The sequence below is a fragment of the Argiope bruennichi genome, chromosome 7 (assembly GCF_947563725.1).
Source record: "Argiope bruennichi chromosome 7, qqArgBrue1.1, whole genome shotgun sequence".
Taxonomy (NCBI): domain Eukaryota; kingdom Metazoa; phylum Arthropoda; class Arachnida; order Araneae; family Araneidae; genus Argiope; species Argiope bruennichi.
Window position 1 is genome coordinate 28,007,779 of NC_079157.1, and position 123,503 is coordinate 28,131,281.

Genomic DNA, 123,503 nt, shown 5'->3' on the forward strand with positions numbered 1-123,503 from the left:
AATATGAAATTGTAACAGTCATGAAAAAATCGTAGCAGTGATGTAAGATATAGCACAGTACTAGAAAGTGGGGCTAATATTATATATTATTATAAAAAAAACAATATTTTTTTAAAAGCTGAACAGGTCAGTTTTTTAATATAAATGAAATGCTTTTTGAAGTTATTAAACATCTATATTTACAGAAATGCATGAGTCATATATGTAACAATAAATAACGGAACAATCCGTTAATCATCTGCCATCCAAACATAATATGTTGACAGCATTGAAATTATTATATTTCACTGTTGTAATGAATTTATATCTTATGGTTTTTATATCATAGATAAGAAGATCTTATGATTTTTATATCATAAATAAGAGACGAAGAAATCGCGTTGAAGTATCAAATCCGAGAATATCCCAGTTTATTTATGATGCTAATCATTTTACATTAATGATAGCACATTGCCCAGAATATTCTTAAAAACCTGTAATGCTGCTTCCCAGTAGGGTAAGTTCTATCACCGGAAAAACTGATTTAGAATCATCTGTACTGGATGCTGCTCGAGTGCCGAGCCAGTTATCCCAGAGTTTGGCGACCATTTGCCAACTAATTTGGCGAATTCCGCGATAAAAGAGATAATGCTGGAAACTTCAAGAATTTTAATCAAGAATTGCTAGATGCTATACATTGCATAATTCTACTCATAATTTAGCAATAATATTATGAATCGCTAATATTGATTATCTGCCATGATAGTCATAAAGTAGGAAAGAGATTTACAGAGATTCATGTATGTCAAACTGATGATTTCCAACCTTGGTAGAGACCATTTAGAGGCATGGAGATTTTAGAGACAAAAATGAAGGTTCTAGAAAATGCTAGAATTATTCCTTATCTCTCTCAGGAAGAGAGATCTGAAAATTCTTCTGGAAAATTCTATGTGACGTATATAAATCTGAGGAACACTATGTGAATTCTGTTAATAATGCGAACTAGTGAGCTGTGAATATTTAATTAACCATTTGTTGTCTGCTGGTATTGTTAATTTCTGCATGTGCTATTCTTTGTGTATATCTTGGTTGCGTTTTTGTAAATTGTGCTTCGTGTTTTTAGGAATATTTATCAAATAAAGTGCCTTTTTCCATTATCCATCGTACTAGTCTTAATTCAACTTGCAACTATCTGACGATTTTCAAAGAAAATATCATTCAAGTGAATTTATATTGTCAAACTACCATTATTCACTAAGAGGATGATCATATTCTTTGAACAAGAATATGATCATCCTCTTAGTACTATAGTACTGATCATCCTCTTAGTACTATAGTACTGATACTATTTAAGTCTTAGCATGATCCCTCTTCCGTACTGTGAAAGACCAAAAGCAGGATCATTCAGAAGTCAATTTTTTTAATTGAGTCTAACCTATGATTTTAATATCTTTTAATGTAAATTATTTACTATTGGGTTACTTCATTCAATTACTATTTCAAAAAATTTATTTCTCTCTATATAACTGAAAATTTAATTATCTGATATAAATGGGCACTGAATCATTTGCCAATCTTAGCCTGTAATAGAAATTTAGCAGAGGAAAATGGCATCATTTAATGGAATCGTAAGCAGAGTGAAAAATATAAACTGCTAAAGGATGCAGCTGGAGACTGTGGAAAAAATCGTTTGGCATCTCATGGTGAAATAGCGCCTATATTAGAAATGACGGGTATATTTTTTTCAGAGGGAATAGACTTGGAAAAAAATTAAAAAGAGAAATCAAATCTCTTTTTCAAATCGTTCGAAAGGAGCATTCCCAACTTAGCACATGTTATTTTAATTTGTTTTCGTTATTTTTATCTTGAATCTATTATTCAAACAATTATTAATAATTAAATATCGTCAAATGATATTATAACTAAAAGGTTTTAACGGATTAACAAAATTAATTGTAACAAAATTACTATAATTAGATGAAAAAAGATTAAAATAAACAAAAAATAATAGTAAATTAATAAAAAAAAAATAAGAGTTCTGAAAAAAAAATTCTGACACTCTTTTTCTTTCTGAGCTGACAGCCTATAGAATAAAAAAAAATGTTTAAATGTAATGTGTTAACTGTAATTGTAATGTTAAAAAAAGGTAACGTGCATTTTGATTTTGTTTATTTATTTAGCTTCAAGATAAACAATTTTAACTCGATTTGAACGAGATTACAAGTCTTGTAAACAATCCCAAAAAATTACCAGATTATTTTCACCTGGATGCCGCTAAACAAAGCCCCTTTGTAATGAATCTGGCAGCAGCAGTCTTTGCCTGAATTTTTAACACCTGCCTTAAAGTTTCATTCAGGAATGAAAATGCAATAAAAAACAAATAAACAGAGCTCTTTTTGTTATCAAAATCTACAAGGAGTGCAAATCTGCTGTGAGGATTAGCTGAACCATAGTGAAGGAGATTCTCTTTTTCTGTGATCTGACCGAAATTTGAATTGAAAAAAATAACAGACAGTATTCAGAATCATGAATTTTCTGATTTATTTCCAAATTCGGTTACCGATAAATTAATTGTATTCATGAGTCTTCATTTGTTGTACAGAATAAAAACGTTTCATAAACAATCGAAATTTATCAAAGTTTTATACCATTTTATTTTCTGTTGATTTTAAAATGCTGCTTTCCAATTTTCTTTGTAAGCAATTTCTAATAATAAGCTATTGGGATGTTCTTTTTCGGAATATCAAGTAAAATTCGTCAAATTAGGGATTTTTTGATTAAACTGCATTGGAATAGAATCAGGTATGCATTTTGAATTCTTTCTCTTTGACCAAATCCAAAATTTGTTTCAGATTGTCAAAAAAAAAAAAAAAAAAAAAGAATTTGAACTTGAGAGTACGAAAGATGAATCTTCATGTCCGGGGCCTTCATAAGCCCAAAAAACACTTTCTTACTTCCTCTAATACAAAGTATAAAGAAAATTTTGCAATCGTCAAAAATTTGAACTGGATAATTTTAACTAACTTCCATGTTCAGACTTCCCTCAGCCGAAAAATATATATTTGGCAATATACCTGTATGTGAACACGATAGCACAAAAACACTTAGACAGATGAAATTTGGTATGAGTTCTTGATATCAAATTTGCAATTTTTTTAAATCAAATTTTGAACAAAACGCATTCACAGGAAGTTCGTCAATCTGATTGTCAGAATACAAACGAGCACTAAACACAATGATAATAATATATAACCCATTGGATGAATAGAATTTGGAAGACAGATTAAGTATTTAAATTGTAAATTCGTTTTTAAAATTTTGAACCGAATCTATCAAAATGTGACCGCTGTCGATTCGTTCATTCGCATAAATGTAAACGCAGTAATTCAAAACAGCAATGAATCAGATTAATGAAATTCGGTTTGTAATTTTGCTACTAAAATTTTAATTATGTATTAAAGTTTGTTGAAGCTGTCGAAAGAAAGGCATAATCAGTTTTTTTTTCACTATACTGCGAGGCACAAAACACTTATGAGCAGGACTATAAAAATAAAAATATGAGCATTCAGGTCTTCTTAAGGTGACACATTTTATGCTAGGTAGAAAGCATATAACACATTTGTTTGGGTTTAGTTTAGTTTAGTTATATTAACGTCCCGTATAAAGCAACACTAGGGCTATTTTGGGCCGGACCTCGTAATTTTGAACCGCTGTCAGATGACGAACATTTGTTTGGGAGTATTCGAGATATTTTCGGAAACACGATTCTCAGTTTCAGGGTTTGTTCTTTCACATTATTTTTTTTAAAAAAATTCAGTAATATTACATAAGTGAAATAACGTTTTTTATATATAACATTATGCCATTTGCGGTCTCATATAAGTTTTTGATAAGAAAAATGAAGAGGAGCCTCAGAACTCTGCTAATAAGTAACTAATTATTACTGCTTTTACCTAAATAATGCCTATTACATTAAACATTCAACAATAATACCTATTACATTAAATATTCAAACAATATCAGCAAATATTTAATTTCTGATCATTTTTTCTTCCCTTTCTAAAATGTGCCCACTTTATTTGACTGAAGAATTCTGTCGTCTGAATTGCTGTTGTTACTTATGACACTTGTCATAAACAAACCCGCTGACGAACCAGTAGCTTCTGAGGGTAAAGGGCCTTAAGCCTCCGAGGGTAGAAGTCTGACTTCTAGTTCTTATGAAGATGACACTCACATACTCGCTTGCACAACCCCTTTTTACATGTGGGTTCTTCCACTCACCTCACAGATGGAACACAGGGTAAAAGATCAACCATGCCTGAGCCGGGACGCCAGATTACGGGGAAGGCGCGCTACCCCTAAGCCAGGACGCCGGTAGAATTTCAGTTTGTTCTTAATTTATGTCATTTCGAATAATCCAGCGCTATCTATGGCAGATTAATCGAAATTCACCGGGTTATAACTCTTCGTTTCTGAATGACCATCGTCAATGGATGAAGCTCAGGAAACATGATGACTTCATATAAATTCATATTTATATTTGAAAAATTTCTTATAGCCATACTGATTCTTATAGCCATAAAATTGCTTTCATAGAGTAAAATGCACAATAATTTTTTAAGGAACACTCGGATTGCTTTTTAGTGACTCATTTTCGATTGACTTCAAATGCCATCTCCAAAATCCGCCGTCAGTGGAAATGCTAAAACATGGAATCAAGGTTGTTTTTTTTTCTTTAATTTTTTTTCCATAAGAGAAAAAAAGAATATTCAAGGTTGTCTCTATATGTTTTTAATGAAAATGCCGATTTAAAATCAACATGTTGAGTCTGAAACCTTTTTAGAATTTTTTCCTCCGACATTTTTTAAACTAAATACTTTTAATTAAATCGTTTGCAGCGAAAATATATCTAAAAAAAATTGAAAATCCTTTTATGTTAAATAGTTTATTCAAAAAATTTATGAAGTCTTTCAATTATTTTACGAAATAGTATCTATAATCATCAAAAAATTCGAACTCGAGATTTTGACGAATTTGCACATTTACGAATTTCACACATCCTGAATTTGAAAAACATATTTTTGGAATTTTGTCTATTTGTCTAGGAACACGATAGTTCAAAATGTTTGTATGAAATCTGGTATTTGTAATTTAACCATATTTATAGAATTCTATTAAAATTAAAATCTGGCTACCCGAACATAAGCAAAAAAAGAGAGCTAAATGGATAAAATTTGGCACATATATTTAACATCTAAAGTGCACATAAGTTTCAAATTTGGAACGAATTTCATCAAAGAGTTGACTATACTTTCTAAGGATGTGTATTTTCGCAATAATGTAAAAGCGGTAATTCAAAAAAGGATTGATTAAATATTTGAAATTTGCTATGTGATTTTGTGACTACAATTGTAATTCTGTGTCAAATTTTTGTTTTATATATGGTAGAAAAAAGTTCGTATTCGATTTTCCTAGTCCGCAATTAAAAAAAATCTAAAAAGATAGTATTCTAATGTACTATTTCGTAATTTTTGTTCGCCAATAGTATTCGGTTATTAATACACAAATATATTTTATAGAGAAACCGCGAGAAAACTTCGGGGAGACAATTTCTTCTGATATCGTGTAAGAAATATACGAAAAATAACTCTGAACTCATTGAAAAAATCTGATTTTGAACTGCTGATGAATCTTCATTCGCAGTTCAAAGTCGATATTTCCAGTAGACCATTTCCCATGTCTAAACACAAACTTAGTTTTGGTTCTATCGTTTATTGTTCTGAAATTCATTTCATGTGTCTGTCCGTTTATGAATACGATAACTCAAAAATTCAATACTTTAATTGCATGCTCTAAAAATGAACGATATTTAGAATATGTAAATATATTCCAATGTAAACCTAATTTTGTCGTCGGCTTATTGTATTTTAATCATAGACGAAATCTGTATTTAATTAGGAATTCTTATTGATGAAGCAGGGAAACGGATTTTAGCAATTTCCAAGAACATTTTAATATTTCATATTTAATTACCTCAAGTTTTGTTAATCGTTTGCTTTCTCAGAAAAATTTAAAATAGTGCTTTTAATTTTTTTTAAATATATATCACAAAACTTTTTTTTTCATTTGTATTGCAAAAAACGGTAATATTTTCTTTAAAAATGAAGAATTCTCTAAAATCTGCTCATTTAAAAAAAAATAAAATAAAAAAAATGATGTTCTAATTAGCAATTGATTTTTTTTTAATTATTTAGTATTTTTGAGCGAATTTTTCTTTCTTTTTTTTTCCCCTTTTAAATCTTTTGAGTAGGCGTATTTGAATTCCAATCATTCTGTATTATTTATTATTGCCGACTTAGAATATTTTTATTGACCTGACAGACTGCAAAAAATTCCTGTAGGTTTTTAAAATGTTTATAAACTTTTTTGTATTGTCTAACTGCACCTATTTTTTTATTACCTTTCCGATTAAAAAAGAATTTTCCAAAATATGCTAAATTTAAAAAGATGAAAAAAATTGCCGTCTTAATTAGCGATAAATATTTTTAAAAAATTATTTAATCCTTACAACGGTTTTTTTCTCTGTTTTCCATCTATTGTATTGTCATTTGAATTGTATTCATTCTGTATATTTAACATCGACTTCTTCTTTCTTTTCTTTTTTTTTTCTTTTTGTTTGGATAGAGAGATTGTAAAATAGTATTTTTTAGGTTCTTAAAATCCTTTATAATCTATTTTTGTAAGGCGAAATAGTAACTAGCTCAAAGTAGATGCAAGATTTTACGTAAAAATGTTCTGGGAAAAAAAGAATAAAATAAGAAATGTCTAAATAGTAATAAATTTTCAAAAATAAGTCAATCAATCATTTTATTCTAACAGCAATAAATTTTTCAAAAATAGGTCAATTCTTTCTAGTTTGTTCTCTGCCATCTTCTTTTTCTTCTTGACATTCTTGAGAACGGGTATACTTGAATTGTTACCACTTTCAGGACAATAAAATATATTACAAATCCTTTTTCAAATTGTGAAATAATAATCTTTGTACATAATAAAGAAGAATTAAAAGAAATGTTTCATTAAAAAAAAGAATAAAAGGAAACCTGACATTCTAATTTACAATAAATTTTTCGTAAATTATTTACTACTATTTCCCCCCCCCCTTTCTTCTTCTCTACAGTTTTTTTGAATAGAAGCATTTGAATTCTAATCATTCTGTATTTTTATTTATTGCCGACTTCCGTATTTCTTTTTGCTTTCTTGGAAAAACTGTAAATTAGTACATCTTAGATTTTTTTTAAAAAATATCTTACTCTTTTTTTTATATCATAAAATAATAATTTTTAATCATAATATTGAAGAATTTTTCTTAAATACTAAAACATCTAAAAAAAAGAGCAAAATAAAATTTTTGCCAATTAACCACAAATTTTTCAAGAATAGTTTAATTCTTAGAACGACTTCCAACAGCAAATATTTATTGTGTTGTAAAAATAATTTTCTATTAATCAAAATAATAGATGATAAAATTAAAGTTGTAGTAAATCTTCAGTATCTTTTTCATTTACTTCACTTATCTTACATAATAAATAATTTGGTGTTCTATGTAATTAAAAAACAAGCAATGCTTAACAAAACAGAAATATATTCACTCCTCCTTCATTACATACTAATTTATTACGCAAGACGAAAATTTTATTGTTTGTTGTCTGGGCAATAGCTCGTCACCACCGGTTTAATCATTTTTCCCTCCAAAAGGGAAAAGCTGTTGCACCACGGGGAGAAATCACGAATGCGTAGGGAGAGAGCGAGTATAACTTTACCGCCTCTTGGGTCAGAGCAATTGCTTGTGTCTTAGCTTCTCGGACGGAACTTTCAATTCCACTTGTTTGTTTTTCTACCTCTGCTGTCAAGTAAGTTGAAAATTCTTTTGGAATTTCCTCCAGTTTTATTGCATATTTTCCTCCTCTTCGTGTTCACTGATGCTTAAAACTAGTTTTGTCATGCGTTCTTTATTTTTTATTAGTTGCATGCGATCAAGTTATTTTGAAAGTTGATGATGAATATCTTTATCAATTCTTGTTAAAATTATGTGTGCACTGTGTTAATTAAAATAAATTTAATGAAGATAGTAAATTATTGCACAGATTATGGTGAAAAAAGTTCGTAAATTCGTTCCTAAATGTAATTGTAATTTTTTGATATGCGTATGAAATATACAGTTTAGTAGTTTTAACATTTTATAACTTTTACTGCTGTTTCTTGACATTGTAAATATCAACTATTTTCTGTTAAGTGATGTTTTATTGCCATTTTAAAATATAAATACTAATACTTGTTCAGAAACAAGCGAACTATTTTCATTTTTCCCAAATTTTCAGTTTTGAAAAAAAAAAAAAAAAATTTGTGTTCGTACATAGGAAAAAAATAAAATATTTCCTTTAAAAAAACATTAAATACATTTGCTTAAGAAAATCCTTGTTCTAGTCTCTTAAAAAAAAATAAGCTCGGCTTAAAGCATTAGCTGTGTGTCTGAACTGCGCAGACGGAGCATTAAATTCCAGTTTGCTTTTTCTGCCTCCGCTGTCAAGTCTGTCTAACTTTTTTTTTATTTCTATTTTCCGCCTGGTTTATTGCAAATTTTCTTTTTCGTCGTCTGTAAGAAGCTGAAAAATTGATTTTGTCTTATTTCTTTCTGTACCGTTTCATTAATTTCTTGCGAGTGAATGCTTCTAAAACTTTTTACTGCTTCTTACATTGATTCGAAATTTTTCTAAACCTTTAAAGGAGGTCGAGTTGAATGGTTTTAAATAGATTGATCTTGTTACTCTATACCATCTTAAAATCGTTTGCGTTTTTCTTTTAAGTGCGCTTTAAAAATGCTTTAATTCTAAGATAGGTGTTCTTTTAAAGATTTTCCTATGAAGTGATTTTAAGTTAAAGGTCGTTTTTACAAAAAGGAAAAAGTACATTAATTGGTAAAAGTACATTAAGTGATAAAATTGCGATTCTATTTTTAGCGAATTACAAATGAAGTCGCGAATTTTTTGGTTCGACTCTTATATGTTTTAAATCGTAATTTGCACTTGTGTCTCGATGTCAATGTGGTGTGTAAATTTGCAAATGTTTTCAGTGTTATCATCGTTTTCTTATAGCAATTCAAAACTACCTTTCATATCAGCAAATAAGATTTTAAGGGAATATTTCCACTCAAATCAATTCAAAATTTATCCTTTATGAAATTTCGCTATGTATTAATTAATGCTATGTAATTTCAATTACGAAAAGTCAGGCATAATTGCAAATAAAAATTCTACTAAGTATCATAAATGATTGCCATTTTTTTTTCCTTTGTAAAAGAAATTATGAAATAGATGACGTGGTTAAAAGAAGTACATTTTTTTTATTTATTATAATGAGAAGTGGCCAACATATTTAATTAGATTTCACTAAAGAATTTGTAAAGATATATTTGTAATTGATGTGAAAAATATTTTCTCTGTCTCAATTTTATGCAAAGTTTTATTTTATTTATCCCTATAGTTGAAAGTAAAATGTAATGAATAAAAACACTTGAGTTTTTTTATTTTTTTAATGAAGGAAAATTTCTTTTGATAAAACTATTATTTAAAACTAAATTGTTTTTACTTAAAACAACCTTTTTATTTTTTTTATTTTAAGATAAATATTAGGAATCAATATATAAAATAACAGGAATATTAAGAAACATAATTAAAATTCAAAACATTGACAGAATTTATAAAAGCATTACAGAATTCTTTACCTCATTGAATTTTAAAAAAATTGTGAAATAGCAGAAAAGGAAGATAAATATATAAAATAGTTTTCAATTTATTATTTTTTCTTCTAATTTCTATATATCTGTGAAAACGTCTCGGATTACATTTTCTTGTATACAAAGAGTATTTTAAAATTATTAATATTATGAATAAAATTTTTTACAGCGTCGGAATTGTGTTCCATTAAAAAATAATGTCATTAAAACCTCGTCCTATTCAAATTCTCTCTCGTTTCAATTGATGAAACAATTATCTCGTTTCCATGGAAAAACCGTCTTATCTTTTACGAAGGTGTGGCTTTTTTAAAGACATCGATAATCATTTTCATTTGATTTGTAAAGTAAATTTCATTTGATTTATCATTTGAATTTCATCAATTCATCATTTAATTTGAAAGTAAAGTCAATATAGTTCATTGTGAATAGGTTCATAATAGGTTCTTACAGCGTAATGTTATTATTCTAAATGATAAATCAGTAATCCTGTAAAAAATATTTATCAAGAGATAATCATTTAAAAATATATATATTTAATCCATATTTAGCCTAAAGTTAATTTCATATCCACATAGGAAGTTTGTTGCATATCAAGTATATTAAATAGTCAGTACATAATATAGATTCCTTATAGCTATATCAATAGAAAATTATGAAATATTATATTATTATTATTGAAGTGATAATTTAACAGATAAAAATACCAACATCTCCCTCTCACACACACTTACATCTTCGCACAATCAACTAAATAATGTTCGTCCAAAATTTAAATATCAAATAAGATGTGTAATAAATGATCTGCAATTTTCCTCATTTTTTTGCATGCGATAAGTAGTCGTTTATGAAAATTTTCATTTTAATAATGTTGCAAACAATTGCTTTCCTACTTTTTTAGAAGAGTAACCTCTAATAAAAAAAATGAATATTTGATAAAAGGACTACAAGGAATTCATATTTTTTTTCTTGTTGATTATATGATGAAATCTGTATTGGTTTAAAGCTACTTCGCTCAAAACAGGAAAGAAAGAAAGTAACGGGGGAAATGGCCCCTTTGAAACTTTCCGGTATATTATCTAATAAATGTACTTATTCATTATTAACCGCATGCGGTGAACAAACAGTAGCTATAAAAGAGCTTATTAGTATGTGATTTTTGGTCTTTAATCGCTGGGAATCGAGTTAATATATAAATGCCAGAACATCAAATATATATTTTGGATGTCTTTTTTCGGATAGGTTTGAATTGAAATCAAAATTTGACACATAATTGGTCACAAAAATCACATCTGAAATTTCATATAGTTAAGTTATTACTTTTATGAGTTATCGCGTTTGCATGCTTTTGATAATGCAAACCGACAGATGGTCAACCTCTTGGTGGATTTGGTTCTAAATTTGACTGGTATTTATACTTTGGATGTTAAATTTATGTATCAAATTTTATACATCTAGCTCTCTTAGTTTTGTAATTATTACGCTAACCTATATTTGAACACAGACTTCCTCTGAATGGATTTCGTTCAAAATTTGATAGAAATCTACACATTTGATGCAAAGACCTCATGCCAAATTTCATTTCTCTAGCTAAATGAATTTTTGAATGATCTTGTTCACAGGCGGATATGCATATATTCTAAAATTCTTTTTTTGGTCTTAGGAAGATATAAAACATGACGAGATCCCCCAAAATCTGAGTTCGAATCTTTCCACTATTACAATACTTTCTTTTTACGTACTTCGCATTCGAGAAAATAAAAAAGCATATTATACGTGTTCCATCTTAATATTCTTTCTTTTTCAATAAATCTTCTTTCTTTTGTCTTATATGGCAACCCCCAATCAGAAAAGATTGCCTGCTGAATTCGTTATCAGATGTTCTCTCTTTCATGCGACCTACAGACGGACTGACTTAGCTACCCTCACCATTGTTCCTCGTTCATCTGCCTTTCAACTTTTCATTTTTCATTCCTTTTCTTTTTTTATTCTTTTCCTCCCTCGAAATTTAACCGAGAAACCCGACCACACCTGCAAAAGCGCTTCAGCTGTCTCGCATACATATGCCTACAACCTCCTCAGAGTCGCGTTTGTAATTTGCAGACGATTTCTAATTCGAATCGATAGGCTGCGTGAAAGTTGTGAGTAATGCATGTAGGCATCCCCTCGCCGAGGTTCGGATAGCTTTCAGACGTGGAGAAAAAGACGTGGGCGTCTCCTCTCAGAAATCTGCAGGCGTTTGAATTACGAACGACTCTCTGTCCATAAATAGGCACGTTTGACGTGATTGGGCGGTTGGGCCGCTTTTTCCCGTTAGGGAAAATGATCTGTTCTTTCTTTTCAAATAAGAAGCGCGTAATGTTGTTTTCTTTATTTCGGAATTTAATATGCTTACTGGAAAGAAAATACGTTTGATCATAAAAATATATGAATTTGATAGATATATATTAATAAATTTATCATGCGTATTTTTTATGAGCTGTCGCTAAAAGAATGACTATAATATTTAGATTTGTTTATTGCAAATTATTGCAGTATAGAACAAATAAAAAATAAATTTTTCTAGCAATTGAAACCAAAATTATTTATCACTATCGTGATTTTTCATTTAAAACTTGCAATTTAAAAAAAAAAATTTCGAAAAAAATTGAATTGTTCATTTTTATGATCAATTAACACAAAATGAAATCCTTAATTTCATTTTGACTAGATTTTATTATAAGTTACAGTAATCAAACTCAAATTCTTCTTTGACTATAATTTCCCAATTTTATAATTTTATATCCTAGTTAATAACACCTAGATGAGGTTTTAAGGCAGAATGTTTGTTCCGTAAACTTAAAATTTAATTCAATTTGAGTGCATTTTTTTAAATACAGGACAAATATCTTAAAATCAGTATTACCTCGGCTAATTGTGGACATCTGATCACTTAATATAATGGGAAAAACTCGGGAATTTAAAATTTAATCTTAATTTTTTAAATATTTATTAAATTCTAATTTTTATAGAAATTAATTTATTAATAAGTAAAATTCGAAACTATCTGAGACATTTAGTAGACATTTGGGGGGGGGGGAAACTACAAGAAACAATTACAATTCGAAACAGATGGTCAACATTTGAGAATGACCTGGCTGATCTGAAATATCTGATTAGATTAGGAAGAGAGACTTTAGAAAGTAATAACTTTTATAGTACTATTTTTAATATGATTAAGTTGGTATTTATTTTTGTTCTAGCTATAACGATATTAGATGAGCGCAGAATTATTCTACTAAAAAACGATATCAGATGCTACATCTACAACGATATTAGATGAATTCAGACTAATTAACCAGTTACATTAGCATGGCAATTATAGCCAGCATTGTGAATAAAATAAGCTAACTAATTTATTAGTATATTGTTTCCGTGTAATGTTAGTTTGTCGTATTGTCTCCTTGGAAACTTAAAGATCTCTTACAAATTGTTTTCTAGATACAAATATCATTCGAATTTCTATACAAACGATCTGCTTCTAAAAGGTAATACAGCGTTATTGAAAAAATGCAGCAATTTTTCTTATGGTCTTGTGCGTAGTTAAGTATAATTTAATGCATTTAAAACATAGGAATTCCATATGAATTTAATGTTAAGCCGAAAAATACCATTAAATACAAAATATTATTTTTAATAACGTGGACTCGCATGATTTCTTCAAAATCTGTTCATGAGTTTATGTTGAAGTCATTTTGTTCAATTATACCCTAACTTTTTTTATTAGTGAATGGAGCTTTTCGTTTCAGAAAAGTCGTTAAATAAATCGTTTGGTTAAAAAGGCCATTTGGTATGCAGGAACATTTTAAATTCCGCATGAATTGTATGTGGAAGTCAAGGTAATTTGAAAACAAAATCTATCAAAGCGTATTCTATTATTATATAGTACTTACTAATGTAGTCTTTCATTATTTCCTGCTAAATCCATTCATGAGCTTGCACTTAATTCATTCCGTTTATCTGTATACTTGGTATTTCATTGCAGTTTGGTGGAGCTTTGCATTGACCAAAAGGCATTAAAAAATCGTTTAGTAGAAAAATCATTGGAGAACTTTTCAATTTGTCTCTGCCTAGCACATTTTCCGAAATTCTATGTTTTCTTCATTCAAATTCTTTTAAAACATTCTTGAAACATATAATTAATATAAATTGAATCATATTGTTTGAAAATATTTGCTTAAATTTTGTATTTATCGGCACTGCCAACTGAAAAAAAAATCAGTTCTCTTTTCTTTATTTTATTTCTTTATTTAGATTATTTTTTATTACAATCATTTAAACAACAGCTACAAAGCAACTCAATGTTTTTTTAAATCGAAAGAGATAGTAAATATTTTAAACTTAATATTAGAAATGAATTATTTAATGTTATAATGGATTTTAATTCATAAATTCTGTTTAACTTGTAATTTGTAATTCTGTGTAATGAATTTGTTAAAGTAAATTTTTTAAACTTTTGTTATATTATTTATTTCAATGCAAAACTACTTACATGATTTTCTCTTAACATTTTCAAAGAAATCCTATTTAATTAAACTAATTTTTACGTGATATGTGTCAGATGTAAAATTTCAGAATTTAATTTTAGATCTGTTATAATTTTGCTGAGGGAAAAAAAATGCATAGTCTGAAACGAAACTTAAGAGAACGTCTTATTAGATATTAGTGGCGACATTTGTAATCTGAATGCGATGTTTTATGAACTAACTCCATTTTTACCCTTTTTTTTTCTTTTCATTTTATAAAGAGAATTCATCTCCATAAAATTAAATATGTATATGCAGCTTTCTTCAATTCCTCTTGCTGCATGCTTGAAATCTCTGTAATTATACTCAGATTTCAAAACATTCAATTGATAGTTTTAAAAAAATGGATAAAATGCTGCCGACTCAAAAGCTGCCGGCTTAGACACACACACCACTTAAGGCTGTCAGATAAAATCAACTTTATGAACGTCCTCTCCTTCCTTCTTTTATGCTGAATGCACTTAAAAAAAGTTGCCACAGAGAAAAAAATAAAATATTTTCAAGATAGCTCAGCAACTCCTCACATTATCGCTTGCTTTCACACTGTTTGAAAAATTAGATATGGTTTATGTTAAAAGCTCGGTTATAAAGTAAAAATAGGCACAAATTGTTATACTCAGATTTTTTTTTTGGGCGCACAAATATTAAGTCTGCGTTTGCTGAGCTTTATGGAGACGAGTGCAGTATTATTTGAAGCAGGAATGACGAAGCAGCAGAAATGAACATAGTTTTTTTTATTATTATTATCACTAAGCAAGCTAATGATGAAAGGTTTTTCTCAATTTACTTTTACTTAAATAAGAGGAAATTCTATGGCAACAGTGGATTACAATTTAAATTGCCGGATTTATCATATATATGAATTAAATATCCTAGATTGTATTTTTTATGTGTTATTGAGCAAATCATATTTTATAAAATATTAAGAAGATTTAAATTTTAATGATTAGCATCTAAAGAAGCTGGGAAATTAAAATGACTGGTATAGGTTAATTAGATTGAAGGAAAATTGTAAAAATAAAAGCAATATTTATTATTTCTTTATTTTCTATTCCTACCTTTATTTAATTTTTGAATTTTTTAAAAATAGTTACTTACTTTTTAAGTTTTTGATTTTATTTGGATTCAGATGGTGACCCGACCAGAAGCAAAGTACAAAAAGAATCTGATTATTTTAATGGGTACTTTAATACGATTCTATTTTTTGATAAATCTAGCAATACAATTGTTTGCTTATTTTATTAAATTCTTCACAAATTAATTATTTGTTTAATTTTTATGAAAAATATAATTAAAAAATATAACCGTTTTTATAAACCTCAAACCAAAACTAAGATTTATATTTTATGCCAACAGATTGATTTCTGTATACTTCATATTAAAGATGTATGAATATGTACTACAGCTCATAGCACTCGCATTTTTCGTTATATTAATGGAAATACTAACTAAATTAATTAAATAGAAACTGATAAATTGGTTTCGAATAAAATGAGCAACTCTTAATTTATAGACAATTGAAAGACTTCTGTAATGTATTATTTATGAAAAAAATTAAGAAATATTTCTATATTTATTTTCATCCGTCTTTTAAAGTTTAAAAAAATGAAGAATTTCCAAAAAAACCTCATTTGTATGCAAAAGATTGGAAAAAATTATTCTTTTGTAACAAACAGCAAATATTTTTGTAAATTTCATTAAAAATTTCTGTCGTTAAAATAATAAAAATTTAATAATTTTCATACAAAGGAGCTGTCATTTTTGTAAGTGTTGTTTCGTTGTTACTGTGTTAAAAAAGAATTATTTGTTTTTTAGTCAATTTATAAGTAAATTAATTTGTTTTCCTTTTATATTAAATGATTTATAAGGTATTGAAAGATACAAGAAAAACTGTATTTATCATAATGTACAAAATGGCATAATTATATGGGCATATTTTGTTTAATATTTTATAGTTACAATATTTCTTAATATATATCTGTCATTTCACTTACAAAAAAGACCATTCAATACAATAATTATAACATCAGACTATAAACACACGCGCAGAAACACAACACGCGCTGAAACACATGTTGGAAAAGTCCTCTGATATTAATACAACCTACGGTATTCTGTTTGGCTAAGCGAGGTTTGTTTTTGCCTCTTCCATCTGCGCGTGAAGAGCATTTTGTTGTTTTTGGCACTTCTGTTACTACCACTCAGCTGAACTTTTAACTTTAGTACTCAACACACAATTTTTTTTGTACGATTGTGTTTTTTAGTACAGACATGTGCTAAACTTAATAAATATGCGTGAGAAAAAAGAAGAAAAAAAAAACACCAGCAACAACAAAAAAGTTGATGCAGTTCTTGACCCTATTTTTTCACTACTTTGCTTTCTTTTTCACTACCAAACCCTTGGCATGAGGCTTGGAACTTTGCCTACACGCCCTCTCCTCCCCTCAAACACTTAGCATACCTTCTTCTAACAACATGTACTTTAATTTGCGCTGTTCCAGACTTGATCTTCACTTATATTTACTTAAGTAAATAAAAAAATTATCAAAACAGAAATAGGTAAGAAGTGGAAATTAAATACATGAATTCACTTTCGTGTGTTTACTTTTCGCATCGTATCCGCAAGCTTTCGCAGCTGTTCTGGTTAGTTGAGAGTCTGGTTTAGTCGCATAATATATCTTCGCATATTTTTGAATATCACATCTGTACGGTTCTAAGCTGAAGTTAAACATTATATTTTCTAATAAAATTTTTAATTTATTCGTTTAGCGAGTTGCATTAATAATCGTTTTCTCTAACTTCTTCAATTTATTCTAGTTTGTGTAAACTATAGTAAAGTGTTAAAATTCTGACATTTTTTTTTCATTTTAATCTTTTATAACAAACATAATATTAACATTTCTATGTTTAAAACCATTTTTAAATGACTTTATTTGTAAATTCAGTATAAATATTTTTCATTGATTATCAGGGCATTTTAAACGTATTTGAAATATTTTCTTAAATTATTAAAAACATGTTTATGCTGTTATTCAAAATTTGAAAGAATAAATTTAAGAAATGTTATCCATATGCATCATATTTTTAATTTAATTTTAAAATGTGTCTCTTTTCTTTTATTAGCATATATCTATTGAATATCCCATAAATGAATCATTTATTAATATTTTGTTTCAATATGCACAATCAATTGCATTATTATTGTAATGACTTTTTTTGCAAATTTTTAAAGAAAAATTATCTCTTAATTTAAAAAGAACTATAATTTTTATTTTGTTGAATTTGCAAAATATTCTTCAGAACTAAAATAGTTGTTTAAAAATTTGGGAAAAAAACTTTTTCATTATATTTTGAGGTACATGGAACAATTCTAAATTTTTTTTATTACTTACAAAGAAAATTAGAAATCGTGAATGAAATTTACTGAAATTTATTTTATAGCATGAGAAAGATAACTGTAATAAAATTGTATGAAAATTTCCTAGAAATACCTCAGGAATTTAGAAATTTTCTATTGAAGATTTATTATACCCTTAACTGTTTTGGCAGTACATTCACTCTGACGCTTCAATATTAATTAATATAAATAATTAAGAAAAATAATATAATTGAAATTTTTTGAATAATTTATCGCCCAAGTAATTAATATTCACTGAATATATCTTATTCCTTTAAATTAATGTACGTTACTCATTAAAATTAATGTATGTATGCCCCCTAAGGCGCTTCCGGATCAATTCAAACATATCCGAGAAATAATTGGAATACGCGGCGAAATAAGTGAGAAAAAAAAATGCTAACATCTTTTGAGAATTCGTGCCGGTGCTAGTACAGGTGTGCTGATCGAGTTCATCGATTTTGTTAACTTAACTGTCTACATGGCAACGGTTGCAATTTTTAAACAAAACTTTCATTAGTAACAAAATAATCTAAGCGACTCTTAAATACTTAATCAGCCGTAGCAGTTTTTTTTTTCCATAAATCTACTCATATTTTTGAAGCATAAATGTTTTAAATATTTTTACTGTGACAAGTTCCTCTTTTTGCTTTCTCGCATATGAAACAAAAGTTGATTTTGATATTTTTATTTTTTCTACTTGTTAGACATCGCTAAGTTTGGATTTTTTTTTAAAGAATTATATTTATCTATATCTGAATACTCAAAAACCCTACCGACTTGTTGAATGAAATTTAATTAGTGACTTTTACACTAAAGTTGCAGATTTAGATGAAATCCTCCATAGAGTCTGTCTGGTTGTCTATATCTAGATACATCTATATGAGCACGATCAGGCAAAAAAGCAGCGAGATTGATGTATAAAATTTGGCATATGATTTCATCGTCATTATTTTACATATCAAATTTCAGTTCAAATCTGTCAATGAATTGAACCAATGATGATGGATTTTCAGCTATGCATCTGCTTAAGATCGCTAGGCTGAGACAGGATACCGTGCATATTGATTTAAAAAATCTAATTAGACTGATTGTCAAATAAATAAATTTGTAAAAAATATAAATTCTATAAATTATAAAATATTAGAATTAAATTAACACCTCGTTGTTATAAACGCATTTATATAAATCTTGAACAAAAGTATCTGACTAAATTATAACATACTTATAATTTAGTCAGATACTTTTATAATAATACATAATTTATAATTATATAAATTCTGTATTTAAAAGTTCATACAATTTATATAAATTGATGAATAATATTTAAGAGAACTTGAAACATTTGTACCTTAAAAAAAAGTGTGTTTTTTTTATTTTTATTTTTGTCTAATGAAATAGTGATAGTTTTACTGATTACAGAAATGTATAATTTGTATTAGTTTGGAAAAGCTGAAGTTTATAGATTATTATATAAAAATGAATCTAACAGGAACTCCTATGATAGTAAAATAATTTTTTGCTTTTTTTCTCGAAGCACGTTTTTTTCTCTCAAATTTCGGTACGCAGTAAATGCATTCTATTCATTACAATCATATGAAATTTTATACAAAAATATTTACAAATATTATGCATGTATTAAATAAATTTTTATTTATTTATTTTTCACATTGGTATTAATATTTAGAGGTTATTTATCACACAAAATACATCAAATATTTTTTTTAAATTTTCAAATTATATAACATTAATGTTTTTGGAATTTTTATTTTTATCATAGTTTACTGTATTAAACTTCTGCCCATATATTATGCTAGTTTTTGAGTGATTTTGTTAGAATTATTTTTTCTGAATGTACTGATTTGTGGTTATGAATTTAAAAACTATCGCATCACAATACATACTCTATTTGCATCAAAAAACAAATATTTTAGGGAACAAATATGTTTCTGCAGTTAAACAATTAAAATAAATCATTCTTTCGATATGTTATAAATTTTCTATCAGATATTAAACCTATTTGTTAAAATATGTTTAATATTTACAAACAAAATTTACAAAAACATTAAGTTCTATTTACAAACAAAATTGCGGCAATTTTCATTGTTGCGAGCATCCCAGATCTCTTAACGGACATCTAACTTAAACGCATATTCTGACTAAAAGCAATTGAATCATAGGGGATTTAAAAATAAAGAAGAAACGCCCTTTACAATACCAGTCGCATTGTTACTGAGTCACAAGCTAATTGGAGACGCTCAAGAATACAATTGTTATATCTGCAATTGCGTCATTTCCCTTCTAGCTTTCTCTCGGATATTACCAAACCCTTAATAAGGCTTCTCCCTGTCCATAAGTGATCCATCAGATCCATCCTCAACTGAGAGACAACATCTGTTTCTCTCTCTCTTCAACTTTCTATCAACAGAGAGACAGTCTATCTTCAGAAATATCTTCGGAGAGACATGTTCTTGACAAGTACTCGAAAACTTGGAAGGAAATCCTCGATAGGGGTTGTCAGTTGGAGAGCGTTCGTAGTTATTTCGAGAAGCGGTTTCGTCTGCTGGGGAGGATGGGGACGTTTCTCTTTTATTTACATTCTTAAAGGTCTTTTTCAGGATCTTCCGATATTCAAGGATTCTTGTACTGGCTGCGGAATTGCCCTTATGACTAAAAATAGCATAGTGCAGTCCTTGCAGTATTTTAAATGTATTTATTCCCTTTCGGTTTGGGTTAAAATTTGGATTCTTGAGTGAAAGATTTTTGATACCCGAGTCGAGAGGAAGAATTCATTTTTCATTTCTGCCTACTTCGATACAGAAATGTTTTATAAGTTTGCGTGACCTGAAATATAGTTTCAAATTTTATATTAATTCATTTTCTAAGGGAAATGAGAAAAATGGTAACATATGAAAATTATAGTAAAATGCGATTTATATAAAAAGTGTAATGCTCCAAAAATTTTTATATTATCTCTAAAGTTTTTGTGTAATTTGATTTAAAGTTTTTAAATATCTTTTTTTTTAAACTTTGCCAATACAAAATCTTTGTTGATAGTATCTATTCGATTTACTTCAAGTTTTTAAACAGGAAATGCCCTGCTGTATGAAACTGTGATTTTCAAGGCTGAACTTATACTAAAAAAAATCTTAAACTAGCCTTGTTTCTAAAACTTAATTCAATCGGATGCATTTTCAATTTAATATCTCGATTTTCATTAAAACTTTCTCTGTTTGATAATAATTCTTATAGTGAAAAACATGAATAAAAATAATTTTAAAAAACGTTATATAAGTAAAAATATTTTAGCAGTTGCGTGGCCGAAAAGGTGGAACTTTTGAAATTTTAACTTCGATTTATTTTATCCCAGGAGGCATAATTTATACAAGAAACAAAGAATCATAAAAGATACGTCAGTCTACATCGTGACACAAGAACAAAAGAGGCAAAAAGTTTTTCCCTTCAGTGATTTTTATAAGGATTTCTTTACCATGTGCCGATTTAGAAAAGGAAATTTTGGGTACCTTTAAAAAACTGTTGTAGGCATTTGAGGTTTTTATCCCTTTGCTTAAATGCTCAATTCATCAATTTTCTAGTTAAAAATAATTAAATAAAAAGTGGGGATTGGATCAGGAAATAAGAAAACGTTTTAGAATGGTGTCAGTATGGGCTAAATTAAGATAAAAATTAAGATTTTAATTAGGATTTAAATCAGATTTTTAAATATCATTACATACATATATATAAGTGTTCGGACAAGTTTTCTGTAAGGGCTAAGTTGGTAAATTCAAATATCCTCTAAAAATTCTATTGGGGGTGGTATAAATCTACATAAATAAAAATATTTCATCTTCATTATTTATTCATTTTAAAGCAAGTTTGCTCTCATGTCATCATAACTTGAACGTATTTTTAAGTTACCATGATTTAAATCTGAACCGAATCAAATATTATATCAAAAGTTTTAGTATTTCTTTTATTATTTTTAGGCCATGATTTGTTTATTTGCATTTCTGTCTAATTTCGATGTTACACAATTAATATAGTGAGAACAGATTTCGTAATTTTGAAAGTCTCCCAGTGATAAAAGCAATCCTTGATTGTACTTCTGTTAACTATCTTATCACAACGTCATTCATAAATCAACTGATGCCACTTTTGTAAACGTCTGTTATTTAATTAGTATATTTTATGAAAAAAAGCTGATTATATGTCATAAGCAGACGATCCTATAAATTGTTCTTCCAATTAATAGAAATACTCAAGAAAACGGAGGAGGAAATGGGGAGGAAGGGAATGATTCGAACATTTTCTTCGAGCATCCACTTATTAAACGAGTTACAATTTTTTTTAATTCCTCCCCCGGAAGCTTTACCATCTAATTTCGCTCCTGAAATCTAATTATTTCTTGGAACTTTTTTTTTATGAAATGAAACCTAATTATTTGGGCGGATATCTTCCAGACAATAATGCTTTGACACTATATTTTATCACCAATTTCGAAAAAAAAAAAATACTAAAGATTAAATAATTAATTAATTAAAGAAAAAGATGAAAATTGAATCGTTACATTTCATTTAATTAAGTGCAAAGTAATTAGCGAATGAAGACAATTAAGCATTAATGAATATTACATTCCAGGCGAATTATCTAAGGCATAAGTATTGATTTTTTTTATTTAATAATTTAGTTAAATAATAATATAATATGAAATAATAATAATTCTCTTTATTAGTTTGCAATTATGGAATTATCCGCCATTTTTCTACATCTCGTAAATGATGATAATTCCTCTTAAAATAATCGTTTGGAAAATAAAATTGGTGCCATTTCGTGTTAATTAATTTATTTATCATGACTATAAAAAAAACAGTAAGATTAATTTTTCTTTAATCAAAATTAATTTTCACTTGAAATTTGCCGTCTAGAAATAGATATTATTTGACACAATCTGAAAAATCAAAGAGTATTAAATTAATGTCAGGTACTTAATTCCAGAAACTTTGTAGCACGTTTCCATGAGGTATTTGAACTTATTTGAATAAAAAGATGAGCCCATGACGAAAGCAGCAGATGTTTTCAGATTGTTTAAAATAACATTATTATTCCTATCATGAGATTAGTAGATAAAATTTTAGGTAAAACACTTCACGATTTGGCTATTTCGAACTCACGTTCGATGAATATCATATAAAAGTCATGAAAATTATTTATAAACCAGGTGTTAATAGCATAGTTGATGAGAAAGCGAAGAGGAAACGTATCTTTTTCGACGTAATATAACGTAGTCGTGTTCTTGCGCAAAACAGTTCATTAATTTGTTTTAACAATTTGTTATAAATTTATTCTGAAACTAGCGTAAAACGGTTGGTAAGTATTTAAGGTATGCTAATGCATTTGGGTTAAATTTTTTGCTCTTAAATAGTTATATTTTTGAATAGTTATATTTTTTTCATAATATTTTGGCTAAAAAAATCTTTTATGCAAGAGATTAACAAGTGATTTCCTTAAAATATTGCAGATAACTTAAGAAGTATATTACCTAGTTCCTGAAATAAAAAAATAAGATGTATTTCTATCCACTGGCAATTAACAACTGATAAATAACATGGAATGTGGAATTTTTTTTTACATTTTGATGTATTAAATATTTCTAAATAAATAGATTAATTATTCTTTAGTTCAGAAATTGCAGAACATATTAAGAAATTATTATACCAAATTTGAACAAAAAGTATACGCAAGATTTTAATTTATGCAAGAAAATTCTACCAAAGATAAGAATTTGTGAAAATAACTTTCAAAGATATAAAATAGCATTAAAATGTACATAAAAATTAGTGTAACTTTCCAAAAAGGATTTAGAAACAAAATTTAAAAGGTTTTAGAAAGAAAATTGTTCAAACATTAAGGATATTAAATAAAAAAAATCGCAAAATAAATTGACTTTTCAATGTAGTCACTTATCTTAAGCATAATCATCATTAATTCTTATTTTCTATTTGAAGAATATAAGGAAGGAAAGATAGCAGCTGTTAAAAAATTCAGTTTAGAAATTTTTATGAATCTCTCTGAATCCGAATTCGGAACCAAAAGAATTAATTATTTCTGTCTGTAAAACAAAGAAACTCAAAAATGGAACTAGCTAAATGTCTGAAATTAAATATGAGGTGTTATCAGCAGATTGTCGATATATATATGACATCTTGAACAAAACTATGAAATAAAAGTTTTATCTGTCAGTTCTTTCATGTACAATTGAACTAGCAACTCAAAAATGGTATTTCTTGAACGACTGAAATTTAAAATGCAGTTTTATCACCACAATTGTAGATATGTATGACGAGCTGAACGAAATTTGTCAGATTAAAGTGTATCTGTCACTCCATCCATGTATATTTGAACAAAATAACTCAAAAATGGAATCTGCTGGACGATTGAAATTAAGTATGTGTTATTATCACCTTAATTGTTGATATGTATGACGAATTAAATGAAAGTTTATCTCTCAGTTGTCCATGTACATTCGAACTGAACAACGAATATGCTGGAGGCCTGAAATTATATACGTGGTCCTTTTACCAGAATTGTCGATATTTATGACATCTTGAACGAAATTTATGAGATCAAATTTTATCTGTCCGTCCATCCATGTATAACTGAATATAGTAATTCAAAAATGGAATCTGCTGAACGACTGAAATTGTGTTTATACAGTCTATTACCAGATATCTATTAGTTTGTAGTAAAATAATTAAAATTAAACTACAATCTACTAGTAGTAGTTTAATACTAATACACTGCAATAGACAATTAAAATGTAATGACTATTACAGACTGTAGTATATAATTAAATTGTGTACTACAGTCTATTAGCTTGTAGTCTTATTTCCAGAATTGTTGGTATGTATGACATCTTGAACGAAATTTATGAGATAAAATTTTATCTGTCCGTTTATCCATGTATAACTGAACAGAGTAATTCAAAAATGGAATCTGCTGAACGACTGAAATTATGCACGTGGTCTGTCGGTTTTTGAACGAAACAAAATTTATAAGATATAATCTTGAACGAAATTTGAGATGTAATTTTATCTGCCAGTCCATCCATGTGCATTTGAACAGGGTAACTCAAAAATGGAATAAGCTGGACGACTGAAATTAGGTATGTGGTCTTATCCTCGTAATTGCATATCTATATAAAATTTGTCAGATGAAAATCTATCTGCATTAGAATAAGATAACTCAAAATTACTCCAAAACATGGTAACAAAAAAAAATTAGCTGGTTGATTAAACTTATATACATATTCAGAATTATAACTCTGTATGAAAACTTCTACGAAATTTGTCAGATGATAGTTTATCTGTCAGTCGAAATCTTACTTTAAATTAATTCAACATGTGAACTTAATTTTTTTATATTATTTCCCATCTGTGCGATTTCTGGCATTTTACCTGTTCTTATTGGATGGTGAATCATAAATCATATTTCAATAATACCTTTTCAGAATTAAACAGTAAAATAAAAGATGATTCCTCGTCTAAAAACTCATTTTAATGCCGTGAAATTGATTTGTTATGAGCAGATGCGTTTTCCCCCTCTTTCTAGGTCATGAGGACCATATAGGGAGTTTTAAGCCTATGTCATAATATGCCGCCATAGTAATTACAGATTGTTCCTTGCAATACTGATGCTTGAATTAACGACTAGTGACGTAAATCAAGAATATCTTTTTCAGATTTTCAAAAAATTCGAACTTACGAATCTCTAAGTTTCATACTTCACTGAATTCTAAAAACAGATTTTTGGAATTATGTCAGTCTATCCTTCTTTCTGTTAGTCTGTAACCATAACTCAAAAAGGATTTGAGTAGCCAGATGAAATTTGGTATATGGTCTCTACTCCAAATGTGTAGATTTCTATCCAATTTTGAACGAAATGCATTCACAGGAAGTCTGATCAACTTTTTGTTCAAATACCAGGGAACTCATTAACTTCTAAATGCACAAAGCTCATTTAATAAAATTTCGTATTCTTGGCTTTAGTATCTAAAATATAAATTTTTATCAAATTTTAAACCAAATCTGTCAAACGTTTGACCATCTGTCGGTCTGTATTTTCGCATGCATTTAAACGCAATAATTCATAAACATAATGACTCAAATCAATGAAATTCGGTATATCATCTCGTAACTGCAAATGTACTTCAGTATGAAACTTTAGTTTCAATTGGCCGGAAAATGTCGCCCAAAATACATATTGGCCCCATAAATTCAACAAAAATGCTAAATTCTCGCCAAAAATCTATATTTTGTAACCATCAATGCAATTCAAAGTATTCACGGCTTTCCCCAAGGTCCCCAATTTTATGAGGAGGGGGCGAATAAAAATTTATTGAAGAGTATGCGAGAAAGTTTCGGAGAAACCACTTGCACTGGTTAAAATATGAAGGCGTGAAAAAATAACGCCATGTCATGGGCGCTGTTTGCCTTTGGTAAATCGCTGATGATGATTGGGGAGGGGGGAGGTCGTATTATTTCTAAAGTACTGATTACCCCCACTACGCCACTGTGCTAGTTATTATACGTGGAAGTAGATTGGAGAACTCTCCCACTGCTTTCTTATACGAATTTTGGCTTGTTATTTTTCTATCTTTCAGGAATTTTATATAACCGCCCACGTTAATCAGACCGAACAAAAACATTCTAATCCCAATTTTTTTCTAAAACAAAAAAATCAATACCTATAAAGGCCTTAAATGACACGAGTAGGATCCAGTGATCTCATCTTTGACAGCATACCAATTCGAACAGAAAAGAAAGAAAGAATCAATTGTGCCAGTAGAAGACAGGGAGGTCAACCCTCGCGAGTCAGGCGTAGGTTGTTCGGACGCCTACTGACGTCGCTGGAGTTCGCGACACCATTTCTACGAGCGCGAAACCGGTCCAGATTCGACGTGATCATCTCCTTATATAGAAAACGACAGCGGCTGCACCGGCGTCGACTCTCCCCTTATTCTTGATCGAAGATACCGTCTTAATTCTTGGGTTAATTAAACCCTGGGGTGAAGTTGAAGGCTTTTTGATTAATGTTGGTTGGGATGGAAGCGAGACTTTGTTATCTACAGTAGTAGCTATTAGAAGGTGCAGTTCCGTGGTGCGAATATTTATAAAGAGCTTATTGTAGTAAGTAGTTGCTTTCGCTTTTCTAATAGCATCCGTTTGAAGGTTGTAGCATTAGAATTTTGATATTTGTTTGAAACGGTTGACTGGAGTGTTATTGTTAGATTCTTATAAATACAATTATCTTCTCTGTTAAAATTGAGGATGTCTGAAATAATGATGTTATATTCATTAATTTAGTTAAGCATTTACAGTATAATCTCTAAACCGACACACCTGTTGCAATATTTGGTAATAAACCATTCTTTCCTGATAAAAGCTGGAATCTGTCCTCTTTCAGTATATGATTTGTCAGCTTAACGCGCCCCTACTCAACACTTTAACATGATATTTTTCACTGTGGCATATTGTTGGCTCGTTTCCCAAACCTAGAAAAATGTGTCATTGTATAATTCAGCGAGATCTATATGATTCTCTATAGTCTGAGCTCTCTCTATAATCTGACAGGCGCCCTGTCCCATATGTGTATGATTAGTGAAAGTCTGCTATGTCATTGCACTCATTAAATCTGCCTGTTTCAATAAATAATACTCATGAAATTTCATGACATTACAAAATCACTTGACTTTATTATTATGTAGTTTATCTAATGAATAATTAAAGATTTCATTTTTAAAAGTGTACTTAAATGATATTTAAAAGTATTTGAATTAGTACTGCAATTGATTGTGAACATTTCATACAGAAATCAATCCAGATTATATGTGATTGCCCTTTTTTTTAACGTAATGACGTTTTATTTTTGGCATATTAAATAAAAATAGCGTAAAATATGAAGCTAAAATAATTCAAAAGTCTCTAAATATTGATATTGATGAGATTTTTAATCAATTAAAAATTAATCAAAATGAAAACGTTTGTTTCCAATTACTCTAGAATATGCTAACTCAAAACATGCCAATTTTTACATTAATTAAAAAAAAATGTTTAACAATTTGTAACCAAATTTTTTTTCTATGCGTTTTACTCCACTTTTGAAATCTCAGATTTTTCTCCAACTGAAAAAGAAGATGCCAGTTCAGATGCCATTTTCGTCATCTGACCGCGATTCAAAATTACGTCGATCCCAAAATAGCCATGGTGTTACTTCAAAACGGGACTTATCCAAACCAACATGTAAATAGAGTAGCCTGTAGATGTTCGATGGTGTAACAATTAGCTGGCCTTATGGGAAAGCTTAGATTATAGTAGCCTGTAGATGTTCGATGGTGTAACAATTGGCGGGCCTTATGGGAAAGCTTAGATTATAGTAGCCTATAGATGTTCGATGGTGTAACAATTGGCTGGCCTTATGGGAAAGTTTAGATTATAGTAGCCTGTAGATGTTCGATGGTGTAACAATTGGCGGGCCTTATGGGAAAGCTTAGATTATCATTGACTAAAAAAAAATGAGTGTATCTTTTCTACTATATTATTTATCTGATCTAAAATTTCAGCATACAACTAACAAAAACATTGTCTTTGCAGGAACCAGTAATATAAAACCATGTCTTTCGAACGTCGCCTCCCTCTCTTGAGAACAGACTTCAGCGTGATTGACCGCGAGTTCAGCTCGATCCGCGAGAAGTTCGACCAGGAGATGAAGATGATGGAGGAGGAGATGAACCGCTTCCGCTCTCAGCTTCTCGAGCGGGAGGTGCCTCGCATCCAGAGCCACACCGCCACCACAGGCACGGACGGCGCCACCACTCACAGATCTGAAGTGAGGACGTGGCTGGATGGACTCAGCTCTCCCCTCATCCAAGACTCTGACGATGGAAAGAGGCTCAGGCTACGGTTCGACGTCAGCCAGTACCAACCCGAGGAAATTGTTGTCAAGACCGTGGACAATAAACTTCAGGTACGGTTTCGGCAACAGATCCTTGTCAAACTGATTTTTGGAATATAAAGCTTAATATACCAGAACCCTATTAGCACAAAATGCTAACAACATTAATATGATATCTGCACGATATTGGCCAGCATTCAGAACGTCGAGCAACACCGTGAAGATATCATACAATATCTTGTGCAAATAGAGAATGAGGTTCGTGACATTTGGTCGATGTTTCTGTTTAATCGTCACGTGAAACTGTTCCTTTTAGCACAAAATGCCTAACAGGCATTGTTACGATATCTGCATGATATTGGCCAGCATTCAGAATGTCGAGCAAGATCGTGAAGATATCATACAATATCTTGTGCTAACAGAGAATGGGGTTCGTGACATTTGGCCGATGTTTTAGTCTAATCGTCACGTGAAACTGTTCCTTTTAGCACAAAATGCCTAACATACGATATCTACATATATTTCATATATAGGTTTCGGCAACAGGTCCTTGTCAAACTGATTTTTGGAATATAAAGCTTAATATACCAGAACCCTATTAGCGCAGAATGCTAAACAACATTAATATGATATCTGCACGATATTGACCAGCATTCAGAACGTCGAGCAACATCGTGAAGATATCGTACAATATCTTGTGGTAATAGAGAATGGGGTTCGTGACATTTGGCCGATGCTTCAATTTAATCGACACTCGAAATTGTGCCTATTAGTCGTCCTCGTCGTCTGACTGCGATTCAGAATTGGTCAAATTCAAATTCATGTCCTCCCCAAAATAGCCCTAGTGTTGCTTTAAAAACGGGACGTCAATATAATTGAACTTAACTGAAATATATCAGTTTGTTTGTTTATTATTATTATTATTTTGTAGAATTTTCTCTAACCTTTTTACATCTCTACTATCATAAACGGAAACATAACTGACAAATTCTTTTTCTCTTCCAGGTCCAAGCAAAGCACGAAGAAAAAACCGACACAAAATCGGTGTACCGTGAATACAACAGAGAATTCCTCCTCCCCAAAGGAACAAACCCCGAAGCCATCAAATCATCCCTTTCCACTGACGGCATTCTAACGGTGGAGGCCCCTCTACCCGCCATTGAAGGCATTCACATGATTCCAATCGAAAACAAATGAACATTCTCAGCTGTTTTCTGTTTTTATCTTAGACAATTTTTCAGGCCAATTAATTACTTCAAAGAACCTCATGAACTTTTAGTAGATTGAATTGTAACCTAAAGAAAATAGAAAGAAATACTTAAAAATAGTAAAATTTAATGTGCAAATACTAAACACAATAGCAGTTTTTGTCTAGTAAATTGTAGCCTTCAACTTTCCATATTTCTTTTTTACTCGCCAGCACTTGTTCGTATAAATTTGTTTTACAACAATATCGACATATCTGTGATGAAACATTGTATTACATTTGAAAATAAAATGATGACTTTATTGTTTAATATACTTTGTTGCAGTTTTATTTATGTGAATTATCTCGTTTCCAACTTAAAATATATATAGGTATACATGCATCTCTAGATTCGATGATTTTTGAAAGTAAATTAATTAAAATATCTATAACACAATATATAGAAAAAGGACCGCAACATTTGATACTTTCAATGAAATCGTGTCCTTTGAGGCCATATTATTCCTAAGTCGGAATTCCATCTTTTTCACGTAATTAAATAAGATCATATGGAGTTGTAGAAATTTTGAATGCATTTTCTTTCATGTTTTTTAATGAAGGCAAAAGAAAATTATTTTACACATGAAAAATTTTGAATGGAAAATGGAATTTATTTAACATTATTATAATTTTTTAAAACGTTTATCATTAATTACTTATTTATTTTTCTCTTTTATTTATTTCCATTTCTTTACAAAAATTTCTGCAGAAGAAAAATCTTAGAAAACCAATTTTCTAACTTTGCTTGTGTTGCCAACGGCCACGGTGCTCTCCCTAGTTAAAAGCCCATATTTTTAATAAAGAATACTCTAAGTGCGCAAATGTTAATAGAAAGAAACTAGGGCAAATTAAATTCACAATTATCAAAAAGGGAACATTCCAAACTAACACAGCTTTTCCTTCATTTTTTTTCCATGCGTTTCGTCTATCACGGCGAAAGAAAATTACATTGAATTGTTAATACACAGGGTGGCCATAAAATAACTTTCACTGTTTGGCGGCATTTGCAGCTAAAATGAATGAACGAAATGAGATCACATTTCATATACGGACTGTGAAAGCCATGGAAAAATGAATTCAGCAGAAAAAAATTAGTACCAAAAGTTGCCGATAGGGGAAATACTGGCGCTGTGGGAGTATAATTATGAATAAATTCATGAAACTCACAGAAAATAATCTTCTATTCATCAATATTAAGGTCACCTGGGCACCGTGCAACATTTTCAATATTCTGACCTTCATTGTGTGCAGCATACAGCATACGTTGTGTGTATGATGTTCTCCGATGCTGCATATAAACTGTCAGCTTCGATGTTCATAACAGCCCATATTTTCTGTTTCAAGACATGCAGGTTTGATTAAGAGCAGTTATGGCATTACACTGTCAAGTGTAGAACAGTTTTACCATTAAAGCATGCTGAGATAAAATAGGGCTCATATTAAGCACACATCAGTAGTCAAAATCGAATTGCTAACAGGTCGTTTGCTTTTCCCTTTTCACAAGGAATGCATGGCGCTTCTGTCATACACGCACTAGGAATTTTACATATTCCATCTCGATATGAAAAATTTCTTCGTTCGTCCGTGACAGCAGCGCCAATATTTCTCTTATTGGCAACTTTTCGTACTAATTTTTTTTTCTGTGGAATTCTTTTTGCATGTTTTTTATAGTCTGTATATGAAATGTGGTTTCATTTCGCTTTTTCGTTTTCGCTGTAGAAAGCGCCAAACAGGGAAAGTTATTTTATGGCCACCCTGTATCTTGATGTTACATGCAAAATGATATAAATGATGATTAAAAAATGTATGCTAAAAAAATAGCTGCAGTTTCGAAGTCGCTACTCACGACCTTTTTGAGATATAATAATTATGCTCTAGAGTAGAAAAATAAGTAGCAACAACCGAACGCAAATCGGATGAATCTATACGAATCAAATAAATCATTTAATTCGTATAGATAAAAATGTCTAGATAATTTCTAGCTGCTCCGAAAATTAAATGCGCTCACATACGCATATAAATTAACACTGACTTTTTCCCCCACTTCTAGAATGATACATAGCATAACATTTTTTTTTTTTTAAACACAGAAATTCACTGTCAGATATCTTAGATCGGCTTTACAACAACATGAAAATCACATACAATTCTTCATAACATAAAGAAAATTAATACTTCAATTATATTTGAATCAAAATGACATTTCTTGTTTTAGTCCCATAAAGCTGCTTATATAGAAGGGTTTCATTGTATTAAAATTTTGTCAAAACAATTTAAAATCCTTACGTTTATTTTTTTTTAAAAAGAACTGCGTGAAAGAGTTTAATTTTATGCAAATACTGGAAATGTAACTTTAGTGCTTGCAAATTATGCTGACGAGCGCCCTCTATGTACGAATTCAAAAAACACCAGAACGAGAGAAGCTGTGATGGAGTGACGTGAGGACGATGGTATATTGGTATATATGGAGTGGTAAGACGATGTGTGTGTGACGTATTTCATGGAATATGACCTCAGAAAACTGTTAACTAATGGCCCATTTAATGCTGAAATAACTTTATATTTTTTATATATGTGTACCTGTGATGTGTGCAATTAATTACTGATTAAAACATATTGCACTAAAAGGTTGTTGACTATTATTTGATCTTAAGAGATGTCACAAAATGTTTATTTTGCCCAAAATTCTGAAAGCTGTGATAACATTTTACAATTTCATCATTCCTTTATTTCCTTCTTATTTAACTTATATGTTTACAAATTATGTGTAGTAATTCATCTATTTATTAAATTAAATAAGGAATGCTGCATAATAAATAATATTAATGAAGATTCTTGTGAAGCATTTAGTTACTTACAAGTTCAGCCATTTATCAAATTATGAGAGCTATGCAGTTAAAAATTGCCTAATATTTCATAGCATTCTTTTAAATGCCATTTTATAAAAATTAATTTTATTAAAAACTCCAATCTGATTTCAATTCGGAAGAAATAGACAAAAGTTTATAGCTTGTATAACTGGCTTAAATTCTTGAAGAAATATCATAGAATCAAAAAGTTATATAGAGCAAAAACAACACAAAAAAAAACATATTTCTTTTTGAAATAAGCACTTTTTTTTTTTTTTTCTGAAATAAGAATCTTCTTTTCAGAAAAATAACATTAAAAAAAATCATGCAAAAATAGCGTGCATTAAAACAGTGATACTTCAAAATCAGTGCATTCAAATTGAAGAAGGCTTTCAACAAGCAAAATTTCATTTAATAGAATTAAAGCATCTAAATAATTATTTTTAAAAATTCTTTGTTGAATTAATTATATAATTGCTCAAACTCCAAAGACTTTTGGAAAGCCTTCGTTGAAAACGCTAGACAATATCGTAATTTTATTATCAAAAATATGTAGCAATCAGATGGTGCTGTTTATTACAGGCCTTTTATAGTGAATTTTATTTTTATGAACTATAATAGTTATAATAATGAATAATAAACTACATTATAGACTTAAGAGTAAAAACTAACAATGTTTTTCACTAACCCTTTCTAGGCCTTTATTGGGCTTCCCACCAAATTTATCAATCTTTGTATGAAATTATGTAGGTTGGCATAAATTCTGACACATTTTTTTAGAAAGACAGAAACTTAGATGCTTCAGTTCTTTATCTCACACAAAATGATATGTCTTGATTTGTTACTTAATTATTAACTAACCAAATTAATTAATTAATCAAATTAAATTTATCTAATAAGCTAAATGAATCCCTTTTCTTATTCTAATTTCAAGCCTAAAAATATTTTAACATAATATGACTAGAAAAAAATGGCCCTTTAAAGGGTTAAAGCATACTATTATTAGTCACTAAAAAAAGAATATATTTTTAAATCAAAAATATGAAAATCAAAATAAAATGCGAGCTACTGTAAACAATACTATAGAACCATAATGAACATCACTGAAACGAAAGTTTCTAAATATTCAGTAGAATTCAAAATAAATTATTACTGAGATTTCAATTTCCAAAAAAAATGGATTCACTAATTCTTAAACTTTGATTCATTTTTTTGAAACTAAGTCTACAATAAAACTTCACCCAAAAGGTATTGAACTTTTCAAAAGCAAACAGCATACATTTTTTCAAAAGAGATTTTAGGAGCCAAAAAAGAATTTTGTGATAAAATTGTTACTTAAATAATAAATATTTATTAAATAATAACTTAAATAATAAATATTTAAGTAACTAATGTGTAAATATTTATTGATAATAAATATTTACACAAATGATAACGAACCACTTTGAAATTAATGCATATGAAAAATGAATGCAGCATTCATAACGAAAAAAAGTTTCTAATAAAGTGAATGGAATCTGAGTACTGCATAAAACATAACCTTAGACAAAGGTTGGAGCAATACAATAAATGAGTCTTGTGCAAAGTGCTGGTTCTTTTTAGACATCATTTACATGCTGAAAGGTCATATTGTTTCTTCATTTCTTGTCATACAACGCACTTATTGTACTGATCTATTGTCAAGTGCATTGTCAATAGTGAAATATATTTGTTTGTGTTTTGTACTATTTTTTTATGCTGTTACTCCATGATGAAGAGCTCAAGCACAAGAACCTTTTGGAAATTATAGAAATAATTTCTGAAATCCACAGTTTGGGAGCCTGTGCCTTAAAATATTTTTCACGAAGCTTGCAGCTTTTATGACTGTGTTTGACAGCCATATTATTTATAAAAATATGTTTCATAGTGTTTCTACATTAATAAATGCATGCTTCGATTTTTTCTATATTATTATTCTACCATTTTTAGTGATTGAAACTTGTGTTACTATCTAAAAAAACATTGAAAAAAAATTTAACCAAAAAGACATCAATTGAAAAGATAAACAATGACAAAATTCTCTAAACAATTCTAGTAAATTGATCAAACAGTTGGTATCTTAACCCTACAGTGCATCATGCAGCCATTTGGCTACACTTTTTTATTTCCATTTATAAGCTTCACGTGACTTTTCCAAAGGGCAACAATGAGTATTTGGAAACACTTTTTCAAATACTTTTGATAAACATTAGAAGAAAAGACTGATATTATGGCAAGTGGTACAAGAATAAGATTTAACCAGGAAACGTGGAAAAATACCTAGATGTCTGTAGTATGAATAGTTCTACCATTAAAAACACCATCAAAATATTTTTATTTTTCCATTATAAAAAATTTATTGATAAAAAGGGATTTTTATTTTTATTGCAGATTTGTTATAATGTGATTTGTGTTACTGGGATATTGTTTAATTCCTAATTCCTGTAATATTTGGCACATTTTCATTTCTTTTAAATTCACACACAAAATTTTTTTTTTAATTTTTAATAATTTTTTGAAACATTTGCAACTATTCAAAGTACATATACATTTTGAGGGAAAAAAATCAAAAGTCATGCATTCTAGAATTAAACATTGAAAAAGGTGAGTGTCATCATATTATTTATCATTCTAATGTACTAAAAAAGCAGAAGTATAAAATAACAACGACATAAAATTAATAAAACAAACAAAGTTAAACTTTATTATACAACTAAAAAATTCTAAATTTTTGATTCTACAATTGGGCTTTGGCTTGCTTAATAATCTTTGCCTTTCGTTTTTCCTCCAATTCTGTAGTCTGTTGATCGACAATAACTTTTCTTTCTTCTCTAAATGTCGCATATTCTTCTTCTGTTAGATTACGTACAGTTTCAACACCAACAGTCCGTGCTTCATCTATGATTTTCTGGCATATTTCTTTCATTGGAACACATTCAAAAATAGGATCTTGACTTTTAATTTTTGCTATTTCATAAACATGTTTAAGAGAAATTTTTCCAGCCCAGTCCTTAGGACCTGTAGAGGGAAGATTAAATATATAGAAATTAAATTCATAAAACAGAGTTAACATAAACTTAAATGACTTTTTTTAAATAGCTCTGATTACATCAAATCTATTTTTTTCATTATATGTTATACATAATATAATACTCCTTTACAAACATGTATTAAGGTCTTTTACAAGAAAAGAATTCTTAAGTTATGAAATATAAAATCTAAGATGTGCTAAACCACAGACACTGCTTAAACTCATTTCTGAAAAACCATAATGCAAAAAACTAAAATTCCAATTACATCAGAGTTATTTTTTTCATTATTTGTTATACATAGTATGATACTCCTTTACAAGCATGTATTAAAGTCTTGTGTAAGAAAATAAAATTCTTAAGTTATTAAATATAAAATTTAAGCTGTGCTAAACTAAATCCATTTCTAAATCCACTATGCACAAAAAAAAAAAAAAAAAAAAAATGCAATTTTCATTATATCAGACGTTCTTTTTCATGATGTGTTATACATAATATGATACTCCTTTACAAGCATTATATTTACATCTATATGCAAAAATGATGATGGTATTTGATGTGATAATGGATGACCTTATATGATGGTTTTGATGGCAGTAATTATCATTAGAACATCATTAAAAACCATCATAAAAGAATAAGTGTGCAAAACAAAATTATAAGAAAAAAATTAAGTTATTAAATATAAAATCTAAGGTTTGCTAAACTAGAGACACTATTTAAATCATTTCTGAAAAACCATTATGCAAAAAAAAATTTTAATTCTTAAAAAAGAGAGGAAAAAACTGCCAGTGTGTAATTTAATACAATGCTTATTATTGCAAATGTTCAAGAATAAAAGCTGAATTAGCTATAATGACTAAATAACAAATGATTCTGCAAAGGAAATTTTCATTCTACTAAAAAAAACTGTAAATATAATTGCCCAAAATTCTTATTATTACAAAAAGTCAAGAATAAAAAGTGAATTAAATGCAGTACCCAGATAACAAAGCGTTTCAAATATGTCAATGGAAGATCACCAATCTATTTTTCCCCCTCTTTATGCAAAAATGATGATGGTATTTGATATGATAATGGATGATCTGGTATGATGATTTTGATGACAGTAATTATCATTCCTTAATAAAAAAAACTATCATAAGTTTAAAAGAATAAGTGTGCAAAACAAATCTGAAGGAAGGAATGAAGAAAATAGAAAGAAAGAAAAAAACATTAAATGACCAAATGCCTGCATTTAGTTGTATTGATTTTAACTCATTCTTTGAATCTTTTGAGAGTGCAACCTCACAAAAAATGTAATAGTATGGCACTATGCTATACAAATTAAACAACTTTTGATACTTCTGTAAGCTGTTTGTTTTTTGTTTGTTTTTCAATCTTACCCAAACATTTCTTATTTGAAGTATTGTTTTTCTACTGTTTTTTTTTTTTTATTTATTTATTTACATTTTCCCATTTTTATTGATCATCTAACTTTGAATATGGAAAAGTCAGTAAATGTTATGAAAATAAAAAGGGCAATTCAAGGATAATTGCAAGGATATATAATTGCTACTCTAACAAATTCACTGCCACTTCTTATATATAGTAGTAATATAAAATATATACTATATATAAAAATCTACATAGTTTGAAAAATAATAATAATGAAATGAAATAAGGCTATATATTAGTATAATCTGCAACTTGATCTTTACTTATAATAAAGATGAATGTGTATATGAATGCTAGGATTCTACAGGATAACTTTGATATTGTGTTACAAAACAATTCATTTATATGTTAAAGAGTGTAAATGAAATCTTCAGAACGATTTTTTAAAATTTTAATTAAGTTTTAGAAAGTTAGGCGTTTTTGTTTTTTTTCCTCTATGACTTTAAAAAATATTATATTACAAAAAAAATGGCTTTACATCAACTTAGAATTCAAGAAAATATATTTTCAATAATATATATATGTGCTGTATAAGTTTTTTTTTTCTACATTTAATCAATTTTTAAAATATTTTCCAACAAAAATATTGAAATATGTAAGGATTCTGAATGAATATCAAACATATTATGAATGATAATACCAAAACATAAACATTTTGGAAGAACAACAAAGTTATTGATAAAAGTTGCAGACTGCCTGTGCAGTCTGAAATACAGTCAGTATTAATAAAAAAAATATGCAAAATATGAAATAAAATTTCTGTCTTTAACACAAATCATTATTGGAAAAGCCAATTTCAGGAATATAAACAATATATTTACTTAATTTTGAGAAAAAATCTGTAAAAAATTTAAATTTATATTTAAAATACTAGGTTAATAGGCTAGAAAGAGCAGAGTGAGCCAATTTTTTATGAATTTCACGGGAGTTAATAGAAAATAATTGAAATCCATAGTAAATGAACAGAGCAACATGAAGCAAAGCTTAAAAATATTTTACTAGGGAAGCCATTCAGACTATTGTAAATACTTAATTAAAAATTTTAGCATGTATTAATCCTTTCAAAACAGTTGGTCACCAAAAGTGTTTAGTTATAACTAAAACTGAAATATGTTTATAGAGTGATAAACACAAGAATTCATTCACTGCATATACAGAAATTAAGTTTGCTTTTGATGATATTTAAATATATTTTCTTCTAACAAAGAGGAACAAAAAATTTTTTTAATGTTAAATATTTTTACTTTAAATATTTCTAGGTTTAGAATATATATATAAATAATATTAAGCTTCAAAGATTATTATATTATGCAACAATGAACATTAAAAAAAAATGTCTATATTAAAAGAAATCATTTAAGTTGTGGTGAAGCTTATAAGCCAGATAACAACTTCAAGACTAGAGTGTAAACTTTTGTCTAGTGGCTTGTTACTCGGCTGCAAACCCTAATGCTGCGAGTTCGATCCTACTCAACGCCACCAAATTTCCTTATTGGTTACCCTGGTTCCGAACAAATGCATCCTTCGTACAGATGTTGTGGTGCTTCTACCCGCAGCAAAGTCGTCAGACTCAATTGATGCAACAGCAACCACACACGCACTCGCCATAATGCTTGGCGCTCAAATGGGTACAGGCACATTAGACTCCACAGCCGATACATCACCACTCAACAGCAACACAACATATCGTTCGTCTCGCCTCCGACTGACTGGAGGGAGAGTACTGTGGTGAAGTTTATAAGCCAGATAACAACTTCCAGACTAAAGTGTACACTTTTGTCTTGTTACTCGGCTACAAACCCCAAAATTGAGAGTTCGATCCTACTCAATTCACCTCCTCAAAATTAACAAGGTTCAAAGAATTTTCTTAACAAATGAATCTCAGTGTTTAATTTTAAAATATCTCAGAATATGCATAAATAAAATTGTGTGAATATCCAATCAAATGCAGGACAGAGTCTTAAATTTAATTTTTACAAATCAATTAAAGTAAAATGAAAAGACACTTTTTTTTTTCTTTTCCTATTTAAATTCATCTTTAGAAAAATTCTCATATAAATTCTCAAAATCACAGCAAAATATCAAATCCAGTAAAGTATTAATTTTCTTGAGCATTTCCAAAGTATTGAAAGTTCCATAAGGAAAATAAGTAATTTGTAAATTACATACAGCAAATTGTATTGCAAAATAAAGAAAATGTATCAATAAATGATATTTTATTATTTCTAATTAAAAGTTGAAGTAAATGGTTTACAAGTTACACAAATATATATTTCTGCACAACAAAACAGAAATTGATGTGCATGTTCATTAAATGTTTTGAGTATTTAAAATATTAAGAAGCATGAAATAATACAGAAAAAGTTATCATACAAGACAGAACAAAATGTACCTGGTGACATGGATCCTTTTTCAATACCTGCCGCTTGTTTTACAAAATAGCTTATTGGTGGGTTACTAAAAGAAAGCTCAAATGTTCGGTCCGGCTAAAATATAAAAGAAAAATAATTTCTTCTTTAGTTAAACTAATCAGATCACATAAATTTAAAAATCAGTAAAAATAAAATCATCAATTAATTAGATTTTGATGAAAAAAATAATTTAATGTCTTATATTATTTTACTTGTTGTAACAGGAAATGTCTTTTCATATAGAAATTTGTAACCATTTTGACACTGTAATAAGGTGTGATAATAGTATTTAAATACATATTTAGAAACTGTTCTACTTATTTTGAAACATAGTTATATATAAGAATGCACTTTATTAAAAACTAGTTATTAACAAAACAAAAAAACTGAATAGAATGCTAAACTGATGAATCCCAACATAGAAATCTTTGTAAATGCATCACTGAATATACTTAGTGATATGGAAAATATATAACAATGTTAGTAAAGTAATTTTTATTAAGAAAGAAAACATTTTTCTCTAGCTCAATCCATGATAGATCTAATGCTAGTACTGGCCATGGTAAAATCATGTCAACTCTAATGGCACATCAGATTATGAATGCAATATAAGGCTCAGCATTTTTATGTATTAAGATTTGTCTATTTGTTCATGATCGGTATCACAATCTATTTTATCAGTAATCTGATGACTTTTTCATTCAGGGATTGCAGAATCACATTAATAATCTTGTTATAATTTACTGTATGACTTAGAAAATATACAAGAATAGAGATCACATGTTCTTTATAATGTATTATTAAAAAATATGTTAAAATTAAAAATAAATGAAAAAGACTATAAATATTAAAAGGAAAATAGAAAAATAAATCTTTGAAGAAAATTCTCTGCACCTTAATCAAGAATAATTTCAGGAACTATATATGAAATCATATTACACAATTTCAAAATATAGTCTAATTTACACCACTGGTGATTTAGGACGAATTCTGTTTACATATATTTATTTTTTTAAAAATGGAGGACTGAAGTCACGACATAAGTGGAACAATTCCTTTTTACTCTTTTGAGTCCTTTTCTCAAAATTTCTGAGGTGAATGTGAATGAATGAATGAATGAATCATTCTATGATTTTTGGAGATGCATATTATCCCTCCTTTTAAAAGTATTCCGTATTTCAATATTTAGTTTTTGATAATTCAGATATTAAACATGCTTATAAAACAACATTGAGCAAATGGAGTATTTACATGAGCAATAGAATAGCACCAATTTTCATGATGATTATTATTTATTTAGTCACGGGGTCAAAACAGTACTAGGTTTATATTATTTTTTGAAATGAAATAGAATGAAGAAGCAATAATAGTAATAATAATTTCATGCCTTAAGTATTGTTTATATTTACAAAAGTCAGTGGTGACCACTGCAGTAAAAATAATAATTATAATAATACAAAATAAAAATATATAATGTGCCAGAGTACCTGTTACCTTTGCTATATCCTTGTATATGATAGAAATTACAGACATTAAAAAAATTATTCTGAGGATAGATTTAATTATTTTGAAATTATTAATAGTAGAAAGGATTGTGATTTTTTTGATCCTTCTCCAAAAAATCATGTGCTTAAAGTGTTTCAAACAGTTCAGCATTAGTGCAAAATTGATATGAAAAATATTTTCGTCTCTTTTTTTTTTTTTTTTTTTTTCACCAACTATTTAGGAACAATTTTTAATATATCATATGATGCAACTAATCTTTTCATGAACAAATACAACAAATGATAGCTCAGGAAACAAACAGATATATCAAGTAGCATATTGATAAAACAGCCCATAAAGACAGAAAGAATAAAAAAAGGAGAAAAAATAAATCAGAAAAACATAAATTATGTTTTAATGTGTTTTTTTTTTTTCCACTCCAAGGAAATGTTAATTAAATAAACACTGACACATTTAAATAAAATGTATAGTATAAAGTATGTACAGTAAGTATATGTATAGTATAACGTATAGTAAAGTATGTATGTATAGTATAAAGTAAATGTATAGTATAGCATAAAGGGTCATTCTTCATGTAAATTTCAGGGTCTTCTTATTCCATAAAAATTTTTGAGTAAAATAGCCCAAAATATTTGTATAAAAATTTAAATGATACATCAAGTTCCACATATCTCTTAATTGCATAAAAAAGCCTCAAAAGCAGTATTTTGTTTTTTACTCTAAACAAAAAACTGTAATTAGCAAAAAAATTTATAGGGAAATGAATTTAGTGTAAACATTGCTTACTGCTTGTATATTTTACTTATAATTTTATAAAATAAATGGAAATATAATCATATATTAAACCAGATTTTATTCAGTTTTATCTTTATATCATTACATAAAAAAATTATCTTTCTATAAAAATTTAATTTTATGAAAAAAATTTATATTTAAAAAATCTTTTTTATAAAATTTTAGCTCTCCTGTGCATTGCTCTCATTGCTGCAAATTTTAGCTCTCATATAAATAAATTTTAATAAGTCACAAAAAAAATTCTATAAAACAGTTTTGAAAAAAAAATTAATCAGAAGATTAATTTTGACAGTCACACCAAATTTCTTTATTATAAAATCATTCAGCTAATATAGTGTCTATATTAATTAAATTTGTATCAGCAAATAATATGAAATATTGCAGGAGCTCTAACATGAAACATCATATTCTAAAGCTTTTCACCAAACAAATAATAAAAATAAATACTAAAAGAAAGAAAAAAAAAAGAAAGATATTATAAACCAGTCCTGAAAATGATTTTACCTTAATCCTTATCATACAAGGTAATGGTATGCCTTCTTTAATGTCCTTTGTTTTTTCATTGAATTCTTTGCAAAACATAGCAACATTGATATTTCTCTAAAACAAGAATATAATAAAGTTACATTTTATACCATTATTATATAAAAAATATAACATTACAACAATCAACAAACCTATATATTTCATATTTCTGAATTTAGCAGAAACTTTTCAAATTTATAATATAATATAACATGGCATTCCATGCCATATTACAACAACCTGAGAAATATGAATTATAAATGCTCACACATTATAAAACTCTTTTCAAGCACAGCATTAACATACATTTTTAATTCAGTATTGGTTACTCCTTAATCCATCAATTATGCGTACAGCAACCCACATTCAAAACAAAAGAATTTTTTTCAATACTTATAAATTAATGGTGACCTTCCCAAAATTAGCACCAAAACCAAATTGGCATTGTAAATTTATGAGTTTGCTTCTAACTTACAAGAAGAAAACAAGCATTTGATTTCACTGTTTATATTTAAAAGGGTGTAAAAAATATTGATGTTAAAGATGAAAAAAATAACGATGTCAAAATTATCACCAATCCTTCACCGTTAATTAATAAGTACCTTCTTCTCTTTGGTTTTGATATAAATATAAATACATATTTGTTTCAAAACTTTATTTTTTTAGGTGTGTTACTATTTTATCCAATAATCAAAATATGATTATTTACCATAAATTGAAATCATTTCAGATTTGATAAAGAATTTTTTTCTTTAATCTTTACAAGCTACCAATGTGAAATTTAATAATTTAATCAGAGTCTCACTTTTTGTTATTTATTACAAAAGAAAAGAATAATTTCATTGTAAAATGATTTCTAAAAAATTGAATAGAAAATCTCTATCATAACAATAAAGATGAATGTATGTATGTATATTAGTACTCAACAGTACTGTTTGATTCACAGCTACCAAACTTGGAACATATATACTTTGGAAATTAAAAATGTACACCTCAAAAAGATTTTTTTTTAAATTTTATTCAAAAAATTTAATGAAATTTTTGCCTTTTTTAAGGATTATTTCTAAAAATATTATAGCATAAAAACAATTTTTACATCATCTTAAAGTTCAAAAAATTACCTTTTCAATAATACAGTTTTGTTGCCACATAACTTTTCTTTATTTTTAAAAATATTTTTAGCAAAAAAATATTTTTAAAAATAATTTTTGCATAATTTATATATCTATCTCTCTCGTTGTTGAAATGAAACAAACCATTTTCATAGTTGCTATAAATATTTCATCCTGTCCTTTTTCTAATTGTAGATGATAATGATACCTAATGTAAAGAAACCTGGTCAATACAAAGTGGAATGACCAAAATATGAAAATGTGGCTTATTTTTACATGTTGAATATGTTTTAGTACAAAGCCTGATTGTAAGAAATTTTTGGAATTTTGTTATAATTACAATAAAAGTTTAACTTTCAAATGAAATATATTTATATATATATATTTTTAAACACCTCTGCTCTTTTCTATGATATAAGAGGAGATATAAAGGTTTAGACCGAAAATTAAAGAAACACGTAGAAAAATGAGCAGAATAATATATAGTTCTTTAAAATAGTACAAGTCATATATCTATCAAAACGTGAAGATTAAAAATATTCTGCCGCAAAAGTTATTAAATCCAAGTTGCACAAATATTTAACTGAAATTTTCAGCAACCATTAATCCTGGTGAACCAACCGGCCTCCAAAAATAGCTAATACACAATAAATATGATAAAACTGCAATAGAAATAAACATAATTTTATTTTTATAATATAATGTAAATATTATAAAACTAAATTAAAATGTTTATCTAACTGTATTCTTTCAAGAAAACTAATTTCATATTATTCCTACTGAAATGCAAAAAAGATTGTTTGAAAAAAGCTTAAATTTGATAACAATGTGGTGCTTAACATATCGCAATAAAACATTATCTCCATTATTGAATTATCATTTTCTTTCATTCAATAACATTTAAAATAATGCCTTTTTACTGGTTTTTATCACAACAATATAAGGAATGTATCCAGTGATAATAACCCTGTTATTATTTACAAGTTTATACCTAGATATTATCTACCTCTACAAAAAGACTCAGATTATTGTAAAATAATATTGTTGATACAGGAATCATGATTATAATTGAAAATAATCTTACTTGACCAAGATGAGGTCCCAAAGGTGGCCCTGCCATTGCTTTGCCGGCTGGAATATTAGTTCTTATATAAGGAGGATGAATGACTTTCTGAACAATTTTTCTAAACCCTTTAACTTGCCTGGAACCTTTCGACATATCTATAGAGTAATTAACGTTTACTTAAGAAAGAAAATGTTAAATATTTACTGAAAGAAATTTTTTTTTTCCCTAAGAAAAAAAATTACGTGACTTTCAGGTTCCTTTCCGATTTGTTTGTATACATTGGTTACGAGTACTTCATTTCATTTCAGTTTATATGTGATAAGTACATATTGTAAGAAAATTGATATCGATACCACATTTTTTTTTTAAGAATAACTTTTTTTAGAAGGAGAACCATATTATTTTTTCTATAAATAATTGAATAATATTAGCAAAAATCTGGAAGGCATTGCTGATAAAGTATAAGGAGCAGATCCACCCCCTAAAAAAACACGCCTTCACATGTTGATTATTTTTTGTTCATTAATTTGTCTCTTTATAATTAAAAAGCAAGTTTCATCTATTTTGAATCAAACTATAGAAAGAAAGAAATTCAATTTACGAATCATTCTTTCGAACTTTTCTGAGTTCAACGCATTAAAATGAAATTCCTTTTTTAAGGATGACAAATACTTAGCGTTGATAGAGAGCTATAATTCAATGGTTGAATTCAATGACCACAAGAAAAAATGAATAATGATCGGGCACTGTTAAGGATCCAAATTTTTTTCATATAATCTTTTATCATCATTTTCCTTAATTTTCCTCAACAAACATTAATCTCATTTTAATTCCATTTCCTTTGGAAGCTTGAATATAAATTTTTGGAGGGTTCAGGGGGGTTCCAGAAGCACTTTTTTCGTTATTGCGATATTCGATTCCTTCTGTCTTATTCTTCCTTTTCATATGTCTTTGATTTGAATCTTTTTTGCAGTTGGATATTTACGAAAGAAAACATATTTCTTTAGAGGCAAGATTCAAAATTTCATTCCTTCTTATGTACGAAGTGCAAGAAGAGCATTTTTAACCTTTTTAAAAAATCGAAAAAGAATATATATATATATATACTTAATTAATTCAAGAGAGCTTAAAAGATCCCTGTATTTCCCTTACTTCTGATTGACATGCGTAGAAATCCCTATCAGAATCTTAATAATATATTAGCACTGTAAAAAAATATTTTCCCTATCCATATTTCATGTTATATAAGACTAGAGATAATTTATTTAGCGCTTCTTCCCGACTTCGGCTTTTGCAACGTCTTGTGGCGGACGTGTCTTGTCTACGCCTTCTAGTAAATAACCATGCCTGCCTCCCGAGAGAGAATAAATCGAACTTTAAAAATATAAAATCTCTTCACTGTCTTCGAACCTGCATTCTGCTTCATTTAAAATAATGCTTACATATTAAAGAGTCGACAAGGATAGTTTCTTGTGAAAAATTGTGACATAAACAAAAAGAATTAAAATTAAATCCACGGGTGAGACTTCGTCGTTGCATTGCGTCTCCGCAGCTCGCCGTGCATCGAAGATAGTTCCGTACTGATGCAGCACGCTGTCTCCGATGGCGAAGCGCCTTCGGCTACGTCGTTCCATGACGAAGTTCCATGTCAACCGATGCAATATCCACTGTATTCCACAGCCTCATCCGCCATTCCGGCTTTGTTGTTCAATAGATACCCTTATGTTTGTGCTCCATATTGTCATGTGCGTGCTCCTTATATCTTCAAGGAGTAGCGGCTCCTTCTCACCAGAAAAATGTTTTGGCTCCTTACCTGTGCTGAATAATCCTGATCTCGACGTCATTTCTTTGTTATATTATCATCTGAATAGAAAAATAGCTTTCGTCACCTCCCGTAGTCTCCAGTGCTCAAAATTACATTTTTGTAATTAATTAAAAAGTGATTATTCATCAAAAAGTTATTAGTGTTAAAAAGAAGCCACCATCAACTGATTCAACGGGTGAAAATCAAGATTTATATTTTGTTCTTTTGATTTTATTTTGAACTGCATCCCAGTCAAACATCCAATTAAACTGTAAGAGCTTCTCTCTTACGACTTATTCAATATGTGGTCTCGCGTTGTCAAGATGAAAAGCAACGCCTCGTCGGTTCATTAATTCTGACCATTTTTTTCTTCTTTTTTCTATGCAGCTTTCAGTTGATGACAGTATCTCGTCGCAGAATTTATTGTTTTACCTTGAGGAAGGTGCTCATAGAAAATTACGCCTTTCTAGTCGCACCAAATGGACAAAAGAACTTTTTGGGGGTGTAGTAGAGCTCTGGTACGACTGAAACCGATGACATAGACGGCTAATAGATAAGCCTGCATGTTTGCACAAGCAGAACCAGGTAAGGCCATTCATAGCGCTATGAGAAAGACACTTTTGGGACACCCTAATACTTTCCTCCAAATTAAACTTTAATTTATGTTTATTTTAACAAGGTAATGTTCCCAGGAGGGCATATCATCTGTAAATTGCGTTACGCACCATTAAAAGTCATATAAAACGCTCTATTGGACAGACTGTTAACATAAAGTTATTAAATTTGCAAGTAGTTGTAGTTACTTCTTGGATAGTAGGTACATACTAAAAATTAATTAAAATGCCAATGTTAAAAAAAAAACTTTCAAATACAAAAAATTAAATTTCAATTATATCAATTTTATTGTCTTATCATTTTTTCCTTGATTTCCATGAATTTTTCAGTATATCTTAAAATAAAATTTTCCTTGTTTTCATAACTGCGCACAATCCTTGCAAGAACTTTAAACACATTTTTTTTTGTGTGTGTGTGTGTGCAAGTTAATATTGCTGTAAGTAAAAGTAATTTTTTTAAAAATATTGTAAAGATAGATTAATCGATTTTAAAACATCATTATGCTGTGACACTTTGGAGAAAAGGTTTGAATCTGTTTCAATTTTAAGCTGGAAATAACTATTTTTATCATATTTTTACAAACCTGTAATGTTGCTTCCCAGCACGGTTAGTTCAATAACTAGAAAGATCATTTTACGATCAGCCCTGTTGGATGCTGATCGGGTGCCGAGTCAGTGATCCCAGAGCTTGGCGAGAAAATAGATATTACAGGAAACTTCCAGAATTTTAGCAATTCAGCCAATAGGAACCAAGATACGCCTGATTGGTCCAGAACCTTCTCTTCCCGCCTCCCGGGAACTATAAAAGGCCAGCAGTCTCAAGCTGCAGTCAGTCGCAGTCGTAAAGAGGAGAGCGAAGCAACGGCTGAATAGTTGGACTAGTCCGGCGAAGCGTTGTGTGGAGCTAAAGCGATTGCTGAACTGAGCTGTGTGCCGAGTCCTGGTGTTTATTGTATAAGCAGCATCGAGTCGTGTAGTAGTGAGTAGGCAGTTGGATACAGCTAAAGCGTGGGGACAGTGGAGAATTGCAGATGTTTGGAGAAATCGTAGAGTGAAGTTACGTAGATTCCCTCCTTCTGCTGAGTTCAGTCTGGTCGCTTTGTGTGCTGTGGTTGTCTTTACTGCCGATTACTACTTGTGGACTGCTGTTGTAGTGTGCTGCTGGGTGTTGCCTGTCTTTGTCTCGGCTGTATATTTGTCGTCTGTGTACTCATATCTAATAAAAGTCGCCGTTCGTTATTGAGACCTGCTGATGTTTTCAACCATACACTCACTACAAGCGAACCCGTTAACTTTACGGACTTACAGAAGAAAGTTCCGTAACAATATTTATTCAGCAAATTTGATTGTAAAAGCTGAATCATAACAACAAGAACTAGAAATTCAATAAAAATTTTAATAATTAAAACATTTGGGGACAACATTTGAGTTAAACTAGTGGAACCATGGTCTCCCACAGTTTTCTTGCATACTCCATCTCTTGTAAACATTTTAACAACTGGAAGAAGGTGATTTTCAGTGATGAAACCTATTTATTTGTGCAGGAATATTCAAGTGTAGTTAGGCAAAGTGAAGGTGAAATTCTGTAATCACATCATATCTAAAAGACTGTAAAATACCCTTCTAAACAGATGCATTTGAGTTTTTTCACAACAAATGGCACTGGGGACTTAGTTCCTGTTAAAGGCATGATCAAATGCATAGAAATATTACACAGGAAGATTGTTCCATTCTTGGAAACATTTAACGGAACATTTCAACAGAGCTTGGCCCCTTGTCAACCATCGAAATTAGTCCAGACTTTTATAAGGGAAAATGAAATGAAAGTGCTTGATTGGCCTAAAGACCAAAATCCCATTGAGAATTTGCGGCAAATTCTTAAGAATCGCTTAGCTAAAATAAATTGCACGACTACAGAACAAATGACTATAAAAGTGTGGTTCCACGATGATAAAGTTAAGAACTTGTGTGCTGCACTAGTGGAATCAATGTCAATACATATTGAAAAGGTCATTTCCTCTAAAGGAGGATATACTTCGTACTAATATAGAAATTTATCAGTTTATTTATGTATTATGTTATGTAAGGTTTTAGAAATTTTCTTCTTTTTTTTTCCCCATTTGTCCCAATTAATCAAACAGTATTGTACACCCCAGAGAAAGCAAATGGATACTGAATACTCTTTCTGTACTAGAAAGAAGATTTTTTTAAAATTTCTTCATCCTTTCTTTTTATCTCTAATGTCATAATTTATCATAAATATTATGAAATCAATTTTGTCAGTTCACTGTCAGTTGATGCCATGGATATACAAACATAATTTAATTAAAACAGATTAACATATTATCAAGTTCAGAAAAATATTAAAATAATTTATTGTCATCAAAAGCACACAAATTTCCTAATACCAGCACATCAAGAATTAAGTGAAAAAGAGATTAGAAAATTCCATCATCTCAAACATTAAACAAGTTGTATTTAATATAATCGAGTTTTTAAAAAATAAGAGATTTAGGTATATAAAAAAAGATTTGACTGGAAGTCAAATTTGAAGAGTAAACTTCATCAAAAAATACACAGATTTGTATAATAATGACAAATATAAATTAGACTTATTGGGCCAAATAATTGCACTTATAAAATAATTTATAAAAAGTAAAAAAATAATCACATTTTATTTATAGACTACATGTCTACAGTCAATAATAGCCTATTATATTGATACAGAAACAACATATTCCTCTAGACATTTGCTCTTGGTTAATCACATTTTCAATTAGCAAGACACATAAATTTGGTATGTTGCATAAATAGCTGCTTTCAAAGATCATTGCTTTTTAAGTTAGATGTTAGAAGACAAGATACACATAAATTCAAAAGAATAATTCATGCTCAATCATATCTATATTTAATACTAGATTAAAAATAATTATTCGGTAAAGTACAGTGTAATTTTAATTTTATTCAATTTAGAAGGCGAATCTAATCAATGTAACAAATACCATCTACAATTCACTACTGTTGTATGATAGCATTTTGTAAAAACAAATCAATTTCATAACTCAAACATTATAATCTTGTCTTACAGAAAAAGTCAATGTGATTTGATGTAACAGATTTATATGGCAGTATAAATGTTTTTTTTTAAATAATAAAAATAAGAAAAAATATTTAAAAAAAAGAGGATCACTTAAAAAGAAGCTACACAATTAGATTTGTTCCAATTTAAAAATAGTGAACCATCTTCACGTATATCTAAATGCTTTAAACTATATGGATCCATGATATTTTGTAAAACGTTTTTTGAACGAACCTGCTGAAAAGCATATTCTGTCACTTTAAAAAGTTTTTTAGGAGGAGAACCACAAACAGATTGGCAAAAAGGATTGAATTTATTATTAAATTTGACATCTTGTTTGCTATATGTAGATTTATTATCAGAATGAGGAGTATCATTAGAAAAGACACAGTGCTCTTTCTTTCTAGAAACAACCTGATCATGCGAAATACAAACTTTTGCTTTTTTATGAAATGATTTGTTCTTATATTTCCTAGATGACTTCGATCTGTGTGATAACCAAGCTTCCTCCTCTATTTTTTGCAATTCAGCAGGAAGATTAATTTTGGCTTTAATTGCATAATGAACCTGCCGCATATGGAAGTTGTTTAAGATATTTTCATCAGCCTCAATCTCATCATAATTATCTTTTTCTTGTAATGGCTCATCATTTTTTGGGTTTTCTGCACTTTGATAGTCTTCCATATGACTGCAGGTTTCTTCATTATTGTATCTATTCATGTTTGAAAATTTTTCAGTAGAACTGGAGGTATCAGTAATCTTTTCAAATACACTGAAAGTTTCTGATGAAGAACCATTTTTGGCATTATTTGATTCTTCTACAACAGAATGATCATGTTCTGTTTCAGCATCTTTAATAGAAAACACTTCATTTTCAAGATTTTTATTTGGTATTAAAGATGGCGGTGGCGATTCAGAAGGCATTTCACTTTCAGAGTTTTTAAAGATATGCAATGGTTCTAGAGTAAGCTCAGGTGTATTTTCATGTTTCTCAGACACACTAAGTGATTCTAATGCCATAGGAATTTCAGCATTGTTTAATTCTTCTGTCATAGAATCATTTATCTTGGTGCATGCAGAAAATGATTCACAACCAGGTTTTTTAAACACACTATGAGAATTGATGCTATCTGAACTTTCTGTAACACAATCAGAAACTTTTGCAGTGGAAGATTTTACAAGATTTTCACATATATTAGATGATTTTGATTCTGAACTTTTATTCGAATCTTTCATTACAATATTTATCTTTTTGGTACTTTTAGAACACCTGGAATCAGAATCCAAAATAGCATTCTCAGATTCTGATTTTGATGACAAAAATTCATTCCTAGAATTCTGATTAGATAATACCTGAAAAAAATAGAATAAAAATTAATACATAATTAAAATGTTGTCAGTACATTAAAAATGAAAATAAATATTTTATTTTTAAATGTTAAATGTATTTTTATATATTAAAAAAATGTTAATTGCTATATTTGTCCAATGATTGTTAAAAAAACAAACAAAAACCTTCCTTAAAAAGTTCATAGTTTTTAAAAATAAAGCTGTTTAATAATTCAATATAAGCTAATTATTAATTTAGCAACTACTAAAAGAATTGGTATAATTAATTCTCTAGCAAAAAGCCTAATTGGTCAAAAAAAAAAAAATCACATCCTACAGTAAATTCATCATGCAACCGAAGTTATTGATGAATATGATCTAGTACATTGAATCTGGAAATATTTTGTTCTATTACTTGTAAGAATATTAGCAATCATTTGTTACAGTTAATTGATTCATAATCACAAATTGTTCACAGTTAAAATATCAGGTATATGAAATTCAAGCGTTTTGTAAATTAGATTGCATATTCATAAACATCATTAATAATAAAAGATTCTTGTAAACACTGCCATTTATATTTTTTCTAAAGAAAAAAAATTATGTAAAATTTTCCATGATTAAGTAAATATATATATGAAAATGTTAAATAAAAAAGAAAGTTGATTTTTGTATAATTTTTTAATAATTAAATTCACTATAATTAACATTTGTTCAGTACGGTGTTGTGGTAGTACCATATGTAAAGTCACACAAATTATTTGGGAACATCAAAATTATTTCGGTTAAAGCTCTGCAATGAATAAATTATTTGAAAGAATTTTTTAAGACATGCCACCCACCCCCCCTTTTTTAATAGAAATAAATTTCAAATCCAATTCTAATAAATTCAGCAGCAATGAAAATGTGAATCAATATATACAATGCAAAATGCTTAAAAAACAAATCTATCTCACATATAATTTCATAAATTTTTAGACTTAATCACAAAAATGCAACATCTATCAAGCAAATCATATTTAATATATCAGTTACAATTTATGCAACATTTCTGCTCAGATAATTCAAAATATTTTTGAACATATGTGCTACAATAATTCTTAAATAAAATGTTTTCATTTATCCAATATTTAAAAAAAAAAAATATGCTTACAAAACTTTCTTAACCACAAAAATTGATGATAATTTGATAAAAAAAATGATAATTTGATAAATACATTTTGCAATAGTTACATTTCATAATTATTAAACTTTAATTCATTTAAAATACTTAGCATATCTTATCTCATTTTATCTTAAGTTTCTTAAATATTTTGAAAATTTGGAGTTGCTAACTATTCTGTTTAAAAACAAATTTGAGTTCAAATTTTAATATGCATATTATTGCAAAATATAATTACACTCCTAATTACAATTATTAAATTAAAAAAGATGTAAATAATAATGATTTTTATCTTTTTTTTCTCGTTAATATTTAAATTATTTGGTGAAATTTGATGTTTTGGTGAACAAATTCCTTTTACAAGATTTCTAATCATAATTTATATAAATTTAAATTAAATTAGAATAGATGCAGTATTTGTATTGTAAAAACTCTATTTAAAATAATTTTTAAAGAAATATCATGACATATTTTTAAAAGCATTTAATCGATTTTGGAAAAAAATTTATTGAACACTTTTTTAATTTTTTTTTATTGAAAACCATCAATTATAGATATACAGGGTGGTTATAATTAAACTTCCCCTGTAAACAGCATCCTACAACGCAAACGGGTGAACGCATTGCAACGAAATTTTGTGTATAGACTATACGTGAGATACGCTCACGGAATTTTAGAAAAAAAAAAGAAAAAAAGTTCTAAAATGTCCACCAGATGGTGCCTTTTCCGGAAAACCATTAATTTTAACACAATAAATGACCAAAATGGAATACAGAAACAGTATTAACAATCCAGAACAAGAACTGTGAGTAATGAAATATAAAACCGGGAAAAGCTGTCAGTTCTTGGGAAAAAAAATCGAGATTTGCATGCTTGCGAAGAAGAGGAAGCTTTATGCAAAACAGGTTAGGGTATGAAACGTTTGCAGTCGTTGTCATGTTTTATGTCAATGTTTCCGGCTGTAATGATGACGGAATCTTGTTGCGACGTTGAATGGCTTACAGAAAGAACTCCATAATCACATGGAGCACCTTTCTCTACATCGTTCTTTACACGATTAACAACTGCTCCTGTCTTGCATTTCATCCTAATCTATTCTTGTTTCGCAAACTGAACTGTTTTTTTTTTTTGTTTGTTTGTTTGTTTCCCCCCCCCCCCTCCTCAAACAGCGTACTGTTATTTTTTTCCTTACTTTTACTTCATGTAGTTCGATGCCAAGGTGATCAGAAACTAGTCAATAAAGTTTAATATTGTTTCTTGTTTATTCAATTCTGTTTTGGTCATTTATTGTGTTAAAATTAATGCTTTTCCGGAAAAAGCATTCCCTCTGGTGGCCATGTTGGAACCTTTTTTTTTTTCCCCAAAATTCCGTGAGCGTATCTCGTGTACCACCAAATTTCGTTGCAATCCGTTTATTGTCCACCTCAGTATTGTTGGCGCTCGACGGTTGAGTCGAAAACATCGAATTAGCAGGAAATGGGGAGGGCCATAAAAGCAAGCCGCAAATCAAGGTTTCCATAGTTGGCGCATTAGCGGGGGGATTTGTCTTAAGCATTCAGTTAATTTTTTTTTCAGCTTCTATGATACGATATTTGTGAAAATAAAAAGTCGTGGCGAATGAAATAATACTACAGTTATATGGCTGAATCAATCATTTATCTTATGATTTAATTAATTAATTATCATATGATTTAGTTAATTCAGCATTACTATAATCAATCAAGATAGCTGGTATTTGCATATGCAGTTTCAGACTTTATATAGATTCCAGGAACTTAGTGAGAGGAGGGGATGAGGGGTGACACCGCTCCCCCTAGATTTGGCTTCAAATCGGTAATATTTGAAAGGAACTCTAACGTGATATTTTATTCTGCAGTATCGATGACATCTAGATAAATACGATTACATTGTTAAAGAGAAAACAGTAAAATACTCGTGTATTCCATGAAATACTCAACTACTTCCTCCCGAAAAGTAATTCAAGGTTTAAAAAAAAATGTGTTGCAACTTTATTGAAATAATTTAATCGAAAGAAAAAGCTGTTGCTTCTCTGATTTTTAGAAAAATCTTAATTGCCTTATATAATAAAATTCAATATTATTTAATCAAGTTTTACATTAGCCAGATGAAATTTCATGTTATTACGCATTAGCTTTCAAACCAAATCATTTTTTCAGAGATATTTTTGTCTTAATTCTATCAAAAACAAAGAATTTCTAATTTGAATATTAACAATCTATAATATTTAAGCATCATAAGAACCGTCAATAGAGAATGAATACAATATACTGAAAAACCAGGATGCAAATCATGCAAAAAAAAAAAAAAAAAAGAAGAAGAAGAAGCCACAAAGCTGATGAATGTTCAATTTTACGGTGTTCTAGTCGAAACACCGGTCGCTTCTGCAGCTCTTTTGATCCGTTGACAAAGTGGGATACTTAATTCGTTTTAAGAACATTCATTTTCAAAATACCTCAAAACATTCATAATTATTTTTCTTTCTTTTGAAACAATGCGATTCCCAGGCATTATGGCACTGATATTTAGATTAGAAATATAAGAAGTCGGAAAAGCACCAATAAACGCAAGGCACTCGCAAAGCCAATCATAAACAAATAATGACGCTTCACGAAGGAAACTTCTTTCGCCAACGCATGATTATAGCAACCTTGGCTCGTCTTGTTTCCAACCCGTTTTGAAGTGGACTCGTCTGAAGTCGAACGCCAACAATCGTGAGGTGGACTATACCCGCTTGCGTTGTATGATGCTGTTTATAGGGGAAGTTTAATTATAACCACCCTGTGCATAAATAGATTATCCTTGTTTAATAATTTATGTATTGCATTATGAAACCTGTACAAATTTAATAGAAAATCTGAATTTAATAGATTTTTAACAGCTTAGAACAGTAAGCCAGAGTAAAAATAAATTGCACTTCTTTTTAAATTCTTTTACATAAAAAGAAAATACTGTAATCGTCAAAAAATTTGAATTCTAGATTTTGATGAATCTATATGTTTCAGACTATCCTGAGTACAAAAATCACATTTTTGAAATCATATCTGTCTGCAAAGAAAATAACTCAAAAGCACTTTGGACTAAAGGATGAAATTTGGTACAAGATATTTACATCAAGCTTGTAGATTTCTGTCAACTGTTAAACAAAATCCAATCAGAGGAAAGTTGGCTGTTTAGAAGTACCAAATATTATTTAACATGATAGCGACAAAATGAAAAAAAAAAACTAGATGGGTAAAATTTAATGCACAGATTTGAAATCCAAAAAGTAGATATCTATCTAATTTTGGGGCAATTCTATAACAAGGATGACTATTTGTCAACCTTCTGCATTTTCGTAAGCATGTAAGTACATAACTCAAAAATGCAATGGCTAAAATATATGAAATTTGGTATGTGATTTGCGAATTGCAGTGACTAACACTGCAATCTTGTATCAGATTTTAGTTTTAATAGCCATAAAAACATATTAAAAATACACATTTGGTATTCTGATTATTGTATATTGATCACAAACCAGCGATTCACTGATACAGGTCACATGAAAATAAGCTCTTTCATGATTATTGTTTGTCAATGGCATGCTATAAACAATAAATACGAATGTTTTCCACAGAATATACAAAATGCTTCAAAGGGACTATTCCCGCTGGTTGGAATGCAGTGAATGGTGATATTTATCTAAACTTCAAATAGAAATGAATTATGCTATACATGCAAAAGTTATCTGAGAATGAAAACTGTAACTTTCAACAGAATGAAGCACAAGCACAAACTTATCTAAGTGGAATTATAGTTAATAGGTTATTAGAATAAAGATCTAGCATTGAATTATCTATTCCATTTAACATCTTTAACTATCATATATGCCAATCACAACTTGAATATATTTATGTGTATATATGATATAATTAACCTTTCATCAATGGATTTAGAACATTCATTAATAAAGAATGCATCCACATGAAAATTTAAATACTCAGAGCCATTTGTAATTCATTTGATTTCATCAGCAATTCCTCCTCCCCCTCTCCCCCCCAAAAAAAAATTCTAATCAATGACACAATTCTAAATTTAAATTGAATAATATCTTGGACATCTAATTAATAATTTATATTATAGCTATACAAGGCATGCATACATTCTTTGGAAATATCTTGTAGAATATAATTACTCTAACACCATCTATATAACTTTAAGTCTGGAAGAGAATCCTTAAATCATGCAAACAAGATAAATGCATATAATAAATGAATAGAAATATATATTATTTATGTTGTATGTATACACACCTTTTCAATATCTGTAAATAAATAATGATTGTTGTCATTCAAATACGAGTTACAAAAAGAATCCTTTTCAACAACATTATGATGATTTAAAGAATTAGAAGACTCATCACTAGAAAATTCGAGATCACTCGAGAAATTCTGAGACAATTTCCTTCTTGCAACTGCAGCAGCTAATCTCTTTGGTTTTGTTTCAGGAAGGCCCTTTCTAAGTGCTCTAAGATTATAATTAGCTCTAAAAGTATCTTCTACATATTTTTTGGCAAAAGCCCTATCATCTATACTTAAAGCTTTGCAGTTTGTTGACATAATATCAACTTCCCTAGAAATATTTGATGATTCTAATACTGTATGATTTTGAACATTAAACTTTTCTGCCATAGAACTGTATATTTTGGTGCTTGTAGAAGATGTCTTTAAACTAGCTTCTTTAGGATCACATATAAAAATTTTATTATTTTTTCTTACCGAATCTGATGATTTTGCATTGATATATGTTGCCAAATTTTCAAAAATCTTAGATGACTTTGATGATGCAATTTTTTTAAATTTTTCCGTTTGTGTACTATATTCTTGAATAGTTTCCGAGCTCCCTTCATTCATAGGTTTTGTTTGGGATAGAGAAAATTTATCCATATAATTATCTGCATTCTTATTAACGGATAAAATAGAAGTTTGACGAAATAATATACCCTGAAATTAAAAAATAAAAATAGTAAAAAATATATGTTAAAAAATTGATAGCATTTAAAAGGCATACAAAAGTTTTTTTGATAATGTTCCATAAAATTAATTAAAAAATGTTCAAAGCATAAGAATTTTGTAAAATTTCAGAAAGATACTTTTAAAACAATAGTACAAATACATTTCAGAAAGGGGACATATATAGTTTTTCTTCTCAATTATTTTAACGTCTTTTTAAAAGTATTTTCACTTAGAACACATTTTATGAAACGTTAATTTTTAATAATGTCACTCCTTCAAATATGGATATTTTTTTTAAAAAATCAAAACTAGTTTTTTTTTAATTACAAGTTAAAATATTTTCAATCACATACAGAGCATGTGAAAATGAAAACTAAAAAAATAACATACACCATCAGAGAATTTTGACATACCTACAGAGTTGTTTCATAGTTGTTTTATATGTACTTTTATATGCAAAAAGGAGCTGGTGCACCACAAATGCACTTCTTAATGTCAAAAGACAGGAGATCTTCAGAAAAAAATGCAGACAAATATTTAAGTGAAAAAGGACGATACATTCACAAATCTATTGTGTGTCACCCACTGCATGGACTGGAAGTACTGCTTGATTACAAGGATGTTGTAAGTACTGGAATTGGCCTAAATAGTACTGGACTTGTTTACTATTTTGAGATAGGAATAGGTTCAGTCTGTTATTGAATAGTAGATGCCAACTGACCAAACATAAGAGTGGCTTTTTATCTATTAGATAATATTAAGGATACAGACCGATATCCAATATGCAGTTTCATGATATGGGACATAATCAATGGCTGATGCCCTCACTAATGATCTGGAATTATAACTAATCACAGATGCATTGATGAAGCAAAATTGAAATTTCTGAAAAGATGAAAAACTTAGATACCAACAGAGATAAACTTGTCTTCACTGACAACAATGTACCTCCTCAGTGAAGCACATGCTTTTCTGGATTGTCTAGAAAGTGAAAATATTCAACACCTTGTACAGATGTAGACCGTACTGAAAAGATTTCAGATATTTTTGGAAAAGAGACTCACTCATTGAAAATAACAAACAACAAGCAAGAACACCTCTACCCATGCAGTGACAGAAGAGTTGGACAGCAGCTGCTGGATATATTGCAGAAAGTATGACACAAATATGCTATATTACTCCAATGTGGGCATATCACACATTGACACTCAAAGGTAAATGTTTTCATTCATATAATTTTTTTATTTTTCTTTATACAGCATTTAATGAATACCTTTCCTTTTTAAACAGGATTGGCATTCAAATCTGGAAAAAAAAATTCTCTCTATTTTCCCTGTACATATATTCAAGATACAAGGAAATGCTCGAATAGCACTGATGTGCCAGTTATAATGTAATATGATTTTAAGGAGTGGATAAAGCAGAAAAAGGAAGCAGCAATTTAATATTATCTCTTTATTTATTATCAAGAATTTTAGCAAAACAAAATTTTTATATTAAGAGGGGGGGGGATATATCGCTTCTCAAGCTCTTTAACTGTGAGTCACAAAATTAAGGAATCAGGTGAAATAAGATACAAAATAATTTTATCATGATACAAATCTTTTCATGATTACTCCAAAAAAAAAAACATTACTAAGCAAGATTAGTTTTTTTATTTATTCATTTTCGTTAATTTATGTATTATAACATCTATTTCTGCAACTTCTAGTTTTTTTAGCCACCAGTTTCATAGAATTTATCCTTAACAAATAAGGTACAACATTTTTTATGACCTAACGTATAGTTTTTAGTAATTTCACTTTCAGTAAATGTATGTAAAAATATTTCCGATATCATTGCATTCATTAAAGGATGAAAATGGTACAACAAGTTTTAAAGCCCATGAAAATTCAGTTTTAAATGATTATTCTTGAACTACAAAGTTCGAAGTGGGTTGGACATTCAACTTGACATTCTATCTTTTCCTGTATTCCTTTTATCCAACATCAACGATGACTCTTTGAAACCAGCAGGCAAGTCTTGTATGTTTGTTTTTTTAAACATGACTAGTAAGTGCCTGTTTTCCAATATTACTTAGGCTCATTATCTTCTTACAAAGTGAGCAGTATGCAACAAATGTTGTGGAACTCCTCAAACCCATTCAACAAAATCAGGTTTGATTTTTATATCCGTCCAACTCGTTTTAAATACAGATTTTGAGCAACTCATTGTTTAAAAAAATTCTTTACTCTACTCTGAATAAGAATGTAGTTTCTCAAATAACAAACAACCCAATCAATAACTCAAGTATAGCACTCTAAACACTACCACCCTGCCCCCGCAAATTGAAATGTTCCCTCCACAGAAATTTATTCTATTCTTTCACTTTCACAGGATTTCTCGAAACCTTCAAGCAAAATCAGAATAGATTATATTTATCCATCCAATTCATATTAAATAGGGATTTTCAGCAGCTCACAGTTTTTTTTTTTTAATTCTCTAATCTGCTTTGAATAAGCTGTCAGTTTCTCAAATAATAAACAAATCAATAAACTCAAGTATAGTAGATTAAACAACACTGCGTTGCTTCCGCAGATTGAATGCTCTGACCAGAGAAATTTATTCTATTCCTTCACGCAGTTACAAAAGTCTCGCGCATGCTCATTAGCTGAAATTCGGGACTCTCATGGAAAAAGAGCAACTGCCTGGCAGATCGAAACTAGATTGATCAATACAGATAAAAAAGGGAGAGTAAAAACGAAATGAGTTTCCACATTACACAATCGTGAATGGTATTGCTACGCTTTTGGAACTATGATTACGATCTTTCATTCTTGCAATCTTTAGAGATCGTCATTTTTAGATGGGGAAAAATAACTAAGAAACTTAAAATTCCCTGTATTTTCAAAGTTTCCCAAAAATTTTCAAATTTCCCTGTATTTTTTTCTGTCAATTTTTAAATTCCCTGTGTTTTTCCGGTATCCCAGGTTCCTTCGGTGGCGAGGCAATCCTTTTTAAATCATTCAAAACGTTCTATGTTTTTCTAGAATAATAAGTTATCTTTAATCTTTTGTTCAAATAGTGTGGTAACAATATTTTATTCTGCTGGATCTGCATTCCTGCTTAATCTCATTCTACATCACAATTTGTGATCTAATGTGTTGAAATTTTACAAGTCATATGCTGTAAAAAGCTAAGAACATTAACCAATGACAAGTAATGACATTAACCAATGACAATGACTTTATTCATGAAACAAACTCGATTAATAACAAATATGTATGTAATGTATGAGTTTGTGTGTGATTTGATATCCTACAGAGCAGGCTGCTCCTAGAGTTAAAAAATTTGACATAAATATATTTTGGGGTGATTTTTAAAAATCTGAATCAGACTTTCAAATGATTAGTAAATGAGTAAAGTTTTGGAATTTTTATCTGGATTTTCAAAAAACATTGAAGCATAAAAATGAATCTTACCTCATCTAAAAATTCAAGAAATTATCTTTTTCTATGGAATAATAATTTCATTTTTATTTGTTTTAAAGAAATTTAAATCATTTCCATTATGATTACCAAAAATTTTATTTTGGTTTTTTCTGCCAAGGGCTAATAACCAAGGTAAAAAGTTTCAGTTTAGTTTATTCCATATTGAAAAGGGTTTTTTAAAGCATAATTTTAATATAATGTTTATTTAAAGGTGATTTTTTTTTAATTTGTAGATGAAAATTATGTCTCTTTTCTGTAATATACAGGGATGTATAAAACATATTATTATTATTTAAATTTGAAATTTTGCTTTGTTATTGCAATGCAGTATTTTTAAAATTGAATCAATAAACAAAAGTCTCTTAAGACTACACAAATTAAGAAACATATTCTGTATCATAAAAAAAAAAACCCTCTGAAGCTGAATAATTTCATTTGTTATCATTATATAATCAATTCAACCAACAAGCTATAGAGTTCATTGAAATTCAATCACCTCCCATTTCAGATTAAGGCTGGCATTTGTGATGATGATTATGATAAACAATGAAAATTGGATAATGCTTACCGCAATAATGGAATAGGTATAAGGTTTTTAGAATAATAAGAATTAAACATACATTATTATTTAAAAATTCTTTATTGTTAATAATTTTGGCAAACCAGTTAGTCACCAAAGATGATAAGTATGTAATAATTAGAAAGGGCTCTCATAGAATTTTCATCATATAAAACATTTAAAAAAATAAAGGAAAAAAAATATACCTTTTCCATATCAGCAGCACTACACTGTCCTGATGAATAAGAAGAATCCTCAACAGAACAATTGATATTATCCTTTTTCAAGTTTTCTATCATCTTCTTTCTTGCAGTAGTAGCAGCTAACCTCTTTGTTCTTTTTTCAATTTGTTGCATTTTGAAATTGTTGCATTCTGCATCTTTTGCATGCTGTAGTCTCCTTAAATTCATACTATAATTAGTTCTACATTCTTTTCCTAAACTTTTGTTAAGAGACTTCCCTTCAGATCTTAAAAATTTTCGATTCATTAAGATAACAACATTATTACTTATATTAAAAAAATCTTCAAACTCTCCTGACGGTGTATCTGTACAATTAAAAGGCACATTTACTGTTTTAGTGTCAGAAAAATTCTTTTGGCAATCATCTTTTTCAGAAAAATGTGATTCCTTTGAGTAATTGTGTCCATCATTTGTTAATTTCATATTTGTATTTTCGCCTATACTATTTTTGACTCTGTTTCCATTTGTTAAAGGATTACTAGATTTTGTTGCTGGTGCAGCAAAGTCAGGGGGGAGTAATGTAGAGCTTTGTTTAGAATAAACAGATGGGTTGTTTGAATGCTTTTTCTTTTCCTTTTTCTGGGATTCTAAAAAAATTAAGAAAAAAATATTGCCATTAATACACTATGAAGAGTTTATAACAAAGAATTTTATTATTCAAGACATCTTATTTCAATATCCCAAGGAAAAGAATTCATGAAAATAAACTTTCAACATTTTTTTTTTAAATTTACAAAACATTAACACTTAACTCAATTAATAACCATATTTTAGGTAAGTTTCTTTTAAATGTAGAAAACAAAATTCATATAATTGTGAAATAAAATTACATTCTAAAGGGGGGGGGTCCTCATATTTTTTGTTATAATTTTTTAGAAAATACTACCAGAAAATTAATAAAAATTTATTAAACATTTTTATGCAAAAAAATATCAAAAAGTTTTTCAAAATATAATGTGATAAAAAAAATTAAGAATGCTTTCATATTTGTTCCATTATCTAAAGCAAAGTAAAAATAAAAATTTGCAAAATGATGGCACTTTGAGTTTACAATCTGGCTGAAAGGAGCATATATGCAATTATTTAGGAATTTGGTATGTGCAATTATTTAGGAATTTTGTATGTACAATTATTTATTAATTTGGGAAAATGTGCCAATTACCTGGTAAAAACAAAAGAGAAAAAAATGGAATGCATTCAGATTAAATATGAAACTGGAATATCATAGGACACTGGATGTTAAATTAGAAATCCATATCATTTGAAAAAGCTTTATTATATAATTTAATTTAATTAAATTTTGAAATTCTGATTATAAAATTGAAAATAGCAAAATCGATATAAAGCTGTTTGAGCATGAGAGTTTTCAAGTAATTATCAATAAACATAAAGTTATAAAGGTAACATATGCACCTCCCAATGTGGTTTTCATTGCTTTTTAATTTTATCAAACAGAAAGAGATTCCACTCAGAAATTTTAATCACAACAGTTTAGACCTTTCTAGGTTTGAAATATCAATTTTTCTGAAACAGTAACTCAAAATTGCATTGAATTATGAGTGATGAAATTTTATATGTAATTTTCTTTTCTTTCCTTTTTTTTATATATATATATATATTTTTATCAAAATCTGGACAAAATCCATAGAAGGCTATATGGATGAAATTTAGCATATAGATTTATAGGAGAATTATGGATAAATTACAAATATTGAACCAAATCTGACAAATTGTGGAGCTCTACATAATTTGCACAGATCTCTTACTGCTTTACATATTCACATAAGGGTGGAACAAAAACAATTTTTTTTTTTTTTTTTTTTTTTTTTTTTAGATTTCAGTTTGGTAATAGTGCGGAAAAGTTGCCTTTTAGAGTCAAAAACAATTTTTAAGAATTTGGTTGAAATATTACATTATCTTTAGGTGCCACAAAGATCTTGAAATTTGTAAAAAAACAGTGAAAAAAAAATGGACATTTTTAAAATGGAAATATAAAATTTTTTCTTAGATTTTAGTTTGGTAATAATACAGAAAAATTGCCTTTTAGGTTCACAAACATTTTTTTTAAAATTTGCTTGCAATATTATATTATTTTGAGGTGCCGCAAAAAGTTTTGAATTTATAAAAAAATTTTAAAAATGGAAAATTTTAAAATGGGTTTTTAAAATTAGGTTTTAGTTTGACAATAGTGGGGAAAAGTTAGTTTTTGGGTTCAAAAAGAATTTTTAAAAATTTGGTTGCAGTACAACAACATTTCGAGGTGTCGCAAAAAACTTAAAGTTTGCAAAATAAATAAATAAATAAATAAAAAATTATAAATTTTAATAAAATATTTTTATGAATTTTTGTTCATATAATGTTACAAAAGATGACTTTAAATACATATATAAGCATTACAAATAGAAATAATTATTAATCACAAAGTATAATAATAATAAAATATTTTTTATGTCAAATTTTGCATTTTTTCTTCTGCGTTAATGATTACAAATGTTAACAGAAGCAAAATGTTTGTTTCTACTTCACTGCCACATTAAACTGTCTTTTTTTAATTGAATTTTGGCCTATTGACACATAAGTCAATTGCGGCTGAACCACAGACATTTTGAACCGATTCGACCAGCAGTTTCACACCTCTTTCCACCGCTTGCATGAGACAAGGAAGCGGGTGAAAGTCGATAACCGAGTCCCCTATGCTATTTGATTCAGTTTCAGATACCTCCCATATAAAATCTTTTACAGAGTCACTGGAAACATGTTTTAAAAAGGGTTTTACGTCATTTTCAAGCCATGAAATCATGTCGATGTATTCCACTGCATCGAAGTTTATCTTTGGAACTTGAACTTTGTCTTTACTTTCTGTTATTGCTTTTAAAACACGTCGTAAACCACGTCGTTTTACGTTCACCATTTAGCATGGATAAAAGGATATTTTCTGAAGCAGCAAAGTACCCATTTTTTAAAAAAATAATCTGATTTATAACGTTCGTGAGATCGTCAGAGAGAAAGCGTGAATATGAGATAAGGTTAAAAAGATGTTTAGATCTTACATGAAGTTTAAGTACATGTAGGTTTTAACTTAATATAAGCACCTAGTAGTTATCTCACATAAGCACCTGATAGTTATCTCTTCTTGTCTATTTGATGGTTCTGGTTTGTTTGCCACTTTTTGTAAAACACACTGTTGTTCTTCAAGATTGCCATGGTCGGCACTACCATTTCTGAAACACTAGTATTTTTTGTCCGTTCTTGATTAAGCTTAATTATTCTCTGTAGTAACTGACTTTCTTCATTCTTTCTTCCACAAAGCTCTTGTGGAAGCAATATCAATATTACCTATAACCATTCTTCTGTTAGAACATTGATCGTTTAGAAACGTTTTTTCCATAATTGGCACTTGCTTTTTCTTTTATTCAAGTCAGTAATATGAAATAAGCGTTTAGCTTCTACTCTAAATTCTGTGAGGTTGGAATCAAACTTATCTGAACCTTTTCTACTTTCAGACTTTAATAAATTCCTGTATTTAGCATGATAAGCTTTTATCATTTATGAAATTATTTTGCTAGAAGCAAAGGAAATAAAGGCTCTTGACAATATTTATTCTATTATGGGGATTAAAGTGTCATATTTTTCACTTACAGAGGAATCCTTTTCTGAAGCAGTTTTGAGATTATGCCTTATAAAACAGTAGCACTTCATAACAAGTTCGTAAGTAAGGAGTTCAACTTCAAGGAAATCACTAAATTTCCTAAAAATAGAAGGCTCAGACATTTGTCTTGTCTTCACTAATTTAGACTGAACCATTTTTACTCACAGCAAACCACACAAGCGCACAAACTAACAAGTCAGTTACGTTAATCAGTTACACAATAGACGGAGCGGAGACGCTAAATCAACTGAACTCGGCATAGCTACTGATTTGAAATCAGACCTCTCCTGATCACCAGACGCAGATAAATCTCCATCTTACCTCAATAACAGCCGCTCCGATGCGAATCAATGTCATCAAAGTGCAATAGTAAAACTGTTTTTATATTCCCATACACATGTCAATGCCTATTTAAAGCTTTTTATTTTATAATAGAGGCACACAAAAATCCTTAAAAAGTTGTAAAATGTGTTTTTTTTGAAACTTTAACGTCTTTGCGGCACCTCTGGCCCTATTCCAATATTTTTCATTTTTATAATTTATTTTATCTACAAATTTAAAAAATTGATTTCTTTCGTTCCACCCCAATTCACATTGAATGCAACAACTAAAGAATGCAACAAAAGATAAATTTAAAAAGTGCTGTTCTGAGGCTAAAACTGCAGATCTGCATCAAATTTAAATTCATTCAGAAGAAAAGAAGGTGTCCTAAATGCATATTCAGTTTTCTTCATCTTATTAAGTGGTGGTGGGGGGGGGAATGCCATACTGCATCATTACACAGGAAATTTGAAAGAGATGGGTATTTAAATAACCATCGCCAAAAAGTCTGATGTCTTCCTTTCTATTCTATATATTCAGGAGATGCAAAAGAGAATAGAAAAGAAAAAATCTAAATAGTCAATTTATATGAGCTAGTCAAGCAGAAAATAATTATGCTGGTTCATTGTGTTAAAAAATCATTCAAACAAGGATGGAAATAAATTATTAAGTTTTATTCATGTCCTTCATCAGAAATTTAAATAAAAAGGCATTGTTTGAAAAAAGATGTGATCCTTTAAAGTCTACAAAATAAAAATAAAAAATCTTAATCCATTAACATTCAACTTAATTTAAAGCATAGATTTCAGCAAATTTTTTTCAAATTATGTTGAAAATATAGAAATAAGTTCTAGAGAAAATAATTTCTTGAAGGCAATCAATTACTATAATTTTTTCGAACTTTATAATAATTTAATCCAATAATCAAATTTTGATTCTTATGGCAATTATCATTTAGAAGTTAATCTGATGGGGGGGGGACTAATTTCAATGTTTCATAATATGAATAGTAAATTAAAAACTAAAAGCAAGAAAATAGTTTTTAAAAGCTTCAATTTTTTAGTACATTAATAAGAATGTGTTTTTAAAAATTGTATACACTAAAGTTTCTTTTTTTTTTAAATAAAGATAGTATTATATAAAATAAGTATTACAACTATTCACCAATTTCTTTTTAATATGAAATAGGGTACGATTTGATGCTTTCAACATTTACAATCAGAATATCAAATAAAGATATAATAGTTTCTATTTAATGTGATTATTTCATGATTTAAGAATTTTGATAGCATTAACTGATTTGTATATAATCAATTATATTTTTATCATGTCAAATGGGAGGCAACAGTTAGGTCAAAGCTAAAGCTATTTATAATTCTTTTCAACAATTAAAAAACTCATTAATTGTTATTTATTGACAATTATTCCTTAAAAATTCATTTATAAATTGCTTGTCCTTGCATTGTTTTATAAAAATTATAACATGATGCTCCATATTGAGTTACAAAATATCTGCATGACTTATTTAAGCATTCATTGATAAGTTTTCTTCAAGATAGAATTATCAACAATTATTGCTTGGATTTGTTCACAAAAAAATTCATTATTTTTCAAAATTTTACAAATAGGTTGTGAAATTTTTAACAACACCATAGTGTTGTGATAACTCATTTTTGTAAACTTACAAAACTGTTAAAAATTTTAACTTTGTCTTTAGTATTTAACTAAGCTCTTTAGTTTATCCATTTTGTTTTCAATGGCAGGTAGTAGTGGTTTGTGTCTATACCACAAATTTCAAGCCAGACTAGCTATATAGATGCCCACTTAAACCAATCAACCATTCTTGTCTACACAAAAGATATTAACTATCTCAGATGGCGAAATGGCCTCCAAATGTTTCCATGTTAGTACAGCAAGAAATTCTATGAATACAATTATTAATGCTGGTTGATAATGAACAAGCAGACAATTCCCTACTTCAGACTTGATAATATTAATGTAGTAATCACACTAAATGAATATCTTTTCGTACGAAATTTGAATATATCAGTTAGGACAAGGATTTTGATAATATATACAGAATAACTTTAGCAGAATTAATACAGAATTAAGCAGCATTCTCTGTATTTAATAATAAATACTATTTCATACAATTTTTTAAATTACAAAATTAAATCTTACCTAATTTTCTTGATATTTCCAAACAATCTGGACAATACCAGTTACCATGGGGAATTGATTTCAGAGGTGGTTTAAGACAAATAAAATGAAATGCAAGATCACAGCAGTCACAAAGAATAACTGTATCATTATTTTCTTTAGTTTCCTTACATATTTCACAATAAACACTTATATCATACAGTTCTGTGCCCTTCTTTTTTCTTTTATGTTTGATCTATAAAAATTAAATATTTGATAATTTTAAAAATCATATATGATCCATAAGCAGCAAGAAAGATTATATGAAATAGGACATTTCAATTTATTCATTAATGTTCACTACATTTTCTACAAAGATACATTGTTTCACAAGCAGATTTAAAAACAATAAGCAAAAGTAGTATCTTAACAAATTAGTTAATCAGATTTAATTAATCTAAATAAATACAAATTTATTTAGTACTTAACAAATCAAATTACTTGTCATTAAAAATAAAGGTAGAAAAATCATAGATAAAAAAACTAGTTTGAAATATTACATATTGAAAAATTTCATTTATTATAGATTAATTAATTCCTCCATTAATTAAATTGTATCCAGGTGTATGTTTTTGTGTCCAGATTATGTTGCTTCTGGATTCCATCCATCTCTCTTCTTAAAAGTCGATGTGCACAGAAAAACATGCTTTCCTAATCATGACAAATGGTATCATATACCAGAAGAGATTATAGCGTGGAAATAAAAATCATACAGTGCTACATCAGGTGCAAATTGAATTTTTGAAGTTATCTCCATAAAAGTTTTATAGAAATATTCATACGAACATCTTCAAGTAGTACAGATGAAGAGTAGATTTGTAAGTATTCTTATAAAAAAGAAATGCAAGCAATATCTTATCATGCATATTTTAAATCAAACATTCTACTTTTTCTTTTAATCTCTGTAGTATAATTAACATATTATGGTTTATTATGCATTTTTTAATTTAACATAAACTTCTCTGAGTTCAAGCCTACATCTATAGAATAAAAGAGAGAGAGAGACATTAATCAATGCTATGCAAACAGAAAGTTAATTAAAATAGCTACCAGAAACAAAAATTCAATGGAATGTTTTTAATCAAAATGATTTACTTAACTATTTTGAGGTGTGATTTAAGAATTTTACGACAAAAAAAGGTCAATATGCAAGTTACACTACATCAAATACATACAAGGGTTGTTTGAAAAGTTTCTGAGCTTGAGAGAAAATGGTAGCATGAATCAACAAAAGTATGTGGGGGGGAGGGGGGACTTGTCTTGATAACTCCTAAATAAAATTTCTGCCATTTTGAAAGTAATTTTTTCCAAATTATTTTATGTTAATATCACAGTCTTTGCAAAAATGTAAAAAATGTAAGTGTTGAATTCTCTTAGATACTTGTTTTTGAAAGGGAATATTGCCTACACAGATTACAGAGGGGTTGGGTATTGCATATGGGAACTAAGTAAGCATCATCACTTACTATTACGGAACTGATACAAGGCTAAGGAAGTGCCTCTCTTCTCAATTGAAAGTGATGTTAGGAAAAAGATGGTTCTTCAAAAGAAAGAAGCACTTTTTTTTTTTTGTGGAATTGCAAGATATATCCAAAGAAATTCAAGAACTCCAAGAAACCTACCCATCAACAACATTATGTTTGCTGTGAATTTCTTGCTATGATTTAATAATAATCCATCAAATATTCATTGGAATCTTCTGCCTCAAGTGTTTCAGTCAATTCTAAATACTTCTAACTATACAACAGACTTAAGTAAATCTATAAATTTTGCTTCAACAACATACACAGATGCTAGCTAGTTAGCTGATAAAATGGATTGCAGATTTATCAGTGGTTATGTTATACTTTAATATGTTCCTGTTACCTAGTCTATTTCAAAATAAAAATGTACAGCTTTAGGGAGTATGGAAGCTGAATATATAGCTTTATCAGAAGATGTGAAAGAAAGAAAGAGATTAATAAATAGATGCTTATATTTAGAATTACTTGCAATTTAATCTAAAATATTTGTATGATAATCAAACTGCTATAGAGTATTTCAAAAATTTGGTAGAAATTCAATGGACTAAACACATTGATACTTGTATTTTTTAATGAAAAATACTGCATATTTTATGACAAAAACTTTGTCACATGATAAATCGGAATTTCATTGCAACCGGTTATTTTGTAACAAAAATGAATGAAATTGCATGTGAAGTCATGAAAAATGGGACATTTTCATTTTCTTTTGCAAGCTTTTTTCATGCTTTAAAAATCGTTTTGTTCAACTCATCTAACTAGATGCACTGTTTGTTTTTATTGTTGAGTCCAGCTGTTTTTGTTTTATGTAAATTTTATACATGGCCAATAAGAATTGTCTATGACATCATGACTAATCAGGTCCCACCATATGTTTTTAACACTATCAGCACTGTATTAACTTTTATATACATAAGAAGAGAGAGTTTAAGTTATTTTAATTATCTTACATTTTGCTTATTTTAAGTTGAATATTCATTTTTGAAGCAAAACCGAGCCACCAAATAATTCCCACTTCCCATCACTTTAAAAACTAATGAAAGCATTGTTAAAGTTTGCCAAATGACAACCATCAAATCAAGATTAGAGAAACAGAAGAAACTTTCAGCATATCTCAGGAACATGTTTGTTTCACATTGGACCAAGATTTAGATATGTGCAAGCTAAAAGCACATTGTATGCCACATCTGTTTACTTTGAATCAAAAATCCATCCAAATGAACATCTGCACCACTCTAATGGAGGAGTGGAAAATTGGTGTTTTTTCCACAATTAATCACAGCAGATGAAACCTGGATTCATTATTACAGTCCCGAAAAAAAAAAGGTAAAATTAGTTCCAAAAAAAGGGGGAAACTTCACCTTCTGCTAGGAAATTGATGGAGATAGTTCTCTGAGACAACCGTGAATTGCCTATCTTGAAAAGAATAAAATCATTACCAGAGCATATTAATGTAACATTACTTAGCAAGATGAAGGCAGAAATTTCGAAAAAATGGCCGCATTTGCAAAAGAAATAATTTTTTTTCACTAGGATAGTGCTTTATCTTACACCTCAACAGTTGACATGACAAAAATCCTTGAATAATAACAGTTTGAATTCCTTGACCTCCCGTATTATTTGAGAAAACAGGCCCCCAAATGACTTTTTTTTTTTAAATTTTATTATTATTATTTTGCTTCCAAAGTTAAAAGAAGTACTTGGAGGACAGTTTTTTAAAATCAAATAATGAATTTATGAACTTTAATAATAACTATTGTGCAGAGAAAGATTCCATATATCACTAGATGCCTTAAAAGGATGGGAACATCACTGGGAAAAATGTCCCAATTTACATATTCTATATCGAAAAATATTCCTAAAGGAAAACTGGAAGCAACTCATATATTCCTGCTCTCATACCTGCTCCTGCTCTCATATATTCCTAAAGGAAAACTGGAAGCAACAGTAATGAAATTCCATTAATGAAGAATTTTGATAGGCAAACTTTCACACCAAGCATAACTCATGCTCCTTGTAACTTCTATAATCAGTTAATAAACAAAACAGCTGAATAAAATTTTTCATTCCAACACTCAATACATAATAATTTATTAATACTTGTTATTTCTTAGAAAATTTGAATTGTCATTATTAACAATCATTACCAGTACCTGAAATGTGTTTTTATTGTATAAATAAATTGTTTTCCTTTAACCAATAAATCTTAAATCTGATTAATAAACATCGACACTATTAATTATTAAAAAAATACTGTTTTGCATAACAAATCTTAAGACAATTTGAAGCAAATTTTGTAAATTTTTAATTACAGGGAAATAAGTCCTTTTTTTAAAAATTTTCTTGTTAAATGTGAAATTAGTATTAAATAATATAAAGACACATATAATAAGGAAACAGTAAAGTTCTGATTCAAATCCAAAAATTCATGAAATTATAATATTTGAATTTTCTAGATATTTGCTAATAAGGTTAAAATGTACTTGAAAATCCGTAATTGTCGTAACTTCCAAATTTGGAAATAATTATTTACATTAATTAAAAATAATAAATCTTTTTTTTTCTTTCTTTTTTTTGCACATGAAATATAGATAAAATATTGTAATTATCAAAAAATTCAAATTCAAGATTTTGATCAATTTTTACCATTTAGACCTCTCTGGATTTGAAAAAACAAATTTCTGTATTATGTCAGTCTATGACAAAGATAACTAAAAAAAATGCTTTACGCTTGACCGATGAGATTTAGTACATGGTCTTTACATCAAATTTTAGATATCTAACAAATTTTAAGCAAAATCTATTCAAAGAAAGTCTGTGCGACTAGCTGTTCAAATATAAGTTAACATAATACTTACAAAATGAAAAGAAATAGACAAAATTTGGTACACAGATTTAACAACTATAATACATACCTCAAAGTTTAAACCAAATCAAACAAGGGTTTGCGTATCTGTCAATTGGCATTTTCAGAAGCTCTTAAATACAATAAATCAAAAATGCAGTGACTTAAATGTATGAAATTTGGTAGGTTATTTTATGAATACAATCGTAGTTCTGTGCCAAATTTTGGTTTCATTTGAATGGGAAAAATGTACTTAAAACACAAACTGGATATTCAAATATCATTAAACACATGCCAGGGATTAAATGCCAAAAAAATTTACTAAAGATTACATGATAGATTTAGTAAAAATGCATTCTCTACCTTAAACAGGGTCTACAATTTTTTGTGGAGGTTGGGTCATAACACCTATATTAGAGAGTATACAAGAAGGTTTTGGGACGACCACTACTGCTGGTTAATAAATGATATTCTACTGAGAACATTAAGAGAAAAAGAAAAGCATTCAGAGGAAACAAAGTTTCACATATAGTGAAACAAATTGTTATCATAATGAGATGTACTCACCATTTACCAAAACAATATCTGATTATGTGCATGATCATAATAATTTCTTAAACTTGCTGCTCCTTATATTTTTAAAATATCATATATCAAAATATTTTCTATTCTTATTTTCTTCATTTTATCATTATATAAAATTTTACTTATGAATTAGCTAATGATCTTAGCAAACATAGTCAAGAAAAAATTTATATGAATACAATCTTAGGCAATTTTTTAACATGATTAATCATTGGCATGTGGTTAATACATAATCACCCTTAAGACATAAGGCGTATAACATATTTTATCAAATATAATTTGTTTCTTCAAATGCTGCAACATTAATTCTTATGTTTATAATACTACCAAAAAGTACAGTATTTTCTTTGAAAATTATTCATTTATATTTTTTTATTGTTTCTCACTAAATTATTAATATTTACCCAAAATTCAATAATTTCCTTATAATGGTTATTGTTGTTTTATGAATATTTTAAAATTTTAATTTCTTTGTTTTTAGCATTATAACTGCTTAAAACATTTAAAACAGATATTTCAAATCAATGAAAACTGTACTATATTTTTATTTGAACTAAATTATTATATAGAATTTTAAATAATAATCCTTTAATCAGAAACAAATTCATACAAATTAAAAGCAAAAGCTTGTAATTATAATAACTAGATTTTAAATTACAAATGAAAGTAGTTAGAAATTAATACTACCACAGCTGAAAACATTTTTCAAAACTTACCCGAATAACCTTATCACCACTTATTATCTTCTTAAATCTTCGTCTATCGACAGGACAAAAATTTTCATGCTAGGATAAATGAAGATAAATTACTAAATATTTTTAACATATAAAACATTTAAGAAATTTATTAAGAATTAAATTATTATCAAACATTTAAGAAATTTATTAAGAATTAAATTATTATAAAACATTTAAGAAATTTATTAAGAATTAAATTATTATAAAACATTTAAGAAATTTATTAAGAATTAAATTATTATAAAACATTTAAGAAATTATTAAGAAATTAAGTTAATATAGTGGTTAGCTACAGGCATTTATCAAAATAATGGAAACACCACAAACAAATTAAAGAATTTTTATTAATTAAGTGTAAGGCCACTTTGGCATACAATACAGAATGGATTCACCTGAAAATCAAGGTATACTAGAGCTGAATAGTGTTTAGAGAAATATAGTATCATTTTTCATGGAGACATTATTAAAGTTCAGGGAGAGATGCCAGTAGAAAATATCGATTCCAGACTGAACGCTCTAAAATAGACCATAAAATCAGTTATACTTAAATTGGGAGACTGTATAGGCCAAGGTAGATATTATAGGAGCATTATCATCCTGGAAAATTCCATCACCTGTAGGAAACAAAGTTTACATCATAGGATGGAAACTTTGTTTGGAAAATGAAATGATGGAAAATTTCTCTAAACTTCTCTTCAGTGACCTTTTCTTTCAGAGTCATGAATGGACCAGCAGAAAACCATAACACAGCTCCCACACACATTAACAGATCCACCTTCTTGCTTGACAGATGGAATTAGATAATCACAATCATATGCTTATGTAAGTGTCCTCCAAATGTGTACTCATCCTGTTGTGAGGAAACATATGAAATATGATTCATCTGACCATATAACTATCTTTCACTTATCAATTGACCAGGTTTTTATGCAGGCACTTATGGCACCAATGTAGATGTCATCTGTCATTAATATCTGTGACAAATGGCTTCGGAACTGTTGCTCTATAATGAATGTTGTTTATGAAGATGCCTCCAAACTGTAATTACTGATACTGGAGAATACAGATACTAAATGAAATCTGCATTCACTTTGGCTACTGCAGTTTTCTTTTAGAGATTACAATCCGTTTTGATATTTGTCAGTCTCTTTCACTCAACTTCTCCTTTCGTCCACTATTTTGCTTTGCCAAGCTTGTCTTGTTATGCTGTCATGACTTTATATACCATATCTCTAGAAATGCTTAAAAGCTGGGATGTGTTGATCACAGCTGTTCCAGCTACTCGGGCTCTGACAATTTAATTTCTTTGAAAATCTGAAAGGCCTAACATTTTATGTTTTTAACAAATATCCAAGACCTATACAGTTTCACTAAAGCTCCCTCATACAACCATAATATATACTTTTTATATTTAATAAGTCAGTTACTAGAATTATTATTTAATGTTTATGAAGCATATTCTTAAAGATGATTTTTATTCATAAATGTTTCCATTATTTTGATAACTATCAGTATAATGTAACACTCTGACAATACCACTTCTCCTAGAAACCAACAATTTCAGAACGACATATGAGAAGGATCAGATAATCAAATAGGCAACTGCCTAGGCACCCACAACTTTTTAGAGCCATGAGAAATTACAATTTTTTTAATGTTATTTTCATGTTTATCTTCATTTTGCATTATAAGGACTATATACTTAAATTTATTCAAATTACTATCTAGTGTTATTTAAATTTAAGAATGATATTCTTAAAGTTTTTTTTTAACACTTCTCCATGAATAAGATCAATGTGACTAAATCTTTTTTTAATTAGTTGATAAACACACAAGTAAACCAGCCTATCAGATTTTATAGAAAAATTTCAATTTTATTGAAAGAATGTTTCAATATTTCTTCGCCATTTTGTTTCAAATTATTTAAATTTTTTTATATATAAATGAGATGCTACAATCAACTCTACTGACGATAATTGACTCAAATGTGTTATTATTTCAATTTTCACAATATTTTTAATTAAAATATGATAAATACTGATTAAATAAGAATCACTGAAAAATACTTGGCATTGAAAGTTAGAAAAGAGGTTCCTAAAACTTGCACTGCTTAAAGGTTCCCACATGGTTTAATATAGCTGAGGAACATAAAAAAGAAAACAAATCAGTGCAAGTTGATGTTAGTAATCTTAGCACAATGCAAATATTGTTGTTGCTTTTTAGCACAATAGACATAGATATTGCTAACCTCTTGGCATTTAGTGAATAATAGCCATTGTTGCTTCCTCCCGTTCTGTTTTCATTCACATCAAGTCAAATTTTACTAATAAAATGTATTTTTGAATTTATCTCCACTTATATGGAGTTTTAATTTATCCAGCTGTTTTTTGGTCAGATACCTGCTAGATAAATGAGAATCTACTATATAGGGTTTAATAAGCTGAATTTATTATCACAGAATAGAATATAAATATAATAGATTTATAACAAAAATGTAATTTTTTTATAATAATAAACTTAGCCTTTTTTTTAAACATGAAATAATTTTTTTTATAATGCAACCAAATTAATTTATTGTTTTATTTCAGAACCATTCAGATCTGATGTTTTGAAAAATAGTATCTATTAAAATTTAACATATGATATAAAGTGAAATTATTTTTCTGTAAATTTTCAAATACTAATCCTTTAGACAGATATAATTTATAAGTGCTGTTATAATGCAAAGGCTGGAATGGAGTTAAAATCTGTCAAATGGTGAAGAAGGGACACAAATTGCTGGACAAAGGGCAATGAGCATTCTCTCAAATTTTCACCTAATCTCTAGTTGTTTAGTTGAGGATTTTTTTTTTCTATGTACCCCAATATTTTGTTAGTACACATTAAAAAAATTTGTCCCTATCAGTAAAAAAAGTTGGTCTGAATCCATATAATTCTATATCCTTAGATTACAGCTCTTTTAAATTCAACTCAGACTTACACAAAACACAGAATCTGACATTCAAATGTTAAATCTTTGAATTTAATTATGATAGCATGTGCTTTATGTATATCTGAGTAATTTTTTTAAATAACATTTTTCTCATTGCAATCATCAAAAAGATTTTATATGTAAAAAAAATGAAGGATATATGATAAAAGCTTTTAATATTCATACATAGACAGAGTAACTTTGCACCCATTTAAATGACAAATTTGATACACATTGACAATAATATACATTTCAAATGACAAAAAATAAAAGTTTTTACATTATAATAAATAAATATACATAACAGACATGTTCAAACTCGTTATATTCTAATTGAAAATATGTTAAACCAGTTCAAAGTGATAGCAGATCTAATGGCATTAGTGAAGCTGCAATTTGTTTTTGAAAACATTTTTTAAAAAATGCCATAACATTTTTCTATTTAATTAATTTTTAAAGAAAATAATTTAAGCATATTTTATAACAATATATTTCATTTTAGAAGTGAGACTTCCAGTTCATATTGTTGCTACTATTATTTCATCTTGTTATTTTTTTTTCACTGCCATGATTAAGATATGAAGATTAGGTTTATTTTTCCAATATTGAGTAGGTTTCATATAAGGCATGTTTTCAATAATTTTTGATATTTTTCTGCACTTAAATTTAAGTTCAAAATCAAGCAATGACGGAAAAAATTTTAAGTTCCTCTAGTTCAAAATACTGTTGCTTTTTCCTGTGATGTAATTGGATGTATACAGATTTAAACATAAAATTACAGAAATGTTAAGCCTAATGAACAGAATTTTCATTTGAAATAATTATAAACCTATCAAAATTTGATGTTTAAAAATTTTTTTGTTAAGGAAACAACTGAGATGTTTGGCAACCATAAATTCCAATCAACTGATCATCTAAGGAGGCTAGTAAAATAATAAAACATACTTGATTTATAAGACAAATTCTCAATATAAAACAAAATCAGCAGAGTAAAAATTTGATTAAACAGAAGAATGGACATCAAATTCTCTCAAAAGGAAAAAATAAGCCAGTCAAAGTTGTTAAAGACCAAACTAACTAATATAATAGGAAATTTTAAAAAAGACTAATCCATTTGACAACTTATTTTCTCAAGAAAGTTACAACTTATGGCTAAAGATTTATTGGTGATTTGATAATTTTAAAGACTAAACAGATTACAATTGAAAATTTCCGTCCATAAAAATTGTATTATCGGATTAAAAAAAAATTTTTTTTTTCAGAAATTATACATATTCCTTTAGTTCTTTCTTACTTTTCTGAATAGTGATTTAGGTATGAGTGAAACTCAGTTTTTAACCTGTGTGTGATATGAACTTTGAATTATCACATATCCAGCATTATAATTTAATATAAAGCATGTAGAATTCGAATATATTCCAAATGTTACAGATATTTTGTACATTCACAAAACAAAGCAAAGAAATGCGATCAATTTAGTGGCTAAATTACAAAATCATACATAGCAATAAAAACTGCATCTATTTGATGTAAATTCAGGATGTATTTGTAAAACAAATATTAGTAAAATTGTAACATGAAACTTATTAAAAGAATTTATCTGTAAATTGTTGACCAACAAAATGAATATTTAAAGAAAAAAAAAAAAAACCCTTTTTTGTAATAAAAAGCCCCCCCCCCTTTTCTTTTTAACACAGTGCAATGCTATCCTGCTGTCAAACGGATCTTTATGCAAACTCACTTTGGTCCATTTTTCAAGACATAATAAGCAAAATTTATGATCACAAACGTCAGGAGATCCTACAATTTTGTCTTTTAACGATTCAAAACAAATAGGGCAACTGCTTCCTTTAAGATCCATTGGCAAATTAAACCACTTGAGGAGTTTCAGATTAAGGCAAAGAGTGTAAACAAAACTGTAACAGAAGAAGCGGATAGCGAAAGAACGATCATACAATGTTAACGGAAATTTTCTGAACAGGAAGGAGTGTCTCTGCGCATGCTCCGATTTTACTGGAGAAAATAAGTAACTATTCACTATGGTTCATGATCGTGAACGAACCACACTCTAGAAATCGACTCTCTGTATGTCAACCTTTTTGAGTCCAATCATAGGCTTTCTTTCACCGTCGATGTGGTTTGTTGCTTACTGTGTTGTGATTGGTTAGAAAATTACGTGTTTATTTACATTATAGATGAAAGTCAAAGAGCGGGATTTGTATTATTAAATTATTGTTTATCCAAATAAGTGTGAAATGAGACGAAAATGTTTTTTCCCTCATACTTTCAATCTTGTAACAAGCATTTAAAAAATTATTTCCATGCTGCTTATGGCATTTTTAGAAATTTTAGCGAAGATAAACAGACTAGCGTCTCAATCGCAACGTAATCCCTATGGGATGGGCGAATCCATCATGAACCGTACTTTTCACAGGTAGGTACGTTTGCCCGAGAGGGGCAGCAGGGATAAACGTTGGCTTTTAAATGTTGAGTTGTAGTTCAACGCTTATCCCGGTTCAGTTGAATTGTTTTTCGTTGATCACGAGGGAATACGTTGTCATTACTTTAGCATGTGAATGTGGATATAGTTTTCCTCTCTATTAATGTCTATTTTTAAATCACTATTTCTTATCTTTGAAAATGTTTACAAATTTGTTCTTGCGTTGCATTTCATAAACGGATCATATATAATTTTTAGAAATGTATAAAATTACATTGTGAATGAAGAGGTAATGTGATATTGATATTTAAGTTTCATAGTATGTAATATGGAAATAAAGCAAATCATTAACCATTTCATTTTCATACTTGTTGATTTTTTTTTGTCATTATATTACTCTTGTGCTTTGTAGTTTTAAGTAAATGCATGTTAAATTCTTGTAAAGGTAATAAACTAACAGGAATGAAATAACTTATTGAATTTAAATAACACGTTTTGTGAGTAGAAGACTTATAACCAAAACTTAATGATCTAGGTCATCTTTATTTTTAAAAAAATAAATAAAACAACTTTTGCATAAATTTAGAAAAATAATTTTATAAAGTGCTTACTGTAAAAACAGCTTTATCACAAAGTTTATTTCCTACTCGGGGTTCATAGTGTAATAATAGACATAGCATGTTGAGTAGGTATATATTGTAATATTTATTGTATATCAAATCAAGCCTTTATTCAAGAAACAGTTTTCTTAAAAGGATTGATTTATTTTACTATATTATAAATTTCTAAAATTTTTATTATCATAAGTTATTTTCCTCTTCTCAATAAATAATACAAATTGGGTTTTATTACTTAACAGATAAATCTCATTAAATGAGCTATAAAAATATGAACCTTTTTAATGCATGAAATAAAACTATTTTCAATTCATGTTTTATTGATAATTTAAGATCTTTTGTAACAAATTAGTCCTACATAAATGATACAATTGTAAATATGTATATTTAAAATATTTTCATTTGATGAAGTTATTTTATTAGTTCAATTAGTATTATTTCAAAAATAACATTTTAATAATGTCTGTTAGCAATTTAAAATTGCAAAGAATTGTATTTTATAGTGATTTTTTCATATTCATACTTCATAGTTTCATATTCATACTTGCAGCTTCCTCAGTATATTTCAAAATATAAATATTCTTGAAAGATTAATGGTCTTTTAAAAGATGTTCAGAATATTCACAATATTGCAGCCTGTTGCTGACATTCTGAATATAGGAAAGGAATAAATCTCTATTTTTAAAAAATGAAACTACTAAATTTTTCCGGTTAATAACTGAAAAAGAAGTGATATTGAACTAATATATTTTACAAATATAGAAAGCCTGAATGTTCAGCATGTCACATGTTCTATTTCTAGTAGCACCAATATGTTTCCATGTGAAAACTTTTTTAAAAAGGGTTAGTGGAATTTGGCTTCATCCTATTTAGTTGTAGATGCCTCGAAATGGGGAAAGTTATTTTAAGGTCACCCTGTAGTTTAATTACACAAAATTTTTGAAATATGGCAAAATGAAGTTTTAAAAAAAGTAAAAATTTGAGCAAAATAATTATAGTTAGGAAAGAATTAATTTTACCTGCTAAATCATGCAGCAGTTATTTTTTCATGTTTTGGAGTATGGAATATAATATCCTGAAAATTCTACAATTAAATAACAAGCTAATATTGAATTTTGAATTAAGCAATAACACTTGGAAAAATAGAAATATAGTCAAATATCAAATTCTTATTGGTTTAACAGTATAATATAAACAAATTGACATATGAAATAAAAACTAAAGAAAATAAATAATATATAGCACTGTATTACAAAATTTTTTGACTAAACTTTAATAAGTTAATGTCATAACTAGGCAGTTTTTAGAGTGATGAAAAATATAACTTATCGATTGTTAGCTTTATACAGCTATAAAATGTAAATAAATGTGTTCATGGTAATTTTTTTCAGAATAAGAGATAGTTATAATATATATAATCCTTATCATGAGAAAGGTTTTATTTGATTTGTCAAAATTTCTCATCTAAATCTTAATGCTTATCTTATTAAAATGATAGTACAAGTTTACACATTACTAAAGTTTCTACTATTTTAATAACAAAACAATGACAAAATGAGATTCTCATCTTACTGTTTATCAAATAAAATACAAAGATATCTTTACCAAATATGAAATCATGATAAAAAGAATTAAATGATTAGCAAGTTCACTTGAATCATAACAAGGAAAACTAAAAGCTAAATTTAGAAGAGCCTACAGAAGCAAACTGTTTTTTGAGATGTAATCTAACTGACATTGCTCACAAATGGTAAAATGTAATAAAGTTAAATATAATAAAAACACAAGATATATTTATTACGAAAACATTGTGTAATGAAACAAACAGAAAATGGATTAATTAAGGACAAGGGAATACTATGCAATATTGAAATATGACATTGTTTTCATATTTGTTATAATCTGTTCCATCATTCTGTTATGCATTTCATAGTATATATATTCATATTTGTCACATCAGGTGACCAGTTTGTTCATCAGGAACATTGGTTGTATTTGTTTTTAGATAAATTGTTTAGATATAACTTCATATCAATGAGTCTATCAAATAGTTTAGCATTAAAATTGTGATTTTAACTGACTTACTTAAATATTCTTATTTACTCTGTGTATTGTGATCATAAACTTTTCTGATTGAGACTGTTACTTGACATCATGGCGCTGTTGAAAATGTAAATAACCCTTTCATCTATCTTCTAAATTTGAGGTATTGTAACTTCACTTTTTCTATTTGTTTTATAAATTGCTCAGATATTAAATATAATACTTCTTTACTTGATTTTCAATAATAGGCGAAAACCATGCGATTAATTACATGATGAAAAAATGAAAACAATTTGGATTTCAGGGTAATAATGTAACATTAAATGTAGGGGGGGGATATTTTTTAAAAAAGCAAATATTCGTTCTACAATTCAATTGATATAATTAAACAAATTTCAAACAATGTAAAATTTATGTTTGTGCAGTGATATTTTCAGCAATTATCGTGGAAAAACAGCAAATTTCAGCTTAAAATATTATTTAAAATTTCCAAAAAATCGGTCCAAGGTGCACACATCTACCATAAATTTCAGCTTAAAATATTATTTAAAATTTCCAAAAAATCGGTCCAAGGTGCACACATCCACCATTCTACATATGTGTCCCATTTGATACATGTAGGTCAAATATTTGGCTTGTAGAGCACCAAAACACACACATTCAACTTTATTATTAGTATATAAATATATTTGTTCCACTTTTTTTATAATTAAATGTTTCGTTATTTGTTCGTTGAAGCAAGTTAGGTATGGGGTGGATTAAAAAATGATTCCGTTTTTATCCTTATAATGTATTAAAATAAAATAGTTAAATATAATAATACTAAAAAAATATGCAAGTGATACAATAAATGAGTTTTTTTTTTTATTGGTTAGATAATGCAGACAAAGATATTTACATAAATACTACAGACAACAACTCTGTGCACGATGACTTGCAATTCTGTTATTTGGTTAAATGTTACAAATTGTATTTTGGTTTATATATTATAATTATGCTAAATGAACTAGTGAATCTGTAGAACTTAAGCTCTCAAGAATTGAATAAATTTGATGATAGTTAATAGATATTTTATAGAAACTTTTAATTTAATAAATTTAAATAATAATATTTTATAAACTTTCTATAGCAAACAACTTTTTTTTTAATTATCTTTATTGAATATAGAATAAGAAATGAAATACTTTCTTTACTTAATATACAAATGAATCTAAATTTTTCAAGGCAGATTTTTTAAAAATTTCAAATGCAATTTAGTTTCTCCATTGGTATATTGTATCTAATTATTAAACAATATAGCATTGTAGTTTTATTAGAGACAAAGAATTTTTCAAAAGCATACAATATATTTCATCATTTGAAGAACTTATTGTGCTATTTGACTATAAGAGGCAGAAAAAAAACTTAACACAAATTAAAAAAAATATAATGAAAATAGTTATTTCCATTTTTTTATTAGTATTTATATAAAAATATGTTCTTTTCTATGAGAAGAAATATTATATTTCTATAATTTTATATTATTTATTTTATTGTTTTACAATAAAAAAAATAGTAAACACAAAATAAAGTTGGATGGACACTCTAAAAACAAAGTAAACAGAATGAAAGTAATTTGATTAAAACTTGTTTTAAATATTTACATAACAGCTCATTTTTGTGAGGCAGTTAAGAAAATAATATATTTGTTTTCATTAGGTTTGCTTTGAAATCATTAAGGAAACCAAAATATGAATGATAAGCATAGTTAATATACTCTCAATTAGCATTGGAACCATTGTGCATTATATATGTAATTTTCATAATTGTGCTATAGGTATAGGAAAAATATTTGTTCACTTAAAATATAGAAATGTTACAGTGTTAAAGAATATAGTAAAAATATTTACAGATTGGTTACAGAAGGCTACACTTAGTTGAATGCCTGCTAAAAAATGTCTTTGGTTAGTGATTAAAAAAAATAACTATAATTTGTTATTTATTTACTGAATTATATAGGTAATTCTCATAATTTATAAGACTAACAATGAAAAACATTTATACATGAATATTTGACCGAGTTAGTCCAACAAGCATTGATATTGCATAATAGGAGATGCTTTGGATGTAGAATATATTACTATATAACTTTCAAAAATCAAATAATAAAAACAGCAAATTATTTAGCATGTAACTAAATTGAAATACTAATATGAAAAAAAAAAAATTTGTCTATTGAATTGATATATTTGGCTCTAATTTACAATGTAAAATTTTAATGAAAGGAATTAACATTATCAAGAGGGTTTTGCAATGAATAGACACATATTAAATGCACAAACTACATATAAAATGCTAAGCAAAATGTGTAAACTTTATTAAGAATGAGAACAACGCATAATATAAAAAAAAATATTACAACTGAAAAACATAGATACCATAATTACAATTTCAGGATCAATAAAGTAAAGAAAGTGACAAGAAGGAAAAATTTGCCTAAGTATTTTAAACACTAGTATATCTTCTCACAAATCATGTGATGTGTCGCATTTTATCGTTAAAAAACGTTCCAAGATTCAAATTGCCAATACTACAATTGATTTTGAATAATCAGTTTTTGAATACTTAGTACATTCTAAAAGAGACACTATGAATCTATGTGTGCAATATTTTACTTGGATTTTGTCTTTTTAAAAAGAATTTATCATTGCATAATTATTTTTAGAAACTATATAACTGCAACTGGCTAATGGAAAATAAATGTAAAACATATGAAGTTCCCAAATAATGTCTTAAATTGTGTTTTTATGATATGAGAACATGATACAGTTTTGGGAATGAAATTTTTATTTCAGAAAAAAATTGGCCAGCTTTATCTTTAAATTAGGACTGCAGAAAATGCAAAATATCAGAAAACATTCTAAATCCATTCCAATTTTATTCTGTTTGAGTTTATATTCTGAATTAGCAACATTCTAATCATATTATAAAAAATATTTCTACAGAATGATTATATCAGGAAGCATATTCTATTTAAAGTATATATATTTCAGATGCTTCAATTTGTCAATGCCTTTTGTGACTATCTATGGTTTAAAAAATCCACATTTTAGTTTATATTACAAAATTGAAATGTTCTCATGTCATATTTTAAATTTAAAAATAGCAGTATACATTTTTTTTTCAGTTCATGGTAACATATTAAGACAAATAGAAATGTGAAGTTTAGGAATTATAAAAAAATAGACATACACTGTTCTGGGAATGTAAAGGCAAATATAACCATTGGCAGAATATATTTTTTCTCAGACTATAAAGATGTTATATCCATACAATCATATAATAGGCACATCTTTTTATTTACTGCAGAAATAGTACATCTTAGATGTAAATGAAAAATATGTTTCCATATTATTCAGAAATTTTTCTGTAAAGGAATGTTATCATATTACAATTAAATTTTTTTCAAAATCAGTAAATTACCAGTTTTGAAGATGATGTATTAATGGAAACATTCGTCGGGTCAAAAGTACTTTTAAATGATTTCAAGATTCATTAATATCAGGAAATTCAGAACCCTATAAAAACAGAATTAGTAATAATAATAATAATAAAAACAGTAGAAAACAAGTAAAAGCCACCTGAAAATGAATTGTCTGAAATATTGCTTTGGGTAAAATAAATGGTATTTGTATTAAATATCCATTGAATAAGATGAAGGTCATTGAAAAATATGTTTTAAGCTAATATGTCGACACCTTGCTTGGAAAACGCATCCTTCCACTCCAACGGAAAACGATTCAATTGAAACGGGATAAGCGTTGAGCTACAACTCAACATTTAAAAGACAACGTTCATCCCTGCTGCCCCTCTCCGTCAACGTCCTCTCCGTCCCTACCTGTCGAAAGTATGGTTTGTGATGGATTCGCCCATCCCATAGGGATAGACGTTGCGATTGAGACGCTAGTGGTACAAACGCTTGTTACGACATTTAATACGGCACTCCAACCCAACACCGTGCGCGAAGCACATCATTGGCACGCTTATTACGACACTCTTGTATATCGCCGGCATCAATCGATCGATATTGGATTCGCTTTTGTGGCGTAGATTAATATCCTAGTTCTGATTTTACAGTTCCGTTGTAATGGCTCCTAAAAATAAGAAAAAGAATAGCTTTTATTTTTTCATGAAAGAAATTCAAGAAAGAGAAGCTGCAAAGGGCATAAAGATACCCATGAGTAGTATGCCTATATACGCACATCCATTATGGGTCGTAAGTAAACTTTGAACCAATTTCGTTTTCGTAGGAGAAAAAAAAAGTAATTCATTATATGGATTCTTTTCATCTCCTCTATAAGTACTTTTGATTGATTAATCTTCAATCATTTTGATTCATGTATAATTATTCATTATTTATATAATGTTTATATTTGAATGACATTTTCTTTGTTAAAAGCAGTCAACAGGTGTCGTTGGTTTTGGACTGCGGAATGCGGGGCTTCTTTTTTTTCTTTTGTCTAGTGTTATTTTACTGCTAAAAGAAATTTTAAATTGATGCTTTTTTTTAATAATACCCCATTAAATAATGTGGCTAAAAATGTTCTATTTACATCTTTTGTTTTTCGGATATGATGTGTATATTCGATGATTATGAATGTTTAATGTGAAATCGTAACATATTGTGGGTCAAAAAATGAATGAATGAATTCAGGTCTACTCTTTTTAGAGAGGGAATTGTTTGATAACATTTTCCTCAAAGTTATTTTGGTAATTTTCAAACACAGAAATTTATTACATTTTTCAACTAAAAGAATTTTTTTTTTTTTTTTTTTTACTAGTTTGTGATATATTCATTATATTGATTTGTTTCACAATGGTTGCCATCTTATTTGTGTGTTTCTAATAGGGTTTCATTTCATTAAAAATGTTACTTTTATTCTTTTTAAAAATTATTTTCCGAAATTAATTCTTTTACTATCAAATCTTTAAAATTTGTAATTTTAATGTCAATTTAAATTAAAGGGGATTTTTAATAAAATATCTAAGTGGAGTGATAAATTATCTAAATAGGTGATGAATTAAAAAAAACAATTGCTATAGACTTATCTGTTCTCCGCTTTTTTTATAAATCAGTAATGTGTTTCCAAAGAGGGCTATTTTAATATACAAGGTAGCATAACTTTAAGAAATATCTAATTTCTGTAAAAAAAAAAAAAATTGAAATTTTGATTTTGATATTTGTTTTTCCAAAGAAACTCTTTTGTAGCCATTTGTTTAAGGATTTTTCTGAATAAATTTATGCAATCATGGTCGACTGCATTCAGATGAAATGTAAAGCAAAAGTTGGGAAAAGGATACCATTTCTTTAAATTTTATAAGTAAAATTTAACATACCTTTTACTCTTGTGTAAACAAAACGTGCTAGAAGTATTGTTTTTAATTGTAATCAATTAATATTCATTGAAAAATCTTTTTACTAACGCATTAATATTTATATAGTTTGCTAATTCTGAAGACAATCTTTTTGAAATTGAATATAAGGTGACAGTTTAGTCTATTCAGAATCAAAATATTGATAAATAAAATTGAAAATTTGAAATCTACAAAAGAGTAAAAAATGAAAGTAACATATTTAAAGAGAATATCTTAAATTTTCATCAAGTATAACATTTTTAAAGTGATTGTAATACTGTAACTTTACATGTATTTGTAATATGTTTATAAATATTTTAAATTGCAGGAATTATGCTTTCATTTGTATTGCGATTTGAATTTTCTCTTGATTTCATTAAAAAATTTTAATATTTTGCTGCCGAACCATATGTTTACTTCTTTGAACCATTACTTGCACTTACCAAAAATCTTGAATCAACCAAGGTGCAAGAATCAAATTTTGAAAATGGTTCTAGAAATGTTTTATGCTGTAGAAGGAAATGAGTCTGTTACGACATTCTTTTCAGAATAAACAAACATTTATATGTGAATTATAAGGGAGAACTTTATTGGAGAAGTCCAGTATTTTTATAGATATGTTAGCTTTTTTTTATATATATCAAAAGGTTTACTAAACACAAGTTTTAATCCTACCATCAGCATGAAATTCTTTTTGGTCGAAACAGATGGATTTAAAATTAACACAATACTAAATATAAGTATCAGAAATGTAAAGACATTTTTAATTGATTAAAAATCTTAATTTTGAATGGATTACAAATTCAGCTGTAGTATTAGCTAGTGTTTTGATTTTATCTCCATGTGTGTGTGTAAGTAAGTGAAGACAGTGTCCCATTTGAAGAAAATTTAATAAATTCAAATATTGTTTCTTTTATTTTCATTTATCAAAATCAATCCATAGTCATAAATGGAAAGAGAACGAGACTAGTCTAGTAGGCAAAAAGATGCTGTTTAAGAAATATGTTGTAAATTTCCTTGGATAAAAAAAATCACCTCATTTGCTAGTTCGCCACTCTGAAGGGGCAGGAAGTGAAATTTAGACTAAGCAAATGTGAATAGTTTTAAAATTATTTCCAAAATAAACAAGACATAATCAGCTAATTGAGGGGGGGATTTCATGTTTTTAAATTTCCTTTTGCATTCACAAAGATTTGGAACCTATTTATTTAGTTCTTACTAGCCTTGTCATGTAATTATTGCAAGATGTGATACATTAAGTATTGCATTTTAATTATTGTATTTAAGTGTAGGTAAAACTCAAGAATGCGTTGTCAAATTGGTAGCTATTACCAAGTGTTATTAGTGTTGCTGATATAATAGTCTTTAAATTGAAAGGCCATTATAATAGTGCCATCTTTTGTAAAAATTCAAGTTTAATGATGATACTATGTTCTGCAGCCTACCACATATTTTTACATAAAATCTCTTGTTTCTGTTTATTTTAGAACTTAAGTTCTGAGGAGAAAGAACGCTATGAAGAGCTTGCTCGTCAATTTAAACATAATCCTGGTGTACGAAGTGGGAAAATGGCTGGTGATGGAACTCTTGTTGAAGTTAGTAGAACTTTATGTTTTGTTTATATTTACACATTAACTGCATTCAGGTGATTAATTATCAGTGGGTAAAAACACACAAAAAGTCTTGGACTGGTAAGCTCTTTAATTACTAGAACTTGTTCTAGTAATTAAAGAGCTTGTCTATGTTCTCGAATTGCATGCAGTTAATGCATAAATACTTTTTATTTTTGGGATTTTTTTTTATATATCTTTATACTGATAGTGATTTATTTTGTAGGATAATTTCCGTGAAATGGAAGAAGAGGAAAGAAGGATAAATAGAATGAAGCAAGAAATAAAAAGATATATCTATATTGACTGTGTTTCTCAAGAACAGTTTAAAGGTGATTATAAATTTTACCTCTTTATTTCTGTGTCATAAATGTATTTCAGTCCATGGGCTTCTTAAATGATATTTTGATTCGAAATCTAGAATATATATATATATACAAACATGTAAACATATTATTTTCTAATCAGAAGGCAGTTTCGAAGACATTGAATAGACTTTTGATTTTTTTGACGTCGTTTTATTTTATCCAGGAGAGGCACACATTATGTACAAGCAGGAGCGACGAATAGACACACACAACATAAAGAGAAGAATTGATGGAAAGCTGATGAACATTTTATGCCTGGTCTTATATAACATGAGATTTTTTACACATGTTGACCTTGACAAAGGAAACAGAGGGATCCTTTAGAAGAGTCTGTTTTCATCAGCGATTCCCTATGTCTTCACTCTACACATAGGAACCGCTGACACAAATATTTTTACAAAGCTTCAGTTGAATTAATTAGAATTGAAATTAGAGTTTAAAATACCATTACACACACACACAAATGAATATAAAATATATATATATATCTATACTTATAATAAAGCTCAATGTGTATTGGCGCTGTACAGGCCAGGTCATTTGACATACAGCTACCAAATTTGGTACATGTACCTAGAGGTCGGGAATGTGCACCTGGGGTCCCTTTTTTTGAAATTTTAATTAGAATTTTAATTATTAATTAAAAACTAACTTTCCCGCCAAATGAGTAAGGCTTCATTTTTTTTTTCTCCCAACAGTAATGAGGCTAGGGTTTAACGTTTTTCGGCGGATTATTTCAAACGATTCTGTTTATTTTCTTAAAGATTGATGCATTTAAAATTAAACATTGTTAATGAATCGTTCTTTCAGATTCATTCTGAAGTACTTTTGAATTAAGAAAAAAAACAGCATAAAGGAAATTAAAAATTTCTAATCCGCATAGCGTTACCCCAACTGGCGTAGAAAAAATGACGTATTTGCGTTACGTTACTGGCGTTGAAAATTCAAGCATGCGCATTGTGTTGACAATTACTATCAACAGATGCGGACTGGGTTTAAATTATTTTGAGGTTCGTTGTATGCTTTTGTAATTAAAATTATTAATGTTAGTTATATATTTTTTGTATATGCTTATAGTTTTAAGTACATCGTTTTTTAAGTAGTTTTTTTTAAAACCTGTTTTCAACCATTTATTTTAAACGATTCATTTTATTTTCTTAGTGTTTGATGCATTTAAAATTAAACATTGTTAATTAATCGATCTGTTCATGATGAATCTAAGAAAATTTTGTTGACAAATTCTTGAGATAATACATAAATTAAGAAAGATATTCTTTAGTGCCTATAAAGTTAAAACGCTAAGTGACTCTATTTTCAGTAATCAGATTATAAAAAAAATGCTTTGTTTCAGTAAAAAATATTATTATATTAATTGAAGATTAATTCTTTCCACTTTAATTTAAAGCATAAATTCTACAGGTGCTAACAGAAAATTAGAGCGATACATATTACGTTATAACTGAAGGCCTTTATAATATTATGAATGAATTATATGACAATCAAAATTTGAAGTTCTAAAATGTTTTGATGAAGAAGCTATTAAAGTAGGAATTGCATAAAATATTTAATTATTAAAATTTTAACGAACATTAAGATTGGCGAACCGGCTGGGTGCCAAAGGCAGCTAGTACTAAATAAAATTTGAGGGTGTTTACCAATTGTGTGTTGTTTTTAAGATAGGTGCCCATGATGCCTTTATTTCTCTTCAAAGCCATTTGGTTAAAACCAATATTGATAAATTTACATTTTCTTTTTCAAATCTGTTTGTTAATTTTAAAGAATCTATTTTTATATAATTTTCTATATTTACTTTTCTATTGACCTAAGAAAGGTCTGTTGTTAAAATGAGATTTTATGTTTATATTTTCAAATGAATATATTGAATTGGTGAATTCAAAAGAAAATGAATTCTTTAAAATATAAAGGATTTTTTTTGTAAGCTTTCATCTCTTTATTTTTATAAAGCATTTTGTGCACTTATTCCTTTAAATTTTATTACTCTTTCTGTCTAATTATTCAGGTTTTATATATATATATATATATGTGTGTATAATATTGCATTTCATTTATACTGTATTTTATAATTCTTTAATCTCATTGTTTTATTATGAGACAGTCGTTTTTGAATACAAAAATTCTGCTTTTATTTCTTTTTTTTTAAATGACTGTATACCTAAAATAAAAATTTTATCATTTCCTTTAATCTCTTATTTTATCCTGTCATGAATTAAAATTTGTATATGTAAATTTATTACAAAAGAATTTGGAATCTGACTTTGCCTCATCTCAAAATATCTTTACTTTACGAATATTTAGTCATAGTACAAGGGATGTTCAAATGAAAAGATACTAAATGACACTGTGGGTGTAAATGAAGACTTGATTCAAATTATACGCCATAGGCCTGAGCGCAATGATCCCATTGATTAACAAGACGACAGATTCCTTGTTCCCAAAATTCCTGTGGCCATGACGAGACCCACTCCTTCACAGCGTCTTTGAGTTCGCCGTCTGAGTTGAAGCACTTCCCTTTCAGATGTTTTTCCAGGGGACGCATGAAAATCACAGGGCGACAAGTCTGAACTGTAGGTCGGATGTTCAAGCTGGTCCCACTTGAACTTGACCAGTTCCATGTGTGTGAACCTGGTGATATGTGGATACATGTTATCATGGTGCAGAACCACACCTTCCGTGAATTCTTGATGGACCTGCATAGTCTTCGGAGTGTCTCGCAGTACACATTGGAATTAATGGTTCTTCTAACATTTCTTCACAGGCACTGCCACATCAATTGGACGGGCTCTATATAGGAGCCTTCCGCGCATGTTCCAATCTATGCCGGAGGCTGCAGTCACATCCCTAGATGTCTCTACGTTCTCCCATAGCGAGACATCTAGTTATATTTTAGCGGTTACGTTATGATGTTTCGTACCTTTTCATTTAAACACCCTTTGTATGTGAACTTAAAAGTAAAACTTTATCCTTTTATAAATAAGTCTTTTCCTTTTTGCATATTTTTTTTAAATTATTATTATTATTAACAGTGTTGTACTAAGATCTAAAGTAAAGTTGGTATTCTCAGTTTTATCTATATTTTCTCAGACTTGTTTTCTCCTTAAGTTTATATTGCTCAGTTTTCTGCAATTGCTATTTATAAATTTTTTTTTATCTCAAAATAATTTATCAAAATTTTACAAAAATATTATTTTTTTTACAGAATTCACATCAAGGAAGATGTTCTATTTTATATCTTTTAATATTTTATGCCAAACAGAAACATCTTATATACCTATTGAAGTCGGAATGGTTGAATATTCCATTTCGTATGGAATACACAGAGAAATGCATATGCTTATACATCCTGGTATGTATTTAAGTAGTCACTTTTTGCTGTATATCTATCTGTCCTGGCAAGTTTGTTGTAAACACTATCTTTTATATTAGTTATTACTCTTTTATACAGATTGCTTTCTTTTTAAAATTTCATTTCTTTTCTAAGGTAAATATCCTTATGTTTTGCAAACCATATTGTCATTTATTAAAGAAAAGCTCTTAAATTAAACCAAATCTTAAAAGTTTGTTTGGAATACATTTGTGATAATTTTATATTTTTAAAGATCCATTGAACAAATGCTAATCATTGAAAAAATTAAGTTTAAGTTAAATATTGACTTTTTGCTCATACCATAGGAAATAGTGTCTTCAATTTTTCATCGTGCAATTTATTTCCTATGCAATATTTATTTGCTAGATGCTTAAAATGATTTTTTTTTTTTTTTTTTTTTTTTGTTAAAAATTATTTGCAAATTTTGTCTTTTACAGGTCCCATTCCTACAGGCTACACTGGTCAGGCTAAACGCTTTTGTAAGTATGAATAAAGACTTAAATACTTCTAAATTTAATTTAAAATATTTATGAATCGGGGTATGTAGTGTCATGAAAAGCACTTAAATATGAAAGCTGTTTTTTAAAAAACCTTCAAAGTCATATATAAAAAAGATCTTTTAAAAGTATTTAATTAGCAAAACAAAAAGCAAAAGAAGCTTTTTCTTTGTTTTATTTCCCCATTCGTTGAATATGATCATTCGAAACCATGGTGTGAAGTCTTGTTTATTATATATATTCAGAAAGAAATCTAACAAAAGAATTTGGAAAGGGAATCTATTGTGAAATGGATACAGGAGTTCCAATGCGTATTAAGATAATGCTTAATGGACCTTTCCTTTATAACCCTCCCCCCCCTCTTTCCTCAACAATGTGCATTGCCATTTTTTGAAATATTGAAACAATTATTCAGGATGGGAAGTACAAAATATGTACTTTGCCATACTTTTTGTGATTCGGAAAAATATTCAACCTTCAATTTTTTTTTGTGCCTTTGAAGTTATTATGTTTAATTTAATAAATATTTAAAATATTTTATAGCTGACGATCTCCATCATATTGACATATTCAAGGGTGAAGAAAGCAGCGAAAGGAATATGTCAAAAGTATTTGATGCCATTCAAAGATTTGTTAACCCTTCTGATGAGGAAAATCCCCCTCCTTTATTTTGCATAGGAGAGGATATTGAAAAAAATAAAGGGTGCCTGGAATGGCTTGCCAACAAAGCACGTATGTTTAAAATTTCTTGCTATTTATTATATTTTTGTTTTTTCATGATGCAATTTAATATTTTCGTTGGTTATTTTTATTTTGATTTTAAGAATTAAGCAGTCCAAAACTTATGAACAATATACAATTGTATTCAATAAAGTTGAAAGGATTTATAGAAAGAAATATGGCAGAAGCTTCAAAGACTATTCTCCTTATCGCATTGGTAAATCTGGGATTTCTTGGGATAAAAGTGTTTTCTTGTCTAATTTTACTTTAGTATTGACTGGTAAGAAACAAAACTGTTAACTGCATATTATTTTTCATCATTTTTAAAAATTGGTATTGGATGATTTTTCATCCCTTAATCCTTCTATTGAGAAACATTTGTAAGTAAAGATATCATTTACTTGTACCTCAAAAGGGATCTCTGTTATATCCAACAATTCAAATGTCTTTTAGCTGAATTCTGTATATTTTGTCTGGCACAAAATTTGGGATAATTACTTAGCTTTTTCAGCAGTTTCTTGCTGACATTTGACTCAAACCTCCCTTATTAAGAAGGAAAAGTTTCTACCTAAATAACAGTTGAAAAATAATGTCTGAGCCAGGAAATTTGTGAATTTATATAGGACAAAGGCAAAGTATAACTGAAGCTTTGCATCTTTGATATTATACAAATGAATTATTTAATCATTACAAGGGTTATAAATGAACCAGGTCTATGATGAAATGTGTGATATGTTTTAATCTAATCTCTAAAATGAATTTGAATATTAAATAATAAAAATTTTGGACCTTTACTACAATGTATCGCGCATACACAACGAGATATACATACATACTTACATACATACATATATATACTAGCCTCCTTTGGCGACCAGCCTGTTCGCCAATCTTAATATTAATTGCATAAAATATTTTATGCAATTCCTACTTTAATAGCTTCTTCATCAAAATATTTTAAAACTTCAAATTTTGATAGTCATATAATTCACTCATAATATTATAAAGGCCTTCAGTCATAACTTAATATTTATTTCTCTAATTTTCTGTTAGCTCCCGTAGAATTTATACTTTAAATTAAAGTGGAAAGGATTAATCTGCAATTAATATAATAATATTTTTTATTGCAACAAAGTATTTTTTTGTAATATGATTACTGAAAACAGAGTCACTGAGCATTTAAACTTTATGGACACTAAAGAATATCTTTCTTAATTTATGAAATATTTCAAGAATTTGTCAACAAAATTTTCTCAGATTCATCATGAACAGATCGATTCATTAATAATGTTTAATTTTAAATGCATCAAACATTCAGAAAATAAAATGAATTGTTTAAAATAATCGGTTGAAAACAGGTTAAATAAACTACTTAAAAAACGTTGTACTTAAAACTGTAAGTATATACAAAAAATATATAACTAATATAAATACAATTTAATTACAAAAACATGCAACTAACCTAAAAATAATTTAAATCAAGTCCGTATTCGTTGTTAATAGTTGTCAACAATCAGAACACAATGTGCATGCATGAATTTTCAACACACGGTAACACAAATGCATGAATTTTTCTACAGCAGTTGGGGTAATGCTATGCAGATTAGAAATTTTTAATTTCCTTTATTCTGTTTTATTTTAATTCAAAAGTACTTCAGAATGAATGTGAAAGATCGATTCATTAACAATGTTTAATTTTAAATGCATCAGACATTAAGAAAATAAACAAATCTTTTGAAATAATCGGCCGAAAAATGTTAAGCCTAGCCTGATTAACGTGGGGAGAAAAAAAACTGAAGCCGTACTCATTTGGCGGTGGGGAAAAGGAAAAGATTTTTTTGGTGGGAATTAAAAATTCAAAAAAAGGGATCCCAGGTGCACATTCCCGACCTCCAAGTTATATATGTACCAAATTTGGTAGCTGTAGGTCAAATGGTCTGGTCTGCAGAGTGCCAACACACACACATTGAGCTGTATATAAGTATAGATGTACACACAAAAGGGGATGCTCAAATGAAAAGGTACGAAATGTCATAACAATATTACTGTTAACATATTTGCCTATGCCGCTATGGGAGAACGTAGCGAGACATCTAGGGATGCGTTTGGAGTCTCCAGCATAGATCAAAGCATGTGTGGGGGAGAAGAGTGCTGTCTAATTCGCGTGGTGTGTTGAATTCCTTGAGCAGAGAAGAAATATTAATTCTGATTTGTACTGTGAGGCACTCCAAAGACTACGCAGGTCCATCAAGAACAAAAGACCGGGGCTACTCGCGGAGGGTGTGGTTCTACTCCATAATAATGCATGTCCACACGTCTACAGGGTCGAGCACCAGAACTGGCCAAGTTCAAGTGGGAGCAGTCAACTCGACCATTCGCCGTACGGCCCGGATGTTACGTCCCGCGATTTTCATGTAGTTGGTCCCCTGAAAAAACGTCTGAAAGGGAACCACTTCATCTCGAACGACGAACTCAAGGACGCTGTGGAGGACTAGGTCTCGTCACGACCACAAGAATTTTGGGAACAATCTTTCGGCTCGTTAATCAATGGGATCGTTGTTCTCAGGTCTATGGTGTATACTTTGAATAAAGTCCTCATTTATACTCACAGTGCCGTTTCTTACCTTTTCATTTGAACATGCTTTGCATATAATGTATTTCGTAGTTTGCAATACAACTAATTTTTTTATTCATGCTGAGGTTTATTCACACACCACCAAATCAGTCAAATGAAACATCTAAAAATATCTGTCTGGTCTGTTTGATGCCGAAACAGAAGTCGGTATTTGCACATCTGATTAATGGTGTAGACCAGAGAAGAGAAGATGTTATTATTTATATTCTGATGCTCATTGTAATAGAAAGTGATATGCAACATATATAGTATTGATAAAATTATGTACTGTCATTATTGAATAAATGTAAAAACAAATAAAAAATACGGAAATAATTCTTATATATAAATTTACACAAAATAATACTGAAATAATTTTTATTTACAATCATATACACATATAAATCCACTTAATTTTTTGGGAGTAAACATATTTGACTAATACCTCTTTTAATAACACCATTCAAAGCTCTTATTACAACAACTCTGACTAAACCATCTGAACCTTTTATTAATTCTTGAATTCTACCCAGTCTCCATTTATATGGAGGCAAATCTGGATCTTTGATTACAACCATATCATTAAGATTTACATTATTCTTAGCAAACTGCCATTTGTTTCTAAGATGTAAATTATTCAAATAATCACGTTTCCAATTTTTCCAAACTTGTTGTACTAATTTAGTTAATTTTTGCCATTTTGACAAATAATTATCTGATTTTTCAATTAATTGTGGTTCAGTAATTGAAGTTATTGGACGGCCAATTAAGAAATGGCCCGGAGTCAAATCTGTATAATCATTAGGATCCGTAGATAAAGGTACAATAGGTCTACTATTTAGAATACCTTCGATTTCTGCAGTTAATGTTAAAAATTCTTCAAATATGAGTTTTATAGAACCTACTGCTCTCTTTAAATGAAATTTAAAAGATTTGACACCTGATTCCCACAAGCCTCCAAAATTAGGAGACCTTGTGGGAATAAATTTCCAATCAATACTTTCTGTAGTTAAATAATTATTTAAAATATCATCAGGATTACTCATTAATTTTTTCTATCTTTTTAATTCTGAATATGTTCCAACAAAATTTCATGCGTTATCCGAAAATATACATGCACATTTACCGCGTCGGGCAAAGAAGCGTTTTAAAGTTTCAATTAAAGCATTAGACGTTAGATCGGTAACTAATTCCAAATGTATGGCTTTAGTTGACCTTGAATGATGACTGCAATATAAATCTTTTGAAAAATACCTTTGCGTTGGCCTTTATATTTAATTAAGAATGGTCCACAAAAATCGATGCCACAATTTAAAACTGGTGGGTTAGGAGTTTACTCTTTCCGCTAGCAGATTTCCTTTATTCTTACCTTACCTTTTTTACGTGCAGAAGAGCACTTCAAATTATTAATAAATCTGAAAAGATAACTTACAATTTTAGTATAGTTGTTACTTAAATTTAAAATATTACAAATAAAATTATTAGAAATATTAGTTAGTAAATTCAATTTACAAAGAGTTTTAACTTCTTTCATAAAGTCGCTATTGATTGCACACACTCGCGATTTGCTGCACAAAAGACTTGTTTTCACTTCATAGAATTTATTTTTTGAACACACATAGATGACTGCACCGTAGGCCTTATTTGAGGTATCGCAGAAGTAATGTAGATCTATGGTGGGTGGCTGGAAACCCATTTGTGAAGTTGCATGCCTTCTTTACTTAAAGGTTCTATTAACTGCTGTTGTAAAGCCTTGGTTTCTGGTAAGTTATTTGAACCAGTTAAAATGTCGTCAACTTAAACATCAGTAAGAAGTGCTGCAGATGCTTGAGGAAATTCACTTTTTTCCTTCTCAGCTAATGCCGTGAGTGTTCTGGTGGCTAAAAATGGAGCACATTGTGTTCCATATGTCACAGTCCGTAGTCTGTATGCTTCCACAGGAGCAAATCTATTAGGTTTCCACAGAATTTTTTGCAGGTCTCTATCTGCTTCTGTGACCAAAATTTGGCGATACATTTTCTTTATATCTGCACTAAATGCAAATTGATATGTTCAGAATCTCAAGATGATGCAAAATAGTTCCCGTTGAATTGTTACGCCGTTCAATAAAATGGAATTAAGTGAAACTCCACTGCTAGAATTTGCAGATGCATCAAAAACGACACGCAAGAGTGTTGATGTGCTTTCTGGGCGAAATACGGCATGATGAGGAATATAATATTCACTACTAGCAATTTCAGGAGAATCTAAAATTCTTTCCATATGATCTAACTGGAAATATTCATCCATAAAAGCCTTGTATTGTATTGCCATTGTTTTATTTTTATCTAATCTTTCCCAAAGTTAAATTTAAACGCCTTTCCGCCATTTCCTTTGAATCTCTTAGTGTAGAACTTTTTTCTTCAATCATTGGTAATTTAACAACATACCTGCCGGTACTATCCCTCTTATGAGTGGAAAGAAAATGTTCCTCACAATAAGTTTGTTCATATGTTTTTGATTCGACTGAATCATCTGTATTATCACCAGGAAATGATTCTAAGTTAAAGAAATTTTTAACGGAATTCTCCAGATTATCATTTTTAAAAATTAATCCAGAAAAGAAATGAGAATTTCTGCCGTTGATTGTTCCCGTTACTAAATATCCGAACACACTATTTTGTAACAAGAGTGAATTATCATATGATCTAAATTTTTCTGCCTTTAATAAATCAAAGAACAACTCACATCCGAGTAATGCATTAATTTTACTAGGAATATGAAAAGTCTCATCCGCAAGTTTTATCTCATTTGTGAAGTTAACTTTTGAGATATCAATTTCATTAGAAGGAGTATAAATGCGTTATTTTAGGCATAATTAAAAATGATACAGTTCTGGAGAAATCATTGTCTTCATTAAAAACGGTAGTGGTTATTTTATTTTTAACGAAGAATTCTCCTCCGTTAATACCAGAGATGGATGCATTAACTTTTTCCCGCTTCAGATCTAAAGAAGTGGCCAAATCTGCAGTTATTATGTTCACCGAACTTCCAGAATCAAACAGGGCTTTTATTTTTATTTTTTGACCAAATGCATCTTCAATAAATAACTGCGCGGTGCATAGAATGTTTGAAGATAGTGTCGAGTTACTTGTAAGCGCTGACTCAGCATCAGGGGTCAGTTTTTGTGGCAACCTCGACGAGCCAGACGGTTCATTGTTTACATAAAGTTGCTCCCCCGCGTCTGGGGGCGTTACCTCTGCAAGGCGCGTACTTGAAAGTTTAGGATCCAGATGTATCAAAGAATTATGGCCTGATTTTTGACAGCTTCGGCAGAGGAAGGTGGATTTGCAGGGTGGCTTATGCAATTTCAAATAGTTCTTACAAATGTTATATTTTTCTAAAAGCTCGATTCTTTTAGAAACACTCAATTTTAAAAATTCAGAGCATCTTTGTAAAGGATGTTCAAATTTACATAAAATACATGGCTTTACATTACTTAGTTTATTCGCATTAAGAAGAAAGTTTTTCGGCTTATTTATTGCGCCTTGAAATTATTTATGGAATTCATAACTTGTAGGGTATTTCCCTAATTGATCGAGTACCATCGCTCTTGATTCTAAAAATTGCAAGAGCTCCTTCAATGAAGGTATTTGTTTTGATTGTATGGACATTTCATATGCCTTTCTACTCTCTTTGTCAAGTCTTTCTAATATTATATTTACTAATACAGCATTTGTTAAGTGTTTACATTCTAAATTCAAACTTTTTAAACCTCTCAAACCTTTATTTATTGTGTCTGTGATATTTCGTAAGCCTTTTGCAGACTCAAAATTTAATTTTTCTAGTTTTAGCATATTTCGAATGTGAATATCAACAACTGCTCGCTTACTTTCAAAGCGTTCTTCGAGAGCAGCAAACAGTGACTCAAATGTATCGTCACTTGTTTCTATAAATTTAGCTTCACCACGGAGGGCAGCCTTTAAATAAAATAACTTTTGATTATTCGTTAATTCGATATTATCGTTTATTAGACACATAAATTGATTTTTGAAATTACTGAATTCTTCCATTTTTCCGTAAAATAGCGGTAAGGGAATTTCCGGAAGTTTCGTTTTTAATTCAATATGATTGATATAAGCTTTCAAATTTGAATTTTGATCATTTATATTATGCATTACATTTTCCTTAACATTATAATTAGAGAGTAAGCATTTCAAACTTACCTCTAATTCGTTTCTTTCTTCTTCGATTTCCAACATTTCTTGATCGCACTTCTGGCTAAGTGTTTCATCTTCGTCGATTTCTAAATAATCCTTGAATAAAATTTCTAATTCATTTTTTATTTCTTCCACAATTGCCAGCTTTTGTTGACAGCTGAATATGAATTTATTTTCTTCTTCAACCGTTGAACTACTTTCAACAAAGTTTTTAACACTTGTTAGTTTTGCCTTTATCCTTCCACGGATTCTATTGAACTCTTTGGCTTTTTGAGTTTTATTTTTCTCCATATTTTCGCTAATTCGTCTCCGGCTCGACGGACCAGAATGGAGAGGTTCAACAATGATGACGGACCTTTTTTTGTATTTTAAAGATTTTATTGTTTCACCGCTTTCGGGAGTTGGTTTGAGCTTTGCCTTTCGGCGTGCTGCTACGTCGATGATGTTACAAAGACTGATGGTTTTTTACACATACCGCTAGAAGGCGTTACAAGTGAGAGGCGGGGCAACAAGCTTACGTAATAATTATGTCTAGTCAGAATTTTGAATATGATCTGAATGTATTTAAAAATAACTGATGTACTTCAAAAGAATTTAATTTCTTACGCATCCAGTAATCATCTGTGTAATAAAATGAAGGTTCGGACGGAAAGTTTTGCGATTTCATGAACTGTTTTTGTTATTCTGAAACCCATGTAAACATGTCATTCACCTGTGATACATAATAGTATAACTTTCTTTACACAATTAATTTGAATTATTGCTGATTACAGCCAGTCGTTTCATTTTATTTCTTTTAACTTTTTAAAATTTTTTTATCTAACTTTATTTCAGGGGATTTTAATAACTTTCAAATATGGAATGCTGGTTTCCTTTTACTGGAATTACGAGCTGGTGTGGATGCAAGGCTGCCATCAGAATTTATAGCGAATGATTTACTTACAAAAACTTGCTTTGATTACCATTCATGTGCTAGGTAACTAGCTAGTTTAATAATATATCTAAAGGTTGTAAACTTTAGTAATTTTGATTTTTTTTCATAATTTCTAGCTTTTTTTTTTTCAAATGCATTATTAATATTTGTATTTTTTTTTTTTTAATTCTAGAAGTTTTACATTTTTATTTATATAAATTAACTATTACTGAATATTTGTTTAGAATACTGGAAAAATTATGAATCATTTTGTGTATTAAAACATAAATTGTTTTATTTACAGAAGCTTTTTTTGAGTATTTATTTTTTTAAATATTATTTAGCTTAATTATTATTAATTAGTAAGTTAAATTATAGTTTGAATCCTGCTGCAGTGTAGTAATTGCATTTGGCAGAGAGGCCCTTTTAATTTCCTTTTTTATTTTGTCCTGCTCTGTACCTGTTGGTAGATATTAAAAGAATGCAAGGATTAGTTTTTGCCCATTCTTTACTTTTCTGTTTTTTTTTTTTTTTTTTGTTTTTTTTTAACATGTTGCACAGTTTAAGCGTGACCTTATTAAAATAAGAATAAAAATTTATGAAATTCGTATGCAAAGCATTATTGTATCTTTTTGGATGTGTGTGTATGTGTGAAGAATGAAAGATTTTTTAAAAATCATCAGTAAAAAAGTTAAAATTTTAAAAAAAATTCATATTGCTAATAAAAGGCAATCTGATAAATTGTAACATAGAGACATTGCTTTGACATTGACACATTTTATTAAAAGGATTTTAACACAATTATTTTTAATTATTTTGATTGAAAAGAACATGAATATTTTTATTATATAAATTGAACCTCCTTTTGTCAGTATATTAAGAGATGCTATTTATAATTTATAAAGCTATAAATAAGAAATGATATTTCGATATATCGCAATGATGAAGTTTGGTCATCGGTTTGGTAATTGATATATATGTTAATATATGTTAAGAAATATGTTAAGTATTTAGAAGTTAATTATATTATATAATTAGTTATTATATAAAATAATGTATTTTGAATGAAAACATTTCAGATGTAACTTTCATGATGAAAAAGATACTCCTCACTGTGCCTTGGCATATTGTAAACGGCTGTGGTAGGTATTGTTATGCTTCAATCTAATTTTAATCTAAATTTTACATGTTTGTATTCGTTTGTTTATTGATCATTTTGTATTTCCTTTATAGTTATTTGCTTTCTGATGCAGTCTGTCCAGTGTTTGATGTGGTGCTCACAGAAAGACATATTCCAACTCGCGCTGTTGAAGAGAAAGCGTATGTTGTTATAGAAGAAGATGTATGTAATTTTTTTCATAAAAGTAATCTTTAAATTTCGCTTTCAAATATTCTGAAGCATAAGGAATACTTTATTGAAAATTTTATGACTGGTATTGTTGAATTTCATGACTAAATTGGTAAATTTTTATTATTTAAAAACTTTATTTTAATTTATAGAAAAATTATTTTTAGTGTTTCCATGTCTACTGAATGAAAATATTTTATATGTTTTAAATGTATTTTAGATGAGTCACTTGCAGTATTTGATTAAATCTGGTACGATTCAGGTAAAAATTCATAATGAGGGGGTAGTTTTTAAAATGTTTGAACAGGTTAAAATGGTTTTTTAGATGTTTTAATGCAGGTTAATTGTTGGAGAAACTGAGAAATAATTATTATTTGGTATAAACTGATTGTTCATTTTGATTTCTACTAAGAATAAAAATGTGTGTTGATAATACTTTACAAAATAAACTATTTAAGCTTGAACTACCAAATTTAGTATAAATATATTTTGGATTGGAATGTATCTAGTTTAAATGACCACTACAGCTTCCAGATTTGACATGTTTACTTTGAAAAGTGCATCTCGGGACTTTAAAAAATTTTTTAATTAGAATTTTATCTAATTAAAAATGAAGTAAATTTTTCTTGCTTTTCCATTATAACTGTCAACATTATTATTACACAAAAATGAATTTTACAGCATTTCAGAATTTAAAATATTGCCTTTTTAACTCCTTCTGTACTGATATCTTATTCTCGAGACACTCTTTTGTCAACCCAGCTTCATGTCTATGGTAAGCGTTCAGGTTAATGATTTAAGGTCATCATCTCATGTGTGTCATTTCAAAACAGAAAGATCTATTGCAATTTCTGATTTCTTATGGATAGCAGAAAGTTGATATGGTTTATCAGCAATCGAATCATATAGGATTTGACCTTCATGTATGAACATTAGTTTCTGTTCTGCATTTCGGTATTTGATAGATTTATTTGTATAAACAAATGCCTTTTTGGAAGTGCGTAAGTGATTTAAAGAGGCTCGGGCATTCTTTTTTAATCTTTGGTGTTTTCATTAGGAGAATATAGAAAAGTGGATTCAGCAAACTTTTGCAGGGTTGAGGGTGAAATATTTCTGAATGTGTTGTGTAAAGTCTTGGTATGTTTGTTGGGATTATATGGAGCTTTATTTTGTAAACCATAGATAAGAGACCGTATGATCTGAGATAAGTGAAATCATAGGGAATTCAATAATAACAGAAAATAATAAGATTCATTTTTCTCAGATATAGTGGAATATAATTATAATATGAAATGAGATGTTTGCACTCAGTATGCATATGATTGGTGTCCTGAAATAAAACACAACCAAAGATGGAACATTTCGGTGAGAACTGGCGAGATTGGGAATTTTTAAATTGAAATGCCATTATCTACAGATTATTATTAATAATGTGAATGATTTATTTTACTTCCACAATGAAAATGGAATATATTGTTACAAAATTCATTGAAATTAATTTTAAAAATTATCTATTATTAATTTTGATATTATTGTACAGACCATTTTTGATGCTTGATAATTAAAGATGCTGTAGAAATTAATTTTCTACTGTCATATTTTTGAAAATGATCATGAAAAAGAGCTAAAATTTCTCTTCATTTTTAATTACAATTTCAAAAATACCAGTTCCGATGTCCACATAACCATTCTCCAAGTTATGTATATGTACATATTTGGTAGCTCTGGATCAGGCGGTCTGGCCTTTAGAGTGTCGATACACACACTTTCATCTTTATTATTAGTAGACTTAATATTAAATAATAATTTGTTTAATTTATGAAGCATCATTTGAGCATATATATATATATATATAATATTTTTATTTAATTCTAGGAACCAGGATGGACAACAATTCATAGCAGACGACATCTTGACAAAAGACGAAGTAAGTTATTGTGAATGCTGAGGGAAATAAGAAATATCCTTAAATATTTGCTTTATGTTGATTAGCAGAAAGCATTGATGATAATGAAAATGCTTTGAATATCTGTTGAACAATTAAAAAAGGTAATACAGTAGACTCCCGGTTATCCGCGCCTGCCGCACAAAGTCTTTTTTTTTTTTTTTTTTTTTTTAACTGATTTTTTCAAAAAGGTGTGGTTTTACAGTTATGCTTTTGTAATTACATAATATATTACAGTATTAAAACAGTACATATGTATTAATTTTTCTGTGTATCCTTGACGCCTCTCGTAAATACATCATCTAAAACACTTTTCTGTTTTCATTAACAAAATGCATTTTAGGTTAGTTTTGAGTGATATACTAAAATATTAAGCGTTAGTTAAACATTTCCAGCTGTTTATTTTACGTTTTATTGTACATAAAACGATTTTTCAAAGTTGGAATGACTGTTTCCTTCTTTGCTATACCCGTTTTTAGCTTTTTTCGGATTATCCGCGATTTTTGTTATTTGCGGCGGCCGCGCCACCCAATCCCGCGGATAATCGGGAGTGTACTGTATATTAAGAGTTGCAAAAAATCTATATCTAACCTTATAGGGTGAATAACAGAATAGTAGTGAGATAAAGAAGACAAAAGTAGATTTAAACTAAATCCATTAGAATTGTATCATGGTCATTTAACCTCCATTCATCTAAAAATAGAGTTGAAAAAAACTTGTAATACTTTTAATTCTATTCATAAAGAATGCAAAATATTTGTTTGAATTGTTTCTATATAAACTTGAAACAAAATCAATAGATTGCTATTGGAAAAGATTTTTATTGAACTGCCATAGGATTTGGACAATGATGATCTCGAAATACTTTATGAATGGAAATTTTGTTTAGTTTTAAAAAATGTATTCAAAAGTTGAAGGAGTGGAAGTGTTTTGGGAGAAGGATGTATATCAATCATTATGGACATTTCTAAAATGTTAAGCAAATGAGTGATGAATGTTAATCCATTGTTATTTTATAAGAAAGGAATTGTGTTTATTTTATTTATAACTTGATTTTTTTTTTCATAGCAATTTACATGTCATTTAAAATTAAATTTCACTCTATTCAATTTTTTTTGCAGTTTTATTGTGAATGAAAAGAAAGTGAACACTTTTTAACAATTAAAAGGGGAAATGATGGGCATTATAGTTTTTGTTCATTGTTCTTTTCATCATTAGATTATTACGAGAATAAGGAAGAGGAGGTTTCATATTCTGGTGCTGCCCACAGACTACCTCCTGCACCTCCTAGACAGCCTGCGAAACCTCCTGCTGGTCCTCGACAGCCTACCTCAGTCTGTCTGGCGGAGGATATGAGTCGCATGAATCTGGATATGGCCTCTGCTCCAGGTATGCCATCTGTGATGAAACTTATATTTGCCTTTGGATTGTACATTGAGTGTGTCTTATTCGATTTTTATTTTCTTTGTATGTGGTCTATATTTACATCATTTTATCATTCTTTTCACTTAATTGTCAGCACATTCTTTATCAGAAAAATCGGAATGGGCACATGCAATTTGATTTCAGGATTTTCATTGAATGAAATTTATTTATTTATAAATTGAAAATATGGATAGTACCAGATACGCTATTTTTATTTCACGAGTCTGAAATGAATGAATTTAACAAGATAAGTTGCCAATCCGTGCTTCATTATTCTAGAGAGTATGCACTAAGCCAATTAGATTTATGTTGAAATAATGTTAGTTGCGGCAAAAGAAAAAAAAAATATTAAAGAGGAGGGAAGGGAGTTATCAGTGTTGCCATGCTATCGGAAGAACAGGAAAAAGTGGGAAAATGCAGGGAATTCAAAAGCTGTCTTAAAAAAAACCCTGGAAAATATGGAAGAATTTAGAAATTTTCATAAAAACAGGGAAAATATAAGGAATTTCAAGTTTCTTGGCTTTTTTTTTTTTTTTTTTCCCATCTGAAAAATGCTGATTTCTAAAGATTGCAGGAATAAAATATCGTAATCATTCAAGATTGCAGGAATAAAATATTGTAATCATAGCTTCTGAAAACGAAACAATACCATTCTTGATTATGAAACATGGAAACACATCCCTTTCCTCTCTCCACTTTTTTTTTTTTTTTTCCAGTATAGATCATATTAGTTTTGATTTGTGAGAGTTTTTCTTCTGCCAACTGGTTGAAAGAACAGAATACATTTCTCTGGCAGTATTAGCGATATTCAGTCTGCGGAAGTAGCACAGTGGTGTTTAGTGAATGGTTTGATTATTATTTAAGAAACTGTTAGCATGATTAGAGAATTTAAAAAACAAACAAACATTGAACTGTTTAACATCCTTATTTTAATAAGAATTGGACGGATAAAAAAAAATCAGTTCTGATATTGCGGAATGTGTTCAAGAAGTTCCGCAAAATCCATTTATCGTGTACTGCTTTCTTTGTAAGAATATAATGAACCTATGTTATATGGAAAAAGAGGCATTATCTAGTCATGTGTGCCATTCAAAAGTCATCATTGATGTTGTACTTAGTACTGAACTAATGTAGTACTGATGCACTGAATCTAATGGCTTCATATTTCAATGAAAATGAGGATTAAGTATGTAACTCTAGTACCACAATAATCCAAAATGTATTCATTTGGTGTTGAAAATGCTTTAGTGTGTTCATAATTATTTCTTATTTAGTTTTTCTTCTCTTTTAAATAAATAGTTCCTGGTCAAGGTATTGGACGAGGACGGAGATGGAAATAATGAAAGTCAAGAAGTTGTTTTCATTTGTCATCATGTTTATTATTCTGCATCTACATATTTTTTATTTGTGCAATTTCATTTGTCAGGATGTCATCCTAATGAACTTACATGCCACTTATATATACAGAATGTTTCAATATTGAAATTTTATGAAGATTTTATACCTCGAAATATACTAGTTGTATATGGATGAGAATTTTAACCATGTATGAATATATTATTTTCTACGGAAAAGGTGCCAAAGACTTTTCAAACAGTTAACTATATTTAAGATCCAATGCCAATGTGAAATTGAGAATTCAAGTCTCATTCTCTCTGCAGTTTTTTTTTTTTTTTTTTTTTTTTTTTTTTCACTTGTAAAAATTCTACAAAGTATTCTTTCTTTTTTTTCCAATTTGCTGATGGGAAATATTTTATATTTGTTATTTTTACATTCTAAAAAAAAAAAAGAATCTCAATTTGTTTATGTTTCATGTTTTTGAATAGTTATGAATATCCGTCCTTATTTTTTCAAATTAATTCATTAAAATATTTTTTTTGTTATATGTTATGAATATCCGTCCTTATTTCTTCAAATTAATTCATTGAAATAATTTTTTGTTATATGGAAGTGACACACTTTTGTGAATAAATTCCCTCAAAGCATTTAGAATAATGAGGTTTGAAAATCACTGAAAGAAATTGAAATTTAGAAAAGATTTTCATTTTAAATAAACTTTGATTTTTTAAAAATTTCTCAACATTATAGGATTCTGATACTCCATCAAAAACAAACCTTTTTGCTGGACTATTTTTTAATACCTACAATTAAATAAACTTTTGTTTGGGGTTTATAAAAGTGTTGAAATATTATTAACCAAGATATGTGAAGTTGTTAAAATGAATCGTTATAGTGAGTGTTATTTCAAGAACAAATTGTTCTTGTACAATAAATTCATGCACTGAAGTAATCTTTGAATTATATGTTCGATTTTCAAATATTTTCCATGTAATTGTGAAATATGTAATGGTGAAATATGTCATTTTCTATGTAATTGTGAAATCATGATATGTGTCATATTTGTATGAAGCTGAATGGATATTACTTAAATGTATCTTATAATTTCTTTTTGAATCTGATTAAGAATTTGATTTCTGTTAATAATATAACTGAGAATGAGAAGAAAAAAAAATTGTGATTATTGATGTGATATCTATATATTGATTTTATGAATAATAAATGTCTTTTACAAAATAATCAACTATGTCTTTTATTAAATGCTGTTTTCTTTTCCTTGTTGTTCTGTTTTAGATGGAATATCAGTATGAAGTTTTTTGAGTATCATAATTACTTTTTGATTTGACAATTGTGCAATTTCCATGCACATGAATATTTCTATATTGTTGAGATCTGGAATGTTGTTTTCTTACAATGTTAACCCCATTGATGAAATATGAGATTTGCAGATATTTTTAATGGCTGCTAGTTCATTCGCCCTCGAATTTGTTGACAAAAACGTAGGTTGTAGGGGGAGGGAGAGATTTTGGGCATCATTTCTATTAAGAGATGAATTTAGAAAGGAGATGACATAAGCAAAGGTGCATACTATAAATTTCCTGGAGCGAAAATTTTGGATGCAACATCTCGGAAGTTTTATTCTAACATGATATGAGAATTGAATAAAATCTTTATCCAAAACGAAAGATATTAAAAACTCATAGAGAACTGTATATATATTGCTAGAATCAATCGATCCAAAACTACAATTGGTTCAATATTAGACTTTAAAGTCTTTATGCTGAGAAACACTTGGCTGTGCAATGAAAATAATTAAGATTGTTTATGAGAGAAAATGTGACAGAGCCAATTTGTTTGGAGTAAGATTTGAAATGTGCTAATACAATTAAAACAAGGAAAATTACTTTAATTTATAAAATATAAAGAAATGCCTTCTAAAAGATTAACCAAATAATGATAGTATTATGCTGCATGAAAATATTTCTCTAAGAAGCATAAAATTTTAAAATGTAACATTTTTTTTTTTTTTTCGCCATATTGCAAAATTTAGCAAAGACCAAGTAATATATGTGCATATATAACTTCAAATTCGCTACACACTTAAAATGATTTCTCAATCATTCATACTAAATAAAGTGACTTTGTACTAATTAAAGGGATAAATATAATTAAAGATTTTAATTTTAATCATTTGTCAAAATTACTTAATACAGAAATTGAATACTATACTTTGAATGCAACGCACTAAAAACTTTAATAATAAATATAAAGTATATATTTTTTTTAAAAAAACGTATATCAGTGCAATCATTGAGGATCGTAAAAACTTCACTGATAACTGAAAATATAGATGTATTTAGCAAGCAAAACCCATTCAGAAACAAAAGAGGAAAAGCGTGGAGTCCCCCCCCCCTCCTTCCTTTAAACTGACCACGATAAATTCAAGTTACAAATACTGTAATCTGTAAGCAGCACCGCATTAATGACTTCTTCATTGAATGTAAATCTTCCCCTTAGAGCTTTCTTCGATGGTCAAAATGTATGAAAATCGCTTGGAGTCAGATCTGGAGACTGCATGGCGGGTGCTCCAGCACTTCGAATCTCAACTTCTTTGTTTTGGCCGTCCATTGGGAAGAATGTAGCCGAGCGTTATCTTTCTGAAGGATGACGTTTGGATCTGATTGCACGATTTTACTTTAGTTCGCAACAAATCACAATAGTTCTCGACTTCCAAATTGTTCTCGGTGGTTGACATCGATGGTCTGCCCGATCTTCCGTCATCACATAAAGAAGTTCTTCCTTGTTTGAAGCGCTCTATCCATTCATAGATCTTCCTTCGCGATAAACAGCTGTCACCATACTACGCTTGTATTTGACGAATAATTTCCGCAGGTTTAACACCTTCCGCAAACAAAAAGCGAATTACTGCTCTCATTTCCTCCTTGGTGCAGATAGGCAACGGAGCTGACGTATTTAACTGTCTGCTACACTTCAACGATTAAAGCGGGAATAAGAGTGACACGTTGCATAGAAGTTTTGCCGACTACACTGATTCATTTCTGGATACTGGCAATGTTACCAAACCTTGACAAAGAAAATTGCAAAAATCCCTTTACTTTTTGATTTTTCCCTCTTATATAATTAAAAGATGTGTCTGACCGCCGTCCTGGCTTAGGGGTAGCGCATCTTCCCCGTGATCTGGGCATCCTGGTTCGGACATGGTTGTTCGTTACCCTGTGTTCTATCTGTGAGGTATGTGCAAGACCCCCACCCATACCCTTGTAAAAAGGAGTTGTGCAAGTGAGTGTCATCTTCATATGAGTTAGAACTGCCTTCGGGTGCTTAAGGGCCTTTACCATTAGACGTTACTTTACAAACTCGGTTCAGATGTTTCTGTCTAGACAGCGATTATTTTTTTAACAGTATCTCGGATATGAATGTCATAGATTAACTATCAAAAGCTGTAGTAGAAAATTTCATACACATCGTCAAATTATTTATTTTTTTTAATATTATTCGCATCAGATCTAAATGTGGAGTAATATTTAAAGTTTTGTTTCCTTGTAATGGGATGACAACAACAGTGACCTAAATATGTCAAATTTAGTATGGGATTTTGTGACTAAAAGAGCAGTTTTTGTGTTAAATCTTTGTTTCAGTAGGATAAGAAAAACGTGTCTAAAACACAAATTCGATTTACGATACAATTAACGCATGTCATGGATTCATAAGTTAATTGGCGAAGTAAATAGCCAAGAATGAGACAATAGAATCAGTAAAAATACTAAATCTACGCCAAAATTTTTTATACCGTCATCATTTTACGCCAATGCCATGTAAAGCTCTCAGAGTTCCGTCTGTTTAGTAATTGGTTTTGGTTCAAAGTTTAAATGATGGATGTTCCAAGGGGACTTTAAAATGGGTGTTATTCCAAGAAATTACTTTTTAAACACCTTTTAACTTTATTGTTTCACGTTTCTATTGTGTGATCGCTTTTTCACTATCTCTTTAATATGTTTGAGGATTAAAATTTTCTTGTTTTCTCTATGAGAATACCCTATTTTGTTGTTTACGGAATTGACTCGTATTTATCAATTAATTAATTAATGTTAAGTTCCGTTGCAGTAATGTCACCAAATAAATGTGTTTGTGAAACAATAAATCTTGAAATTAAAAGGTAGAAAATAATTGAATGGATTAGACTAATTGTTAAGTACACTAATAAAAATGTGTTTCTTAATATTAAATTTGTTAAGGTCAAAATTTCAAAATTCAGCAGTGTTTTGAAGTTACTTTTTATAATTCGAATTTGAATCAATATCAATTTTTGTACTGATTTAAAAGTGCAATATAATGATATCATAGAACAGTTCATCAAATTGTCATAGAAGTCTTGAGTTACAGCATCGAAAACGGAATGTTACATACTTACTGTTACTAATAATATCTAAATACTGTTACTAATTGACACTGGACATCACGGGCGCCACATAAGTTAGAGCATCCTCACTTCCAAATATGAATGGAGCGTCTTCTATTAAATAAGCCACACACAACTGAAATGTCAAGGGTGTCTGAAAAGCAGAGAATTGCATCGTTTTGAACTTTTCTGATTCTTAAAAAGTAGAGCTTACAATATAAACATATTACGAAACTGAAAATAATGGAATTAAAAATGATTTCAGTATAACGGGTGACTAAAAATATTATCCCGATAAATATGAAACCGTAACTATCACACTTTCACCAGAATGGTATAAAACTTTAGTTTGGTTTGGTAAGCTCTCAAGAATCATATGAAAAACAACAGTTAAACTCAAACAGTGAGGATAGTTTCAAATAACAACACCGACTTCTTTTATTGGAATGTATTCTCTATAGCAATTAATAGCGTTTAAACGGTATCTGGAGCACGAAAATCACCAGCAGTAGACAGACTAAAGGGAAAAAAAGAGAGAGAAAACAACCAATAACAGTAGAGAGGGATCAGAAAGCAAAACATTTTATTGTGTTCCACAAATTTTCTACTCGACCTACTTCAACCACAATGACACTTTGCATGCGGCAAATGGTGCCTAGAACCAAAGAACGTAACATGTCGATAGGAATCTGTTGAATTTCATGTCCTTGGTAAGTACACTATTTGTTTTCTTTTTTCTTCTTAGTCTGATTAGCCTTGGTGATTTTCGCGCTACAGTACAGTTCCAATGCTATTTATTGTTTCTTCCTACGGAGAAGACATTAAATAAAAAAAGTTGGCGAGTAGCCATTTGTCTATCGTTGACGTCGCATCATAGATGTTGAGATGGATGCATCAACAAGTCCACTGGATGATTGATCAATGGAGGGCTATACTCTTTACCTCTATTTACTTTTCCTCCAAAGCAATGGTAGGTATTATTTGATTTGAATACAACCGTTATCATCGATCAAATATCCGTGAAAGAAATTCATACGGAAGTGGCCGTATTTGTGTTTGGAATAATATTTCTTTGGTTGGACGCACAGAAGTTTATATCTTTTCATGTGGAACAGTGAATGCTTAGGTTTATAGACATGACATAATCAATGCTTATGTGCGTTCTTATGCCGATGATTTCCTGTTACAGGACATCAACACTAGAGCTTAAGAGTTCGCATCATGTCGTGTGCGATCAGGAAGTGAACCCGGAGGCAATAATATCAGGCTTTATGTTCAGTAGGAAATTATCCAGACCATGGAGAAGCCAGTTCGATAACCAAACCTGAGTCCTGTGGCAAGTTTGAAATGCTCAAAACTGAAAGTTTCCGAAATGGCTGGAATTTTGCTGAGATATCGATTAGGAGCGAAGATAAGATAGTTTTCTAGAACATTCGTTGCCTTGCCATAAAAACATTTGAGATATAAATCTAGAAATCAAACCAGTATTGAAACAATAGTGAGTCTGTAGTGTATCAGTCAGTAATGAGTCAGCAGTTGAATTCGGCTTAAACGAGTGGTCAGTGGAGAGCAGCAGATAATCGAGAGAAGTAAGTAGTGGAGCGAAGTCTTTCTCCTGCGAAACCATAACTATAATTTATTTTGAATAGTTATGGTTATTTATTACCGATTTGCTTCTTGTGTGCTGCTGTTTACTGCAATTGCTGTACTTATGTACGCTTTGACTAGATTTTGTTATCTCTGTTCGTAATTTCGTTCTGAATAAAGGATCATTGTTTGTTATTGAATCTTTTCACCATATACTTACTGTATTGTACTGTACCTCGATTTTCTTATTATAATATAATTAAAAAAATCAGTAAAATTATTTATATCAATGGACGCAGTTCTTAATTAGAAAAACTAATCATACTTTTAAAATGGGCTTTAACAAGTGTAAAGCCGTTCTTGGCCCGCACCATGTCCACGTTAATCTTGCAAACAGGAAGCAAGTCAAGTTAAATAAAAGTGTGTAAAAATGACGTTTCACCTGTTCAATCGTTTTCTCGGGGTTTCGGATGAATGCACCTGCGAAGAACTCGGACATTCTAAGTGCAGCAGCTGCCTGCAGATCCTCATCGCAGCGGGTTATCACTTCGTGCAGCGCCATCATGAGCTTGGCAGTGAAATGGCGGACGTTCGGTTTCAAATCCTTGAAGACTCTGAAAACGGTAGCGTGGTCTCTTAGCAAGATTTTGAATGTTGCAGCAGTTGAAGCAGAGAAGTACACTTTGCTCTAAATCCAGTACCTCTTCATCGTGAGGACAGATTCAAGTGTTCCAAATTTGCATGCAAAAAGAGTTCTTGGTGGAATTTGCTTTCGAAATTTATAATGGGTTGGTCCCGAATTCTAGACCAATCCACTAAATTACCAAAACCTTGTCTGATTTTGTCTGGCAGTAATTTTTAATGTTCAGTTATTTTATTACAAAGAAAACGATTTTAGACCATTTTAAGGAAATGGCATTTATTTTTTCAAACGTTCTGGTTTGATTGTTGCACCGTTCCTCTGACTTATACAATTTGTTAAAATTATTTTTACTTATGGCTCTCATAATTTGCGTATATATATTCTTTATATTATATTATAAATATAAATTTGCAGTTTACATGAATAAGACATTGTGCATTGTGGGAACAGCTAACAGATCTCATCTGTATGGCGCCATTTTCGCCATGTTGCGTCATGCATCACATGATGCTTTCCCGCCATTATGGGCAGACGAGAGTTGAGCAGTGAGTCTGTAAGACGTACAACTCACGCTCATGTATCTTTATGTATTCTTTGTTATCAATATTTTGTCCTTTGCCCTTTAATCTCAATAAATATATTTCACATATTAATGCTGGTCGTTGCCTTTCCCCACAATAATTTAATTATAAATTTAAATATTTTACAAATTCTTCCCAGAACTAAGTAAACATATTCTGTGCTTTCCTGAAATCTACTCTGCAAAAATGATTCGTGTTAAAGATAGAAATTTAATTTTATTTATTTACACGTTTGATTTTTTTATATTAATGATTTTAATTCGAACTGTAAAAAAAATATATCTGCATTTTAATAGTGATTTTTATGGATAGCTTTGTTGTTTCTTCAGAATTCTTATGTTTTTGTAATATTATTTGAGACACGCTTAATATTCTTTGAGAATTCATGCGTAACTTTGTGCTCTTGTTGGAAAATATGTTCAATATATTTTTTAAAAATTGATTAAATGTAGAAAACATTTATATGGGATAAAAACTGGCATCATTAAAAAAATAATTTTTAGACTTTAAGATGATGTAAAATTCCTTTTTGTACCTAATATTTTTAGAAGTTACCACGAACGACTGTACCATTTTGTTTAATTTTAAAATTTAATTAAAAATTCGCAAAAAATCACTAAAAGATTCACATTTCCATCCTCTAAAGCTATACTGTCAAACTGTACTAATGAGCACTTTGCATATCGAGCAAAATAAAATGTAAAAAATTGACTCCCTTAACGAGCGATGTTTCGCAGAAAAGGGGCAAACAGACATCGTGCCGTCACATCCTGGATTGGCCTGCATAAGTTTGTGCTGACCGATTTAAGAGAGCCGTTATATCTACATAGCAGAAATTTTGGCCGAATAGCATTGTCGAAGGTGACTGCGAGGAATTCTGAGGAAGTGCCTGTGAAGTCTTGATTGATGAGACTTTGTCTCTGGTTCAGACTATGGGAACAGCAACTGCATCGATGAGCTGGTGGAAAATATTTCCAGAGCTACTATAGAGCTTATCAGGGGTGTTTGTGGGGCCCCAAAAAATCCCCTGAAACTTTTACGGACTTACTACCGACATTTTGGAGTTTCGAGAAGGGGGGGGGGGAGAAATGAAAAATTACAATTATGAAGTATTGAATGACCTAATTATAAAAGTTCAATGAATTACTTTTTTTGCAAAATTAATAACCATAAATTTTTAAACATATAAACTACTACATTTTATGTAAATATTTTAAATTACCTGAATTAATTCTTTAAAAAAAATTATCTAATTTCTGCTGCTTTTTTTTATTTCCTGATGTTTGTGGACTTGTCTTTCTTTTGTGGTGAACTTCATAATTGCAGGAAGGTTGACTTTCATTTTCCTCATTTACAGTTGAAGAAATTTCCTCGAGAACTGCACATGCAGAGGTAGAAGCAGTTTGCTTTTCTGCTAATGTAGAAGGTTTTTCAGAGACTTATAGGTGACTCATCTGAAATACATGTTTTTAAGTCCTCTTGATATGTTTTCCAACTTCTGTTCATATTCAGTAAGAGATCTTTGTGAATTGGATCAGTCATTGGATTTTTTGAGCCATATTTTTTACATGAGGTTTCTTTAGAAGCCATTAAATCATATTTAATAGTCTGCACTGCATCTAGGGACTCAATCTTAAGAGAGGTTCTATAGTCAGTGACAAGTGTATCCATTAAGTTGAATGCACTTTCCACTAATGGGCCATGGAAGCAGCTAAGGCAGGCTTTGACCAATTTAGCCAATGTAGGATACTTATAATCATTTGTGAAATCATCTTTTAAATTAAAAACTTTAGACCAATATTTTTCAATTGTACACTTGACTTGATTTCCACTTTCATCAGATGTGTAAAGCATTTCTTTGGTGATACCAATATCACTCTGGTATAACCTTATTTCAGCTTCTACTTTTGACTTTTCATTATCACTAAAAATATGGGACATAAAAGATGATAATTTTTCAAAAGCTGATATTGTACTGGTTTTACCTCCTAGCTCTGGATCTAATGCTGTAAAACTAATTAGATATGAATTTTTAAGGGGTAATTTCTGTTTCATATGCTGTGCTGTATTAGTATAAGCTTTCATCAGAGAAATTTGGAATTCTTTTGCTATTGGATGATTTTTTGATAATTTCTTCAGGAGAGTGGAAGCTTCTCCACCAGTAAATATTACTTTGCTAGGTAGATGGAATTCTGGATTTGTGGCATCAACCTTTAATAAATCATTATAAGATGTGCACTCTATATTTTCTGGCTTCATAAAAAAAGAGAAAAATTTTGCCATCAGTTTATAAATACTGGAATGTATTAAATGAAGCATTGGTTTTTTTTGTTTCAAATAATTTAATATATGTGTTGAACTCTGGTAATACTGCTGAATATAATGCAATATGAATGCTGAATGCCATATGCAATAAAGTTTTGTTTTGCATAACAAATAACCCATTTAGTATTCTTTTTTTCCGAGCTAAAGCATCCTTTGTGAGTTGTTGGGAATGCAAGCAAGAATACACCCCTTCAACAATTTTTTTCTGAGCTGCAAAAATATTTCTTTTATTGTATACAGTTTCAACATAAGAAAAATAATCCCCTTTATCAGTTTTATCCAAGTAGTGAAAATAAAATGCAATAAGAGCATCCCACAGATCTTTGATTCTTTCTAAAACACATAAAATGTACACCCACCTATGGTCTGGTCTCTTCAAGGGCTTAAGTTTTTTAATGTCAAGGGATTCACAGATTTTGAAAAAATTTTCTCTTTTACTGCAGCTTTTCATATCAAAATAGATGTCATCAAACAAATCTTCTAAGTATCTATCAAAACATGAAGCAAATTTTTTTACACAGTTATTAGCTGTGTGACATGTGTCACCATCAATATCTAATAAGTGGGGTGCTTTGTTTGATCGTAGTCTGGTTTCAACACCCTTTTTTTTTCCACGCAACGACATGAGTCCATTAATACACTAATTAAGTTTGCCCATGGAATGTTATTATCTTCAATAGTATTAACAACTGCTTTGAAAACAGCTTCTGAATTGCAAGATTCCATCTTTAGAGATGCAAAATGATGAACTACAACATCATTTTGATTGTTGTCATAAAACTGCACCAATATTGCCAGTATACTTTCTTGAGCATTGCTAGTACTTTCATCCACATTTAGAGAAAATGGAGTCTCCTTTAAAGTTTTAATGATATTTTCCTTAATATTTTTGCGAGCCCATATTTCATCTTATAACAAACATGCTTCCAACGAGTTTAGTGCCGTCTGATCGCGGCTCAACTGTTTGCAGAGTTCAATTAAATTGGGAGCTACATTGAAAGAAAGAGAATTCTCGGCGATAAACGAAGTTATTAATACCTTTTGGCGTGCTTTTCTTGTCACTATATCCAATGGCCGAGCATCAGTCTCCAGTAAGTCATCAGTATTTTATGAATTAGCATAATTACTTAAAGTCATTGAATGTCTAATGCACTTTGAATATTTTATGTGCGTCACAGTTTTAGAATGATTTGTGAAAGCCTTGAATCCTTCTCCACCATACTTCAGCAGTGAGTTACAAAAAACACAATATGCTTGTCCAGCAACATTTATTTTCTTGCACCATGTGCCGATGGTATCCCCATTACCATCTCTCCGTTCAATCCAATTCCACCTAAATGCATTCCGGACACCTTCTTCTAATTGTATAATATCACTATTTATATCGAGAAATTTCAAAGTGAAATTCTCTTGCGTATATAAATAAAAAAATATTTCAATAAACGAAACGAAAAATTTACACGTGCATCAATAAATGAAACGAAAATTTTACACAGCAGAGAAAAAAAAGTTGCGAAGCGATCAATGACAAATAGCTAATACGGCGAAAAATCCCCCTTCTCTACTTATTGGCGCCACGCCAGGAGAGATAAGACATTTGAACACAGAGTCACGTAATCGCACATCTGGTCGAACGAAGTCTCTCCCTTTTTTTTCTGCCACGCCTACTTGCCGAAAAGAATCCAGAAGAGAATGTCCGAGAACCGGGGGAATGAGTCATAACTCGCAATAAGGAAAGAACAAAAAAGAAGTTTTTCCCCCCTTTTCACGCATTATCACTTCCTTTGGAGAAAGAAAGGAAAAGTTTTCACCACACACACTGACCTTGCGTTTTCTGCTTTCAAAGCAAACAAAATTACCCAGATCAAAATAAATAATTCATTATTATTCCTACTTCCTTTTGAACGACGATCCCCGGAATTTCCGGGTATCAAAGTTCAAAATCCCCGGAATTCCGGGGTTTCCCCGGAGCACAAACACCCCTGGCTTATGAAACGGCATTCTGTCACAGTAAAAAGCTTTGGAAGAGAGGTAAAAATAATGGACTCAATAATCTTCTGTGAAATAATGGGAACATAAGCAGTGAAATAAAGAAAATAAAAAGCACCCATCTATTATGTTGAAAATATGTTATGTTATGTATAAAGAGCACGCAAATTATTGCATCTTATGTTGAAAAGCATCATCCTAATAAGGTAGTAGCTATGCTCATTAAATTCATTTATCGATGATATTGTGTCTCATTTTCACCAAATTTTGAAGTATAGCCAAAAACTAATATCTTGAAAATATTTTCTTGGATAATAAAAAGCATACATTATAATTAATAAATCACATTATTATAAATTTGCGTGAATCCTTTTTTAGACAAGGAACGCATTGACTGATTTTAAATGGATTCCTACTGAGGAGGGGGGGGGGAGTGAAAAAAAATGTATCTCTTACCGTGTATTTCCCATTATGAGTAAGATTCCGGAACGATTTACACTCGTTAAGGGATGTTCCACTGTATGTGATAGCTCTAAATCAGATGATCTAGCCCGTAAAGCGTCACAACACACGTATACACTTTTGGCTTTATTTTGAACTAGCAGTATCCACACAACGTTGCTCACGTCACAACATCCAAGAGGAAATATTAGCTTTAAACTTAAGTCTAGCCTCCACCCGATATGACATGGGCATGTTACGCAACATCAAACAAACATAAAAATATGCATAGAAATCATCAGAAATAACTACAAAACAATTTTTAATAGCACATATTCCGAAATATTGAGATTGTTAAAAAGGTAAAAATATGATATGCTCATAGACAAAACAATTCATTAATTATACTATGCTCCGATCAAAGTTGGATTTCTTTTTTTCTCAGGGGGCATAATGAGTTTTGAATCGCTGTTTAAAATTAAAAACAAAAGAAATAGATCGCATATGCATACCATAGCTCTTACTATTTGCGCGTGCACAGTTTGAGGTTTTCGCACATGCGCGGATAAGCGCAAAGCACAGATATTGCAAGCGCGAATCGTAGTAGGAAAATAATCAAAATTGAAATTATAAAACTCCTTTTTTTTTATTTTGATACGACTTCAATATGATAAAACCTTTCCCAATAAGTGCCCTACAAAATTTTACAAATATCTCCAATATCAGTTTAGTATTTCTCGAGTTTTTCTCTTTCAAACATACAGACGCTTTCAGGGGACTTCATTTTACACTATGTATATATAAAGCTTATCTCTCCACGATTAGCTCTCCAGTACCTACTTTTCTCTCTCTCAGCAAAATTTACTCGTCTGTCTGAGTTAGAAACTCAGCCACTAATTCGCTATAATTAATCTCTTCCATTACATTTGAAACCACCAACCATTGTATAAATGGCTAACATGGCTATCATTTCTTTTTGGATATTTTATCTACCAAATCAAATTTGTTAGTGATTTGTACATCATTAACTCTAGAAGCAATTTTCTCTTTTAAAATTCAAAAGTTATGGATATAATTCACTGACTTAAGTGCTTCCATTTTCGCAATTCCTTTGTTCTCGTTGCTTCCACCTCGATCTCGTCTTCGTATACTTCTGGACAATGTCTTCCAATCTTCTGCTTTCGTATTTGACCACAAGCTCTTAGGCAAAGCCTTTAAATACACCTTCGAAAAAGGAAGAAAAAAATTATTTAGAATCGTTTTACAAAAAATAGAAGAAATTCTTTGAGTAGTAATTTATTCTGTAACTAGAAAAAATACATCTATTTATTGCATTGGAGAATTATTTAGTAAGTTACTGTTCGTTGAGAGGATTTTGTTTATTTTAATTGTGTAGATAAATAAATTTACTGAAGAGATCAGAGAAAAAGAAAGAATAAAGATGCAGAGAGTCATTTTACATAACGTAAATATCGACAAAATTCGGACCAGAGTCAAGTTGATGTAGTAATCAGTGGACTTTAAATCACAGTGATAGACGAATCATTCCGAAAACATTTTCATACCACGATGTCTTTGACTAAAAATTCGAATCTCATGTATATATTAGGTGAAACAAATCTGAAGAGTCTTTTAGAAATAAATGCCGACTCTACAATTAAACAGATTACTCACCATTTCGATGAAATCATGATCTGAGTAATCGTCTTCAATTAATTGAAAAGTATGATCGCTCTTCCAATTAACAAAAAAGAAAGACAGACAGAGAGAGAGAGAGATTTGTGATATTTTCGAAAAATAATTTCGAATAACATCCCTAGTCTCCCAATCTAGAGACTAGGGGTGTTCTAGGTACAAGAATGATACTATATCTTCCCAAAAGTCAACGTTATTGTTGTAGTAAATACTATTTCAGACTATTTGTCTGAAGCTCTTTTGACATATCTATTTATTTTTTTTCACAACCCTCTTACATGAGAAGTAAATAAAAAATGAAATCATTTATAAACAGGCTTGTTATTTCTTTAATTAAAAAAGAATATTTAATATGAAGTTATTTATCACAGGCAGGAAGAAGTCCAAGTGGCACTTTTTCAGAATCAAAAAATATCTGCTGGAAATCTACTTTAATACACTCTTTCAGTTTGTTGCCAATATGGCAATCCAAATATGCAAACAGAACATTCCTTCTAATAACCCTATGAACATTATTGTTTATCTTGTCAGCCATTTTGATTTTGGCGACTTGGCGTTGTTGGCAACGTGGAGGGGCATATTAAAGTAGATTTCAACCAGATATTTTTCAGCATTCTAACTCACTTGAATAGCAGCCATCGGAATAATAGGTGTAATAATCCTTTCATCCAACGATTTCCAACCGCCAGCCTTTAGTTTCGACAACAACATTTGGACCATCAGCTCATCCGCATTGCTTAACACAAATGGGCACATGGGGTCTATACAACCCTCCGTATAAATGTAATACAACAAGGCCTAAAAGCAAAACAGTTGATTAATGTAATGCATATTTATTCTTCTGTTTTTTTAGTATGAATCTGTGAAATTTCATGAATGGAATTACTTCAAGGGCTGGATGGAGTTTCTCATCTTGGTAGGCTGACTTACTGAATTTCGTATTAAAATTTAATCTGTTGAAAGATAAAATCATTATATTTACATTTCTTAAAGTTTATTTAGTAAAGTATTTTTAGTAGTTTTAGTTTTTAAAATACTTTTCCGTTAGAATCGCATCAACGCTACCGTGCCAAGATTCTGGTGTTAATATTTGGCAACTACATTTGGCAAATCAATACTTAGTGTAATTTATTTGGCTAGGAGACGACTAGTGCCTTGGTAACAGAAAAGTAATGACTATTACTTTCTCATATGCAAAGTGTAGAGAAAGAATTGTAATCTATACTTATATAAAGCTCAATGTGTATGTGTATTGACGCTCTACAGGCCAGACCGTCTGACCTACAACTACCAAATTTGGTACATGTATACCTTGGAGGTCGGGAATGTGTACCTGGGGTGTCTTTTTTTGAATTTTTTATTAGAATTTTAATTATTAATTAAAAACTAACTTTCCCGCCAAAAAAATCTTTTCATTTTCCCCACCGCCAAATGAGTAAGGCTTCAGTCTTTTCCCACGCTAATGAGGCTAGGATTAACATTTTTCGGCTGATTAATTCAAACGATTCTGTTTATTTTCTTAATGTTTGATGCATTTAAAATTAAACATTGTTAATTAATCGATCTTTCAGATTCATTATGAAGTACTTTTGAATTAAAATAAAACAGAATAAAGGAAATTAAAAAATTTTTATCTAAAATTTCTAATAGCGTTACCCCAAATGGCGTAGAAAAATTCACGCATTTGCGTTATCATAACTAGCGTTGAAATTCAGGCATGCGTATTGTGTTCTGATTGTTGAAAACTATTATCAATGGATGCGGACTTGATTTAAATTATTTTTAGGTTGGTTGTATCCGTTTGTAATTAAATTGTATTTATGTTAGTTATATACTTTTTGTATATGCTTATAGCTTTAAGTACATCGTTTTTTATGTAGTTTTTTTTTAACCTGTTTTCAACCGATTATTTTTAACGATTCGTTTTATTTTCTTAGTGTTTGGTGCATTTAAAATTAAATATTGTTAATTAATCGATCTGCTCATGATGAATCTGAGAAAATTTTGTTGACAAATTCTTGAGATATCACATAAATTAAGAAAGATATTCTTTAGTGCCCATATAGTTTAAACGCTCAGTGACTCTGTTTTCAGTCATCATATTATAAAAAAAATGCTTTGTTTCAGTAAAAAATATGCTTTGTTCAGTAAAATATATTCAGTAATAAATAAAAAACGGACTTGGTT

General features: G+C 29.2%; 4 protein-coding genes across 5 annotated transcripts; 2 read left to right on the forward strand and 2 right to left on the reverse strand.

The window, feature by feature from the left end:
• The first annotated feature begins 7,778 nt into the window (after positions 1 to 7,778).
• Positions 7,779 to 30,201, forward strand: LOC129976207 (heat shock protein beta-1-like). Its single transcript, XM_056089658.1, has 3 exons — positions 7,779 to 7,889; positions 28,384 to 28,756; positions 29,690 to 30,201. Exons 2-3 carry the CDS (start codon positions 28,403 to 28,405, stop codon positions 29,879 to 29,881), a joined length of 546 nt encoding a protein of 181 aa, XP_055945633.1. The 5' UTR covers positions 7,779 to 7,889; positions 28,384 to 28,402; the 3' UTR covers positions 29,882 to 30,201.
• Positions 30,202 to 35,474: 5,273 nt separating this feature from the next.
• LOC129975937 (39S ribosomal protein L11, mitochondrial-like) lies at positions 35,475 to 44,972 on the reverse strand. The gene is made up of 4 exons (XM_056089234.1): positions 44,697 to 44,972; positions 42,480 to 42,575; positions 39,656 to 39,749; positions 35,475 to 35,815 (listed from the first exon to the last, which is right to left on the reverse strand). Exons 1-4 carry the CDS (start codon positions 44,829 to 44,831, stop codon positions 35,535 to 35,537), a joined length of 606 nt encoding a protein of 201 aa, XP_055945209.1. The 5' UTR covers positions 44,832 to 44,972; the 3' UTR covers positions 35,475 to 35,534.
• Positions 44,973 to 49,738: 4,766 nt separating this feature from the next.
• Positions 49,739 to 78,734, reverse strand: LOC129975868 (dentin sialophosphoprotein-like). 2 transcript variants are annotated; one of them, XM_056089123.1, is made up of 6 exons: positions 78,521 to 78,734; positions 73,788 to 73,856; positions 68,101 to 68,314; positions 61,914 to 62,536; positions 56,977 to 57,666; positions 49,739 to 51,528 (listed from the first exon to the last, which is right to left on the reverse strand). In XM_056089123.1, the coding sequence occupies exons 1-6, from the start codon at positions 78,638 to 78,640 to the stop codon at positions 50,287 to 50,289; spliced, it is 2,958 nt and encodes a 985-aa protein (XP_055945098.1). In that variant the 5' UTR covers positions 78,641 to 78,734; the 3' UTR covers positions 49,739 to 50,286. The 2 variants fall into 2 exon arrangements, with proteins under 2 accessions (XP_055945098.1, XP_055945099.1); XM_056089124.1 differs by lacking the exon at positions 56,977 to 57,666 and having other exon boundaries at positions 78,521 to 78,731.
• A 7,088-nt stretch (positions 78,735 to 85,822) lies between these two features.
• On the forward strand, positions 85,823 to 108,816 carry LOC129975776 (protein maelstrom homolog). The gene is made up of 12 exons (XM_056088991.1): positions 85,823 to 86,134; positions 88,761 to 88,868; positions 89,110 to 89,215; positions 92,469 to 92,615; positions 93,074 to 93,115; positions 93,677 to 93,865; positions 101,501 to 101,642; positions 102,659 to 102,721; positions 102,813 to 102,921; positions 104,803 to 104,854; positions 106,091 to 106,261; positions 107,597 to 108,816. The coding sequence occupies exons 1-12, from the start codon at positions 86,006 to 86,008 to the stop codon at positions 107,635 to 107,637; spliced, it is 1,299 nt and encodes a 432-aa protein (XP_055944966.1). The 5' UTR covers positions 85,823 to 86,005; the 3' UTR covers positions 107,638 to 108,816.
• The last annotated feature ends 14,687 nt before the right edge of the window (positions 108,817 to 123,503 follow it).

What these genes read in the sequence shown, in the direction of transcription:
- LOC129975937 (XM_056089234.1), bottom strand. Translation starts at nt 44,831, where the DNA reads ATGTCGAAAGGTTCCAGGCAAGTTAAAGGGTTTAGAAAAATTGTTCAG. An exon ending in TGGGACCTCATCTTGGTCAA is followed by an intron (nt 42,576 to 44,696) that starts GTAAGATTATTT and finishes TTCTTGTTTTAG; the next exon opens with AGAAATATCAATGTTGCTAT. An exon ending in CTTGTATGATAAGGATTAAG is followed by an intron (nt 39,750 to 42,479) that starts GTAAAATCATTT and finishes TTTATATTTTAG; the next exon opens with CCGGACCGAACATTTGAGCT.
- LOC129976207 (XM_056089658.1), top strand. Translation starts at nt 28,403, where the DNA reads ATGTCTTTCGAACGTCGCCTCCCTCTCTTGAGAACAGACTTCAGCGTG. An exon ending in CCGTGGACAATAAACTTCAG is followed by an intron (nt 28,757 to 29,689) that starts GTACGGTTTCGG and finishes TTTCTCTTCCAG; the next exon opens with GTCCAAGCAAAGCACGAAGA.
- LOC129975776 (XM_056088991.1), top strand. Translation starts at nt 86,006, where the DNA reads ATGGCTCCTAAAAATAAGAAAAAGAATAGCTTTTATTTTTTCATGAAA. An exon ending in GATTACCATTCATGTGCTAG is followed by an intron (nt 101,643 to 102,658) that starts GTAACTAGCTAG and finishes AAAACATTTCAG; the next exon opens with ATGTAACTTTCATGATGAAA. An exon ending in ACATCTTGACAAAAGACGAA is followed by an intron (nt 104,855 to 106,090) that starts GTAAGTTATTGT and finishes TTTCATCATTAG; the next exon opens with ATTATTACGAGAATAAGGAA.
- LOC129975868 (XM_056089123.1), bottom strand. Translation starts at nt 78,640, where the DNA reads ATGGATCTTAAAGGAAGCAGTTGCCCTATTTGTTTTGAATCGTTAAAA. An exon ending in GTCTTGAAAAATGGACCAAA is followed by an intron (nt 73,857 to 78,520) that starts GTGAGTTTGCAT and finishes CATTTATCCTAG; the next exon opens with CATGAAAATTTTTGTCCTGT. An exon ending in GTGGTGATAAGGTTATTCGG is followed by an intron (nt 68,315 to 73,787) that starts GTAAGTTTTGAA and finishes TAATTTTTATAG; the next exon opens with ATCAAACATAAAAGAAAAAA.